This window comes from Pinus tabuliformis, chromosome 8 (genome assembly GCF_031772625.1).
Source record: "Pinus tabuliformis cultivar Carrire ecotype Pingquan chromosome 8, CPIR1, whole genome shotgun sequence".
NCBI classification, from domain to species: Eukaryota; Viridiplantae; Streptophyta; class Pinopsida; order Pinales; family Pinaceae; genus Pinus; species Pinus tabuliformis.
In genome coordinates this window covers 951966694-952110872 of record NC_142294.1, presented here as the reverse complement: position 1 = coordinate 952110872, position 144179 = coordinate 951966694, and positions in this window count along the sequence as shown.

Here is a 144179-nt window from a genome sequence, read left to right as displayed (position 1 = left end):
AGGATCTCTCAATCAGCTTAACAGAGAAAGGTGAATGAGCTCTATCTAGGGGCAGTCAAGAATCCCTAGATAACTGTCAAACACAGGTGAATTATGGTAAATATGAGCCACAGGGAATTCATATTCATTACCAATTCATTTCAGATGAAAACATAAAGAAACAGCAGAATTGAGCATAGAGTGCAGTTAAACAAATTCTAAGCTAATCTTCCTTTCTGTTATTTAGATGGTGATACATGTATATATGAGCACATAACAATGAAAACAGAGGTAAGGGGAACTTATTGATTCATGTTGCAGCACAATAATTCCATCATTCAGTCTCCAGAAACCATTAACACATCAAACTGTCCATTCTCCAAGCTTTCAACAGTCTTTGATTAAAGAAAATATGTCAGGTATACAGTGCGAGTCTCATGAAAATTATCAACCAACCAACCCTTGAAACAATACAGAGGGTGTTATAAATAGAAAAAACTCTCCAAAATTGTCTATTACAACTTGACCTAAACAGGTCTGAAGGAAATGACTACTTTAACCTAATCTTATCAGAAATAAACACAAGAAAATATCTTTGGGCTGCGCTGAGCGCAGCCGTATCAAAACTGAGTTAATTTGTTGTCCTTGGTGGCTTGGTGCAGTGTTTCTGCAATAACTGTGCACGGGTCTCTGCTCCATTGCTGTTCGGCAGCATTAAAAAGCCTTAACTGTGATTTGAGAGCTTGGATGGGCTTACACCACTTTATTTGACTTTGCTGGGGGGTTCATCAATGTTCAGCTACTTCGAGCCCCTAAAAAATCTTCACTAATACTCTTTGCCGCTTCTTCGATGTGCTGTGGTACTGAAACTATCAAATCAATATTTAATGGCCATTGTTCAGCCCTCTGTTTCCTTTAGAAATGTTTTTTGCTCCTTTCTGAATGCTTCGCAAAGAAAAATGGGTCATTCTGCGCCTTTCGGGCTTGCTGGGGGCTGCGCGATGAGGGGCTTTCCATTTTGGCCCATTTCCCGTAGCCATGCGCGATTAGCGCTAATCGCGCATGAAAAACTGCCTCAGAAATTGAATTCGGGCTTCCTAAGCACGATTTTCGCCTTTTGCGCCCTTTTGAGTGATGACGTCAGCATGGTGGGACCCAGTACGGCGGATCACGTGGTAGGGTGACATCAGCAGGGTGATGTCAGCATGTACGGCGGGTGACGTGGCATTGACACGGTGGCAGTGATGTGGCAAGGTGAGCTGGCAATACAGTGGCAGGAGGTCGACGCAAGCAGATGATGCAGCGATGACGTGGTGCTGGGCGGAAGGGCGGTTTCCGGTTTCGAGCGCACCGCCTTTAAGCAGAGGGCGGTTTCGGAGGAGGGGGCTCCGCCACAGCCGGGAAGGCGACGCGTGGCGGGAGTATGGCGCCAAAACCTCCGATCTCCTGGACGCTAACCATCGGCAGCTTCGGAAATGGGAAGGCCCGCCCACCGTAGATCTGGGGCGCGGGGCATCAGACGGTTGGCGGAACAGGTAAGATGGCGGAGGAATAAGGGATCAGGCACGCGAATATTCGAAAAATAATATAATGTCACGGGGGTTAAAAACTATGGTTAATGTGGGTTTTATGGGTTTATACAAGCGGGGGAAAAGGAAACTTAATGTTTAATAAAACTTTTAAACATTATCTTTATGCAAATGACTACGAAGGGGTAGAATTACAGGGTTTTGAGGACAGAGAAGTGGGTATAGGTTATTAGTCTAACCAGAGGTTTAGACCAATCCCAATTTCATGACACGGATGGGTTCATAACAGCCCCAGGTGGACTACTATGTCCCAGAACTAATAAATACATAGCTATAGTGCTATAAGGTGGGATATGTACATAGGGGAGTTATTTAACATAGATTTAGTAGGGGAAGGGGAAATAGATAGGGAGCTATATAATACAGTCAGTAGTTAATATGACAAATGATCAGAAAGCGCTAAGTATGGGACCTTAGGCTATTTTGGGGGAAAAGTGACTCATAGAGTGAAACAACAGGACTCCTAAGCAAAGAGGACCTTTACTTAGGCAAATATAATGGAAAATGAAGAAATTAAGGGGAACCAAGCAGAGCTTGACCTCTTCAGGGAAGTTAGTAAGTGATTTGGGGAATAAGAAGAAGGGGAAGTTAGTAATATCCAGTTTGAGTTCCTCCAAAAGAAAACTGCCTCATAACTGTGATCTGAAAAGATATATCACTTTGAAACACAAAATTGATCACAAATCAACATTGTGCAACCTCAACACTACCTACCCAGCCTACTTTCCTAACATTTTTTCTTCTTATTGGTTTGGGTGCACTTAGACTTGCAGACCTAGCTTTACAATTTTTCTTTTGACTGCCCTCCTATCTAAATCTACACTTATTTCTGCCAAGGGCCTAGATTAAGCAGTTGGGCTCCTTTGACTCTCTACCTATCTACAAATCTGCCAAGATTAAGCTGTTTGGACAGATAATGATTCTCTATATTCTAAAACAAGAAATCGAAACCTAGGGAGGCCAATATTAAGCTGTTTGGCCTTCCCTTAACTGAAAAACTCTACAAAAGTGGAATGACTCATCAAAGTTGGAATACAGTAGTGGCATTTAGACTAGCACACTTTCATGGTATCTTCTTTGGCCTCTTCTAGAAATATGGAACCTTGCAGCATGAAAGATGACATATTTGGTAGGTAAAAATGTCAATCATGAAATATGAACACATGTTGCAACAGGAGGCTAACAAACATATGACTTGGTTATATGGTTGTACTTAGGTTACTATGGAAGAGGTTATCCTATTATTTAAGGATTTATTGTGTAATTCATCCCTACGATCTCTTTTAGAGTTATATTCCTAATTCATGTCTTATGTAGATTTTATGTTCTATATCATATTATGTTATTTTAGGGATTTGGTACATGTTATGTATCTAGATCAGAAATAACACAAAAACACAAGAAAAGATAGATCAATGATTATATAATAAGCCACTTCGAGGAGGAAACTTCCCTTTAAATAACATAAATGAAAAAATCTTGGATGATTCAAATGACAAGACCTCCTTGGTATATAAAGGTGTCTAAAGGGTCAAAGTATAATTGGGGCATATGTAACCATAATAATGTAAGGGCTCAATAATAACAATAGTGGGTTTATATGGGGCACAAAAATAAGAGCATGGTGGTTCTATGTGGTACAACAATAAGAATATGGGGGACACATTATTATTATAGAGACCTAACATGCCCCTCTCCTTCAAAAAAGTGTTGTCCTCAATGCTTGATTAGTTATGGATTCTTTTGTATAAAATACTCATCCTCCCATGTGGAACCTTCAATAGGTAAGTTCTTCCACTTGATGAGATACTCTGAAATTGGTCAATTTTGTAGCTACCATATTCTTGTTCCTGTGATTTCTTCATGTTCCAATATGATTTTTCCTTCTTTGTCAAGTTTTTGCATTATAGTTTGAACTAGGATCTTGTCACCTATAACCTTATTTAACCATGAAACATGGAAAAGTAGGTGTAATCGTGAAGATGCAAGAAACTCCAATTTGTATGCCATAGTACCAATCATTTACAATACCTTATAAGGGTCATGTAAGGGCCATAATACTTAGGTGATAATTTATTATCTTTATTGGCTTGATTGAAGGATATTTGTTAGTATGGTTGTAGTTGTAAAAATACCTAATCTCCCACATCAAAACTTCTTTCATTGTGATGTTGATCTGCCTATTTTTGTTGGGTGTGGAGCTTGATTTTCTTCTTTATTCAGAGGTATCACTGCATTGGACTCCAGTTCATAATGTGGTGGCAATGTTGCCCGTAATATTTATGCTGCAGGGGGGATCCGAGGGGGTGGCTACCGTAGTCAACCTGAGCCGTTCATTAGGCAAAGATATGATGGTACAAGTTATGTTTAATTTAGGTTTTTTTGCACTAGAAGGCAACCCCTTGCTATATATGAGGGAATTGTATTGCGTCTATGTAGGTCTGTATTTTGAGTGAGAAAGAGAGAGCAGGTTGTGTGAGAGTGAAGAGGGAATTACACCGGATCTGTTGTAGGTTGTATCTCTTCAGTTTACTGGATAATATAAAAGAAAGGACTGGTTGTTTCTCCGTGGATGTAGCCCAAATCAGGTGAACCACATATATCTGTGTATCTCTTGTTTTATGTGTTTTCTATGTTTGTATTTCTACAATATATTTTATGTGTTCCATTGCTCTGTAATATATAATTTTCTAACAATTGTTTCATTCGATCATATGCAATAGTTAGGTTATCCTTTACGAGTTGTAGAACTTGTTATTGCTGCTTGATGTGATCTTCCCCTGCTTTAACCTTAGAATTGTCTCTTAAAGACGATGTGATAGACAATGGATGATTTCCATAAAGTGCCATAAATGGGGTCATTTTTGTTGCAATATGGAAGGAAGTGTTATACCACCATTCTGGCAAAGGTAACCATTTGACCCATTGTTTTTATTTATCAGATATAAAGCAGCAAATATATCCTTCCAAACATTTGTTCATTATCTTTGTTTTCCCACAAGATTTAGGATGATAATATGAGCTATGAGCTAATTGAGTACCAAGACAAGAAAATAATTTTGTCCCAAAAATTCCAGTAAAAATGGGATCTCTTTCACATACAATAATATTTGGCTTTCCATGTAGCTTTTTAATTGTTTCCATCACTGAAATAGTGATTGTACTAGCTTTGAAAGGGTGAGATACTGCACAAAAGTGTGCATACTTGGTAAGTCTATCAACTACTACCATGATGACACACTTTCCTTTGGACTTGGGTAAACCTATGATAAAATCCATTGAGACTTTCTCCCAACGCTGACTTGGAATGGATAATGGTTGTAAAAGACCTGAGGTATTAATTATCTCAACTTTATTTTTTTGGCAAACCAAACATTCTGCCACAAACTTCTAAATATCAGATTTAAGGTCATCCCAAAAAAGCTCCTTCTTGATCTTGTGGTAAGTTTTTAAAAATTATGAGTGCCCGCCTACAAGAGGTGTGTAATTTAAAAAGAACCTTTTGTTTGAGTTGGAAGTTTTTACATGTATATAAGTGATATTTGTACCATAATAAATCATTTTTCTAGATAAATGTATCAGATGCACTAGGATCTTCCTGCAACTTTCATGGTCTCTTCTTTGGCCTCTTCTGGAAATATGGAACCTTGCAGCATGAAAGATGACATATTTGGCAAGTAAAAATGTCAATCATGAAATATGAACACCTGTTGCAACAGGAGGCTAACAGTGGCTCCACTTGGGGATGGCTTCTCCTTGTGAAAAGCCAAGAATAGCAGGTCAGACTGCCTTGATCTTCTATTGTTGCTGTAGACTGAAAACACTTCTTTGTGCTGACTGTTAGATAATTGAAACTTCAGAATAAGAACAACACTTTCCCTTAACTGAATTTCTGTGAACTATGAAGCACTGCCTGCTTTCTTCTGCATGCTTGATACTATATATAATGTTGCTTGAGCATTTGCCTTTGAAAACAGTCTCAAAACATGGATCAAAACTGATGTGTTTGCTTTGCTTTTGCTTTGACCAAGGGTGCTGATATGAAACTTAAAACACTCCTCTGTTTTGATATTTTTGACTGAAGACTGCAAACAACTTCCTTTTACCATGAATTGCTGTGATATGACAGTGCTACTCTTCCTGTTTTGTTGGGATTAGTGCAGAGACAGAGCTTTTAAAACTGGAATACTTGCATTGGCTGTGTCTTCACAACATTTACTGTTGTTCCTCTAACACTCGGACTGTCTGTATAAAACTAAAAACAAAGTGTTGATATATACAAATATTACTGTACAAAAGATATATACAGAACTGCGTTGCATCCCTTAAAAGGGATCATGGTAATGTTTCAGCATACGGCCATTAACATGGCCTTCTTCGGTAGAGCTGCCCTCTACAGATTTGAGAAAATATGTGTTATTTCCCTGAACAGCAGAAATAACGAATGGCCCTTTCCATAAAAAATCAAACTTTTCATGCTTGCCCTTGTCTTCTCTTCGTGAATCCCACCTTAGAAATTTGTCACCAATGTAGAATCCTCAGCCTTAACTCTCTTATCGAACATCTTTTTTAGCTTCTCTTGCAAAATTTGAGCTCTATCATAGACCTGTTCTCTGGTTTGCTGAAGATGAATGGTTTGATTAATTCTTCTTTGAATGTCATTTGGTTCAGCCTGAATCTCCTGTAGCAGTCTGATAGTAGGGATGCCCAAGGATGAAGGAAATCTAGCCTCCATGCCATATAGTAGCTCATAAGGGCTCATCCCAATGGATCTCTTTGTTGAAAGTCTATCTGCCCATAGGGCATTTACTAGCTTTTTGTGCCAGTTCTTTTTGTTTTCTTCTAGCACTTTCTTTATGATGTTGATGAGGCTTTTGTTGGATGACTCGGCCAAGCCATTACCTTGATGGTAATAGGCTGTAGAGTGGCCCAAGGTAATATGAAATTGGTGGCAAAAATTGATCATTTTTTTGGATTTGAAGGCAGCGGCATTGTCAGTGATGATCTTCACAGGGCAGCCAAATCTAGAAAGGATATTGCATTCAAGGAATTGGATAATGATGGTGTCATTGGCTTGCCTACATGGGATGGCTTCAACCCAGTTGGTGAAATAGTCGGTGGCTGTTAGGATCCAGTTGTGCTAGCCTGAGGAAGAGGGATGGATTTCTCCAATGAAGTTAAGACCCCATTGTTGAAAAAGTTTTTCAGTTGAGATGGGCTTCAGGGGCAAGGGCAACAACTTTCTTTTTCCCTCAAAGATTTGGCATTTGTGACATGACATGGCAAAATTCTTTACATCTGCAAAAAGAGAGGGCCAGTAGAAACCAGCCCTTAAAATTTTATCAGTAGTGGACTTCCAATATAGATGTCCTCCACAGTCACCTGCATGGAATTCTTTCATGACATTGTTAGTTTCATTCATGGTTAAATAGTTAAGCAATATGCTTTCATGATTTCTCCAAAATAATGCACCATCTACAACACAAAACCTTAAAGCCTTCATTTTCAAAAATCTTTTCTTGGTTCTGGACAATCCTGGGGGAGCAAACAGGTTTAACAGTACAAAACATATATCAGCATACCATGGAGATTGCAAAAAGGTTTCACTGATCTGTGGAGTCGCCGGCTCATGTTCATTGTCCAGTTGATTAATGTCTAAGGCCTCAAAGTTTGTTTCGGACATCAGTTTGGCTAAAACGTGTCCCTTTATCAACTTGGTTGGTTTTATTTCTATGTCATACTCAAGGATGTTTTCAATCCACTTGCCTATTTTGCCTTCCAATCCCTCTTGGGTCAATATGTCTTTTACAACAGCGTTTGGGACATAGGCAATCACATGTGAATATAAAATATAAATTCTGAAATCCTTGATGGCCTTGACAAGCGCATAGGCCTGCTTCTCCATGATTGGGTACTTCAAAGGGGCGTCTCTTAAGGCTCGGCTGAAAAAAGCGATTGGCTTTTCAGCTCCCCATTCGTCCTTTTGCAAAAAGACAGCGGCTATGGTGTGATCAGATGCAAAAGAGAAAATGATAAAATCTTTGTCAAATTGTGGGCTGGTGAGGACAGGGGTTTGGGTTAAGGCAGATTTTATACTTTCGAATGCTTGCTTGGTTTCAAGAGACCATTTTACCTTAGCGTCCTTTTTTAACATGTTGCTTAATAGTCGTATCAGTTCAGCTAGATTTGGAATAAACATTCTTAAGAAGTTGATTTTCCCAAGGAATGCTTGCAGCTCTTTAATGTTTCTTGGATATGGGATTTGGAGGATGGCTTGGATTCTTTCAGGATCAATTATAATCCCATCTTTCGAGATGATGTGGCCAAGTAATTTGCCTTCTTCAAGGCCAAACAAAGACTTCTTGGGATTCAAGGAAATGCCATATTTCCTACATGTCATGAATATTTGCCTCAAATGTTTGAGGTGCTCTTGATCGGATTTGGAAAATGGGGTCAAGTCATCAAGGTATACAACTAGGAAATCATGTATTTCCTTGGAAAATGCAATATCCATTGCTCGTTGAAAAGTGGCACCAGCGTTTTTAAGTCTGAATGGCATATTCACGTACTTAAATGTTCCCCACGGTGTGGTAAAGGCAGTCTTGTCTTGATCGTCCGGGTGAACAAGTATTTGATTGAAACCTGAAAAGCCATCTAGCAAAGAGATTCTAGATGACCCCACTACTCTTTGTAGGATGTGGTCCATTTTGGGCAAAGGATAGTGGTCTTTTAGGGAGACTTGGTTTAAATTTCTCAGATCTACATAAAGTCTAATATCACCTGTCTTCTTTCTTGTGGGAACGAGATTGGATACCCATTCAGAAAATCTGATGGGTGCTATTATGCCTGCTTCAAACATTCTTTTCACTTCCTTTTCAATCAAAGGGAGAAGCACAGGGTTGATTCTCCTCAGTTTCTGTTTGAATGGCTTTTGGTTTGGTTTTAAGGGAATGGTGTGTTGGATTACTGAGGTGTCATAGGACTTCAAGTCCTCATAACTCCAAGCAAATAAATCTTGGAATTCTTTGAACAAATCAATGTATTTGGGCTTTTGATCAGATGGCAGATTTTTGGACAATTTGATCATTTTGGGATTCTCTGCTGTCCCAATGTTGTATTCTTCTATAGCAGTGTTTATGGGCTGCAATTTTGCCTTTTTAGGAACATCATTAGCATCAAACATGTCTGCTAATGGAGTTAGGCTAGCAAGCAAAAAATTATCCTTTAAGTCAATTATCTCGGCCTCTGTTTTGGCTATTTCCTCCAAGTGCATTTGTTTTAGTTGTTCTATGTCTATTTTTTCAAAAACTGTTGGGTTTAGGATTTGTTTGGCTATTGCAGCTGTTACAACCTGCTGATTTTCATTTGTTTGTTGTTGGGAATCGTTCACAGCATCCGTGTCAATGTTAATATTTGAAAACTCATGCTCAAGAGTAAGGAAATTATTAATCTGGGCATCATTTTCAAACACTTGCCAATCTTTAACGTTATTTGGGACAGCAGGCCTATGTTTTATTGCAGCTGTAAAATAATGATTTGGCCCAAAGGGAAGCTTGCATGTACTAGCAAAAGTAGCTAGGCTGTGTGCATGAATGTTAAGATCTCTTGAGATTTTGGCAAGCTTGGATTCAGTGAATGCATTGAGTATATTAGTGGCAGCAGTCCTATAGGCCCTCATTCTATTGTCATTGCTAACAAAGTTACCTTTCATCTGTTGTATGATTAAATCAGAGTCACCTAAAATGGACACTTTTGCAGCTCCTAGAGCTGTGAGCAGTTTAAGGCCTAAAAGCAAAGCCTCATACTCTGCCATGTTGTTGGTGCATTTAAAGTTCAGTCTGTAGGCATGGCCTTCCGCATGGCTGTTATGTGTATTGTGAATCCATATACCTACCCCTGCTCCTAACTTGTTGACAGAGCCATCAAACTCTAAATACCATGTGATTTCTTGCTTGTGGTTAGTACTAAGAGTTTCAGCTAATTTAGGATTGGGCAGATTTGACATTTCTATTTGGGGAGGTTCTTCTTGTATGGTGGTTGCGTTAACTCTTGTGACAGTCTCATGGGTATGTGCAACCGATTCTTCATTGATGTGTGCTTGTTTTTCTAGAGCCAAAGGCTCATCATTAGTTGGAGGACCTGTATCATCATTAAACAAAATAAAGGAATCCATATCAGAATAGATTGAGTAAATGGGAAAATTTTCAGGCTTGCTCTCACTACTTACCACATATTTCATCAGCATTTCTTTGTACAGTCTCTTTGGTTGCCCAAAGACTAAAATAGTGGCATAGGAAAGGTCTAATTGAAGGGATCCTTGGAGCTTTGCTCCCCATGATCTTGATAGGAGCATGTCGTACTTTGGTGGGATGTCAGCCACCACCACATCCATGAGGATGGTCTTGTTGGGATATTGGACTAAGGAGACACACAAGTCTTTGATGAGGCCTAAACACTTGACTTGACTTGAGTCAAAGGAAAATAGATCTTTGTAAGGTCTTGTAATATCAAGGTTCAGTTTTTCCATAACTGCTTTGGGCATAAGATTGTGCGATGCCCCTGAGTCAAACATAGCATTGTGCAAAACTTTGTCATGTATATGCAAACTGATATAAAAGGGTGGAATAGCGCCATATGTTGATTTTCCATTAACTTCCGGACCAAACAGTAGTTCAGGGGTATCATCTAAAACATTTACATCATCTTTGTTTTCTGGGATTTGAAGTGATCTTTGAATTTGTTGCCTATAAACATCATGTTTGGCAAGTTCTGAGAGGGGGATGGATATCTTAAGTTTTCCAATCTCTGCCTCTAAACTAAATGGCATTTCCAATGGAGTCTTGGTGTTGATGATGGCATTTTTTTCTTTTTCATCTGAATTATCTGCGATTTGCTCTTGTCTATCAGCGTTATGAGGATTGATTGCTTGCGGTTTTTCAATTTTAGGAGAGCTTTTTGGAATGCTGTTCGCATTTTGCTCAGAGAAAGAAGGTGGCAGAGGCTGATCAATGGAAGGCTACAGTTTTGTTATGTCCTCTACAGTCACTTGGTGTGGGTTTGGGACAAGTACATCAGCTGGTTCTGTTATGACAACCTTTCCTTTAATCTTGTTGGGTTGTTTGCCATCCTTTGATTTGCTAGAAATGTTGATGGTCCTAGTTCTCAACTTATATTGTTTGTGGACCTCATACACAGCAGTATCATAACCTTGTTTAAAATCAAAAGACTCACCAGACTTAGTCTGAAATTGATTAAAGTCATGCTCATCTTGGTCTTCTTGGGATAGAAAGGTTTGATGCTCACCCTTTAGATCCATCAGATTCATGTGGGTGTCTTCTATTTGCTCACTGGACGTAGATGCTTCGACATAATTCTCATGAATAGGGCGCGTTACATCATGGTCTGGACTAGACCTACCAGCATTTATGTTCTGCGTTTTCCAAAAATTTGGGTTCCTTATAGTATTGGACTGTTGTCCTTCCCATGATGATTTCCTCTCAACACTTTCTACTCTCTCTCCCAGCCTTTGCATGCCACTGATAATAGAATCAAGCTTCTGCTCTAAGGCTGAGGGTTCTTCCTTAAAGGTGGTTCTTCTTTCCATTCTAGCTCTGTTTCTCTTGGCAATTAAATTTGCCTCTACGCTGACAGCAACATTTTGCATGTTTGCAAGGGTCTGGGGAGCTCTTTCTTTTAACTGGTATGACATATGCGGGTCGAATCCATCAGGGAATTTATACAAGGAAAGGTCAGGTGGAGGCCTTAAATTCTGTGGTATTGCATTATAGACATTATTGAACCTTGCACAGTACTCCAAAACAGTCTCTTGAGGGCCTCTTTTAATTGTATCATATTCAGCTAGTATGTGCAAGGGGTATTTCTTTTTCTCCCATCTGTTAGTAAAGGATTGGTAAAGCTCATCAGGAGTAGTTATGGAATTTGTAGCAAGTGATCTGAACCAAGTTCTTACATTACCTGTCAAACTTTGAACAAAAATTATCATTCTCACGCTATCATCATCTATTTCGTAGTTCTCAAAATAATCTTGCATCTTCTTGGTATGCTGAAGGGCTGTGCAAGAACCAGTACTGTCAAAAAATGTGATTTTAGTTTGGTAATCTTGAGGCAAAGCCGCAGGATTAGCAGGTAGTTGTAGGGGTGCATATCTAGCCATATTCACAGGGATAAGTGGAACAACAGGGATAAATGGAATGACTGGGACAACGGGGATAATAGGAGTAACTGGAACAACAGTAACAGCAGTAGTGGTAGTGGCAGTATGTGCAGTGAAATGAGGTGTGGAAGGAGTGCTTTGAGATATAGATGATGAGCAAGGGGAAGTAGGGGTTGAACCAAATAGAACCTTGATTGGGGTTGGAACACATCTTGGGTGATCTGTTTCAGGAGTATTATCAACACAGTCTTCTCTTTGTTCTCGCTTCCTAAGGATCTTTGGGATTAAGTTGGGATTTTCAAAAGTAGCTGGGGGATGAGGGTTTGGATTTGACCTTGTATATCGTGGATTCCTTTTGGGAGCCATCTTCCGAATTTGTTTTTTGGTATTTTTTGTGAACGTTTTTAGAATTAGCAAGGAACTGATAAAATTTTGGAACAGCTGTGTATAGCTTAAAACTAGCATGAAGATTGACTGAAGCAACTTTTATTTACTTCTGTTAATGCAAAGCAAAAAACAGTTTCAAAGGCTACCTGGCTGACAGTCAGGCTTCATCTGTAGTTTTAAGGAATATACAGCAATTGGAAAATTGATTTCCCCAGTGGATTTTTCCAACCTGTTTTCTGAAATTAACTGAGGATGTTCCCCAGTTGAGTCGCCATTATGTTATCACTCAAGTTGTCCACTTGGTTAGCATCAAAAGGATACGGCCGAGGTAACCACAGACCAATCTTTAGACTGCAGGTTCTAGCCCACCTGCAATCAGAGAGGGCTCTCTCTTTCTGATTTAGCTTTGCTGGAAATGATTTTAGGCTAGTTATTGAATTCAGGGGTTTTCTTTTGATTGTGGTGGGAAGGTTGGTGTTTTCAAGTAAAGAGGCAGGTATAGTATGAAAGTTTCAAACCATTGGGCATGGAGTCGAGGAGGAGGATTGCTGGTGCATTTTCTTGGTCACAAGAGAGAAAATATGGAGCAGGGTAGCTGCACATAAGACAATGTTTCAGGTTTAAAGGATGGAATGAATGCTAAGGGACGAGAGGAAATTAAGAATCTCTCAATTAGCTTAACAGAGAAAGGTGAATGAGCTCTATCTAGGGGCAGTCAAGAATCCCTAGATAACTGTCAAACAAAGGTGAATTAGGGTAAATATGAGCCACAGGGAATTCATATTCATTACCAATTCATTTCAGATGAAAACATAAAGAAACAACAGAAATTGAGCATAGAGTGCAGTTAAACAAGTTCTAAGCTAATCTTCCTTTCTGCTATTTAGATGGTTATACATGTATATATGAGCACATAACAATGAAAATAGAGGTAAGGGGCACTTATTGATTCATGTTGCAGCACAAGAATTCCATCATTCAGTTTCTAGAAACCATTAACACATCAAATAGTCCATTCTCCAAGCTTTCAGCAGTCTTTGATTAAAGAAAATATGTCAGGTATACAGTGCGGGTCACATGAAAATTATCAACCAACCAACCCTTGAAACAATACAGAGGGTGGTATAAATAGAAAAAACTCTCCAAAATTGTCTATTACAGCTTGACCTAAACAGGTCTGAAGGAAATGACTACTTTAACCTAATCTTATCAGAAATAAATGCAAGAAAATATCTTTGGGCTGCGTTGAGGGCAGCCGTATCAAAACTAAGTTAATGTGTTGTCCTTGGTGGCTTGGTGCAGTGTTTCTGCAATAACTGTGCATGGATCTCTGCTCCATTGCAGTTCAGCGGCATTAGAAAGCCTTAACTATGATTTGAGAGCTTGGATGGGCTTACACCGCTTTATTTGACTTTGCTAGGGGGGCTCATCAATGTTCAACTGCTTCGAGCCCCTAAAAAATCTTCACTGATACTCTTTGTCGCTTCTTCGATGTGTTGTGGTACTGAAACTATCAAATCAATATTTAATAGCCACTGTTCGGCCCTCTGTTTCCTTTAGAACTGTTTTTTGCTCCTTTCGGAATGCTTCACGAAGAAAAACGGGTCATTCTGCGCCTTTCGGGCTTGCTGGGGGCTGCGTGATGAGGGGCTTTCCATTTTGGCCCATTTCCCGTAGCCATGCACGATTAGCGCTAAGCGCTAATCGTGCATGAAAAACTACCTCAGAATTTGAATCCAGGCTTCCTAAGCACGATTTTCGCCTTTCGTGCACTTTTGAGTGATGACGTCAGCATGACATCAGCATGGTGGGACCCAGTACGGTGGATGACATGGCAGGGTGACGTCAGCAGGGTGATGTCAGCATGTACGGCCGGTGACGTGGCATTGACACGGTGGCAGTGACGTGGCAGGGTGAGTTGCCAATACGGTGGCAGGAAGCCGACGCAGGCAGATGATGCAGCGATGACGTGGTGCTGGGCAGAAGGGCGGTTTCTGGTTTCGGGCGCACCGCCTTTAAGCAGGGGGCGGTTTCAGAGGAGGAGGCTTCGCCACAGCCGGGAATGCGACGCGTGGCGGGAGTACGGCGGCAAAATCGCCGATCTCCTGGACGCTAACCATCGGCGGCTTTGGAAATGGGAAGGCCTGCCCACCATAGATCTGGGGCGTAGGGCATCGGACGGTTGGCGGAACAGGTAAGACGGCGGAGGAATAAGGGATCGGGCGCGTGAATATTCGAAAAATAATATAATGCTGCGGGGGTTAAAAACTATGGTTAATGTGGGTTTTATGGGTTTATACAAGCAGGGGAAAAGGAAACTTAATGTTTAATAAAACTTTTAAACATTATCTTTATGCAAATGACTGCGGAGGGGTAGAATTACAGGGTTTTGAGGACAGAGAGGTGGGTATAGGTTATTGGTCTAACCAGAGGTTTAGACCAATCCCAATTTCATGACACGGATGGGTTCATAATAGTCCCAGGTGGACTACTATGTCCCAGAACTGATAAATACATAGCTATAGTGCTATAAGGTGGGATATGTACATAGGGGAGTTATTTAACATAGATTTAGTAGGGGAAGGGGAAATAGATAGGGAGCTATATAATACAGTCAGTAGTTAATATGACAAATGATCAGAAAGCGCTAAGTATGGGACCTTAGGCTATTTTGGGGGAAAAGTGACTCATAGAGTGAAACAACAGGACTCCTAAGCAAAGAGGACCTTTACTTAGGCAAATATAATGGAAAATGATGAAACTAATAGGAACCAAGCAGACCTTGACCTCTTCAGGGAAGTTAGTAAGTGATTTGGGGAATAAGAAGAAGGGGAAGTTAGTAATATCTAGTTTGAGTTCCTCCAAAAGAAAACTGCCTCATAACTGTGATCTGAAAAGATATATCACTTTGAAACACAAAATTGATCACAAATCAACATTCTGCAACCTCAACACTACCTACCCAGCCTACTTTCCTAATATTTTTTCTTCTTATTGGTTTGGGTGCACTTAGACTTGCAGACCCAGCTTTACAATTTTTCTTTTGACTGCCCTCTTATCTAAATCTACACTTATTTCTGCCAAGGGCCCAGATTAAGCAGTTGGGCTCCTTTGATTCTCTACCTATCTACAAATCTGCCAAGATTAAGCTGTTTGGATAGATAATGATTCTCTATATTCTAAAACAAGAAATTGAAACCTAGGGAGGCCAAGATTAAGTTGTTTGGCCTTCCCTTAACTGAAAAAACTCTACAAAAGTGGAATGACTCATCAAAATTGGAATATAGCAGTGGCATTTAGACTAGCACACTTTCATGGTCTCTTCTTTGGCCTCTTATGGAAATATGGAACCTTGCAGCATGAAAGATAACATATTTGGTAGGTAAAAATGTCAATCATGAAATATGAACACCTGTTGCAACAGGAGGCTAACAAACATATGACTTGGTTATATGGTTGTACTTAGGTTACTATGGAAGAGGTTATCCTATTATTTAAGGATTTATTGTGTAATTCATCCCTACTATCTCTTTTAGAGTTATATTCCTAATTCATGTCTTATGTAAATTTTATGTTCTATATCATATTATGTTATTTTAGGGATTTGGTACATGTTATGTATCTAGATCAGAAATAACACAAAAACACAAGAAAAGATAGATCAATGATTATATAATAAGCCACTTCGAGGAGGAAACTTCCCTTTAAATAACATAAATGAAAAAATCTTGGATGTTTCAAATGACAAGACCTCCTTGGTATATATAGGGGTCTAAAGGGTCAAAGTATAATTGGGGCCTATGTAACCATAATAATGTAAGGGCTCAATAATAACAATAGTGGGTTTATATGGGGCACAAAAATAAGAGCATGGGGGTTCTATGTGGTACAACAATAAGAATATGGGGGATACATTATTATTATAGAGACCTAACATGCCCCTCTCCTTCAAAAAAGTGTTGCCCTCAATGCTTGATTAGTTATGGATTCTTTTGTATAAAATACTCATCCTCCCATGCGGAACCTTCAATAGGTAAGTTCTTCCACTTAATGAGATACTCTGAAATTGGTCAATTTTGTAGCTACCATATTCTTGTTCCTGTGATTTCTTCATGTTCCAATATGATTTTTCCTTCTTTGTCAAGTTTTTGCATTGTAGTTTGAACTAGGATCTTGTCACCTATAACCTTATTTAACCATGAATATGGAAAAGTAGGTGTAATCGTGAAGATGCAAGAAACTCCAATTTGTATGCCATAGTACCAATCATTTACAATACCTTATAAGGGTCGTGTAAGGGCCATAATACTTAGGTGATAATTTATTATCTTTATTGGCTTGATTGAAGGATATTTGTTAGTATGGTTGTAGTTGTAAAAATACCTAATCTCCCACATCAAAACTTCTTTCGTTGTGATGATGATCTGCCTATTGTTGTTGGGTGTGGAGCTTGATTTTCTTCTTTATTCGAGGTATCACTGCGTTGGACTCCAGTTCATAAAGTGGCGGCAACTCTGCCCGTAATATTTATGCTGCAGGGGGGGTCCGAGGGGGTGGCTACCGTAGTCAACCTGAGTCGTTCATTAGGCAAAGATATGATGGTACAAGTTATGTTTAATTTAGGGTTTTTTGCACTAGAAGGCAACCCCTTGCTATATATGAGGGAATTGTATTGCGTCTATGTAGGTCTGTATTTTGAGTGAGAAAGAGAGAGCAGGTTGTGTGAGAGTGAAGAGGGAATTACACCGGATCTGCTGTAGGTTGTATCTCTTCAGTTTGCTGGATAATATAAAAGAAAGGACTGGTTGTTTCTCCGTGGATGTAGCCCAAATCAGGTGAACCACATATATCTGTGTATCTCTTGTTTTATGTGTTTTCTGTGTTTGTATTTCTACAATATATTTTATGTGTTCCATTGCTCTATAATATATAATTTTCTAACAATTGTTTCATTCGATTATATGCAATAGTTAGGTTATCCTTTACGAGTTGTAGAACTTGTTATTGCTGCTTGATGTGATCTTCCCCTGCTTTAACCTTAGAATTGTCTCTTAAAGACGATGTGATAGACAATGGATGATTTCCATAAAGTGCCATAAATGGGGTCATTTTTGTTGCAATATGGAAGGAAGTGTTATACCACCATTCTGGCAAAGGTAACCATTTGACCCATTGTTTTTATTTATCAGATATAAAGCAGCAAATATATCCTTCCAAACATTTGTTCATTATCTTAGTTTTCCCACAAGATTTAGGATGATAATATGAGCTATGAGCTAATTGAGTACCAAGACAAGAAAATAATTTTGTCCCAAAAATTCCAGTAAAAATGGGATCTCTTTCACATACAATAATATTTGGGTTTCCATGTAGCTTTTTAATTGTTTCCATAAATGCAATAGTGATTGTACTAGCTTTTAAAGGGTGAGATACTGCACAAAAGTGTGCATACTTGGTAAGTCTATCAACTACTACCATGATGACACTCTTTCCTTTGGACTTGGGTAAACCTATGATAAAATCCATTGAGACTTCCTCCCAACGCTGACTTGGAATGGATAATGGTTGTAAAGGACTTGAGGTATTAATTATCTCAACTTTATTTTTTTGGCAAACCAAACATTCTGCCACAAACTTCTAAATATCAGATTTAAGGTCATCCCAAAAGAGCTCCTTCATGATCTTGTGGTAAGTTTTTAAAAATTATGAGTGCCCGCCTACAAGAGGTGTGTAATTTAAAAATAACCTTTTGTTTGAGTTGGAAGTTTTTACATGTATATAAGTGATATTTGTACCATAATAAATCATTTTTCCAGATAAATGTATCAGATGCACTAGAATCTTGCTGCAACTTTTGAATGAGTGTCCAAACCTCTTCATCTCATTCTTCCATTCATCCCTTGCTTCAATTATCCAATAAGGTTAGAAAATATAAATGGCACAAAGCAATGATTCCACATTCTCATCCCTTATTGAGAGTACATCTGCAACAACATTTTGCCTCCCTTTTCTATATATGATTTCAAAGTCACAACCCAACATCTTTGTGACCCATTTTTCTTCTCTTCTAAGTATAATATTTGTTCCAAGAAGTATTTAAGACTATCATGATATGTTTTTACCTTGAAGTGTCTTCCCATTATATAAGGATGCAATTTATTCAAAGCATGTAGTATTCAACATTTCCTTCTCATAAATAGGTTTGTGTAAATACTTTCCCTTGATTGGATGACTTTCAAAAGCAAAGGGTCTTCATGTTTTCATTAAAAAAAAACCAACACCATTTTTGCAGGCATCACATTCTACAATAGAGATTTTTGTGAAGTCTGGTGTAGCTAAGATTGAATCTCAACACATTTCCTCTTTAAAATGTTCAAAGGCCTTAGTTGCTTTTCGAGTCTAAAAAAATGCATCTTTCTTTAGTAACATTATTAGTGGTGCTATTATTTTCCCATAATTCTTAACAAGCATGTGATAATACCCTATCAAATCGATAAATCCTAGAATATGCCTTATGGTTGTGGGGATTTTCCATTCCTTGATGGCTTTAATTTCTTTAGGGTCTACCTTAACACCCGCACGAGATACAATATGACCCAAATATTCCACTTCTTGTACACCAAAGAAACATTTTGAGGGTTTTTCATACATGTTAGGATATTTTGACACATAGGAAATAATTAAGTACAACTTGGTCTAGTGTATAGTTAGGTAAAGTGTGTTTCTTTAGTATGTACTTTTTGTAACTTACAATCCGACAGTCATGATATGTTCTAGACATGAAGTTATATGATGGTTCATTCTCTCCTTGGTATTATCGACACTTGATATGTGGCTTAACACCTGACTGGTCCATGATCTCTATTTAAATAGCATGGAGATTCATTTATTATGTGACCGTTCATGAGAGAAGTTTTTGTTAATTTTCTTTCTTTTACATTAATAAATTGCTTGAAGTGGTCGCATTGGCTTAGGCCGTGGACTGTTTCCCTCTTTAAGGGTTTTAACCATGTCAGGAATGCTGGTGTAATAATCTGTGATCTATTTGTGAGAAGTGCCCTTTGGTGTTCTATCTAAGGAACTTACCCTATAAATTCCTACATGGTATCAGAGTTATTCGAGTGCCGCATCTGTTGGTGATCCAAATCCGAATCTGGTATAATTGCATATAACTGTCATTTCCTAGATCTATTATTTATGACCGCTTTCAGGCCGAGATGACTACCCTATTTTGTTAGGATCATCTGTTCTAGTGAGGAATCCCTTTCGTTTCATGAGAAAAGGTTTCTGGTAGCCCTAGCTACGTCATTTTTAAGGTCTAGAGGTATACAGTCTTTATTTGCAATTATAATTATTTATGTCTCTCTTTATTTTAGTTTACAGTACTCTATAAAAAAAAATTATGACTCGATCTATACCTTTCATTTCTGTGTATGCTCTTTTCCCTGCCACTCTATGTGATCTAGGCAAACCAGTAACATAAAGAAAGGATTTTCCTCATGTGTATGCTCTTTTCCGTTGCGCCTTAGTCCGATCTCAGAAAATCATAAAAATCGAGGAAAATATTTAGTTTCCTGGCAAATCTAACTTTAAGTCGTAAGACTTGGATTACTTTTGTTCATTCATTTTGGGTTGTGTGGTTGTTTTTTTGTTTTGTAGGGAAGAAGGCGTTTTTTAGGTAAGCACGCACTCCAAAGCTCAAGTGAGGGAAAAAAAAAAAAAACCCTTCCTTCTTTCCAAAATTACTACCCTTTTAAACTAACTCACTTGGTCCAAAGTTACTTTATGAGAATAGAGGTCTTGGGTTCAAGTCTTTCTTTTTGTTGAGTTACTTTTTGAAAAAACACATGTAACTTATGTTTTAAAGTTACTTTATGTAAAAGTGTTCTCACCCATTATAAAAGGTGAGTCACTTATAATTCTAAAGTCACTTTATTTATTTTTAAATTACAATTTAATGGATAGTTCATAAATTACCATTGTAAAAGTGACTTACACTTATTTATAAAAGTGGGTCACATAAGGTAATATTTTTTTTAAAGTGAGCTAATTAGATTAAGTTTGGAAAGGAGGGGGGGGGGGGGGTGTTTAAATATAACATTATCATTCACTTCCCAACATTCACGTGATTCATTGGCATCATCAACAACTTTTCTTCAAAAATCCATAACTTCTTCAACTAGAAGCTGTTTTTAGAGTTGTTTTTTTTAATCGGCCTAAACTTTTGAGATATTTACAATGGAACACTTAGTTTCAACATCTACAACTTCAACTTATTTTAAAATGGAAATTCCATGCCTAGTTATTCTTGACAACACCAACTACTTCCAATGAGTATCCTACATGGTGGATTTACTTAGAAGTAAAGGTTTTTATAGAAAATAAACAAGAAAAATGGGAAAATAAGAAATATCAAGCACGTGGGTTGATAGGGATGTTTATTTCTCTAGATATTAGATTCCATATCGCAGAAATTGATACCCGATGAAGCAATGAAACAACTCAATAAAGTTTTTGGAATTAAAAATGAAATTAGAGCCCATCAACTCGAAAATGAGTTGCTTACATTGGACCCCAATCATTTTTCTTCCATTGAATATTTTTTTTCCAAGTTCAAAATCCCTAGACTTCTCTTGGAAGGTGTTAAGGTTAAGAAGGAAGATGGTAGCCTTATCTATTCCATTGTTACTAAGTTAGGACTAGCCTACTCTGTGTTTGTTTCCACCTTCCATTCTGCTAGAGAAGTCTTTATTTCTCAAGGAAAAGACTACAAGTCCCTGTCTTTTGATGCCTTTTATGATTCTTTAATAAGAGAACAAGAAAAACTGTTACATCTTGGTCTTCTTAATATTGGAAACTCTTCTAAGAAATTCTTAGTAGCCCAGAAGTAACCAAGTTCAAAGAATCCTAAGAAGAAGCATTCTAAAAAGAATGGTCATAAACCAAACAAGAGTCCTAAGACATTTCAGTCTCAAAATGAAAAAACAATTCAACAAAATGATAAGGCAACAAAAAACAAAGGGAAGAATACTAATAGACATTACAACTTTTGTAATCATGATGGCCATTTTGAATCCAAATTTTTTAAAAATATGGAAGCCTTGGAATCAATAATAAAGAAGCATAAAATCCATTTGGAGCACTCTTCAACTTCAAATTCATCTTGAGGAATAACACTTTCCACATGTGGTTGTCAAGCATCTCGGTCTGGTTATGCACTAAATGTATCTTCTTCTTCGCATTCTCATGAGTGTCTCATTGATTCTGGAGCTTCTTATCACATACCAAAAAACAAAGTCATGTTTTCTTCTTTAAATGATTGTAACACCAAAAATATATATGTTGGTGATTATAGATCTCTTAGTGTTGTAGGGATTGGAACTCTTCATCTAGACAATGGTCAATTTAATGATGTATTATGTTTTCCTACCTTATCCTACAACCTTCTATTGGTATATCAAATAACTCATTCAGGTGAAGGAAAATCTGTTGAATTTTCACCTCATGATGTTGTAATTAAGGACCTAAGAGATCCTAGATAAATTTTAGTTACTAGCATTGTTGATGATTCTACAAGGTTGTATAAGTTTAAAAATTTTGGGTCATCAATTCTTCCCTTGGTATTTTTTTCTCATAATGATGAATTGAGCAAGCTTTGGCATGAACAATTTGGTCACTTAAACTATCGCTCCCTTCAAAATCAATGTAAAGAAAATATGGTGACAGATCTTCCTATGACATCTTGCAGAGATTGTGTTTGTTCCACATGTGTACTCTGAAAACAACATTGGGATAGTTTTCAAAAGCGTGCCTCTTGGCATGCCTCAACCCCTTTATAGCTTGTGCATAGTGATTTATGTGGCCCACTTCTAGTTGTTTCATTCTTTGGCTACACATATTTCTTAACTTTCATTGATGATTTCTCTAGACACACTTGGGTATACTTCTTAAAACTCAAGAGTGAAGTCTTTAGCATGTTCTTGGTCTTTAAGGCCTTCGTTGATAAACTATATGTACATCAAATTCTTAAGCTAAGATCTGATCATGGCGGAGAATATGTTAACAACAAATTCATCAACTTTTGCACTGAGCATGGAATTCAATTGCAACATACTATTCCATATACTCCATAGAAAAATGGTGTAGCAAAAGGGAAGAATCACACCTTAAAGGAAATGGCTAATTGTATGCTTCAACCTATAGGACTTAGTCTTAATTTTTGGGCAGAAGAAATTAATTGTGCAAAATACATAGTAAATTGCACTCCTACTAAGGTTTTAAAGAATGTCACTCTAGAAGAAGCATGAAGCTCATTTAAACCAGACGTAAGTCACTTTCATATTTTTGGAAGTGAAGCATGGGCCAATATTCCAGATGCGAAACATCATGCCTTAGAACCTAAGAGTGAAAAATATATTTTTTTTGGATATTTTGAAGATTTCAAAGGATATAGACTTCTTCAACCTAAATCCAAAAATGTTATCATTAGGAGATGTAAAGTTTGCTGAAAATATATTGGCCTACGAGCCTAGCTCGATGGATGTGCCACCTCTCTCTATCCCTTCTACTTCGAAAATATTTCTTCTTCAGATGATGATAGCAAGGATGACTATCTTCCCCCACCTTCTCGGGATCCTCTTTCAACTCATCAGCTTCCAAAATGGGTCTGTTCTACTCGGGATGCAGCATGTGCTCTTCCAAGTGATCCTATAGATCAACGTCGTACACGTTCTCAGTTGGATAAAGCCTCCTTTATACGGGGTCAAGATTTAGCAAATTATGATCCTAACACCTTTACAGAAGCTTCAGGCCATCCAGATTAGGATGCAGCTATGAATGAAGAATATCATTCATTATTAGCAAATGATACATGGGACCTTGTTCCTCTTCCAAAGGGACAAAAACTTGTTAGATGCAAATGGGTTTACAAAACCAATTTTGGACCAGATGGAAAAGTTGATAAACACAAAGCTCATTTTGTTGCTAAGGGTTTTTCACAAGTTGAAGGCATTGACTATATTGAAAACTTCTCCCCTGTTGCCAGAATTAACTCTATCTACCTTGTTCTTTCCCTTGCTGCCTCTTTCAAATGGGAAGTCCATCAGATGGATGTTAAATTTGTCTTCTTACATGGCGACTTGCATGAATAAATCTATATGTAACAGCCTACTTGATTTATACAAAAATACTCTAGCCTTGTATGTTAGCTTAAGAAATCCCTTTATGGTCGCAAGCAAGCCCCTCGGGCTTGGTATGCCAAAATGGATAGCTTTCTTTTAGATATTAGTTTTTCTAGGTTTCATTCTGATAATATTGTCTACACCATGAAAGTGGGTAAGTATCTTATCATTCTTGTTCTTTATGTTGATGATCTTATCCTTATTAGTAATTATCCCAACCTTATTAACCATGTGAAGTCTAGCCTTAAAACGATGTTTGAAATGACAAATTTAGGACACTTGCATTATTTTCTTAGTCTTCAAGTCTTGCAATCCAAATAAGGTATTTCCCTTTCCTAGTACGGCTACGCCTGTGATCCTCTATGCCACTTTCACATGGAATACTGTAAGCCATCCACTTCTCCCTTTTAGTCTGGAGCCAAACTTTCAGTCACTTGTACTTCCCCTGAAGTTAATGCTACCTTATACTATCAACTTGTTGGAAAACTTTTGTATCTAATCCATACTCGTCCTGACCTTTCCTTTGTTGTTGGCGTTTTTGCACGATTTATGCGAAACCCACATGAAATTAATTGGAAAGTAGCTAAAAGAATACTTCATTATGTTTGATGTACAATTAAGTTTGGGATTCATTACAGTGCTGAAGCATCTTCTCTATTGGTTAGTTTCACTAATTCTGATTGGGTTGGTGACCCTGATGATCGGAAGTCTACTGCAAGTTATGCATTCACTCTTGGTTCTAGACCTATTACATGGGCTTGCAAAAAACAAAGTGCCATTTCTCTTTCTTTAACATAAGCAGAGTATCATGGCATCGTTGAAGCTAATAAGGAAGCCCTGTGGCTTCATCAGACCCTGTCATAGTTTGGTTTTCGGCAAAAGCATCCAACTACACTTTGATGTGATAATCAAAGTTCCATTCAACTATGCAAAGATCCAATCCAACATCATCACAGTAAACACACTGAAAAATAGATGCAATTCATTAGAAAGCTCATTCATGACCATGTTCTTGAAGTGCAATATTGTTCAACCAATGATCAAGTTGAAAGCATCTTTACAAAGGCTCTCAAAGAGGCAAAATTTACTAAACTTCGATTTATGGTTGGAGTTCAGGAAGTTGTCTCTAAGGGGGGATAGAATCTAATGCATCCTTCATTCTCCTATTGTGTCATCTGTGTACATCCTTCAATCCTATCCCATGTTTTTCTTAAGGGGGGATGCTAGAATATTCCAACACATAGGAAATAATTAAGTACAACTTGATCTAGTGTATAGTTAAGTAAAGTGTGTTTCTTTAGTATGTACTTTTTGTAACTTACAAACCAATGGGCATGATATGTTATATACATGAAATGATCTGATGGTTCATTCTCTCCTCGGTATTACTGACACTTGATCAGTGGCTTAACACCTGATTGGTCCCTGATCTCTATTTAAAGAGCATGGAGGGTCATTTGTTATGTGACCGTTCATGAGAGAAGATTATGTAAATTTTCTTTCTTTTACATTAATAAATTTCCTGAAGCGGCCACATTTGCTCAGTTCGTGGATTATTTCCCTCTTTGAGGGTTTTAACCTCGTCAAGAATACTGATGTACTGATTTGTGATCTATTTGTGAGTGGTGTCCTTTGTTGTTCTATCTAAGGAACTTACCCTGTAAATTCCTATAATAAAATTATTTCTCCTCCAATAGTTTGAGCACCCTATCAACATGTTGAAGATGATCCTTCCAAGACTTGTTGTAGTTTAGTATATCATCAAAAAAAACTAACACAAATTTTCCAAGGAAGGGTTTGAAAATGGAATTCATCAAACCTTGAATGTGGAAGGTTCATTAGTAAGACCAAAAGGCATGACCTAAAATTCATAATGACCTTCATGAGTTTTGTATGTTGTTTTCTAAATTTATTTTGTTTTCATTCTAATTTGATGATATCTTGAGCAAAGATATAGCTTGGTCAAGTAAAATTCTCCTGTAGTTTATCCAACAATTCATCAATGAGAAATTTATCTTTAATAGTGAGCTTATTGAGCTCTCAATAATCCTGACACATACACCATGACCCATCCTTCTTGTGCACCAATACTACTAGAGAAGAGAAGGTACTTTGGCTAGGTTGAGTTATACTAGCCTCTAGCATTTTGAAAACATACGTTTCATTTCACTATTTTTGGCATAGGGATATTTGTAAGGTATAATGTTTGGAGGAAAACTTATGGGAATCAAGTTAATAGCATGATCATGATCGTGAATAGGTGGGAGACCTTTGGGAGTCTCAAATACCTTGGAATTATTGTCAAGGACCCTTTAGAGATATGGAGAAATGAATGACTTAGATTTTTGAACATCTAGTGATCATAATTGTACAATTACCCATTGTTGTTCCTTCTTAAAAATCTTTTTCATGCCATTAAATCTAATTATCTTCTTAGGTTTCCTTGTGATACCCCTTAATTCAATTCCCTTTCCTTCATAAAACATTTTCAAGAAAATTTCTTGAAAATTAAACTATTGTCCTAAAAGATTGTAACCATTTGACTCCTAATACAACACCAGCACAACTTATTGGAATGACAAGCATTGGACTATTATTAAATACATATTTCCCCATTGTTAGATTAATATGATGACACTTCCTTGAGCAATTTATAGTTCCTCCATTTGAAACCATCACTTGACACTCTGGTGTTGGATATAGAAAGAAATTCATCTCCTTGGCTATCTTAAAATGAATAAATTTATGGGTAATACCTGAAGAAATTATCACTATTACCTTTTTCTTCTTGATATATCCTTATATCTTGGGAATTTGAGGAGTGGTAATTCTTGCCAATGCATTACAAGGTATGGTGGAATTCATTTCTTATTTTTCAACCCATGGGATTGGTTCCTTGTGTATAGCATCTTCTTTTGATGTTTCTTTTTCATTTTCATCCTTGTCACAATCTATGTAAAAGAGTTTCTTGTCAACACACTTATGACCTTTAGTGTATTTTCTATCACAATTGTAACAAATCTCTTTTTCTCTTTTTTCATCTAGTTATTTTCGTTTCAACCTTATAGACTGTGGGAGGCTAGGAGTAGCAATACTTCCATATTTATAGTTGTGAGTGGTATACTTCCTTGTTTCCATAAATTTTCTTTCAACTTTTATTGCCACTCTAAATGCATTCCCAATTGACTTAAGTTCCCAAAGGCATGTTTAAAAATGTAACTAGGTTTAGTCTTCATAAAATGTATTTGTCAAAATAATAATTATTATTGGTACAATGACTTATTAAAGCATGATTTTCTTGCTTGGGCCATCATTCTATTAGTCAAGTCCCCATTTTGGGCTCCCAGGATTAATAAAGAGTCTTTAGAGTCATTATATATTTTATGAGACCCTTCTTGGGATTTCGAACGATGTAAAAGGAATTATTTTCTAGTCAAATATGAATTATGTAACCTCCACACCAAGCTAGCCCCAAGAAGATCGAGTTGGCCTCAAGGAATCCAATTCAACCTCATTTGAAGGCTATATATACAATGAAGTTTGAATTCATTTGGAGCATCTCATTCTCTCACACATAGTTTGATATCTGAAGCTGGAAATTGGGAAAAGTGTGAAGGTGAAGAAGGAGGCTAAAAAGAGTGTTTGTTTGTTCAAGAAGGAAGGGAAGGACAAAATATAAGTTTTGGTATATCTTTCTATCTATCTCGTGTGTGATAACTTAGGAGATCATAGTCTCCTTGTCAAAGTTGAAGTTTTTGTTGCTACCTATTGATGTCGAAAGCTGCCAAGTTGAAGTTGTTAGGGTCGAATTGTTGTTGCTACTAGGTCAAAGGTTGGATTGAAGAAGGAAATTTTGGCTTGGTGTGGAGGAGGTTTGTGTCTAGGTTAAATAGTCTCAGGGAAAACTATTGAAGGAAGATATTTTGACTGGGTTTTCCCCTAGATAGGTATTTTTCCCTAGTAGAGTGCCTACATCTTATGTCTTCTGTTTTTGTGATCTTCATGCACACATAATTTGGTAATTGCTTGATTAAAGATAATATAACAAATAAACAAAATAATTCAACATAATTCACAAGTAATTATCAAGAAAGAGAAATCTAATCCTAACTCTACTAGCATTGATTTCTCAACATGGTATTGAAGCTAAGGTCAAAGAATATTCAATATCAGCTTGAAGGAAATGATTACTCCCTCTATGATAAGAATGGGATTCAATTCTATAGGAAGATGGATCAAGAATATTGTCTACTACTTATTCAACAAGGTCAAAAGTCAAGGTTTCGTAGATGCACTTACATGATCACTTAATGATGATAATGCATGGATCATTGACAATGGAGCATCAAGGAATATGACAAGGGGAAGTAAACAACTAAAAACTCTATCAAAGGAACCATCTTCCCATGCAGTGGAATTGGGAGACAACAAAAGCTATGTTGTTAGAGGCATGGGATCAACATATTTGAAGCTGGAGAATGGAGAAAAACTACATCTCACAAACATACTATATGTTCCAAGTTTGAAAAATATTTTTCTTTCAATTTCTTGCTTAGAAGATAAAGGGGATAGAGTTTCTTTTTTTGATGGAAATTTCTTATTTTTGGGAAAAGATTCAAGTATTGATAAAGCTAGGGTTATTGGAGTTCGTGAAGGAAGATTATATAGAGTCACACCACATCCTCAAGATCTAGTTCATATGGAAATCAGAGCTATTGCATAGAAGATATGGTCATATTCACTACAAGGTCATTCCCACTCTTAAACATCTAGTTCATGGCATCCCCAATATCAAAGAAGATTGTGGAGTTTGAAAGGGATGCTCTTTGGGAAAAGATATAAGAAAACCATTTTCAAAGAGTGAAACAAGGTCTAAAGAAATATTAGACCTCATACATTCTTATGTGTGTTGACCCATGTATGACAAATCACCTGGAGGCCATCCTTAATATGTAACATTTATTAATTATTACTCTAGAAAGACATGTCTCTACCTTCTCAAGAAAAATGATGAAGTATTTGAGAAATTCAAATAGTTTAGATGTCAAGTGGAAACCCTAACCGAAATAAAAAGACTTTGAGATCCGACAATGGCGGGGAATACAGTCCTAAAGAATTGATTGCATATTGTAAAGAAGAAGGAATTAAGAGGCAGCTTATTGTTCCCTACCGTCCCGAACAAAATGGAGTGGCTAAAAGAAAGAATAGCACAATTGAAGGAGGTGTGCGAACAATGCTCCTTGATCAAGACTTACCAAAAATTTATATGGGGATAAGTAGCAATTATAGCCGTATATATTCAAAGTAGAAGTCCTCATAGAATTCTTGAAAATATGACACCCGAAGAATCATTCATAGGGAAGAAGCCAATTGTGGGCCATCTCGAAATATTTGGGAGTCTTGCATACATACGCATTCCAAAAGAAAAATGAAAGAACCTAGATTATACAAGCATCAAAGTGATCTTAGTTGGCTATAGTCTCTCCTCAAAGGCATATAGAATCTACATCAAGGAAGGGAGATACATTGAAGTAAGAAAGGACATTATATTTGATGAAAATGAAGCTTATAAAATATTGAAGTATATTCCTATTAATTCCGATGATGAAGAGATACCTATATTTGAAGAAGAACAAGTAAAAACCGACAAGCCTTCTACAATTCAAGAAGAATAAGAAAGACCAAGTGAGACTATTCAACCTATGGTCATACAAAATGAAAGGAAGAGGCCAAATTGGTTAAAAGCTACTCTTTAATATGTTGAAGGGCATGGAGTTGTGAAAGGAACCTTTAGAGAAATCATAAGGCCAAAGAGATATTTTGGATATGTTGCATATATGACAAGACTAATTGAAGAAAAACAATCTACATTTGAAGAATTTTCTAATCAAGAAGTATGGAAGAAATATATGTAGGAAGAATATTAATCCATGATGAAGAATGGGGTTTGGGAAATTGTTCCTAGACCTAGTGAAAAATTAGTTGTCACCTCAAAATGGATCTACAAGATCAAACACGTTGCTCATGGAAATATAGATAAATACAAGGCCATATTTGTTGCAAAGGGTTTCTCTCAAAAGGAAGGCATAGGTTATGAATAAACCTTTACACCCACTGCAAAATATACTATGATCCAGGTGGATATTGGTGGCCACCCGCCAAGTCCACCTGGACCCCCACCATTGTCTTTCTCAGCATTTTCAGTTTCCTTAATTGTAGCACAACTTACTATTTTTAGCAGTTTTTTGGGTCCTGAACTTCCGAAGCCGTTTTGAGGCCCTAAACGATGTTTTTTGGGGAATCCGAGGGAAACATGGGTCCATGGAATGGACCGATGTTACCCGTTCCAACAATGATAGTGCTCGGATAGATCTTTCTAATGAGCTATTGTACGCGTCAAACGGAGATCATATGCCAAAGTTACGACCCCGGGAAGTTGATGTACCAATTTACCCCAAACGGGGTCCACAATTTGGTGTTTCATCTCCTAGGGTTAGGTTCTGGAATGTTAAGGGTTTTTCCATTGTTTCTCAACAATAAATAGGCCTTCGAGCCTCATTGTAACACAGTTTAGAGGCATGTAGCCATCACATCTCTTCTCAGAGATAAGCTACCATCGCCCTAGCTGGTTTATTTCCATTTCTGGTTGTAAGCTTATTTCAGTATTTTCCATTAATGAAATGAAGTATTATTTTCGTTGCATCTTTGTGTATATGGTTATCTCTGTAATTTGTTGCGTTCCTGTTTAAATCCGGATCAGTGGTATCAGAGCGGTCTGCTTTTTCTCTGTTTTTCTTTGCATGTCCCCAACAAGGTCGGGATATAAGGAGTTAGGGCTTGAACCGGTTGAACCTTTGCAAGACCAGCCTCGCAAATCCTAACGGCCTCCCATGGCGGACGAGAAGAAAGATGAGGGGGCAGGAGATCCCATCAAAATCTTGCTCGAAGAAGCCCTCAAGCGACAACGGAATGCGATGATGGACAACTTTGCCTAGATCCTTCAGCGGCTACCCAGAAGCGGCGCATCGGCTTCCAGCAACTCCTCTGGAAACGCCACACCCTTTAAGGTACAAGTTAATTTTGAAATCCCCATATTCGAGGGTCAGATAGACGCCGATGCCGTAGATAAATGGTTAAATCTGCTAGAGGGTTATTTTTCTGTTCATGAATTTTCGAGTCGGGAAAAGATTGTTTTTGCTCTTCTCAAAGCAGCCCCCCACGTCAAGGACTGGTGGGAAACCTACTGCGAGCAGAAGGATGAAATTACTGGCTCACTATTTTCAGCCACACCCACCTGGGATTCGTTCCGGGATGCCATCAAGGAGCAGTACTACCCTGTCGAAAGCTACGAGGATGAATACATAAAGTGGACCACGCTGCGGCAGGGAAGGGACCAATACGTGCTGGAGTTCACCAATCTTTTCCATACCCTTTGCACAAAGTTGAGTATCAAGGATTCGGAGCAACATTTGATACTCAAATACCGTGGCTGCCTGCACAAGTACATCCAGGAAGAAATACAATTCCTAAACATCCCCTCGCTCGGTGCAGCATACCGATATGCCGTCAAGGTCGAGCAGAAGTTTAAACAAAAGAAGCGAGACTTTGGATCTGCGAATCCAAAGCAGGGGAAAGGTGCCCCTAAACCATAGAACAAAGGACAGAGCCAAGGCGGGACAGCCCAAGACAACCAGCCGAAGCTGCAAGCAAAGAACAACGCTGCGAAGCCGAGAAAGGACACTGGAAAATGGTGCGAGTTCCATAAGAGCTCCAATCACAACACAAGGGAGTGTCAGGCCAAGCAGTCACTGGTGGCTGAGCTAAAGGTTTCAGAATCAGATGCATGTTCCGACTCTGAGTTAGAACTCGATAAGGGGTATGAAAAAGGGAAGCAAATCATTGATGCGGATCCCAGCGCCACTGTTGCTACCGCAAAGATCCAGAAAAATGAACCCGAAGATCCAGAGGAGGAGGAGCGTCTCTTCCACTCCTAGATGTGGGTAAAGGGCTCCCCGATACAGTTCATTGTTGATAGCAGGAGTCAAAAGAACCTCATTTCGGCAGAGGTCGTGAAGCGGTTGGGCCTACCGACCACAGCACATCCACAACCATACACCATTGGGTGGCTTCATCAAGGGCGAGATCTTCGCGTGAGTCAGCAGTGTCGCCTTCCATACAACATCAAGCCCTTCACGGATGAGGTATTGTGTGACATTGCTCCCCTTGAAGTTTGTGATGTATTACTAGGACAACCATACTTGTGGAAGTGACATGCTGTGTATGAATCAAGGCACCATGCTGTTATTATTACATTGGGAAATACGTTGTTCAGGATACCAGAGGTAGCACCACCTGCCGCCATCTCTTTGATTACTGCAAAACAATGCAGTAAGATCATTTCCAAAACCAGGAAATTTGTTTTCCTGATGATACGCCCTCAAGGGAAGAAGAAGACAGTGGCCGCGGCCTCCAAACGGGGTCCCTCTGCACGACAGCTACAAATGGACAAGATTGTGAAGGAGTACGAAGACATCTTCACCTCCCCGGCAGGGGTTCCTCTGCACTATCAAGTCAAGCACTCCATCGATCTGACCCCAGGTGCGCCGCTACCGAATGGACCAATTTATCGGTGCTCTGTTCTGGAGAACAATGAAATCAAGAGGCAGATTCAGGAGCTCCTGCAGAAAGGTCACATCCGTCCGAGTTCATCGCCCTATGGGAGCCCGATCGTGTTGGTACAGAAGAAGGATGGGACGTGGAGACTCTGTATTGACTATCGGGCGCTGAACAAGATCACTGTCCGTAATAGGTACTTGATCCTGCAGATTGATGACCTCCTAGACCAACTAAAGGGGGCGAAATATTTCAGCAAGATCGATCTGAAGTTCGGATATCACCAGGTACCAATCGAACCCTTAGATGTGTGGAAGACTGCCTTCAAATCCAAGGAGGGCCTCTTCAAATGGTTGGTCATGCCTTTCGGATTGACGAATGCTCCTGCAACCTTTATGAGGCTAATGGATGACATCTTGCGGCCATTCACCAACTCCTTTGTAGTAGTATACTTGGATGACATTCTGATCTTCAGCCAGAGTTGGGCAGAGCACCTCCACCACATCCGGTAGGTTCTCCAAACACTGCGGCAACACAAGCTATGTGCCAATTTGGAGAAATGAACTTTTGGCATGACCCAGGTTCAATATCTGGGATACATCATTGATGAACAGGGGGTGCATGTCGATCCAGCCAAGGTCCAAGTCATTCGGGATTGGCCCTCTCCAACCACTCTAACAGAGCTCTGCAGCTTTCTACGTCTTGCCAACTTCTACCGCAGGTTTGTGCTGGGGTTTTCTCATATTTCTTGGCCCTTGAGTCAAGTCACCAAGGTAGGGGCGAAAGCAAAATTCTTTTGCTCTGAATCTCAACAAAAGGCATTCAGGGAGTTGAAGGATCGCCTCTGCACGGCACCAGTGCTTGCGTTACCAGATTTACAACAACCATTTGAGGTCGAGACAGATGCCTCTGACTATGCTATTGGGGTAGTCCTTACTCAACATGGACATCCAGTGGCATATCACAGTGAAACGCTTTCAGACACAGTATGAAAGTACCCCACTTATGATAAAGAGATGTATTCCATTGTACAGGCCTGCCGAAAATGGAAGCATTACATTTTCGGGAAGGAAATGGTCATCCACACAGACCACTGACCCCTGCAGTTCATACAGACCCAAGGGAAATTGCAGAATGATCGCCATCAGAAGTGGTCTACGTACCTGCAACAGTTTCACTTGAATATCAAGTATAAAAAGGGCAGCACCAATAATGTTGCAGATTGCCTCAGTCGACCACCGATCATGGCGCTGACCACCGTGCTCAACTCTTGTGGGCACAAGACTTCTGATTGGCCACTTCTCTACAAAAGCGACCCAGAATTCGGCCACACATACCAGACACTCTTGGAGGGTCGGCATGTTGTAGATTTTCACCTCCAGGATGCCCTATTATGCCACCTCGGTCACCTTTGTCTTCCTTCAAGCGAGCGTGCCAAGATGATTTCGGAAGCACACTACAGTCGGGCTGCTGGGCATTTCGGGGTCGAGAAAACAGTGGCAGTACTGCAAAATTATTTCTATTGGCCGAATCTGCGACAGGATGTTGGGAAGTACATCTGATCATGTACTGCCTGTGCCATTGCCAAACCGACCATTAAGAAGCACGACCTCTATACCCTGTTTCCTACCCCTAGTCGACCTTGGGAATCCATCTCCATGGATTACATGTCAGGCCTTCCTTCCACTAAGCATGGAAATGACTGTGTTTTTGTGGTCGTCGACAGGTTCTCGAAGATGGCCATTATGGTGGCCTGCAAGAAGAATATCACAGCAGAAGCCACTGCTAAACTCTTCTTTGAACGAGTGTCGGTGCACTTTGGGATCCCACAGTCTATCATCTCAGATCGGGACAGTCGGTTTCTCAGCACATTTTGGTCCAGTCTCTGGTCAATGCTGGACACCAAACTCACGAAGTCCACCGCCTTCCATCCTCAAACTGATGGCCAGACAGAGGTTGTCAATAGGATGATTGTGCACATTCTGCGCATGTATAACTCAAAGCATCCACGCACATGGGACGAGAGCCTCCGCTATTTTTAGCATAGCTACAACCGAGCTCTTCACAGCTCCACTGGCCATAGCCCTTTTCAGGTGGGTTTGGGATTCCAGCCACTATGCCCCATTGATGTGGCCATGCCACTTGCAGCTACTCACATGAATTCATCTCATGTCCAGTCCGAAACAGATAAGGCCACCAGCTTCATTGAGCGCATCCAACATATTCGCCAGTAGGTCCATGACATTCTTGAGAAATCAAATGCCAAGTACAAGCAGCGACATGATCAACATCGGGTGCCACACAAGTTTCAGGTGGGCGACGAAGTCTGGTTGCATTTGCAAAAGGAACGCCTTACTGGAGCCTATCGGAAATTGAGACCACTCTGATATGGTCCTTACACCATTACTAAGGCTATGGGAGACAATGCATTTGAGCTCAGCATTCCCCCATTCCTTGGCCTGCACCCAATGTTCAATGTGGACCACCTTCGGCCATACTTTCCACCATTGCTAGACACATCCGACATTGCAGAACAGCTCAAACCCACAGAATTAAATCCAGATTGCATGGAACAAGCTGCAACTGATTGAATCATGGACACACAGATCAAGAACACTCGCCAACAGAATATCCAACTGTATCGAGTTGTCAAAGCAGGCCAACTCCTTCAGCAGGGCAAGTGGCTCACCAGGGAACAAGTTCAGCAGAAGTTTCCTCATCTCATGGAGGAGCTCAACGCAATGGGGACCATTGCTTCCTAAGGGGGGAGGAATGATCCAGGTGGATATTGGTGGCCACCTGCCAAGTCCACCTGGACCCCCACCATTGTCTTTCTCAGCATTTTCAGTTTCCTTAATTGTAGCACAACTTACTATTTTTAGCAGTTTTTTGGGTCCTGAACTTCCTGAGCCGTTTTGAGGCCCTAAACGACGTTTTTTGGGGAATCCGGGGGCAACATGGGTCCATGATGTTGCCCGTTCCGACAATGATAGTGCTCGGATAGATCTTTCTAATGAGCTATTGTACGCGTCAAACAGAGATCATATGCCAAAGTTACGACCCCGGGGCCCACAGTTTGGCGTTTCATCTCCTAGGGTTAGGTTCTGGAATGTTAAGGGTTTTTCCATTGTTTCTCAACAATAAATAGGCCTTCGAGCCTCATTGTAACACAGTTCAGAGGCATGTAGCCATCACATCTCTTCTCAGAGATAAGCTACCATTGCCCTAGTTGGTTTATTTCCATTTCTGGTTGTAAGCTTATTTCAGTATTTTCCATTAATGAAATGAAGTATTATTTCCGTTGCATCTTTGTGTATATGGTTTTCTCTGTAATTTGTTGCGTTCCTGTTTAAATCCGGATCATACTACCACTAGATATTTGGTTTGATTGGCTGCTACAATGGGATGGAGTATCCATCAAATGGACATGAAGACAACATTTCTAAATGGGACCATCAATGAGGAAGTATACATTGAGAAACCCGAAGGATTTGAGGTAAATGGAAAATATAATCATGCCTGTAGAGTCAAGAAGGCCCTATATGGTTTGAAGCAGGCTCCTAGGGAATGGTATGCAAGAATGGATGCAAACCTTCTAAGAGTTGGGTTCATAAATATTTCAGCTGGTCCATATCTATACATCAAGGTTGTGAGTAATGAGCCAATTATTATTCTATTGTATGTGGATGATATATTCATTATAGGTGTGGAGATAAGAATAAAATAATGCTAGAAGATGCTAGTAGCTAAATTTGAGATGAAGTATCAAAGATTGATGCACTATTACGTAGTTCTGGAAGTATGGCAAAATCATGGGGAGATATATTTTGGGCAAGGAAAGTATATCATTAAGTTGTTGCAGAAAATTGGGATGATGGATTCCAAGCCCATGACTAATTCTATAATCACTAATCTCAATAAGTTGAGGAGCCGTGACACAAGTCTCGTGGATCCTACATCCTATCATGAGTTGGTGGGTTCTCTAATGTATCTGGTAAATACTAGGCCAAATATATGGTTTTCTGGGAACATCCTCAGTCAATTTTAGTTGGAGCCTCATCATGATCACTAGATAGCTTCCAAGAATATTTTGAGATATCTTAGTGGCACGATACATCACTGCATCAAGTACAATAGCAAGGAAGTCAAGCTTATTGGCTTCACATATTCTGATTGGGGTGGCAGTGAGACTGGTGAAAGAAGCACTACTGGTGGATGATTAAGTTTGGGATCTATCATGATCTCATGGATGAGTAGAAAGGAATATCTCATTGCCTTGATTAGTGCTAAAGTAGAGTACGTGGTTGCATGTGAAGTAGGAAAGGAGGTTGTATGGCTGAGGAAGCTTTTGAAAGATTTGTTCGAGAAGCCTCTGGATCCTACTATGATTAATTGTGATAATCAAAGTTGTATCAAGATGTCTGTAGATCCTGTGTTTCATGCTAGGAATAAGCATATCAACAATAAGTTCCACTATATTAGGAACTTGTTGCACGATGGGATCGTGAAGTTATAGTATGTCCTAATAGACGATTAGGTAGCTGACATACTAACAAAATCTCTTCCTAATAAGAATTTTAGTTGATATTACTGATATTATTAATGATGATAAAATTTTGGAAGAGATTTGTTGAGGTCTTGTGTGTGAGGTAGATTTCCGGGGAGGATATCTAGTTGACACTATGGGTTGATGTCTAGTTCTCAAAGTAGGGAGGGTGGCATTGGTCATGGAGCTCTGACCTCGGATACGCACCTAGATCCCTAGGTTGATGGTTAGCAAGTAAGCCTAATGGTACCTAGAAAGGATGAAATATTTAGTCCATCTTATTCCCACTCTGATATATTACCCTAGTAAGGAATCTAGTTCGTGGCATTGTGGTGCCTAAACTATTGAGCAAGCTTGGATAAATTTCCCTAGTCAGGAATCTAGTCCATGGCATTGCAATGCCTAAACTCTTCATATTTCATATAGCTTGAGATATTCCTTATGAATGCCTCCCTAGTTAAGAGGGAGTGTTGAAAAATATAACTAGGTTCGGTCTTCATAAAATGTATTTGTCAAAATAACTTTTATTATTGCTACAATAAATTACTAAAGCGTGGGTTTCATGCTTCGGTCATCATTTTTGTAACACCCTCCTCCCAAATCTGCCCAAGTAACCGGCCAATCAGGGTAAACATGTGAAGAGAGGCTACTATGATGGGATTCAACCTCCTATGTGACATTAAGGAAGTGGAATTGACAGAAACACAACATACATATCTTCAACATCGGCTACAGGACTCCGAGGAACCATCCCAGCCACTCAAGTAACAAGCCCCTAGGTCCCACTAAGTTTTTATACCAATTAACCCCCAGATGCCCCCATGATATGAGCATGCCTGCGTCTAGAAGGCTCTGGATTCTTCCACATCATGGTATGCCAGTGTCCAAGGACTATTTTTCTCAACATTGTGCCAACGTCCCCGATATTTGAGCCACTTTTTCATTCCCAGAGCCCAAGTCACTGCCCAGAATTGAATGAAACCTTCAAAATAGAAATATAATATGGGAATGATGATACAAATGTAATTACTTGAACAAGGGCTTGACTAGACCCCCACTAGCCATGACAGACATTTCATCAAACATATCACAAATATGTAATCTACAGGTGTAAACAACAGATCTGAGCATAGGGGTCTCATACTTATCTGAGAATTTCTAATAAGCATTTTTCCCTTATATCATTAGTTGCATTATCATCTATTAGGTCATAGATACATTTTTCATTCATTTCCAAATAAAAACATGATAAAATCCATACATCATCACTATCATAATACATGCTTATAACCAGCATAATAACATAAGAAATCTCAAGGATACATGAACCATAAAATCCACATATAAACCAATACATTTATACATAAGATATCAAGGAGAGAACCTCTTATTAATGAATGCAAAATCCAACCCAGGATGGGACTACCACATTCCACCTGACCATAGAATGGCTGATTCAAATCTCTCTTCATCAATTCACCCCCGTGCCATATTCCAAGCATGAATGTGGGACTCAAACCAAAAGAACCAAGAAGGGCATCTCAAGGCTAAACCACCTCACCCTTATCAATATAAACCAGGCTTTATCGTAATCTATCCCGTATCAATAGGTCAACATAATAAACATGTAAGAACTGATTTTAACATGACATCCACCAGATCACTAGGCCAAACAAGCATGGATGCCACTGGATTTCTCCTCCTACACTGTGAGAAATTTTCCTATCTCCTAGTCTCTCAGGCTTTATTGCAATCCACATCGGATCACAAGGCCCTAAACCGAGACCCACTCTCCAGGATTTACCATGTATCCCATCCCAAGATTACTAGGCTTGATGGACAACACCCACCTCTAGGCTTTATCATATATCCCTCCATTCACCGGTTGAGGATTCCTAGGCCCACCAGGGCAACACAATATATGGCTTTACGGCAACCCACATTCTGGCTCAAGGGTTACTAGATCATGTGTTCTATGATTTAGAGATCCATCTTACTCAGCTTGGCATCCATCTAGATATCTAGCTCAGCCAAAACATGACAACCCCATCACACCATCGTTATCCAGAAATGGAAAGGCTAGGATGAAAACGTTGTCACACCTAACAAAACCCATGCCATAACAAGAAAATAACCACATGAAATAACATGCATGAAAATATATAAAGGAAAAAAAACATGCAAATTGATACCCACAAAGAATAATGTTGTAGTTGCTTGATTCTTGCTGAGCCCCAGTATTGCAACAAGAATGTGTTGAGAATAATACTGAGAGGAGGGGGTGAATCAGTATTATCTAGCAATTTTAATAAATCTTCCTTATTTGATCTTAGAATTATTTTTTCATGTCAGTACCATAAAATAATGAGCATGAACAAAGAAAACAGATAGTCACACCAAAGAACACAAGATGTAAGGTGGAAACCCAATGTGGGTGAAAACCACCTGCTACAATATGTCTCTATCTTCTTTCAAATTAGAAACTTCTTTTACAATGATTTTGTACTGGTGCAGTCCTTTACCAGTACGCAGGCTACAACCTGCAGAGAGCTACAACTCTCTCTCGTTTTCCAGTCTACTCCTGGAAGGGAGCTACAACCCCCTACTTCTTTTCATAAAGCATCAGATAATCAACAAGTACATAACAGTTACAGATCACTACAGATATCAGATCAGCAATAACAGAATTAACCCAGAACACCTTATCAACAGAGAAATATAATCAACAGAACAGAGACATAGTTTTCCCTTCTGTGGCCTGTGACCAGACGCAGTTAACCTTCTGCTCCCCTGCGTCCACACGCAGATATCCTTCTGCTGCGCTGCGTGCCCACGCACTGTTCCTTCAACTGCACTGCGTCCTTTTGCTATAGAGACGCACCCAAGAACACTATCGCGCCACGTCCTGTTACCCCAAAGACGCACCCAGAGACACTATCGCGCCGCGCCTTTTTACCTCAGGGACGCACCTGAACCTGGTCTGTCCTGCATCCCCACGCAAATCTCCCGTTACTGAGCTGCGTCCCGGACGCACCTGAGCCACGTCTGCCCTGCGTCCCCACGCAGGTCTCTCTCTGCTGCGCTGCATCCCGGCGCACTTGGCCTTCACTGAACCTGCGTACCTTCAGATATGAATGATTTCAAGACCTTAAGTGTAACCCAAACAGTCAGATCTACAGATCTGATCTTGCGCCAAAGAGATCTTAGTCCTTCAGTAGATTCGCCTTGTTTAGATTTAGACTAGACCTCACCCAATAAGATATTCAACCCAAGACTTGCCCCAACCAAATGATCTCCTTTGCTTTATTTAGGCAAGCTCCTCCTCAAATCAAGGAACAATACCACGAGCCAACACCTTAAAAACACAATACCGTCGGCTAGATACCAGGAGTAAATCACAAGAAACCCCCACGTGTGCTTTTCTCTGCCTTAAAAAGTGTGCACTGGGTGGACGCACCTTCTGAACGGCTGGACTGCGTCCCTGGACGCGGTCTATGCATGGATTACCTGCGGGTACGCACTATCTGAAAGGTGTACCTGCGTCCTTCTTAAATTTTTCAATAAATTAAGAGCTGATCATCAATCTTTGCTGCTGACATGAAGAACAGCGATCTACCACCTGAATGGGTTGCCATCAAGGACAACACCTAAACCATGAACCATAATGCCAACAATCTCCCCCTTTGGACTTGATGGCAACCTCATAATCTTCAGCTTCATTCTCCCCCTTTGACATCAAGGGCAAAGGGTATGCTCCCCCTAAGATCATGCTCCTCCTGAATATGAACCAGATCTGCAGCGACGAACCATAATCTACCATGAAAGAGATAAAGACATATTGCAACAATTTCCAAGATCTTCTTCTGACCATCCTCCATAATGCCAACAATGCATTATGTGCTCCCCCTGAGCCTGTATCACCAATAAGAAGAGGTTCAACAATAAGATGATGCATCAACAACCCCCAGCTTTTGCCGGAGGTACTCAAAAGTGTCCCTGGGCAATGGTTTGGTGAAAATATCAGCAACTTGTTCCTTAGAAGGAACATACTCCAATTTGACCTTCTGTTCAAGTACTTGTTCCCGGAGAAAATGATACTTGATTGGTATGTGCTTGGTTTTTGAATGCATAACAGGATTCTTTGAGATGCTGATTGCACTTGTGTTGTCACATAAGATAGGGATTGGTGGAGTACAAGTGATTTGAAAATCCTGCAATGTCTGCATCATCCAAAGGAGTTGGGTGCAACAGGATGCAGCAGCAACATATTCCGCTTCAGCTGTAGACAAGGCAATTAAACTTTGTTTCTTGATGAACCAAGATACCAGTCTGGAACCCATAAAGAACGCACCACCACTTGTGCTTTTCCTGTCATCCACGCTTCCGGCCCAATCTGCATCTGTATAAGCATGAAGTGTAAGATCTGTATCTCTAGGATACCATAAGCCATAATTTTGAGTCCCTTGAAGATATTTGAAAATTCTCTTCACTGCCTGAAGATGAGTCTCTTTCGGATTTGCTTGAAATCTTCCAACTATTCCAACTGCATGCATGATATCTGGTTGGGTACCTGTCAAATAAAGTAAACTTCCAATCATAGATCTATAGGTTGGTTGATGTACTGCTGCAGATTCATCATTTGCACTGAGGCTACATCCTGTGACCATGGGTGTACATACTGGTTTTGCATCTTCCATGCCATATTTCTTCAAAATCTGTTTGAGATACTTGGTTTGAGATAAAAAGATTCCTCCTTCCTTTTGTTGGATTTGCAAACCAAGGAAATATGTCAGTTCTCCTAGCAAGGACATTTCAAATTCTTTCTGCATGACCGAGGCAAAGCTTTGACTCATAGCTTCTTCATTGCTGCCAAAAATAATGTCATCTACATACACAACAAGTATTAGCAATTTGTCATTTTCAACTTTTATATACAGATTGCTATCTGCGGAACCTTTTGAAAAACCTTATTGATGAAGATATTTGTCCAACCGGTAGTACCAAGCCCTTGGAGCTTGTTTGAGACCATAGAGAGCCTTTTTCAATCTGCATACAAGATTTGGATCATTTCCAAGAATGAACCCATCTGGCTGTTCAATGTACACTTCTTATTCCAAGTCTCCATTCAGAAAGGCTGATTTCACGTCCATTTGAAATACTTTGAAGTTTTGAAAACTTGAGAGAGCAAGGAACATTCGGATGGCCTCAAGTCTTGCAACAGGATCAAAAGTTTCTTCAAAGTCTATTCCTTCTTGCTGCGCATACCCTTTACAAACAAGTCTGGCTTTGTTTCTAATTACTTCTCCATTTTCATTCAATTTATTTTTGAAGACCCATTTTGTTCCGATAACATTCTTATCCTTTGGTCTAGGAACCAGCTCCCAAGTGTTGTTCTTTTCGATTTTCTCAAGTTCTTCATCCATTGCTTTCACCCAACATTCATCTTTGCATGCTTCTTTCACATTTTGTGGTTCAGTAGAGGAGAGTAATGCCAAATAGCTTGAGGCTTCTGCAACTGTTCTTCTTGTTTGTACACCTGCTTCTTTCTGCCCCACAATCTGAGATTCTGGATGATTCTTCTGAACATATCTGGATGGAGTTTTCTCTTCTATTCTTGTCTATTCCTCTGGTTCTTCTTGAGGTTCTCCTTGGGGTTCTTCTTCTTCATTATTCTGTCTTTGAGGGTAGCCTTCATCTTCTTCTATATCTTCATGATGTACTTGCCTAGGAATGTATCCCTTCTCATCAACCACTACATCAATGCTGTCAACAATTCTGCCAAGTCTTTTATTGTAGCATTTGTATGCTTTGCTATGTGGAGAATAGCCAAGAAGAATGCCTTCATCTGCTCTAGGTTCAAGTTTGCCAAGATGCTCATCAGTATTCTTGATATAGCATTTGCTCCCAAAGATTTTGAAGTGCTTTACCGAAGGAGTCCTGCCACTCCAAAGCTCATGAGGAGTTTGAGTGCTGTTCACCCGGACATTTGTTTTGTTGAGAATAACAACCGCAGCATGTGCAGCTTCACCCCAGAAAGTTGCGGGAGTTCCTAATTCATCAAGCATAGCACGAGCCATTTGTTGGATTGTTCTGTTCATTCTTTCAACAACTCCATTTTGCTGAGGAGTTCTAGCTGTAGAGAATTCTCTCCTTATCCCATGTTCATCACAGAAATCGAAAAATTCATTTGAAGTAAATTCCCCACCTCTGTCGGATCTGAGGCACTTAATTTTGTGACCTGATTCATTTTCAACCAAGGCTTTGAAGGATTTGAATTTTTCAAAAGCTTCATCTTTGTGCTTCATAAGTCCTAACCAGACAAACCTGGAGAAATCGTCAATAAATAATATCAAGTATTCCTCTCCTCTAGGTGTTCTTTTCCTGAATGGGCCACATGTATCTGTATGTACTAGCTCAAGAGGCATGCTAGCTGATCCTTATTTCTCTGGAAAGTTAGTCCTGGTTTGTTTTCCAAACTGACATGATCTGCATATGGTGTTGTCAGGAATTTTAATATCTGGAAGATCGCGAACTGCCTGATATTTGCATGCTTTCCTTATTTGTGAGAAGCTTAGATGTCCCAACCTTCGATGCCATAACCAGTGCTCTTCATCCTTGCTCAGATAGCATTGTTGTTGTCCTTCTTCAAATATGTACAGATTATTTGGAGTTCTTTTGCCCTTGAGTACTGTTTTACCTATATCAAGATCATGAACAAGACATCCATTCGATCTGAAAATAACCTCGGTTCTTTGATCACACATCTGGCTGACACTTAGAAGATTATGCTTCAATCCATCAACATACAAAACATTTCCATCTTTGACCTTTTCTTTTAACTGAGCAATGCCTTTTCCTTTTATAGTTGCAGGAGTATCATTTCCAAACGAGACTTTCTTTCCTTTTTCTAGAGCAGAATAAGATTCAAGTTTTTCTTTATCACCTGTCATATGCTTCGAACATCCACTGTCAATGTACCATAGATTTTCCTGTCCCTCTGCATAAAATGCTATTCCACATCTTTCTGTTTGAGGTTCCTTTATTCTCCATGTTTTGGTGCTTGAGGCTTGCTCCTTTTTCTGCTGAAACCTGCTCCTGCATTCAGATTCTTCATGACCAAAGTTATTGCAAATAGAACATTCGACTTCATTTTCAAGAACCGAAAAGTTGTTATAGGTCCTTTTTGTAATCCCTGTCATACTTATTTGTTTTTGAGCTTCCCTAGTCATGATTGTTTTATATGCAACACATTGAGCTGCTTTGTGACCAAAGTTATGACAAGAAAAGCATTGTCCATTGAAGAAACTTCTGCGGTTATTGAATCTGCCAGCCAACTGATTGTAATTTCTATTTTCATCTATTCTTGGACCAAATTGAGAAGATTTTACCTGTGGCTGGTTCACCCTTAAGATGGATTGCCCTTGATAGCTCCTGTTTGTAATTTGTCCCTGCTTTACCTGATGATCTTCATTGTTCTTTTGCTCATTTCTTCTTGCTGCATCAAGATAACTCTTTGAGGTGGATGCTTGAGAGGTTTCTCCATTGTAGCCCAGACCTGTCTTGTTTAGAGGAGACCGCTGCACATTGATAATCTTATCCAAAGTTTCAGATCCTTTGACAAACTTAAGATTAATAGCTTTTGTTTTCTCAATCTCTTTTCTAAGACCAACAATTTCTCCTTCTAGTTTTTCAAGATGTTTTTCCTTTTCATCAATTTGAAATTGTAGAGTATCAATGATCACATTCTTTTCTTCTATACATCTCTTGAGTCTAGTGATTTCATCATAAAGGTTATCCACATCTATAGCATCCATATAATCATCATCTTCAAATGCCATTAATAACTTATATTCATTACCTCGTTCATCTTCATCACTGTTTGATAGACCATCACTATCTTCATGGGTGTAGTAGCTTTTCTTATATGCACTTTGTTTCTTGTTCCATCTAGCAGGTTCCTTTCCTTTATCCTTATAAGGACATTTTGCAGCATAATGACCTACTCTTCCACAAGCAAAGCATTTGAAAGGTAGCTTACCTCTGAACCTTCCAGAACCCCTTTGAAGATTTCTGACAAAATTTGATTCTTCTTCCTCTTCTTCTGGAACATGGCTTGCTTCATAGTAATCTTCTTTGCCTGATGCCTTGAAAGCAGCTTCCCTTCTGTCTGATGGACCTCCCTTTCTCATTTCATAAGCAGTTAGAATTCCATGTAGCTGAGACATAGTGAGAACACGGAGATTTTCCTTTTCTTCTATTGCAGATACTTTAGATTCAAACTTGGGGGATAATGATCTTAGAATCTTTTCAACTACTATAGCCTCTTTTATTTCTTCACCCAAATTTTTCATACAATTAACAATCTCATCTACCCGAAGAAAATAATTAGCCACACTTTCATCATTATACATTTTGAGAGTCTCATACTGAATCCTGAGAGTTTGAAGTTTAGCTCGCTTTACCTGTTCATCTCCTTCATAGCTCGTGACCATTTTGTCCCATATCTCTTTTGCTGATTTGAAGTGCATTACCTTCATGAATTCTGTTTGGGATATACTTCCTAATAGAGTACTGACTGCTTTTGCATTTGTTTCATACTTCTTTTTCTCAGCTGGATCTGTAGGAGTAGCTGAAGGAAAAGCATAGCCTGTTTCTACAATGTCCCAAACTTCTGTACCAAGAGATTGAAGATATGCAGTAACTCTTACCTTCCAATAATTGAAGTTTGTCCCATCAAAAATCGGTGGCCTAATTGATGCTTCTCTCTCATAGTTGCTCATGATGAACGATCTACCTTCAAGCGATCAAGCTTCTCTGAAGGACCTGCTCTGATACCAATTGTTGAGAATAATACTGAGAGGGGGGGTGAATCAGTATTATCTAGCAATTTTAATAAATCTTCCTTATTTGATCTTAGAATTAGTTTTGCATGTCAGTACCATAAAATAATGAGCATGAACAAAGAAAACAGATAGTCACACCAAAGAACACAAGATGTAAGGTGGAAACCCAATGTGGGTGAAAACCACCTGCTGCAATATGTCTCTATCTTCTTTCAAATTAGAAACTTCTTTTACAATGATTTTGTACTGGTGCAGTCCTTTACCAGTACGCAGGCTGCAACCTGCAGAGAGCTACAACTCTCTCTCGTTTTCCAGTCTACTCCTGGAAGGGAGCTACAACCCCCTACTTCTTTTCATAAAGCATCAGATAATCAACAAGTACATAACAGTTACAGATCACTACAGATATCAGATCAGCAATAACAGAATTAACCCAGAACACCTTATCAAAAGAGAAATATAATCAACAGAACAGAGACGCAGTTTTCCCTTCTGTGGCCTGCGACCAGACGCAGTTAACCTTCTGCTCCCCTGTGTCCACACGCAGATATCCTTCTGCTGCGTTGCGTGCCCACACACTGTTCCTTCAACTGCACTGCGTCCTTTTGCTACAGAGACGCACCCAAGAACACTATCACGCCGCGTCTTGTTACCCCAAAGACGCACCCAGAGACACTATCGCGCCGCGCCTTTTTACCTCAGGGACGCACCTGAACCTGGTCTGTCCTGCGTCCCCACGCAGATCTCCCGTTACTGAGCTGCATCCCGGACGCACCTGAGCCACGTCTGCCCTGCGTCCCCACGCAGGTCTCTCTCTGCTGCACTGCGTCCCGGCGCACTTGGCCTTCACTGAACCTGTGTACCTTCAGATATGAATGATTTCAAGACCTTAAGTGTAACCCAAACAGTCAGATCTACAGATCTGATCTTGCGCCAAAGAGATCTTAGTCCTTCAGTAGATTCACCTTCTTTAGATTTAGACTAGACCTCACCCAATAAGATATTCAATCCAAGACTTGCCCCAACCAAATGATCTCCTTTGCTTTATATAGGCAAGCTCCTCCTCAAATCAAGGAACAATACCACAAGCCAACACCTTAAAAACACAATACCGTCGGCTAGATACCAGGAGTAAATCACAAGAAACCCCCACGTGTGCTTTTCTCTGCCTTAAAAAGTGTGCACTGGGTGGACGCACCTTCTGAACGGCTGGACTGCGTCCCTGGACACGGTCTATGCATGGATTACCTGTGGGTACGCACTATCTGAAAGGTGTACCTGCGTCCTTCTTAAATTTTTCAATAAATTAAGAGCTGATCATCAATCTTTGCTGCTGACATGAAGAACAACGATCTACCACCTGAATGGGTTGCCATCAAGGACAACACCTGAACCATGAACCATAATGCCAACAGAATGTTGCAACTCCCAAAGCTACCAACTTGAATTATCAACCTAGGGTTTGTACAAACTTAAGAGGTGTCGACATTATATGTGAAACATAAAATTGGTCCTTATTTGGTTGATATGATGTAATGGATTGAATGTTATCAAATCAAAGCCTAAAATAATTACAGAATTGGAAATGTTACTTTCAAACAAAATTAATCCTAGGTAAGAACAACAATTTGTAATTGAAATCCTAAGAGCATGAGATCAAATAAATAGGCCTAATCTACTTTGTAAAAATGCATGTCCTAATTGGTGTTTATTCTTCCTAAATACTTGATTTATATCCTATGGGTCATGATTCAAGCCTAAGAGACAAAATCCCAGCTTTTGGAGCAAATCTGGTCAAGTTTACATGTGCTACAAGAGGTTACTACAGGTAAAACAAAATTGCTACAGGCAAAACACAGTTGCTATAGGAGGAGATAATTCATCGAATGACCAAGTAAATCACGTGAAAATGTGATGAGACAATCTTTTTTATTAACTAGGATGTCTCAGGTCTCCATTCCAAGTGGAATCACTTCAAAATACCTCTGTTAACATGTGCTAAAAATTATCACAAAATTATTACTCTAAAAAATAGAAATTCAAGAACTAGTGAGCTAGTTAACCTATCAAATTCCTAACCTAATCAAGTGAAAATGAATTGGGTTAGATTTTGTTATTAACTTGAATATTTTTATAACCTAATACAAGTGGAATCAACTCAATTTAATTTCATTAACATGTTCTAAAAAATAGAAAAAAATTACTACCTTTTGCTACAAGGGACTTCCAAAAATTCTAGATTTGTAAACTAATAAACCAATCCAAGTAGTTCAATGATGAATATTAATTTTAAAATATATTTTGAGGATGCATCAAGATTTTGACTCTGTAAATAACCTTCAAAATAACTCCCTTCAATCATTTAACCCAATCCTACAACAAAAGAAGCATGAATATTAAATGCAGAAATAGGAAAAACAAGAATAAGAGATGCATGTGAATAAGAAGTGAAAAGAAGAAAAAAAATTATACAAAAGGGCTCTAAGGCTCCTTGGATGGCCAAGCCCAAGGATAGTCAGAATCCTATGAATGATACCAAGCTTTAGAAGCTAAAAATGGAACCAAACTTCATTATTTGAATCAATCCAAGCACATCCCTGCTAGAAATGAAAGCAGAGCTACAAAAATACAAGTTTTCTCCAAAAGAAGACTAAGAAATACATGCCCCCAGAGGAAAATTCAAATTGGTACTCATACAAAATTATGAGGAAGCATTCTCCTTGAAAGTAGGAAGCTTTCCCCTCCAACAGCCCTCAAATAGTGGATTTGATTCCCAACACTATGAAATTGCATTAAATGACAGGGAACACATTCCTAGTTTTTCTCAATCACTGGAGCTCCAGAATTTGTGCAATAATTTCATAATATTTTTTTGATTTATTATCCAATATTAATCCTCCTGTAGTAGGGAGAAAGTCCCTAGATTATCTCATCCTCCAAATCTTCATACTTTACTCAATATTCTCACAATATTCTTCAAAAATAAATAATATTAGGCACAAATATGCAATTATCTCTAAAGATTCCTAATGAACATATTAAAGCTAAAAATATGTCATCTAATGCAAAAAGAGAGGTTTAATGTGTTGAAGGATGGTCATATGGGCCTTAATTTATGTCTAGTTTGGAGGCCCATCATACCTCCTTACTGAAAGTGTTGCTCATCCTATGAGCAACTTAGTGACCTAATTATGCCTCATTCATGCCCTTGGTGGCCTCCTTGATTTGTCTTGTAGTTTTCCAACACTTTCTTGTAGAAACTCCCTGGCTTCATGTAGCAACTTTCTTCCTTCCTGTAGCAGGGCATATTCTTCTTCTAGTTGTTTGGTCATGGCTCCCTTGGTGTTTGGCTTCTTTTGAGAGGATCGGGGATCCTTTCTTTTGGATTGGAGGGATTTTATCTCTTCAATTTGCTTCTTACTCTCCTTTTATCCCTTGTTTTGATTTTTTTCAGGCACTTTTTCTTCTATTTCAACCTTTTATTTTTCTTTTCCACCCTCTTATTCTTCTGCAGAGCCATCCCTGACTGTCTCTTCAAGTCCAGAAAAGATACTTTATCTATGTCAACAAAATTTGTCCATGTGTTTTCAAGGTTTGTGTAAGGGAACCCCCTTCCTTGCAGAATCTTTCAAAATTATAGTTTTTTTTTGCTAAAATGGTCAAGATACAGACCCTTTTTCCCCTTGGGACAATCTTGTAGTAGGCAGACTATCTTCTGTAGTAGCTCTATTTCTCCTATAGTAGCTTTGTTTTCTCCTGTAACAGGGAAGTTTGTGCCTTGCCTTGCTTATTTGTGGCAGCTCTAGTGGTTGGCCTTATCATAGGTGTCAAAATTTTCCTCCCCTTTGGCTGAAACCTCCCCCAATTTTTCCTAATGTTCCTTCTTGGGACTACTCAGGTGTATTTTTAATTTTTACCTTAGAGAAGTCTTAGTGGTAGATAGAGTTTAACTTCCTTTTTATCAATGAGGGAGAAGGATGCTAGAATTTATATCAAACAAAATCTTTTTTCTCTACTCCTATGTTGCCTTTACATACAGTAATTTCCAACAAGACCTATTTCTCAATTGTCTATTACAAGCTACCAACTTTAGGTAGAACTTCTCATGCAATTGTATGGAAATAAAGGAGGGAGGAAGCCATTTACTCTTTTTCAAAATATATATGCATGTGCATGAGGGTTTGAAGACAATTTCAGGTCACTGTGGCCCTCTTTCACCCTTCAATTCCTCTTGTAGATTCTTCTTGACCCTCTTGTAGCAATTCATACCTTCATGTAGCTTCCTCCTATAGCACCTACAAACAGAGTTTGAAACAACTTGGTGGCACCCTAGGCAGTTTAATAAAACTAGCTCATCCTTCCTCCAACTATTTTTTAGAAATGAGGGATGGCACAAATTAAGTCAAGCCAAGTTTATAATACTCCATTTGTGGTAAGGGCTCGAAGTGATTTAGTGACATGGCACATATACAAGTTTCCTTTTTTGAACCGTTGTCCCCACTCCTTGTAATCAATACCCTTATTGATTTGGCTTTTCCACATTGCATGAGTGAGGGAGTTAGCTGCACTAAACTGGTTGAGGGTGGCAAAGAGTACTTACCCATCCTTATCTTATAAAACCTCGTCTCTCATGCATTGAAAACAAATTTCTAACTATAATATGCTCAAGAGAAGTGGTGATGAATATTTCATACCTATACCCACCTGATGGTTGTTGGAGAGGCATGCATGCTGCTATTAAGTTGATGATCGATCCATGGTCCTCTAGAGGTGCTAATTTCCTTGCTTTGATTGCTTCTACACAAATCTTCATAGACTGGTGATTATTTAACTAATAAAATTGTTGTGTGTGCATGTTTCTTCCCATTATCATTTCTTCTACTGGCAGAGTGGATGGACTACTTCCTAAGAAGGGTGTGCCCCTTCTCAACTTCAGAAATGGCCTCATGATGCTCAAGGTGGCTGGATATTTTACTCTATTGGTGGAAAAAAATGATTTTGGTATTTTGATGTGAATGTATTAGGCTGCTACGGGAGGAATTTCCCTCCTATAGAGGTCACTTAATTCTTTGTTGAGACCTTATATTGCATATGGAATTGAGGGCAAGTCAGAAGAGGTAAAAGGAAAGGACTAAAATCATGAGGAGGTGGTATAGGTGGTGGAAAAGTTGAAAGCAAATTTTATTCTGTGTTTTTTATGTATGGAAGAGTGGAATTTGAAGACAAATTTGGCTAGATGGAGTGCATGGGTGATGAAGTTCATGTTGGGGGACCTCTACCAGCGTTCCCTAAATAAGACATGACCTTTTGACCCCTTCCTCCAATCAGATCTACCTCCTATAGAATTTCAGGCGGCTCCTGTAGAATATTAGGACAATCTCATGTAGTAGAATTGTTTTATCAATATCTCTCAAATGGTAGACTAGATTAACCTAAAAACAATTAGCATGTTATCATCATTCTTATGCACTCCCCATTGTTGTAGTGTTTTCCTCTCAAAGATGTACGAAAAGAACCCACTTAATATTGTGGATGAAAAACAATCTCAACAATATAAATGGCTGCTAAACATTTTAATCTGCAAAAATTGATAGAAACAGAACCTGCCAAAGTCTGGATCTATGCCACAATCATAGTTAAACATAAAAAAAAAAGAGTAATAACTCCAATCATCCAATGGAAACAAATAGATGTTACCACCTGTGAAGGGAACAAATAGATGTTACCAGTCCCCCTCTATGGGATGGGTTCTTGGCTATCCTCAAACGTCTTCATCTTGTGTAGAGTCTCTCTCCTCTATAATGTGTAAACCCAACAAAAATACGGTGTATGACAATGAAAATAATCAAGTTAAAACAGTGAGTGCAATAATGACAATAATAAAAAGTGAATAATGAATGGAAAACCCTTGTATTTATAACAAAATATTGAGTTATCCTCGAATAATGAGCTATAATAAAATATTATTGATCCCATTCTTGGAATAACCACTTGGAATATTTTATTATATTTGGTGAGGAGGGAAAAAGTATTTAAACTTTCATTTAGAAATAATAAATAAATAAATGATTTATTTATCATCTCAAGGAATTAGTTAAGGAATAATAAACAAATAAGGATTTATTTAATTATTCCTAAGGGATTTACTCAAATTTGACAAAGAATAATAATTAATTAGTGATTAATTAATTATTCTTTTATAAAAATAAGATAATTAATGATCTATCTTTTTATTTTTCATGATTGGGTCAAATATGACAAGGAATAATAATTGAACAATGGTTTAGTTAATTATTCCGAGAAGAAAATAAAATAAATAGTTATTTATTTAATTATTCTTCATGGGTTTAACTATAAGTTACTTAACAAAGGTGGTCTATTATGTAATTTCTCATAGTGAAAACAATTTTACTATGGCAAAATTGGCTTTACATCGTGTACTTCGATCCACCTAGTAACTTAGGCTAGATGATCGATTTTTTGGTAATAACAGATTGCCCCCCAATGTACGAGTGTTAGGAGAAAAACGTATGACCAAAGTATGTTGTAAAGACACAATCACTAAACAATACAGGGGAGTCAAAGAGAGAGAGAGAGAAAGACCAATGAAGCTAAATTGAAAGAGGATAGGGACAAAGGGGGCAAGACTAATGCAAGTCTCCTTTTATGTTGTGGTACTGGACCTCAATGAGGTGGGAGAGGCCTACCCATACCCGTCGAGATAACTTAGTACTAAAATAATGGTTCACCTAGAAATATAAAACTAAGCAATGAAGTACATGATGAATGGTACATGGCATGTTCGCATAACAGAGCCAGAAAATAATGAAATGTATCCCATATACATAATGCACTTGGAAAAACATGAGCTAGGACTGAATAAAATAATATCTGAGTAAATGAGATACAAAACCCCTTCCCTCAAAAATGGGTGGAAGGGAGAGTAGAAAAACTAGAGAAGCCTTGTTGAACAAGGAAGGGCTCTGCGAATCTGAATGGATTATTTGGAGGAGACGTGCATGTTATGAACACTTTGATCGGTAGGAACCGAACCCATCAACTCTGCGGAACTACATCTGAGGTTGTATGTTATGAAACCAGCTCACAAAAAGATAGAAAAGAGAGATCCACGTCTTATAATTCAGCCTCTTCGAGGGGGCAACCTCCTTTACATTACATAAATGAACAATTCTTGGATGATACAAATGACAAAACCTCCTTTCTATATATAGGAGTCTAAGGAGTCACAATATAATCCAGCCGACCTAACAATAATAATATAAAGCCACAAAAATAACAATAGAGGGATTCTATGGGGCACATAAATAACAATATGGGGGTAATAGGGGCACAACAATATAAATAAGGGGTATAACTACAATAGTAATGGGGTAATCACTAGTATTATAGGGACCCAGGGACCCAACATGCCCCTCTCCTTCAAAAAAGTGTTGTCCTCAACGCATGAGTAGTTCTGGATACTTCTGCATAAAATTCTCATCCTCCCATGTGGAATCTTCAGCGGATAAGTTCTTCCACTTGATACGATACTCTGAAATTGATTGATTTCGTAGCTGTCGAGTTCTTGTTTCTGTGACTGCTTCCGGTTCCAATATAATTTTTCCTTCCTCGTCAAGTTCTGGCAATATTGTTTGAACTGGGAGCTTGTCACCTATAACCTTCTTTAAACATGAAACATGGAAAACTGGGTGCAATCGAGAAGCTGCAGGAAGCTCCAATTTGTATGCCATAGTACCAATCTTTTGCAACACCTTGTACGGACCATAATACTTTGGTGATAATTTATTATCCTTCTTAGCTTGCTTTAGGGACATTTGCTTATATGGTTGCAGCTGTAGGAATACCCAATCACCTACATCAAAACTTCTTTCACTGCGATGTTGATCTGCCTGTTGTTTCATTCTATTTTGTGCCAACACGAGGTTATCCTTAAAGAGTTGGAGGACTTGTTGTTGATGTTCGATGTGATGTTCCACTGCCTGAACCTTAGAATTTCCTCTTAAATATGATGTGATGGATGGTGGTTGATACCCATAAAGTGCCATAAATGGGGTCATTTTTGTTGTTGTATGGAAGGAAGTGTTATACCACCATTCAGTCAAAGGCAACCATTTGACCCATTGTGTCTGTTTATCAGATACAAAGCAACGAAGATATCCTTCCAAACATTTGTTTACTATCTCAGTTTGCCCATCAGATTGAGGATGATAAGATGAGCTGTGAGCTAACTGAGTACCAAGACAAGAAAATAGTTCTGTCCAAAAATTTCCCGTGAAAATGGGATCTCTATCACTTACAATAATCTTTGGGTTTCCATGTAGCTTTTGAACTGTTTCCATAAATGCAGTAGAAACTGTACTGGCTTTAAATGGATGTGATAATGCACAAAAGTGTGCATACTTGGTAAGTCTGTCAACTACCACCATGATGACACTCTTTCCCTCAGACTTGGGTAAACCTGTGATAAAATCCATTGAAACCTCCTCCCAACGTTGGCTTGGAATGGATAAAGGTTGTAATAGACTTGGTGTCTTAATTGTTTCAACTTTATTTTGTTGGCAAACCAAACATTCCGCCACAAACTTTTGAATATCTGATTTAAGGCCATCCCAAAAAAATTCCTTCTTAACCCTGTGGTAAGTTTTTAAAAATCCTGAGTGCCCTCCTAAGGGAGAAGTGTGCAATTCCATAAGAATCTTTTGTTTTAACTGGGAATTCTTACAGAGGTATAAGCGATCTTTGTACCATAACAAATCATTTTTCCAGCTAAATGTATCAGAAGTACTGGAATCTTGTTGTAGCTTTCGAATAAGTGCCCACACTTCTTTGTCATTCTTCCATTCCTCCCTTGCTTCGTTTATCCAATCTGGTTGGATAATAGAAATGGCACACAACAATGCTTCGACATCCTCATCCTTTCTTGAGAGTGCATCTGCCACCACATTTTGCTTACCTTTTTTGTAGATGATTTCAAAGTCATAACCCAACATCTTTGTGACCCACTTTTGTTGCTCTTCAGAGGATAATCTTTGTTCTAAAGGCTATCATGATCCGTTTTTACCTTGAAGTGTCTTCCCATTAGGTAGGGTCGTCATTTCTTAAGTACATGGAGTATTGCCAACATTTTCTTCTCATAAATAGCTTTGCTTAAAAACTTTCCCTTGATTGGACGACTTTCAAATGCAATGGGTCTTTCATCTTGCATTAGAACAGCACCAATTCCATTTCCTGAAGCATCACATTCCACAATAAAGGTTTTTGTGAAGTCCGATGTAGCTAAGACCGGTGCTTGGCACATTGCCTCTTTAAGATGTTCAAAGGCCTTTGTTGCTTCCAGAGTCCATGAAAATGAATCTTTCTTCAATAATGTTGTTAGAGGTGCTGCTATTCTCCCATAATTCTTAACGAACTTGCGATAATACCCTGTCAACCCAAGAAATCCTCGCAGATGCTTTATGGATGTGGGGATTTTCCATTCCTTAATGGCTTTAATTTTGCTAGGGTCTACCTTAACTCCTTCATGAGATACAATATGACCCAAATATTCCACCTCCTGGACTCCAAAGAAACATTTGGATTTTTTTGCATATAATTGTTTCTCCTCCAATAGTTGTAGCACCCTGTCAACATGTTCAACATGATCCTTCCAAGACTTGCTGTAGATTAGTATATCATCAAAAAATACTAACACAAATTTTCTAAGGAATGGTTTGAAAATTGAATTCATCAAACCTTGAAATGTTGAAGGTGCATTGGTAAGGCCAAAAGGCATGACCAAAAATTCATAATGACCCTCATGAGTTCTAAATGCCATTTTCGGAATGTCTTCAACCTTCATTCTGATTTGATGATATCCTGAACGAAGATCCAACTTGGTGAAGTAAATTGATCCATGCAATTCATCCAGTAATTCATCAATGACAGGAATGGGGAACTTATCTTTAATAGTGAGCTTGTTGAGCTCCCTATAATCTGGACACATGCGCCATGATCCATCATTCTTGTGCACCAATACGACTGGAGCTGAGAAAGAACTTTGACACGGTTGAATTATACTAGCCTCTAGCATTTCTGCAACTATACGTTCAATTTCACTTTTTTGGACATAGGGATATCTGTGGCCTGATGTTTGGAGCAACACTTCCTAGAATCGGATGAATAGCATGATCATGATCACGCATAGGTGGGAGACCTTTGGGAGTCTCAAATACCTTGGAATGATTGTCCAGGACTTTTTGGAGATCTGGAGAAATAGATGATTCCAATGTGGAAACATCTAGTGAACATAATTGTGCAATTACACCTCTTTGCTCCTTTTTTAGAAGCTTTGTCATGCCATTAGAGCTTATTATTTTTCCTGGTTTCCCTGCAATACCCCTTAATTCAACTTCCTTTCCTTCCACAGAAAATTTCATGAAAAGTTCTTGAAAATTAAAAGCTATTGTACCCAAGGATTGTAGCCATTGGACTCCTAGTACAACATCAGCACCTCCCATTGGAATGGAAAGCATTGGGCTAGTCAATACATATTCTCCCATGGATAGCTTGATATTATGGCACTTTCCAGAGCAATTTATTGTTCCTCAATTTGCAATCATCACTTGACACTCTGGTGCTAGATATAGGAAGCAATTCAATTCTTTTGCTACCCTACAATGAATAAAATTGTGGGTGCTTCCTGAATCAATCAACACTATTACCTTTTTCTTCTTGATTTGTCCTTCTATCTTGATGGTTTGAGGAGTGGTAATTCCCGCCAATGCATTACAAGATATGGTCGGATTTATTTGTTCTTCATCTAGGCTTTGTTCTTGGAGTATATCCTCTTCTTTTGACCTTTCTTGCTCCTTTTCTTCTTCCTCTTCACAATCTATGTAGTATAATTTCTTCTTAGCACACTTATGACCTTTTGTGTATTTTCTATCACAATTGTAACAAAGCCCTTTTGCTCTTTTTTCTTCCAATTGTTGTGGTGTCAACCTTGTAGGTTGTGGAAGATTATGGGAAACAATACTTCCGTCTTTATAGTTGTGAATGGTATGCTTCCTAGTTGCCATAATTTTGCTTTCCATTTTTCTTGCTAACCTGATTGCCTTCTCTAATGAATCAGGTTCCCAAAGGCAAACATCATGTTGGATATTATCCTTTAAAGACCCTATGAACACATCAATCCTATGCTCCTCTGGAATATCTTTTATTCTTATGTTCAATTTTTGGAACTCCTCAATGTGCTCCATTACTGAACCCTTTTGTTTGAGACTTATCAATTGGCTAAAAAAAGTGTTGCTTTTTGTATCTTCATAATGTGCTATCAATTCTTCTGTAAAAATTGCCCAAGTGATAATTTTTTTACGAGATCAAAGCCATTGATACCATAAAAACTGATTTGGTGCCAAATATATAGTTGCCATATGTACCTTTGTGTGTTTTGCACATTATTGAGATCGAAGAACTGCTCCATCTGTAATATCCATGTGGCGGGATCCTTGCCATCAAACTTCCTCATATCGATTTTTGGAATATGGTGGGTCTTCGATCCAACATTAGCGTCTATGGAATCATGATTAACATTACTTTTGTTCACATCATGAGTTTCCTTTACAACCTTTTCACAATTAGTAAGTATTTCTTGTAGAAAATTTGTCAAATCTGTCTTCAAATCTGCCATGTCTATCTTCAAATCTGTCTTCAAATCTGCCATGTCTCTCTTCAAATCTATCTTCGAATCATCCATCTTAGCTTCCATGCCCTTTATCTTAGATTCCACGCCACTTATCTTAGCTTCTGTTAGCTTTTGTGAGCGTGACATTTGTTGCACTTGTTCTTGTAATTTTGATATATCATGTAGCATTTCTTCTTCTTCTTCATGAGTCATGCTAGAGCTTTCAGGTTCCTTACTAGGTGTTTGCATTTTCTTTCCTCGGGGCATCAGTTACCAATAATAATGTTTTACTATGCCCTTTGAATTCCGTTAAACCAAGCTTACACAAAAATTTAAAAAAAAACTACACACCTTTTTTCACTTTATAGAAGCCTGATATTGAATCTGACGTATCTCTGTAATTTCGGATCATCCAGTTATGAAATTTCTACCTGTATTAGCCTTCTGTGTCCTCTTTCCAATGCCACAAGTCTGAGCCAAATTGGATTCTCCAAGGAAGAGTTATGTGAAATCTCCCACAGTGACTTGCTTTTAGACTAGTTCCATAGAGCGAACTTGTACGACGTGCCACGAGTCACTGTTTCAACCTTTGAATTTGAAACACACACACAAGAAACTACAGTCCGTCCTCTTTCTGTACCATTTTACGAAATTTCAATCCGATCCTCAGAGAGAGAGTTATGACGATTTTCCCCAGGTCACCTGTTTTGAATGTAATTCAGGAGTCTGCAAAAAGGTAAACTTCCTCAGATCATATCTCCGAAAATATTGTGCAAAAAGCTCTGAAATGCGGACCCAAGGTTTAGCGCCGATTCTTCTCAAATGGGTTTTTTTTGTGACTTCTGAAACGTCACAGAAAAAAATTTATAGCGAAAATTCCACGATGACCTGTTTGGAGCAGCGAAACCCTAGAATCCAAAGCTCTGATACCAAATGTTATGAAACCAGCTCACAAAAAGATAGAAAAGAGAGATCCACGTCTTAGAATTCAGCCTCTTTGAGGGGGAAACCTCCTTTAAATTACATAAATGAACAATTCTTGGATGATACAAATGACAAAACCTCTTTTCTATATATAGGAGTCTAAGGAGTCACAATATAATCCAACCGACCTAACAATAATAATATAAAGCCACAAAAATAACAATAGAGGGATTCTATAGGGCACAGAAATAACAATATGGGGGTAATAGGGGCACAACGATATAAATAAGGGGTATAACTACAATAGTAATGGGGTAATCACTAGTATTATAGGGACCCAACACTGTAGCATAGTAGGTATGCATCTGAGCATGTGGGGGGCTACCTGAAGGGCCACCCCCTCATGAGGTCTGAAATATCTCACACACACCCAGGAATCACTGGTACAATCTGCTGCATCACTGGACCATCAATTGTATGGATCATGAACATGAAACAACCAAGTCAAAGGGAAATAATGATACCCTCTTCTCAATCCAAGCCGATGAAAAAGAATGGAAGATGGAACCGAGATACACCGCCCTCTAGGTCGTTCTTCTGGAATAAATGAGATGATGTCGACAGAATAGGACCCACGATAGATGAGGCAATGAGGATCCCCAATATAAAGCATGAGGGAAAATAATAATGTGACTGATGGACTGACACCAGGGATAATGGGGAAAAATTGGGACTGAGGGGCAAATAGAGGACTACCCTTGTCAGAGCATAAACTACATGGTTGACCTGGCAGCAACTGACTCAACTCCGGAGGGGATGGGGATAGTATGAATGGAGGCCAAAATGGGCAACACAAGATGAATGGTATGCAAATATGGATGGAATACTATGATAGGATATAATGGGACATCAAATAGACTCCAAGAATGCAAGGGTGACTCATTGCAGATGCTCTGAACAAGGGTGGCTCAATGATGCTGCCACACAGACTAGGCACAGTGGGGACCTTAAAATCATGAGTAAATGATGGTTACTCATGAGAAAAGTTGACATATGGTACAACAAGTATTAAGAGGAGGTGGACCTCAAAGTACAAGTGTCGCTTTATGATGAAATTTGTTTTTGAGAGGCAACGAAGTGACCTTTCTTGGAAAAAGGGCTTCCTGGTGAAGTGTCAAATCATCAAAAACTGGGGAAGACCCATTATAGAACTCGATGAGAGCTTTCCTATGGTACTGAAACTTGGTCAAACTGAGCTACGATCTAGTCAAAGTGGGCAATAGAAAAATTGGGGATTTTTCTATGAAAGGACGTTTTCCCTCCAATTTGGATTCATTTGCTAAGGGAGAAGTGGTGAATTTGGAGAGGAGGAAAAGGTCCTAAATCTTGTGGAGATCATAGCAAACAAAATGACCGTCAAAATCAAGATCTACGACTGCCAGGTAGGTGGCCTTACTCATCTCTTCAATTTCAGTGGTTTATTTCCTGATTTTTGGCATTTGGCAGCTCCCTGAGAGACCCCTTCTCTTGCTCATGGTCGCATCGCATTTTTTAGGCCCAGAAGTGCGATCTGGATCATAGGAAACAACTAGAAACCTATGAGCTCACACTTTCTAGGATGAAAACTACGATTTGTGGATGGAGCGAGGGTTGGACTACTGGCCTAGTGGTGGTTGTGGGCTGATGAGTTTAGGCCATTGTTTTCTCCTTTGAACTGACAAGACATGTGATGTTTTGCAGGCATGGCAAAGCTGAAAATAAACTGGTGTGAATGAAACTTGGATACTCTTTGATCTGAGATCCTGGGGGATCAGGTGGTTCGAGGGGCATTGGCTCATTATGGGGCTCTCAAGTTGGTAGAGAACCCATTGACTAGGGTAGGTGAGCCCTTACTATCGAGAATTCTGAGTTATTGGGATCTAGACTAGGAGGTCTTTATCGTGCAGGGGCACAAGATCAAGCTCACATTACAGGATATTTACTTCTTGATTGGATTGCCTCCCCTTAGAGTGGTGGGGGATATTCATCTAGTGTTACCTCGTGGGAGGAACATTAGTGAGTTGGTGGATCGCCATTATCGATGGGGTGTTTGTGTCAAGGGCACGACTATGTTGCTTGTTGATCTAGAGAGACTAGAGACACAGGTTGTTTCTATAGTTGTGCTATGGGTCTTAGGTAGCCAAGAATTCCACCACATCACTAGTGGTAGATGATGTTGGTTGAGAGTGTTTTGGTTGAGACCTACTATGGGTGGGCCAAAATGATGATGTTGTCAGTGAAACAACAATTGATTCTTTGCAGGAGGTAGGTGAACCATCACTGCACTTTTGGTACAATACTGTGTGCATTCTTCTTTGAGAAGATACCCACTATATGTCCTCATGTACAAATCCGAGATGGGGGTCCACAGGAGCCTAGGATGTGTCGTTGGGGGTAGCTACTAGGGAGAGGAGGAGGAGGGGGAGTCAGATGGGTGTTCCGACCCGAGTTTTTCAGACCTTGGTATCAGATGCCCTTTTATATTGATGATTACCCTTATAGCACGATGAACTATCAGGGGGATCCTGAATTGTCTCTTCTGCCTGGGCGAGCATGGGGACTAGATGGTAAGTGTTAAGTTGTTATTCTCATGGTGTATTTCATATGTTTATCACGTGTATATGGTACTGAGTGTGAAACATGTATGTAGACATAGCACTAGTAAAGTCGACAGGTTACGCAAGTCGAGCTGCAATGCCTGGGGCTGCAGATCAGGGGACATCATCGTCACATCAACATTGAAACGATACTGCACTGCTTGCTGACTTTCATTGTAGGTTTGATGTACTCTTCACCGTATATTCATAGTTTGGATGGCATGACTTAGAGGATCGATATACAGATGAGTGCACTGGTCTTCCCTCAGAGTGGCAAGGCATCGTGCGAAGCATGGCAATGGCTACTCAGGTAGTACGTGTTCTATGTGCAGGTGGAGCAGAGCGTTTGGCATGAGATCCACTAGATAGTGACTAGATATAGAGACATATGGGTCCCTTTGATTTTTATTTTTGTAACATGCTATGGGCATGTCAAATGTATTTAGAGCTATGACTCCAAACACTTTTATGATACATAACATGATTATGCATTTTGTATGACGATGATGGTTCACCATTTGTTTTGTTTATGGTTTTCTTCTGTGTTATACATGTGATAAATTCCAATCTAGAATGTTTTTTGCGATGGTATCTACATAGTGATTTTGGGCTATAGGCACATGACTAAATCTAATGGTTTCAAATTCATGTACTAACAACTTAACTCATAGATATTTTCTAAATAGGACTTGGTTATGCAAATGATACACACCATTCAATTGCACAAAGAATAGCAAGGAATGTAAACAAACATGAAGATGAAGGATGTGATGAGCGAGGGCATCGACTAACAAACATATCACTGCATCATATTCAGCCTGATTATTGGTGTCAAATCCAATGCACACGCCATTTGAAAGGACTAACATATGCAAGGGGGTGAAAATGTCCCAGGCTGCCGAAGCTAGATTCTGCGAGAAGCAACTCACACTGTCGGCATGACTGATATACAATGTAGTTGATGGATCCATCTGAAAGGTGCAAAAGACAATGAATGAGATGATGTAATCTACCTAACTTCATGGTAGAAATAAAGACATGCAAATAAATGGGACGTGCTATGTGAAAAATTTGTTGAGGTAGAGCGCATTAGGAGAATTCAGAAGGGAATGGCCTTCAAAATCCTCCGAAGAAGTTCCCCCTTGCTTAAGTGCAGGGGTAATCAGGGGTATAAATAGCTTCCAAGGTGTCTTAATCAGGTGGGGAGATGGGCGAATGGGAGGAAGACTAACTACATGATGTGGCGGCATTACCTGGTGCATCAACCTGAGAAATAAGGTTCACATATGCATCATTTGGAATGGTAGACGTCGAGCTGGTAGATGGGGGATCTACGGATGTTGAGACCTAGGATTCTGTTGAATAAGGTTCGATAGAAGCACACACAGAAACCTAAAAAATGTTTTCCTGTGAGAAACTCAAGGATGACAACAGGTAAAGGATGTGGCTTATGGTGTCCGTCATCTCGACATTGGGTGGAGGGATCACGATGGTGGGACCAAAGTCTCCCTATTCTTGTTGACTAGTGGTACCAGAATCCATGGGTAGAGGAGAAGATGATCCACTATGAGTGGCCTTGTATTTACGAATCATCCCAAGGCAATCACAAAATTCATCAAGACGAGGGAAACAATGGGATTAATGACCATGATGATCACATAGGGAACAAAGGTGAGTTTTGCACAAAATTTTGAGTTTCTTGGGTGGGACCTGTAAGTTAACATGGATTTTCGAGATATTTGACTCAGGGAATGCTTCATGAACCAAAGTTTTAAGTTGAGGAAGTTCAGGACAATTATTGGTGGCATGACCAAGAACTTTACACAAAGCACACGGGGGTGTCGCCTTTGGGGCCGTAGGGGCTGGAGAAGGTTGCGGAGCCTTGTCCTTAGGTTCTTTCCTCTTAGATTTGCCCCTCTATCTGGATGCTTTCACAATAGGAGATATTTCCTGTTCAGGTTCTGATGGAACTGAAACAGTGATAGAGGTCATGGGGACCATTTGAACCGGGGTCAAATCATGATCATGTCTTAGTTGAACAGGAGGAATGCTTGCAGGGGGATCGATGTACCATACTAGGATCCCAAGAGTCATGTTAGGAAGGACCAACAAAGCCATGACAGGGACAAAAAATACTCCCGGAGGGAGGAATAAGAAAGGTATCTGGCCTACAGGATATTGTCCCAGTGGAATAGTTCCTGGATGGTTGAGACCTGGAGGAACAATTCCTAGTGGAAACATAGGAGAGGCACCCACAAATGGAGGAGGTCCTGGGGGGTGGATCCAAAGGGCTCAGCTGGAAGAGCAACAATAGGGTGCTAACGATATGGTTGTTGGTCAGGTGTACCAGACTGCTTAAGGGCAGCTCGTGACGCTTGTAACATGGAAACACTCATAGAGTTAGGCTCTGAGATGGGAGGGGGGGGACCAAGGAAAGCACCCAATAATGAGTAATATTTATAGACTCCCAGTGAAACACTGGTGGGAGGAGTTGAAGACTATTTTTTTGACATTGACGAGATAATGGACATGGGGGAGGTCGTGCATGTCGACTCATAGTAAGTCAACTAATCGATGGTAATGATCTTCCCTTCACGGCGGAAGCAAATCTTGCAAAACACTCCAGATGTGATGGCTGACATGTCATATGTGTAACTACGACCTAAGACAATATCGTAATCCAAAGGGCCATCAATGACTTCAATGTTGACATGAACATTCTTGCCCACAAGGGTCACTAGATAGTTGCGGTACATGCCAAGGGGCTAGGAGGAGTGTCCATCCTGTTAGAGTCCTATGGTGATAGGATTCATAATTTTGAATTGGTTAAGGTTAAGCGTTGTAATATTGTACATACCTTTGCTTTCTGCAGATTTTTTCCATATTAAAAATTAAAAAATGTAAAGAGGGTATGTCCTAAAAGAAATATCAAAGGACAAAAAGAATAAGAAAAAATGAAAAAATGAAAATATATGAACCCCAAAAACAAAAATAGATTATGAAAGTGTGCAAGTCTAAATGCCACTACTATTTTACTGCTTTATTGTCTAAAATAATGGTTTTGTGCAACTTGTCACACATGCCACCACCCATGGTAGTCAAACTACTTAATCTTGACTATTTCATGCTTTGAATTTTATTTTTATAGTTAGAGAATAAAATTTGACCAAACAGTGTGATCTTGGCAGATCATTAGATAGGCAGAGAAAATAAAAAGGAGCTCATCAATTTAATCTGAGCCCTTGGAAGATATAAGGTTAGAATTAGATAGTTAACTTTTCAAAAGAAAAATGAATGATAAGGGTCTGCTAGCCTAAATGCACCCAAATAAAATGAAAAAAAAATGTTAGGGTAAGTAATGGTTAAGTAGAATAAAGGTTGTTGAAGTATAAAGCTGATTGGATAAAAACACATTTATCATGCTTAATTATATGTTTCAATGTGCATGAGCAGTTAACAAAGAAAAAAAAATGGTTTACAACTTGATTTAATTAACTCCCTCTCATTCATTTCATCCCTTTATTTACTAATTTCCCCATTTACAAGTAAGTTCTAGTACTAAAAATCCTTCAAGTCATAAAGGCTCAGAGCATTTCTATGAATTTTGGTGGGATGGACCCTCGGCTTAATGACTTATCAGGGAAAATTTTAAGAACCCCCCCTAAATTTATAAATATAATAAATGGGCGAATCTCCATGGTATATAGTAAAAATGGAAGGCGATTTTATCAATAATATAATATGTATATAGAATTTTTTGGCGAATCTCTCACCAAGCATGGCGAATATTTTACTCAATTATAAAATCTTGTAAGATCTTGGCGAGTCTTTCACTAAATAATAAAACTTTGTAAAGTCCTTGTGAATCTTAGCATAGGCTACATGTTGGTTTAATTCCCCCATTTAAATAGGCTACATTCCAGGTGAATACCATGGGTCAATACCATGAGCCATTTTGGTGAATACCATGGGTCAATACCATGTGCCATTTTTATTTTTATTAGAATATTTTACTCAATTATAAAATCTTGTAAGATCTTGGCGAGTCTTTCACTAAATAATAAAACTTTGTAAAGTCCTAGTGAATCTTAGCATAGGCTACATGCTGGTTCAGTTCCCCCATTTAAATAGGCTACATTCCAGGTGAATACCATGGGTCAATACCATGTTCCATTTTGGTGAATACCATGGGTCAATACCATGTGCCATTTTTATTTTTATTAATTCTAATATTAGGGTTAATAATGGTTTTTTGCATGGTATTAATAACAATCTAGTCCATAGTATTTGTCCCATAGTATTTTGGCCATAGGTTTCAACTAAATATAATCCATTTTTTGAGTGTTCGAAAATATAAGGTGACTTATGGAGTAAATATAAACAAATTTTTTATTTGTTTACCATACCTCTCGTTTATTTATATTTTTTATTAATTTACCATACCTCTTTTACAAATATGGTATTTGGCCCATAGGATTCACTTAAATAAAACCTCTTTCTTGAGCCTTCAAGAATAGAACGAGGGTTATGGACTAAATATAAAAAGAGGTTTTATTTATTTACAATACGTCTAATTTATTTATATTTTTATTTATTTACCATACTTTTTGAGTAAGTATAAAAATACGTTTTATTTATTTACCATACCTCCACTTTACTTATATTTTTATTTGTTTACACCCTTACATGTATATAAGGTGACTTATGAAGTAAATATAAAAAATGTTTTATTTATTTACCATACCTCTCATTTATTTATATTTTTATTAATTTACCATACCTCTTTTATAAATATGGTATTTGGCCCATAGGATTCACTTAAATAAAACCCATTCTTGAAAATGGGTAAATGGAAGGTTGTAAGCCCTAATTTGAAGGGCTAAATTTACCTTTTTTACCCTCTCCCTTAAAATAAGATGGGCTATTTGAGGTGATTTGTAAAAATGTACTATGATACAAAATATTCGCCCACTAAAAATTTAAAACCCCTTAATTTCGCCAAAGGGCGAACATTCGCCCCTAAAATTATCCTTGTGACTTATGGATATCAAGTGTTAGAATTCCCTTCAGATTATTCATTTCCTTTATTTCGCTATTAAAACTCCTTTTCCTAAGGTTAAACTCCATTTTCCTATGAAAATTAAACAACCCCACGTTAAATTCCATTTCATTCAAAATACCCACAAAAAGATTTTACCCTAAGTTTGAAGTGTATGTGAATAAAATGCACAAATATTACATTTATGTTTAGGGTTATGTTCACTCCCCTCATTTCATTTCATAGTAATTCTTAACATAATAATATAGTTCCCAATATACCTTTTCCTGTATATAATTAAATCCCCTATATAATACCCCAACCCTTATTTTAGCTATAAACTATACTTTTACCCCATATTCCCGACAAAACCCACTTAATTCACCACTTCTGGGTAAAGCTAAAGTAATTCCATCATTAAGCCCCTTCCAATCATTTAATCCCAGGATTAAATCGTAATTAATCCCAAACCGCCAAGAATTAAAGCCCTGGGCCCACCGAAACCTCTATCCATTTCATCTGTGCACATCCGTCGCTTGACTGCCATCCGATCATCAGCGCCCACATCCAACGGTCCATAGCCATATCGGGTTCACCCGATGTCCGTCCTTTACCCGCCCAATAAAGTGGTTTTGCCCGACCTCCCATCTGATACGTGTCAATCTCTAAGATAGATTAGGTGACCCCTCCAAAATACTACCTCCTTCATAAAAGAAGTGTGATGGCTTGGGAAACCACCTCCCCACCCAACCCGAAAAACCACCCACTATTTATTTGTAATTTACCCACAAAAAAGTGATTGTTGCTCAATAAAAAGCCAGAGAAGCCCTATTTCGCCTTTTTCACTATTTTTCTTTATGAACCTCTGCAAAACATTGTGAAACCTACAAACACTGAAATCACCAATTCACCTCAAATTTCACTCCTGAAGAAGTTGTAGATACCCCAATCAACCTCTCAGTCTGTAGCAGATCCATTCAAACTTCTGCAGTTACCAAGAACACCGAATTTGAAGCTAATTCACCTAAATTCCAAGTATTTGAAAACAAATTGCCAGACACCCTTTCAAATTTAAAAACGTTTAGTCTTTCAAGTGTTTTAATTAAGTAAAATTAATTGAAATTACTTTAAATTTAAAGCACATACCCAAACCCTTCTGAAAGATTTCGAGTTTCCTTCAAAACCTTTGAATAAACCAGTATTGCCTAATTCAAATCCATAAGAACTTAATTATGGCTGCCCCCATCACCATGGATGTCAAACCTGTCACGACCCCCCATTTGGAACTTGACCACCTTCCCCTGGCGGACAGGGATTTTCAAATCAATGACACAAGTGCCTATGAAGTCCTACTCAAAATTCATTGTTTGAGTAAGGATAGATATCTAAACCATACTGATGACATTGGCCTTTGGGACTCCCATTTTCCCAAATACGAGTTTCCACACGTACATATCTTTCTTGAGATTGTCCATATGTGCCATGCATATTACATTCCCAGCCTGTAGTATACCTAGGGGGGATAATATGGGGTACAGAATGAGGAACCCAAAGGAATAATGTAATAATGGGATGGGCCATAGTAATAAATAAGGTGGTTAACCCGTATCATGTAAGGGACCACAAGTAGTTAGCAATAATGTAATAAACCCATGGTATTAGATATATGGTATTGAGGGAACAATGGTAATGACCCATGGTATTGTATGTATGAGGCCTATATAGAGGCTAGAGACTCTCCATTGAGAGATGTCAAAGGATTATTGTATGAGCAGGCATATGGCTTGTGGAGTGTTCTCCTTCCTTAAGGAGTGAATTTATGGTGTTGCCCTACCTTAAGCATTTGATCAATAAGGAAGAATTTATGTATATTCAGACCTTGTTATTTCTTGGGTTTATTTTCATTATCATATATTTTCTAATCAGATCTATAACAAGTGGTATCGAAGCTATAACAAGTGGTATCAGAGCACTTTCTTAGCCAAAATGAAGAATTTTTTTTAATTTTTTGCAGGAATTTTTTGGGTGGCGAGTTGGTAGATCAACTATGTACATTCTGGTGAAAATTTTGTAGAATATAATTGCATATCTAGATTTTTTGTGAAAAAATACCCAATTTGAAAAAAAAAAATCGGCTGAATAGGAGTCCGGATGAGGGAGATATTGCTGATTTAAAAATCAGCCATGTTGCAAACATTTTTTCGGGGTGCCGAGTTTGCAAATCAGATCTGTACGTTTTGGTGAAAATTCTATAGAAACTAATTGCAGATCTGAGTTTTTGGTGAAAAATACCCAAGTTAAAAAAAAAAAATCAGTCGAATCGGAGTCTGGATGAGGGAGATATCGCTGATTTAAAATCAGTTTTTTTTTTTTTTTTTTTTTTTTCAGAATTTTTTTGTGACTGTGGGATAATTGCAGTGTGAATCGGAAATTCCAGTCCCTAGATCGAGATTTATAACACATGGGAAGATGTAGAATGCTTGTTCCATTTCCAAAAATAGGTCATAATAGGGATTCTGAGCAATATTGACTAAATTGTGACAATTTCAATTTTTTTCCAAGTAAGTGAATTTTTTTCCCAAACCCTCTTCATGGCGATTCTATATTTTACATGAAAAGATAATGGTCCTACTATTGAAGAATACATAAAATAAAATAAAAAGTCATTATGGGAAAAAAAATTGAATATTTTGGGTAGTGGCTAATTTTTTAGATGAGGCGGCGACATGGTGGGAATTACTTAACAAAAGGAAGTGTTCCAACCTGCCCGATGAAGAATTTGAAAAATTCCTTTTAGACAGATGGTCTCATGCTAAAAGACAAGATAATGAGAAACATGTGGGGTTATTTTCTACTGGTATTTTCTTATTACAGGTTCATGGATATATTCAGAAGGAGAAGATCATTGTTTCTATAAATCCTAGTTGCAAGCAAAATCTTATAAATGTCAATTTGGCAAAAAAATTGCAAGTTCCACCAAAACAAATGGAGCACACACAGGTTAATGATGAGTAGGTGCAAGTTTATAAAGATTTGAAGCTTTCAATGGATAAGTATGTGTTGCATTGTGATTTTTATATTTCAGATATGGATAACATGGACGTTGTTTTGGGATATCCGTGGATGGAATCTATGGGTACTATCAATATTAATGTGTAGAAAAAATTCATGAAGCTCTGGTATAAAAGGAAGAAAATTACATTACAGGATATTTCCATCAATAAATAGGTAGAGTCCAAGGAGGTTGAAGCAAAAGATGTTCCAGGGACTGACACATCAGATGATGAGCCCTTGATGGTTGACAACCAAACACAAACATCAAACCAGGCACAAGAAAAATAGGTGGATTCCAAAGATGCTGAAGCAGAAACTGTTACAAGAACGGATAAATCAGATGAGGACTCAGTGGTTGAAGTAATATTGGAAGATAAGAAACAACAGCAGGCACCACAGCATGTACCAACTACTAATCAGGCTCCATTAGGTGATAAATTAAAAAAAAAGACATCATTGATTAAAACTTTAGCATATCACCACCCACATCACCCCGCAAGAAAACAACCAACAAGATGACAACGAATTAGCCGCAAGGACAACAACCCCTGCATGATAGATAGAGAGGGGTGATGATCCACCTATTACACATCAACACAAAAGAGCCACCAGGGTCAACTTCCATCTCAAGTGACCTAGGAACCAACTAGATCAAGGGTTCACCTTTCTCTGGGATGGCTAGATGCACGTGCATGGTACCAATGGACTACTCTTTTGAGTAGATCTTATTATTTATGTTCTTCTTATGTTTCGGGGATGAAACATGTTTAAGGAGGTGGAATGTCGTATACTTAGGGGGGATAATATGGGGTACAGAGGTAGGTACCCAAGGGAATAATGTAATAATAGGATGGGCCATAGTAATAAATAAGGTGGTTAAACTGTATCATGTAAGGGATCACAAGTAGTTAGCAATAATGTCATAAGCCCATGGTATTAGATAGATGGTATTGAGGGAACCATGGTAATGACCCATGGTATTGTATGTATGAGGCCTATATAGAGGCTAGAGACTCCCCATTGAGAGATGTCAAAGGATCATTGTATGAACAGGCATATGGCTTGTGGAGTGTTCTCCCTCCTTAAGGAGTGAATGTATGGTGTTGCCCTACCTTAAGGGTTTGATAAATAAAGAAGAATTTATCTATATTCAGATGTTGTTATTTCTTGGGTTTATTTCCATTATCATATATTTTCTGATCAGATCTATATCACAGCCAGAGAGCTATATGTCCCTTGACCAAAAAGTCTTGTTTACCATTACAGTTGAGTCAATCAATGAGATGTTGCAAGTCCAACCAGGTCCAAACCTAACACCACTCTCCATTAGGGATTTGTTATACCTGTAAACCAAATTGAGTCTATCAAAACTGGCCCAAATATTCCAAACTTTCATTGTAGAAGAGCAACACATTCCGAAGGATGCTCCTCCATATGTTTCTGCCATTTTCTCTGAAAGGAGCAAGCAAATTGTAACTATGATATCATGTATACTGGCCTATACCACAGATGAATTTGTTGATGAGCTCGTCCTAGCTTTCATTTCCATTTTCAACCCAGGAAAGCCTCCTGCTACTTTGCATAATTATGACAAAATCATAGCTAAAAGGATGCATGAATAGTTTACTAGAATGCACAATGAAAGAGTATTCAAGTACTCATCTGTACTTTACCACATGTTTTTCTATTAGCAATCAGATAGATTTCCCTTCCCCACCAGAATTTGTATACTAGAGGCCAGCCCAGATCTGTCATATTTTGGACACCATTATTCCACAGGTATTCATCACCATACACCTACACAGACTTCATTGACTCTTTTGTCCATCTAGTCATGACCATGCTGACAAGAAGTCCTCCACCCAGAATAAGCCAAGAGATCAAAAGAGTGCTCCAATTTTCCAAGCAAAGTAAGGTGGGAGATTGGTACCTTTACCAAAATCACACTGAAATTAGAATTTATGGTTGCAAGCTTGCCCCATACAAACTCCCCAAATACCTCCCCATGAGGTTATTTTCTATAGAGTATTATAGGTAGATAATGAACTATGATGAAGTCAACTTTGTCTCAGGCAAGAAAAGAACTTAGTTTAAGGTCAAAAATCAGTTAGGCCCTTTCGTTTGCAATTCCAGAGAAGCAGGGCAAGAAGCAGATCAAATTCTGCAACAAATGAAGTTTCATAACAGCTTCATGTGGAGGTATGACCCTCAAGGGTTTATGACCAAACTAAGACAAATTGGGACCTTATATTCATCACCCCATACCAGAAATAGAGAGATACACCAATCAATTTGAGTGGTTAGAACAAAGGTAGATGTTGGAAATACCTTGTTTGATTTAGAGAGACAACTTGATGAAAGCTCATTCCTGTATGTACCAAAGCAAGAAGGAACCATGAGTACTCCTACTATTTTGCAGACTCTTCAGAATGAGGAAAAGGATCCCAAAAGGAACAGAGAGGGAGGCTCCATTTTAGGTATGGATACATCCAATGTACAATATGAAGCCAACCAAAGCAAAAGGCCAAGACTCAATCCTGTTTCGACATAGGAAGACACAGAAGGCTCAGTAGAAATAACTGATACTGAGTTAAACATGAGCGAGGGCACAACTCCATCTGGGGAAACACATGAGCCATCTACTTCACAAACTCAAATGTTGGAAAGGTAGCTTAGTTTAGAAGTCTCCTCATTTAATAGACATGCTGAGAGAGATAAGGACATTAAGGACAGGTTCAAGGAAATCAAAATAAGAAATGAGAAACCGAAGGCACAATCGTACGCACAGTATCTCAAACTTACACTCACCAATCAAACTAGGTTGATGTCAACTTTTGACATCAAGGAAGGAAAGATGCAAATGTCTTTCCTAAAGGCAAACATACAACAACCAAGAACATCAATAAATTTCAAGAAGATTGATTTTGAGGTATTGGCAAGGGATATTCATCCCATTAACCAAATTAAATTTCACTAACATGCTAGAGAAATGATTTACTCCACATTTATAGGAAAATCCATAGCTTCCCATCAGTTTCAGAATTCATTGAACAACATTTCAGCCTAGTATCAGTTGGACAAGGCCTCCTCATAGGCCAAAGACACCAAAATCAAGTCTCTGGAAGACTTGGTAATTGAATTGGGACATGATCCCAAATAAATCAAAGCTACTGAACAACTGATCAAAAGGAAGAATGATGACATTACAGCACTCAAGAAACAGTTGAAGATACCTCAGCTGCAGCACTCCTAGACACAGGAAGTCTTGGAAAACTAAACTAAGCATGAAGAGTTGATGGAATTAGTCCTTAAACTAAATGATCAGTTAAGGGAGACAAAAAAGGAATTGGATAGCCTAATCCAATTAAAGCAAACTAACATTGGCACTAGCTCGGTGAATGTCATCTCAACAGTTACCATGGCTATTCCTTCCACATTGGCAGCCTCATTGGCTCCCACAGCTCCAATGGCCACAACATGACCAGTTTCCATAAAATCTACATCAACAGCAGGTACATCAGGTGATGAAGCAACAAAGTTAGTTAAAGCTATGGAAGAAATGTCCATACAGACAATAGAGATGAATATTCTCAAAGAAAAGGTGACAAGCTTGGAAACTGATTACAAGCTTGCCAAAATCATACACAAAGAAGAAGTGCAAAAAGTTGCCAGGATGAGTGAGAGATTGAAAGCCATGGAAAAGGAGCTAACACTCAAAGAACCCATTGGGAAGACTAAGGAAAAAATATGGGCCAATATCATTGACTCTATCAATGATATTTGGCCATATATTCAGGTGATGTTTGAGAAAGTAGAGTTGATAAAGTTGGACACAGAGGCCATCCAGAAAGTAAAGGAAGAATTAGGTCAGATGCCAAAAGAGGCTACCAGGATTATCCAATTCCTTAATAGCAAGAATAAGTATGAGCTTCAAGAATTGGAAATAAAGGACAGAACAAAGACAATTTTGGAGGTTAGAATGGTCCTCTCCAAGAGGAACCTAATGCAAAACTTAGAGGATAAGTGTCAAAATATGCAGCTAGCAGTAGATAGATTTATGGCTAAGTTCCAAATTTTGAGAGAAAAGGGATTACCTAGTCCCTTAGTAATTAATGGCAAGCTCGTAACACAGGAGGATTACAACAAGAAAATCAGAGAGGTAGCAAAGGATCAGGTCAATACATCATCAATGAAGGCATTGCCAACAGGCAAAGTACTATACCTGACATTTGAAAATTTGTTTTACCACAAACATGGGGTAAAACATGTGTTTATCAATAAACCTACCTTTGCCAAATACACCGGGGTAGATGAAATATATAGGAGGATGCTAAAAATCCAATTACCTAATGTTGAAGCATGGGAGAAATTAACTGATTTACTGTAGAAATATGCAATAAAAAGTTTAATGTACAGTGAAAGTAAAATAGCATGGTAAAAGGATGAAGACAGATCAGCAGATTCAAAGTGTATTAGTGTCAAAGTGTATCAGATGAAAGGCTAAAGTAAATGAAACTTCCAGCGTGAAAGATCAAATAACAAAGCAGCATAAAGGGCTAAAAATAAAACCATAAAAGCTAGTAGTACCAAAATCAAAGGGACAACATGAAGCAGTTCAATAGTTGTCTCTATCTTCTTGCAAGAAGATATTTTTCCCTCCTAGATTAAATCTCAAATCAGTTTGAGATATTTTGTAATAAACATTTGTATAAATACTTCACAATTTGAAATAAAGTTGAGGAGAAGCGATGGCTTGCGCGAGGGTTTTCCCATGTTCCGGTATCGAAACTACAGGTTCTACGGCTGTTGGAGGCGGCGCTGCTGGGCTAGCCACAGCCTCTCCACTCCACTGGACCGGCCAGAAGAAAGCGTATCATGGTGACTTCAAAGTTGCAGGCACGGGTATGGCTACGAGGCCCAGAGCCTGGAAACCATTTGAAGATCCTGGCGTTGCAGAAGACCCTCGCCCAAAATACGATCTGCGTGATGGGCCAAAGATAACGAAGAACGATACGGAAGGAAAGCTCGTCAAGAGGTATGAGCCGCATGCAAAGAATGTTTCAAGTTTCAGAATCCACCATGGAGGCGGAAAAATGTCAGGTTTTGAATCCTCCAATACTGCCCACCTCCTCACGATTTCGGCATGCAAGGTTGGGGGACTGCGGGCTGCAGATCCGACCCACCTCAAAACCGTAAGGTCCAATCTTGGCAGATCTGGGTCGGAACTACCAGATCTGAGATCCAAATATTGTAGATGGGGATTGCCTGGTGTAGATCCGCACCTTTTTACAACACGCGGACCAAATCAGTGTGGTCTCGGCTCAGATCTACTTGATCTAGCCTCCGTTCGAGCACATATTGATCCCAAACAGCAAATCGACGACACCATCCATAGATTGAGTAGAGTTCACGCAGATCTTGACATGAAAAAGGAAAAGCAAATAAAATCAGGGCCAGATCTGGGTTTCGGCCCACAGCCAGAGCAGGTAATAAAAAATTGTTTTCAGATTTTGATTAAACCCCCACAAGGGAAAACTAGGTTAGTATGGGTTCATGCAGGAAGTACCTCCATTCAACTGAAACAACAAATATGGGTAGAAATGGGATATCCTGTCCAGATCCAACATCTTGTTAGTGGAAGGTGGTCTCTACAAGACTGCAGATCGATGGAAAGCTATGAGATTGGGCCAGGGTCAATCATTTCTTTAAACCTCAGATTGAGAGGAGGGGCTACGTCTAAGGGACAGAAAAGCGGAGAAAAGGGGAAAAAAACTGCACCTCAGCACCAACCCAAGGGAGGGTTATCCTATAAAAACATTTTACAGGGCAGCAGAGATTCAGGGTCCTCTCCAGATCAAGGCGGCCATATACCCAGGCCATATATAGTAGATCAGGCAGAGCAAACCCCAGCTTTAAACTTAGATACTTCTGGGCTGGATGATTTCGTAAAGTCCTATGAAACGCAAGCCCTCATTTGCTGTTTCAACAGTTTTTGGCCCAAACCCCTGGATCTATTTCATTGGATCTTCACCAGTTGGACCATGGAATACGATATCCATCTCTGCTCAAAGGGGTTTTTTACAGTTAGATTTTCATCCAAGGAAGTCAGAGACACAGTTATTAGTGCAGGACCCTGGTTTTGGGGAACATCGGCGCTGTTTACGACCCCATGGTTCCCAGATTTCGATCCAAACAAAATGACTGTAACCAAAATGCCAATCTGGGTTAGATTATATAATCTACCTCTGCATTTTTGGAATGAACGAGTTCTGGAAGGCATTGGGAACAACATCGGGAAATATATCAAAACAGATCTGGACAGGATTGATGAAAGGATCTACACTTACGCACGTATCTATGTGGAAGTAGATTTGAGCAAAGGGCTGCCAGACAGTATAAGGCTGATCTACAAACAAAAAAACTGGCTGCAAGTGTTAGACTATGAAAACACTGCTTTCAGATGTAGACTCTGTAGGCAGACAGGCCATTTACAAAGCACGTGCCCAGAAGCAAAGAGTAAAAAGAAGCAGAAAGGGAAGCAGAGGAAAGGATGGCAATTCTCACCACCAGTTTCAGATGACGAAGAATCAGAAGCAGAGGAGGAAGAGATCCCTACAGAGAAGACCGAGGTAGCTCAAGAAATGGAGAAACAGAGAGGAAACACAACAGACAACAAGGCAGAGATGACAAGCGTGGACCACAGCATAGGAGGCATCAAGCGACATCACCACTCAGATACTTTAGATTCAGACAAAGAAATTGGTCCACAGAATGTAGAAACACAGTTGATCATTGCACCGACCGAACCCACCCAAGGAGAGTGGCGTAAGGTCGAAAAGAAAAAGGGGCGGAAAACTTGAACTATTTTTCAGTTTTTTCTGCCTCTTTTCATTCTTTTTTCCCTCTTTCTTTTCTCTTATTTCTTTTTGCACGTTAGTTTTCTAACGATGCGTAGAGCCCTTGGGGCAGTTCTCAGTATGCTTTAGTGCATATGGAGTTGTAACTTTTCATTATCTTTTTAATAAAAAGTTACTGTTTTTTCTTCGGAAAAAAAAAAAAATACTTCACAATTTGAAGTATGTAGGGTGGATTCTATTAGACATTTCTATAGACTTTTTGATCAAGAAGACCCAGAAGGTTATTGTATTAGTTGATGAGCCAGCAAGCTGGATTGCTTAATAAAGATCAGACCTTTTCAAGGATCCATGTGCCGAGCGAATTTCAGACAAGTATTTTCATGTGTTATTGTCATTTTCCTCAAATTTATTCATAATCTTATATGTGTTTCAATCTAAATGTTATAACTACAATAAAATTTTAGAACTTATTTAAATCGGACTCTGTTTTAACAGTTAAGCATTTGAATTTTTTCTTCTGATATTTAAATTAAAAAATTCTTAATTTCTCTTTGGTTTAGATGGAAGAAATCATAATCGAGGTTAAAGGATTCTTAACTGCCCTTTGATTTCGATTACCCCTTACTTCCTCATTCATTATTTGGGTCTAAGAACCCTTAACTACTCTCTCACCCCGAGTGAAACCCTTTCACCCCTCTGTCTCAAACATCTGAAATACACTCTGCTATCTTGCCCTTGGAACATCCCCTTTAGTGAGTTAATCCAATTTTTCTTCCTTATTGGTTGACTCTATAGCTCAATCATCTAAAAGACTTCAATTTATCCATTTGCCTAAGCAGATCCCACCACCAAATCTCAAAAAAAATCAAAAACCCCTTGAACAATCATAGCTAGCCTAAAACATCTTAACTAAAACAAAGTAAAATTTTAAAGAGAGAGCCTCTCTGAGCATCGGGAAGGCTAGGTCTTGATCTCCAAAAGTGGATAGTGGTTACCTTTGGTTTTTCCTTCTTATTACTTCAAAGGAATTATGAGAGTGATAACATTTCTGGTGACCATACCGGGGATTTCGATCCTCAGTCTCATAAAATTTAAGGAAACCTTCAATCAAATATTGAGCCACTTAAGGTCATTACCTGAAGTAAGTTTTCAGAAAATTTCATAAAAACAATTTAAAAACTTAAAATTCTAGCTCCTAAAAAGATTCACTACACTAGGGCCAACCCAGATCCAAACCCTGAAACTATAGTGGATGACCCAGACAGAATTCTAAGGAAGCCAAAAAACGAAGAAACTCAGACAGGTACTAGCCAACTAGACAGATCCAATTCACTCTCTGAGGAGTTTTCAACTTTAGAAGAAGTCCTTTTTGATTTGTCATTTGACCTCTCACTATTTAAAACCAAATCTGAGAATGATATCCATGAAACAGTTTTAGACCCTGAGTTTACTCAACTCATTGAATCAAAAAGGGTTATTCATCCAGATTTAGATAAATTTGTCTTAGATGATTTTGACAAGTTAGAAGCCTTGACCTCTACATTGATTAGTAATATATATAGTGCTTATCTTCAACAATCTGTAGAGCTAGCTACCCTTACTACTGTTGCCTCTCAAATTTCTTCACAGTCTTCACTCACTGTGAATCCACCTTCCTTTACCACAACTTCATCAATTGTATCTACCACAATTCCATCACCTAAATAACTTATTAATTAGTCATCTTTATCATCATCTAGTTCACCTCCATCAATTTCAAGCCCTTCTTCAACCACCATAACTTTAACCCCAAGTCAAACTAGAATCACAACAATGGAAAACATATATGCTCCTCTTGTTTTACCTGCCCAACTTCATGCCATGCTTGCAGATTATCAGAGTAAGATTTTCCTGTTTGATGCTACTAGTCATTACATTGCCCAACAACATGTAAAAAACATGTCTAACTTTTTTGAATTGCATGAAATAGATGAGGCAGATGTCCAAATAAGACTATTTGCCCAGACTTTAACTAGTAAGGTCAAGAAATGGTTCAAAGCCTTTCTTGCCAACCATATTGCAAACTTAGCAAATTTTCAAAGGTTATTCATTGATAGGTGGGAAAGAAAGAAAAACCCATTGCAAATACTTTCTGAATATGACAATATTAGGAGAGCTCCCAACGAGTCAGTTCAGGACTATTGCACTAGGTTTAATAATATCTATAATGCAATTCCAGCCAATATTAAGCCTCCACCTGACCTAGCATTAATTAAGTTCCCTAATGGTTTTGATGTTGATATGTCATACCAGCTAAGGGAGAGAAATCCTGAAACACTTGAAAAAATGCAGAGTAATGTTGTCAGTGTAGAAGCCAACTTGTTAGCCAAGAAGGCACGAATGAGGAATGAAAAGAAAGTTGTATTTAAAGAAGAAGCTTCAACTTTAGATGGAAAAGTAGATGTTTTAGTTAAAAGTTTAGAAAGAATTATGGATAGGTTAGATATCATGGATAGGAGAAATCAATGGGAGAATCAACAACAACAACCCCCAATAAGAAACCCAAATTTTAGGAAGAACCCTAATACTGCAAAAAATGCTACACCAGACCAACAGATTAGGCCCCCCTTCCAAGAAAACTATGTTGAGGAATCGCAAAACCAAGAAGTATAGAATGATACATAGATTAACTTACTAGAAACCACAGAGGAAGACACTGTTTTTCTTACTCAAGAAGAACAAGAGTTATATATGCTTCAACAGTTACAATTAGAAATTGTTGAATCTTTTGATTTTAAGCAGGGACATGAATCAGCTATATATGAGGTACATAAACAATATAGCTTGAGAAGTAAGAAGAATGACAAGACTCCCATTAAAAGATCCATCCAAACTCAGACTAAGATAATAAAAGAAGCTCCGGTTAAAAAAGTATTGCAAATTCTCCCTAGGGGAATGCCTGAAACTTCAACCCCTAGGATTGTAGATATAACCTCCACTGAAACCCAAACAAAGCTAATAATTGAAAACAATCAAGATAAAAGAAATCAAGGTAAAATAGTAGAAACACAGACTGAAATGCCTACCACTGAGAAATAGGATAAAGACACTCAAATTGCACACATTAAGGAAGATTTGAATCAAACAAACAAACCTTAGCTCCCTTTCAATATTAAAAATGAAATAGCTAAATTAAAGATATTAGTTCCTTTGAATGAACTGGTAAAGAATGAATCTTATAGGTCATAGATAACTGATACTTTGAACATAGGAGAGGGAGAGGATTGTGTTAATTTGAATGATGACCAGCTTGAATTGTTGTTTGGCCCTGAGGCCAGTGGAATTCATTAGCAAGGGGGAGTTCCTCATTTTTAAATAAGCCTAAACATTCATGATAAAAATTTTCATAAGCTATGTTAGACTCAGGGGCATCCCATAATCTCATGCTGAAAGAGATAATGGAAAGATTGAACTTAGACATTACCAGGCCTTATAAGGATTTATTTTATTTTGACTCCATCCAGGATAAATGCCTTCGTTTAATCAAAGACTTATGTGTGACTCTTGTCCAGTGCCCTGTAAAGAGCATTCTGATGGACATTATAGTTACATATATCCCACCAAAATATGGAATTCTACTATCTCACTCATTGGGAGCAAAACTACAGGGATCTTTGCAGTTGGATATGTCTTATGCCACCATATTTGTTTTCGGCCAACCAAGAAAATTATATAGGGATACCTTGATGAAGTACATGGTCAGTAGTGAGGAAAAGCCACAAAACTTTCCCATATACTCCATACATTTATATATGGACTCTTTCATCTTATACAATGCAAAAACTAATAAAAAGGAAATCACGGCGAAAGACCTTAAGTACAAAACAACTGATAGTGAGAACATATTCCATGAGTTACTTTGGCATTTAGACTTTGATGGGTTTGTAAATAGGTTGGGGGTTGATGTAGGAGTGTGGATCCATAATATGGAAAATAACCATGTTGAGGGACATGCTTTCAGATTGAACTTCAAATGTACCAATAACATGGCTGAATATGAAGCCCTGATTCTAGGGTTACAATTGGTTACGAAATTGGGAGCCAAAAGAGTTTCTGTCATGGGATACTCAAAGCTAATTATGAAACAGATCAGTGATGAATATTCTGTCAACAACCCTAGGCTTGGTAGATATAGAGATACTATTTTAGACTTGGTCAAGGACCTCTTGGAATCAAACTTTGCTGCCATTCCTAGAAAACAAAACATGCAAGCCCATAGTCTGGCAACATTTGCTAGTACTTGTAAATTTCCATTTCAACCAAAGCACCAGTACATTGCAGAGGTTAGACACAGGCCTGTTATACCAGATAACCTTAAGTATTGGCAGATTTTTTCCCAGGACTCTCAGATCTATGATTTCATGAACAATGAAGGTGAATTTCGGAACTGTAAGATAGATACTGACTATACAATAGACAGTAATGTATAAAGAAACTTAGATGTAAATATTTTTGATGTACATAGACCAAATAAATTTACTAAGCTAGAAATATATAGCTTTAAAAATGGAGAGATAGATGAAATAATGGATAATGATCCTGAGATTCTTAATTTGAAAGATAATTTTTTGCCTAAAGGATTAGTACCTTTAGAGGATTTATTTGATTCTAATGATGTAGCTAGGAAACCCAAGATGGAACCTCTAAGAGATGACATAGAAGAAGTTAATATAGGAACTGAAGATAATCCAAAGCTCATTAAGATATCTAAAACCTTACCCCCAGAGGAAAAGGTCAAATATATAAATCTATTTAAAGAGTTCCAGGATGTATTTGCATGGAGTTATGAAGACTTAAAATCTTATGACACCAGCATAATCCAACACAAAATACCTCTTAAAGAAGATCATAAACCTTTCAAACAGAAACTTAGAAGGATAAACCCGGTTCTTATGCCATCCATAGAAAAAGAGGTTAAAAGAATGTTTGTTTCCCAAATAATAACACCCATTAGATACTCAGACTGGATTTCAAACTTAGTTACAACTAGGAAAAAGACAGGTGAAATTAGACTTTTTGTAGATTTTAGAAGCTTAAACAATGTCTCTTTAAAAGACAACTACCCCTTACCAAAAATGGACCATATATTGCAAAGGGTAGTGGGCTCATCTAGGATTTCACTGTTATATGGATTCTCTGGCTATAACTAGATATTAGTCCAACCTAAGGACCAACCCAAAAATGCATTTACTACACCTTGGGGTGCCTTCATGTATTTGAAGATGCCCTTCAGATTAATGAATTCAGGTGCCACATTCCAAAGAGCTATGGATATAGCTTTTGCCAAGGAAATCCATGATCTCTTAGTAGTATACTAGGATGACATCACAGTCTTCTCTAAATCTGACAATGAACACTTAGACCACCTCAAAAGAGTATTTATCAAATGCAGGATATTTGGGATTTCTTTAAATCCTAAAAAGACACTTTTTGGTCTAGAAGAGGGAAAGTTGTTAGGACACATCATATCTAAAGGTGGGATTAGGATAGAACCTGCTAGAATAAAAGCCATTTTGACCATTTCCCATCCTCGAAACATAAAATAGCTACAATTATTTCTAGATAAGATTAATTTTTTTAGGAGATTCATCTGAAATATAGCAGAGTTAATTAGGGAATTAAATAACATACTAAGAAAGGACTCATCAATCAAATGGACATTGGAGGCCAAATAATCCTTTGAAGCTATTAAGGAAGCATTAACCAAGACTCCAATCCTAATTAGTCCTGACTTTAACAAAGATTTTATTATTTTTTATTTTGCTTCAAAACACACCATTGTAGCAGTCTTGCTGCAAAAGAACAATCAAGGAAATGAACAGCCAATAGCATTCTTTAGTAAATCCTTAAGAGATGCCACACTCAAATGCAATATCATGGAAAAATAGGCATTAGCTTTGGTTAAAGCGATCAAAGATTTCAGAGTATACATCCTGTACTCTCACACTATTGCTTATGTTCCAAACTTTGTAGTTAAGGACATTTTGACTCAAAATGGGTTTGAAGGAAAAGGAGGCAAATGGATTGTCACAATATTGGAATATGACATAGAGATAAAACCAATCAAGCTCATCAAAGGCTAAGGTTTAGCCAAACTCATGGTTTAATCGAACTGTCGGGCCCTTGATATCAAATTCATTAATGCTTTGGATGATCAGGAGGATATGGCGACTCCACAGAGCTACAATCATTTCTAGGTAAGATTAATTTTCTTTGGAGATTCATCTCAAATCTAGTAGAATTAATTAGGGAATTAAATAACATGCTAAGAAAGTACTCATCAATAAAATGGACATTGGAGGCCAAATAATCCTTTAAAGCTATTAAGGAAGCATTAACCAAGACTCCAATCCTGCTTAGTCCTGACTTTAACAAAGATTTTAATATTTTTTCTTTTGCTTCAGAACACACCATTGCAGCAGTCTTGCTGCAAAAGAACAATCAAGGATATGAACAGTAGCATTCTTTAGTAAATCCTTAAGAGATTCCACACTCAAATGCAATATCATGGAAAAACAGGCATTAGCTTTGGATAAATCTATCAAATATTTCATAGTATACATCCTGTACTCTCACATTATTTCTTATGTTCCAAACTCTATAATTAAGGACATTTTGACTCAAAATGGGCCTGATGGAAAAAGAGGCAAATGGATTTCCACAATATTGGAATATGACATAGAGATAAAACCCACCAAGCTCATCAAAGGCCAAGGTTTATCCAAACTCATGGTTGAATCGAACTGTCAGGCCCTTGATATCAACTTCATTAGTGCTTTAGATGATCAAGAGGAGATGGTGACTCCACAGATCAGTGAAACTTTTACTAAATCACCATGGTATGCAGATATTACATTTGTATTAGTAAATTTACAAGCTCCTCCTAGATTGACAAGAACCAAAGCTATAATCTTAAAAATGAATTCATTGAGATAATGTATTATAGATAATGCATTGTTTTGGAAGGACAATAGTGGTAATCTATTAACATGTTTATTAAAAGATGAAGCTGACAAGATTTTACAAGAGTTTCATGCAGGGGGCTGTGGAGGACACTTGTACTGGAAGAGTACTGTTGACAAGATTCTAAGGGCTAGTTTCTACTGGCCTACCTTGTTTAAAGATGTCAAAAAACATGTGACCTCCTGTCATAAATGCCATATTTTTTAGGGAAAGAGGAAACTGTTACCCTTGCCTCTTAAACCAATTTCCACTGAGATGCCATTTCAACAAGAGGGGTTAGACTTCATTGGGGAAATACACCCCCCATCCTCAGCTCGACATAAGTGGATTCTAATAGCCACAGACTATTTTTCCAAATGGATGGAGGCCATACCTTCTAGGAAAGCCATAGACACTGTCATAATCACCTTCCCAGAGAGTAATATCCTTTCAAGATTTGGATGTCCCCAGAAGCTCATTACTGATAATGCAGCAACCTTTAAATCCAAGAGAATGATAGATTTCTTTAACAAAAACATATCACCCTTGGCCATTCCACAACCTATTATCCTCAAGGTAATGGAATAGCAGAGTCAATCAAACAAAAGCCTGGTCAATATTATCAACAAGTTACTGGAGGATAATAAAAAGACATGGAACAAGTTAGTCAATGCCTTATGGGTAGATAGGCTGACTACTAATAAGTCCATTGGGACATCACCCTATCAGTTGGTTTATGGGATGGATGCAATTTTCCCATCATCCTTGGGAGTGCTAGTCATGAAAATCCTTAAGTAATTACGGGTGGAACCAAAGGACATTCAGAGAAGAATAAACCAAACTATATAGTTGTAGTAGACCAGGGAAGAAGTATATGAAAAATCATATATAATCCAAGAAAATATTAAGAAAATATTTGATAAAAAGACTAAAGAAAATGATTTTCACATAGGAGACAAAGTCCTTAAGTGGGATTCAAGGAGAGAAGATAAAGACAAGCATGGAAAATTTGGTTTTCTATGGCAGGGACCTTATGTCATTTTTGGCTACAGAGGCAACAATGCCTTTTTCTTGAGAAACATAGATGGATCAGATCTACTAGGACCTGTTAATGGTAGGATGCTGAAGCACTAATTTTCCACTGACTTACAGTAGTTCACTTTACTTTGCATCATTGTACATAACATTGCAGAGTGTAGATTGGATTGGCTGGTAATCCTTTGAAGTTGAAGCTCAGAGAGAAGGCCCTAAGCTTTGAAGGATTTACTGCCATAACTATCAATAATGCAGATTCACATAAGAACACTTTGCAAGGTAACTTCAGCCACAATTCAAAGGCTACTTATCTTTAGAGTTCTTGACATTTCACTAGCAAATGGCATCCCCATGTGGAGCCATTGTTAGAGTCCTATGGTGATAGGATTCATAATTTTGAATTGGCTAAGGTTAAGCCTTGTAATATTGTACATACCTTTGCTTTCTGCAAATGTTTTCCTTATTAAAAATTAAAAAATGTAAATAGGGTATGTCCTAAAATAAATATCAAAGGACAAAAAGAATAAGAAAATATCAAAAAATGAAAATATATGAACCGCAAAAACAAAAATAGATCATGAAAGTCTACAAGTCTAAATGCCACTACTATTTTACTGCTTTACTATCTAAAATAATGGTTGTGTGTAGCTTGCCATACATGCCACAACCCATGTTAGTCAAACTGCTTAATCTTGACTATTTCATGCTTTGAATTTCATGTTTATAGTTAGAGAATAAAATTTGACCAAACAGTTTAATCTTGGCAAATCATTAGATAGGTAGAGAAAATAAAAGGAGCTCATCAGTTTAATCTAAGCCTTTGGAAGATATAAGGTTAGAAGTAGATAGTTCACTTTTCAAAAGAAAAATGAATGATAAGGGTCTGTTAGCCTAAATTCACCCAAATAAAATGAAGAAAAAATGTTAGGGTGAGTAATGGGTAAGAAGAAGAAAGGTTGCTGGAGTATAAAGTTGATTGGATGAAAACACATTTATCATGCTTAATTATATGTTTCAATGTGAATGAGCAGTTAACAAAGCAAAAACAATGGTTTACAACTTGATTTAATTAACTCCCCCTCATTCATTTCATCCCTTTATTTACTAATTTCCCCATCCACAAGTAAGTTCTAGTACTAAAAATCCTTCAAGTCATAAAGGCTCAGAGCATTTCTCTAACTTTTGGTGGGACCGGACCCTCGGCTTAATGACTTATGGACATCAAGTGTTAGAATTCCCATCATAAAATTCATTTCCCTTATTTCCCTAATAAAACCCCCTTTCCTAAGGTTACACTCCATTTGCCTATGAAAAGTAAAAAACCCCATGTTAAATTCCATTTCATTCAAAATACTCACAAAAATATTTTATCCTAAGTATGAAGTGTATGTGAATAAAATTCGCAAATATTACATTTATGCTTAGGGGTATGTTCACTCCCCTCATTTCATTTCATATTAATTTTTAACATAATACTATAGTTCTCAATATACCTTTTCCCGTATATAATTAAATCCCCTATATAATACCCCAACCCTTAGTTTTGCTATAAAGCATACTTTTACCCCATATTCCCAACAAAACCCACTTAATTCACCACTTCTGGGTAAAGCTCAATTAATCCCATCATTAAGCCCCGCCCGATCATTTAATCATAGGATTAACTTGTAATTAATCCCAAACCACCAAGGATTAAAGCCCTGGGCCCCTCGAAGCCTCTACCCATTTCATCCATGCACATCCATTGCCCGACTGTCGTCCGATCTTCAACGCCCACATCCAATGGTCCATAGCCATATCGGATTCACCCGATGTCCATCCTTTACCCAACTGATAAAGTGGTTTTTCCCAGCCTCCCATTTGCTACGTGTCAATCGCTAAGATAGATCGGGTGACCCCTCCAAAATACCGCCTCCTCCATAAAAGTGGTGCAATGGCTTAGGAAACCACCTCCCCTTCCAACCCAAAAAATCGCCCACTGTTCATTTGTAATTTACCCTCCAAAAGGTGATCGTTTCTCAATAAAAATCCCGAGAAGCCCTATTTCGTCTTTTCCACTCATTTTCTTTTTGAACCTCTACAAAACATTGCGACACCTACAAACACTAAAATCACCAATTCACCTCAAATTTCACTCTTGAATAAGTTGTAGAGACCCCAATCAACCTCTTAATCCATACCAGAGCCATTCAAACTTTTGCAGTTGCCGAGAACACAGAATTTGAAGTTAATTCACCTAAATTCCAGGTATTTTTTACTAGACACCGTTTCAAATTTGAAAATGTTCAGCCTTTAAAGTGTTTTAATTAAGTAAAATTAATTGAAATTACTTTAAATTTAAAGCACATACCCAAACCCTTCTGAAATCTTCCGAGTTTCCTTCAAAACCTCTGAACAAACCATTATCGCTTAATTCAAATCTACATGAACTGAATTATGGTTGCCCCCATCGCCATGGATGTTAGACCTGTCATGACCCCCCATTTGGACCTTGACCACCTTCCCCTGGCGGATAGGGATTTTCAAATCAAAGACACAAGTGCCTATGAAGTCCTGCTCAAAATTCATTGTTTGAGTAAGCACATATATCTAAACCATACTGATGACATTAGCCTTTGGGACTCCAATTTTCCCAAATACTAGTTTCCACAAGTACATATCTTTCTTGAGATTGCCCATATGTGTCATGCCTGTTACATTCCCAACTAGAGAGCTATAATGTCCCCTGGCCAAAAAGTCTTGTATACCATTACAACTGAGTCAATCAATGAGATGTTGCAAGTCCAACTAGGTCCAAACCTGACCCCACTCTCCATTGGGGATTTGCTAGACTTGAACATGAAATTGGATCCATCAAAACTGGCCCAAATATTCCAAACTTTCATTGTAGAAGAGTAACACATTCCTAAGGATGCCCCTCCATATGTTTTTGCCCTTTTCTCTGAAAGGGGCAAGCAAATTGTAACTATGATATCATGTATACTGGGCTATACCATAGATGAATTTGTTGATGAGCTCATCCTAGCCTTCATGTCCATTTTCACCCAAGGAAAGCCTCCTGCTACTTTGTACAATTATGCCCAATTCATAGCTGAAAGGATGCATGAACTGTTTACGAGAATGCACAATGAAAGAGTATTCAAGTACTCATATGTACTTTACCACATGCTTTTGTATTATCATTCAGATAGATTTCCTTTCACCATCCAGAAGCTAGATACTAGAGGCTAGCTCATGCCTGTCATATTTTGGACACCATTATTCCACAAGTATTCATCACCATACACCTACACAGACTTCATTGACTCTTTTTTCCATCCAGTCATGATTATGCTGATAGGAAGTCCTCCACCCAGAATAAGCCAAGAGATCAAAAGAGTTCTCCCATTGTCCAAGCAAAGTAAGGTGGGAGATTGGTACCTTTACCAAAATCACACTGAAATAAGAATTTATGGTTGCAAGCTTGCCCCATACAAACTCCCCAAATACCTCCCCATAAGGTTATTTTCTCTAGAGTATTATAGGCAAATAATGAACTCTGATAAAGTCAACTTTGTCTCAACCAAGAGAAGGACTCAGTTCAATGTCAAAAATTAGTTAGGCCCTTTCATCTGCAATTCTAGAGAAGTAGGGCAGGAAGCAGATCAAATTCTACAACAAATGAAGTTTCAGAACAATTTCATGTGGAGGTATGACCCAACTAAGACAAAAGGTCAAATTGGGACCTTACATTCATCACCCCATACCAGAAATAGAGAGATACACCAATCAATCTGAGTGGTTAGAAAACACTCTCATAAATAGGGATAACACAAAGGTAGATGTTGAAAATACCTTGTTTGATTTAGAAAGATAGCTTGATGAAAGATCATTCCTGTAGGTACCAGTGCAAGAAGGAACCATGAGTACCCCTACTATTTTGCAAACTCCTTAGAATGAGGAAAAGAATCCCAAAAGGAATAGAGATGGAGCCTCCAGTTCAGGTATGGACACATCCAATGTACAATATGAAGCCAGCCGGAGCAAAAGGCCAAGACCCATTCCTCTTTCAAAACAGGAAGACACAGAAGGCTCAATAGAAATAACTGATACTGAGTTAAACATGAGTAAGGACACAACTCCATCTGGGGAAACGCAGGAGCCATTTACTTCACAAACTCAAATCTTGGAAAGGCAACTCAGTGTAGAATTCTCCTCATTTAATAGACCTGCTGATAGAGATAATGACATTAAGGACAAGTTCAAGGGAATCAAAATGATAAATGAGAAACTGATGGCCCAATCCTATGCACAGTATCTCAAACTTACACCCACCGATAAAACTAGGTTGATGTTAGCTTTTGACATCAAGGAAGGACAGATGAAAATGTCCTTCATAAATCCAACTGTACAACAACCAAGAACATTAGTAAATTTCAAGAAGATTGATTTTGAGGTATTGCCAAGGTATATTCATCCCATTGACCAAATTGAATTTCACAAACGGGCTAGAGAAATGATTTACTCCACACTTACAGGAAAAGCCATAACTTCCCATTAGTTGCAGAATTCATTGAACAACATTTCAGCCCAGTATCAGTTGGAGAAGGCCTCCTCATAGGCCAAAGACACCAGAATCAAGTCTCTAGAAGACTTGGTAATTGAATTGGGACATGATCCCAAAGACATCAAAGCTACTTAACAACTGATCAAAAAGAAGAATGATGACATTATAGCACTCAAGAAACAGCTGAAGATACCTTAGCTGTAGCACCCCCGGACACAAGAAGTCTAGGAAAACCAAACCAGGCATGAAGTGTTGATGGACCTATTCCTTAAACTAAATGATCAGTTGAGGGAGATAAAAAAGGAACTAGATAACCTAATCCAATTAAAGCAAACTGATATTGGCACCAGCTCGGTGAATGTCATCCCAGAAGTTACCACAGCTCTTCCTTCCACATTAGCAGCTTCATTGGCGCCCACAACTCCAATGGCCACAACACAACCAGTTTCCACAGAATCTACATTAGCAACTGGCACATCAGTTGATGAAGAAGTAAAGTTAGTTAAAGCTATGGAAGAAATTTCCATATAGCCAACATAGATGAATAAGCTCAAAGAAAAGGTGACAAGCTTGGAAACTGATTACAATCTTGCCAAAATCATGCACAAAGAAGAAGTGCAAAAAGCTGCCAGGATGAGTGAGAGATTGAAAGCCATGGAAAAGGACCTAACACTCAAAGAACCCATTGGGCAGGCTAAGGAACAACTATGGGCCAATATGATTGACTCTGTCTGATATTTGGCCATCTATCCATGTGCTTTTTGTGCAAGTAGAGTTGATAAAGCTGGATACAGAGGTCATCCAAAAAGTAAAGGAAGAATTAGGACAGATGCCAAAAGAGGCTACCAGAATTATCCAATTACTTAATAGCAAGAATAAGTATGAGATTCAGGAATTGGAAATAGAGGACAAAAAAGAGACAATTTTGGAGGTTAGAAAGGTCCTCTCCAAGAGGAACCTAATGCAAAAGTTAGAGGATAAGTGTCCAAATATGCAGTTAGCAGTAGACAGATTTATGACTAAGTTCCAAACTTTCAGAGAAAATGGATTACCCAGTCCCTTAGTGATTAATGACAAGCTCATGACGCAGGAGGATTACAATAAGAAAATCATAGAGGTAGCAAAGGATCAGGTCAATACATCATCAATGAAGGCATTGCCAACAGGAAAAGTACTATACCATACATTTGAATTTTTCTTTTACCTCCAGCATGAGGTAAAACACTTGTTTATGAATAAGCCTACTTTTGCCAAATACGCCAAGGCAGATGAAATATATATGAGGATGCTAAAAATCCAATTACTTGATGCTGAAGCATGGGAGAAATTAACTTATTTACTATAGAAATATGCAGTAAAAAGGTTAATTCACAGTGAAAGTAAAACATCATTATAAAAGGATGAAGACAGATCAACAGAGTCGAAGTGTATCAGTGTCAAAGTGTATCAGATGAAAGGCTAAAGTAAATGAAACTTCCAGCGTGAAAGATCAAACGACAAAGCAGCATAAAGGGCTAAAAATCAAACCATAAAAGACAGCAGTACCAAAATAAAAGGGACAGCATGAAGCAGTTCAATAGCTATCTCTATCTTCTTGCAAGAAGATACTTTTCTTTCCTAGATTAAATCTCAAATTAGTTTGAGATATTTTGTAATAAACTTTTGTATAAATACTTCACAATTCAAAGCATGTAGGGTGGATTCTATTAGACATTCTATAGACTTTTTTATCAAGAAGACCCAGAAGGTTAGTGTATCAGTTCATGATCCAGTAAGCTGGATTGATTAATAAAGATCAGACTTGTCCAAGGATTCATGTGCTGAGCGAATTTCAGACAAGTATTTTCATGTGTTATTGTCATTTTTCTCAAAGTTATTCATAATCTTATATGTGTTTCAATCTAAATGCTATAACGGGAATAATATTTTAGAACTTGTTTAAATCATACTCTGTTTTAATAGTTAAGCATTTGAACGTTTTCTTCTGATATCTAAATTAAAGAATTCTTAATTGCTCTTTGGTTTAGATGGAAAAAATCATTATCGAGGTTAAAGGATTCTTAACTACCCATCGATTTCGATTATCGCTTCCTTACTCATTCATTATCCAGGTCTGAGAATCCTTAACTGCTCTCTCACCCCGAGTGAAACCCTTTCACCCATATGTCTCAAACATCTGAAATACACTCTGCTATCTTGCCCTTGGAACATCCCCTTTAGTGAGTTAATCCAGTTTTTCTTCCTTATTAGCTGACTCCATAGCCCAATGGTCTAAAATACATCAATTTATCCATCTGCCTAAGAAGATCCCACCACCCAATCTCAAACAAAATTGAAAACTCGTTGAACAATCATAGTTAGCCTAAAACATCTTAACTAAAACAAAGTTAAATTTTAAAGAGAGAGCCCTCTCTGAGCATCAGGAATGCTAGGTCCTGATCTCCAAAAGGAGATAGTGGTTACCTTTGGTTTTTCCTTCTTATTACTTCAAAGGAATTATCAGAGTGATAACACATCCCAAGCATGGAAAGTGATGGTGGAGGGGGACAACTCAGGTGACTTAAGTTGTTTCCAAATAGCACTGGACATCACACAGGTGGATGCGCCTTTGTTAATAATGCATCGAGAGATCATGGCATTACAGACTCTAACTGGCATCTAGAAAGCAACAGCTAAAGGAAATGGGGGATGCTCTGATGTCTCAACTGGGAAGACAGTTAAACGATCGTTAGAAGGATCCACTACACCCAAGGAAGCTAGTAGAGCTTTCTTTTGATATGGGCATGACTGGAGGACTTCTAGTGACAACATGGCAGTAGGTGATTGCACCAAGTCATCTAATATACTGCATGTATGGGTAGCTCTGTTAGAAGCCGCACTACAGTGTAATGATCCCTTTGGGATCTTAGGAATGGCCACAAATTTAGGTTGAGGGATCTTTAAAGGACCATTTGGTGTCATAAGAGGCTCAGCAGATACTTTGGTTTTCGACTCAATGGCAGAGGAAGTCGAGGGTTTGTCATATTGATGCGACCAAGTTTGCAGGTTGATATTGGGGGGGTGTTAACCTCATCAGAGTTCATCATAAGGATTTGATAGTCACCAGGACCAAAAGTTTGGGGGTGATGGGTTTCTTGACCTAGCTGACGTTGAGAAATAATAAATGCTTGTTGAGGGAAAGGATTTTTGAGCACTGCCAGTTGAGATGGTGCAAGATTCTAAGGCAGTTGTTGACCTCTAGAAGCTTCTGAGCTTCCCACATTTGGCGCATATGGGGTAAGAGAGGACACTCATGTGTATAATGGCCATGTACACCACAACATGCACAAGGCTTGTTCATATGAATAGCCTTGGTCTGCTTGGGTTGGCTGCCCTATTGCTAGATGTTAGTGTTAGGTTGGTTCCCATGGGGTTCACTAGGTTGATTACCTTGATTACCCTAGTCACCCTTGTTACTCTTCCCCTTATTCTTTTTCTTCAAATTTTAGGGATTGGTCACACTTTGCTGCGCAAACACTTGACCCTGAGGGGGTGGTGGTTGTTGGGGCTTAGGATGCATGGGAGGCTACGACACTAAAGCTTGAGGGGATGGAGCGCTAGGTTGTGTATAAGGAGGAGCAACAATTTGGTAGATGGGTTGGGGTCCTAGAAACATGTTGCTAGTAGGAGGGGCATTAGTGTTGGAGGAACTGGCTCCCCCCTACGGGTAGCCATAAATTTGCTAAGTATATGGTGAAGAGTGTGAAAGAGATCCAATGATACCATCAATAACATGAGATGCCCCCAGTGCATTGGCACTTCCAGGATGAGGGAGCTCTAGAATGACGATATAGACATAACCAAATTGTGCATAAATCAGATCATATCTCAGAGTTGTTTGGAGAGCTTCTTCCTCAGTATGAGGAAAATGGGAAGCGACATCTTTTCCAATGGGAGATAAAAGGCTCCTAAGAAACCAATCTATATAGAGATGGTGTTCGAAAGGCAGGGCACGACATGTGCTCCTCCTTCAATGCCACTCTTGAACATGGTCGGAAAGGCAAGTGGCAGAGAACTGATGAAATGTGGTCAATAGCTCCATACCGGTGTTGTACCAGAGAGGTAACTAGAAATATGAGAGGAACGATTTAGCAAGTGTCACAAAAATAGAATGAGATGCAGAGGACTGGTCTACATACCATTTTGCAACGTCTCCAGTGAGCATACGTTGGAATAGTCGAAGATGAATGAAGTCATCAGGTATGGAGTTGGACGAACACCACATGTGGAAGGGTCAAACATGGTTGGTAGGATCCTTTCCAACATTACCCTGAAACTTCGGGATGTATGAGGGTATCTTAGTCGGCATAGAGGGCCAACTAGCATCATGGTGTATGGGGTCATTTATCAACTTGTTAAAATCTGATAGAATTAACCCAGCCATAAAGGAGATCATGTGGGCTACTGGAACAGTTCCTGAGTGTTATAGACATTTTTGTGCCTTACAGCATGAAGCATGAAATGTCGATAATCTGAGGGATCCAAAGTCCCTAAACATATTGTTCCTACCCCTAGAGGAACAAGGTCAGCAAACCACAACACTTCAGATCAGTTCTCCACTGAAAAACACTCAAAAACAGGACAATTTTGGATCAAAGAAACTGCTCCACTGAGCATCTGCGCTGAATGTCAACTGCTCCATGGTGTACCTGCGCTGAATGTCAACTTCATCAAAGGCTACCTGCGCTGAGCAAGTTTGGACATGTGGAGGAATCTTTCCTCAATGTGTCAGTGCCCAGGAAGCTTCCAAAATGACACTTGGATCAAAAGATTCGCCTAAGTGAAGAGTAAGAGGTTCTAAAACTCCGAGTGGAAGGTAGAATCTCCAAGTGGACTCAAGAACTGAAGAACAACTGGGGTTGAAGAGGACAACAGTCACACATCAAGCTGACTTATCTTCACTCCAAAACTCTATATAAGGATCTCATCCCATGGGATCTGGGAGGCCGGAATTTTGTGCAAAGAATTGCTGTTGGTTTACAGTTGAGAGTATTGGGTGATTGCTTGAGGGAGGTGAAGAGGAGATTTCTTTCCGTCGGGAAGGTGATGCTGGATTGGGCCTCTTATGGTTGTATCACCGCCTGAACCTTACTTTCTTCCATTAATAAAGAATTTGAGGTTCTTCTATTCGCATGTGTTTCAATGATGTATTGTCTTACTTGCGTATTTGATTTATGCTAATCCTTGAATCAATTATGAATGCATGCTTCTTGTAGTTTCCCTTTCTCATCTTGTTTGCAGGATCTTGTGTAGCTGGGCCCGTGAGAAGACAAGGAGCTGGGAGCAAGCAGCAAAGAGAGAATATTGGATCGACCATTTGCACAAGACATCGGTAAGTGGATCTCTTCCTTTCCTCTTTTGCATGTCATAAAGAAGTAATCTTAGATAGCTTTGCTTTGACTGTCGCTAAGGAACTATCACCCTTAGAGTGGGATAGGGTCATTCTGTGTTGGGTACTTTTCCCCACAACAGACTGGCGACTCCGCTGGGGATCGTGTCTTGTTGGTAGCTTGTGTTTCTTGCTATTCATTTCCTAAACAAAGGGAGTACCGAATCGAACTGCATTCGAATCCTTCGAAGGCAAAGTAGAGGGCAGCTACTCTAGCTCAGTTCTAGGCGTGTTTATGATTTGAAGAGATGATCCACAAGGACTCTTATTAGCTCTTTGTGATAGTGTTCATCTTCCTTTAATCATCCTCTAGTGTATACCTGGTTGATAGCCACTGATTTGGCCTAAAACAGTCGATTTTTGAGCAATCTGTGACCCGGAACCAAAGAGAGACGAGAGTTTTCTCTTCAGTGCAGCTGCAGTGAAGGCTACCTGCGCTGCAACGCAGGTCCCGAAGGGGCTACCTGCGCTGAATGTCAAACTGACAGTGTCTTACCTGCGCTGAACCAGTTTTGCATTGTGCAACTGGGGTTCCCTGCCTTCTGTTGCCCAGTTTTCAATATTGTTTTGCAGCCTGTTGTCAACCTGTATACCCATCTGAAACTATCTTTCTTTGCCATCATTCCACCTCAGTTGTGTGAAGAAACCGTGATTGTTCTTATTGTATTTCTTACTTTCATTCACAGTTTCCCGTAGCGAAAGTGAACTAGTCTTGCTGTGGCCTCTTGGATCTAGACCTGTGATAAAGTGTCGTTGTGATTCTAAGAGCTAGTTTATTGCTGTTCATAGCTGCTTGAGCATTTGCTTTCGTTATATGGTTCGGATTTCAGTATTTCTTGTGTTGAAACGAGTGAATCTTAAGGTGTTCTTTTGATTATTGGACAAAAGCTTGTTTGCTTTCGCTTGAAATTGAATTCGAAATCATACAACAGCTTTCTTTTTGTAATACATCAACATTAAGGAAGAAGAAAAGAAATATTTGCATTGTGCATGTGCATTTTGACAGTTTGCATGTCGATTTAGGAAAGTGCATCAGTGTGCGCTCTATGATCTATTTGAAAAGATGATGTCTTTCTTTTCCCTCAGTAGTTAAGATTTTCATAAGTTGAAAGAATTGAAAAAGCTTGCTTATCATTCTTAGACTGCATTTAGGAGTTGTATCATACATCACGTGGTGATCCATAAAGGCAAACTGCTAAGCAAGATCAACCTAAAACGAACTGAATTTACATAACAATGCTTTGAAACATAACTAAACACAGTAGAGGTCTAGGTAGAGACGCGTTCTGGCGTCATTAAACATAGTGACTGTCGATCTCTACGAAGGTGGGTGATTCCTCCTGAGGGACGATAGCACTAATACGGACTTGTGCTCCCGCGTACCGTCGCGTATATTGGGAGACCCCTATAGGAACAAAGCCTTTATCCATAGGAAGCCGTGTCGGTCGCCCTACTGATCGCGATGCAGTGAACATAGCATTCACGAAGATCGACCACTCGTACCGTAAAACGTATTCTGTGGTTTCGCAAAAGGTTTGGCACACCCTCTGCCTAGAACTCCAGAGTAGTTTCTTTTGGCCTTTTTCAAACTCTATAACTGAAAAAGTCCATCTGAGCATTTGTCACTTCGGGCTCGTTAATACATCGAAGGAGACTAGAGTCATCTTTAGCTTTTTCTCGACTCTTAAAAGGTGAAAAAGCAAGTTGTGTCTAAAGCGTCATCATATAAAATTCATTTTAAACGGAACATAATTACCCCTTATTCCTACTTTGATCTTGAGGTTGAGAACATGGAACACACCAACCAAGGGATTCCACATGATGGGAACCCTAGCCCTTTCTCCTCTTGGGGAGAAGTTGGTGCGCCCTACATGGCCACGTTGTCGCTTCCAGGGCTGACAATTGGCCTGCCAGTTTGGCTATTCTCAACCACTGTAGTTCAGAACACCACGGTTCCTGAACAGTCGAATCAACAGTTAAACCAGTCTAGAGCTGCCCTCCAACCTTCCACTTCTTTTAAGTCTTCCTCCGATCCTTCCCCTTCGAAAGGTAGAGCCGTCGAGAGCAGAGCTCCCACGGAGAAGAAGGAGACTGATCTTCCCTCTTCGAAAGGTAGAGCCGCCAAAAGCAGAGCTCCCACGGAGAAGAAGGAGACCGATCTTCCCTCTTCGAAAGGTAGAGCCGCCGAAAGCAGAGCTCCCGTGGAGAAGAAGAAGGAGAAGAAGAAGAAGGAAAAGAAGCAGAAGGAGCCAAAGGTGGCTGGGGGCAAGCAAAAGACATCTAACCAAAATCCACACACAGCACAGACCGGGCCTAGGTCGCCATGTGTCATATGTGAAGGAGACCACTTCCACCGTGATTGTCCCAGTATTCCCCGAATACTAAGGGACTGGTCCCCTCGTTTGCATAGCTCGGAAGCATCAACCTCTGACAGCCAGGTTGAATGCTTACCATCGACCAGCAAAAGTGAAGGTTCTAGACAACGAAGGGGAATGAGATTCCCTTGCAAACTGTGTGAAGGCAATCACACCCTCCGCCGTTTTCCCTTTTTAGACGAAGCAAAGAGAGTTTTGGAAGATCAACCGGTTGTACCGTTGCTACTTCCTCCTGGATACCAAAAACTCGCGCCAAGTCCTTCGTTGGTTGAAAATACAGCTGCCCCGCTCGTGAGGCCAGCTGAAATGTCAGTCACTGAAAAGGAACCTACTGAATCCAGACCGGACGAAAGTCCAAAGGTCGAAACGGCAGTTGACCCGGTTCTCCCTTCAGAAGTTTCGTCTTCAAATGACACCGTCACTGAAGATTCATCTTCGGCTGACACCCTCACCGAAGAGAGTAAGGATGACACCATCCAGATTCTTTTCATCAACACCGATTCTGATGAACATCAGGGCAATGCGCCCACTCCTTTATCGCAGGAAGGAGCATCGTCAGGATCATATCCGGCCGTATATTCGGTCCCACCACCAAGCAACCTGGTTGTGTCCTTTGATTGGAACCAACTAGGCAGACCCCGGTTACCAGCCAGTATACCATTCAGAATTATAGTCCAAATATACAAAATGGTGATGGCTGGAACTATCATTGATGAAGGGGCATCTATGAGTATCCTATCCTCTACTGCTTGGAAAGCACTGGGTTGCCCGGCGCTTTTGGCTGAGATAAGGAATCTCTCGGGTTTCGATAGGGGAACCAGTCGACCATTAGGGATTCTACCTAATGTGCCTATTATCTTGAAAGGGAAGGCTGTCAAGATGAACTTGATGGTCGTCCAAGGACCCTTGGTTTATAACCTACTCCTTGGACGAGACTACATATATTGCATGGAAGCAATAGTGTCCTCACTCTTTCGAATAATGTGTTTTCCACACGAAGGAAGAATGGTCAAGCTCATAGACCAACTTTCATTTCCGGGATCACGCATCGCAAATAGTCACGTACCTATCCTGAATGGTCTATTCAATCAAGAAAGGTCTCCACCTCCGGTTCTTCTTCCTGATGAGCACGAGTGATTCGGGAAAGTAAGGCTGGAACCCAGGGGGCATGCATCCTGGTCTGCTTCGGGCAGAGAAAACCTTGGGAATAAAGTAGAATTTCCGCGGGAGAATATGACTAGTCCGTACCCCGTCCTCCTTCATCTTTGTGAATCTTCCTCTGATTCTTCCTCTTCGAAAGGTAGAAGCCGCTAAAAGCAGAGCTCCCGTGAAGAAAAAGAAGAAAGAAAGAGCCGGCAAGAAAGTCCGGCTCTCATGAAGAAGTAAGGGGCAGTTAGGAAGTGGGGTTGTTCTGGAAAAAGATTCTTTTGTTAAAGTTAAGTGTTTGGCGGAGCATCGTCATTCACCGTTGTCTAGGTCGATAGGCATCGCCGAAGAAAGATTTCTGTTTGGAAGGACTAACAGAACAATCTTTGGGTAACCTGAAAGAGGTAGGCCTCACCCGTTAAAAACAGGGTTTTTGACGGATAAGTAGGGGCGGCCTTGAAATTAGACTTTATACCTGGGGGCATGCAAACCTCTTGGAATGCAAGCACGGGCGGCTTTTTAGTTTTTAGGTCCGTAGGTCTAACCCCTCTAACTCGTAGGATTGGTCGATACCCAGCTTGCATAAAGGGAGGATATGGAGCAAAGCGTAGTGAGATGAAGCTCCTTAAAAAATAGCGAGCTCTAGGAGACCTTCCTACTTTATGACTGGAAAAAACGAGCAGTTTTGGCAACGTTCATGCTCGTTAAAAAATAAACGCAAAACCGAGCAGTTTTAACGCGGAATTCATGCTCGTTAAAAAATAAACATAAGCATGTGAGCAAGCTTCCTCCAGAGTTCGAGCTCATCCAGAAAAAATGAACCGGTAAATAACCATTTGAGACCGTAAATTCATCAGCCATAAAAAGCCTTGGTCGTGTTTGCACCGTCACCTCCACTTTTTCATTTGGCCGATCATTCACATCCACTTGATTGTTTACCTATTTTGAGGAACAGCTGCGAAGAGTGATTTCACCTAGCCATCCTTGTGACACTGCCGTGATTGGAAAATTCCAACCTGTACCTGGAATCTGCTGCTATCCCTGTTTATCACTCGTTCCTCAAAATACGAGTCTTCTTTGAGCTCTTTTCACTGACTCGTAAAATATGAAAAGTTTGCCGAGTTTTGGCCTTCCAGCTCGTTAAAAGGACCGGAAGAGCTATCCCTCCTCTAGATTTTAATCTTTTTGGACCTGAGGGATTATTGCACAAAAAGATCGAGCGCTTGTCTAGTTCAGCTCGATAAAGCTATCGAACATTCATCCCTTCTGTATTGTTTTATACTTTTTCGGACTTAAGGGATTAGATGACGAAAAAGGACCTTTGGAGTTAACTTTATGTACCCTTTTTATACTTTCTAAAAATGAAAAGGACCGAGTTGTCTTTGTCGCTAGGCTCGTTAAAAATATTGAATAGCGACAAACTTGTCTTTAGACGAGAACGAGTTTCCCTATCGCTAGGCTCGTTAAAATATAGCGATGGGCTTGCCCGAAGGGCAGGTTATAGAACAAGCATATGTTATCCTCCTCAAGCTTGACAAAAATAAAGAGGTACTGGTCAGAAATGACTGGGGAAAAATTGGGAGAACCTCAAAGCTTAATGGTAGCAAGTCGCTCTTGAACATGACACTTTTGCCTCCGTAAAAACATCGGGTTGGGTTGTTTTCGTTCACCAGTCCCTTCACCATGGTCTCGCCATACCATCCACATTTGGGGTAATGCTACCGATCCATCACATCAGTGTCGTTATATGTTCAAGAGATGTCATTCAGAGAGTGTCAACCGGGTCCCATCCACTACCATACATCATCTTTCATCCTTTCATGGCCGCCACCCGGAATCATATTTCACAGATCGTTTTCACCATCATCACAATTACTAGCTCCGTTCCGTGTCACTGATGTGGGATTCATTAAGGCCCTCCTTTGACAGATCGCTTCTTGTCGACATCAGCTCATTATCCAAGAAGTTGATCTAGGAACACCCCCTCAGTACTTTGAAGCTTGCATGCCTCAATGGCAAGTTTCTCACTTCCGGCGACAGGTATACATTAATGACCTTCGACCGGGAGACTTTGCATGGTGTTCGACGCCAAATCCTATATTCATGCCACATGAATTGTGCTGCAGTACCTTGAGGGTCATCATCATTATCGGTGATTCCTCTCGCGCTTGTTAACAGTTTACATCATTGACTGGTAATCAAGCGATGTCTTTCCATGTTCGACTCCAAGAAATTCTCACATGGATTGACCTGTACTTAGAGTGAAGATCGGACAAGTTTGAAGACCCCAGATCTAGTTTCATCCATCCGGGCTGCGACATATATTCAGGAGATAAAGACATAGACATGTGCAACAGATGATCATCCTACTAAAAGGATGATAATTTAAGCAGAGAATTATCAGTCTACTATCAGACGATCGTCTGTTTATGTATAGGAAATGTATTTATAAAGCTGAGCATGGGAAATGCCGGCATCAACTAGATCATGAAAGCAGTATGAAAAATAATGTATTGTCTTGTATTTTGTTACAGGTCACCTCCCGACGATTGAATGAACTTCGGATCCTCCTAATAAAGCATTTCACCCGATAAACGACCTCATACTTTAGGGGGCAACTGTTATAGACATTTTTGTGCCTTACAGCATGAAGCATGAAATGTCGATAATCTGAGGGATCCAAAGTCCCTAAACATATTGTTCCTACCCCTAGAGGAACAAGGTCAGCAAACCACAGCACTTCAGATCAGTTCTCCACTAAAAAACACTCAAAAACAGGACAATTTTGGATCAAAGCAACTGCTCCACTGAGCATCTGCGCTGAATGTCAACTGCTCCATGGTGTACCTGCGCTGAATGTCAACTTCATCAAAGGCTACCTGCGCTGAGCGAGTTTGGACATGTGGAGGAATCTTTCCTCAATGTGTCAGTGCCCAGGAAGCTTCCAAAATGACACTTGGATCAAAAGATTCGCCTAAGTGAAGAGTAAGAGGTTCTAAAACTCCGAGTGGAAGGTAGAATCTCCAAGTGGACTCAAGAACTGAAGAACAACTGGGGTTGAAGAGGACAACAGTCACACATCAAGCTGACTTATCTTCACTCCAAAACTCTATATAAGGATCTCATCCCATGGGATCTGGGAGGCCGGAATTTTGTGCAAAGAATTGTTGTTGGTTTACAGTTGAGAGTATTGGGTGATTGCTTGAGGGAGGTGAAGAGGAGATTTCTTTCCGTCGGGAAGGTGATGCTGGATTGGGCCTCTTATGGTTGTATCACCGCCTGAACCTTACTTTCTTCCATTAATAAAGCATTTGAGGTTCTTCTATTCGCATGTGTTTCAATGATGTATTGTCTTACTTGCGTATTTGATTTATGCTAATCCTTGAATCAATTATGAATGCATGCTTCTTGTAGTTTCCCTTTCTCGTCTTGTTTGCAGGATCTTGTGTAGCTGGGCCCGTGAGAAGACAAGGAGCTGGGAGCAAGCAACAAAGAGAGAAGATTGGATCGACCATTTGCGCAAGACATCGGTAAGTGGATCTCTTCCTTTCCTCTTTTGCATGTCATAAAGAAGTAATCTTAGATAGCTTTGCTTTGACTGTTGCTAAGGAACTATCACCCTTAGAGTGGGATAGGGTCATTCCGTGTTGGATACTTTTCCCCACAACACTGAGACTGTTCCACTTGATACAACCACTGGTATATAACCAGAGCCAACACCATTTTGGGTTCCTACATCAGTTTTGGGTCTAAACATGGTAGTGATATGTGGTGAATGAGGCTCGAAATCAAATGAGGAATCATGTGAACTAGGAGAAGAGTCAGTGTGGGGACTCAGAGGGCTATGAACTCGAACCCGATGGGGAGGGGTAATATTCCCAAGCATAAATTGGGGGTGAAGGCCTAATAGTCTCTGCGACAAATCCCTTGGTGGCGCAATCGTGGTAGGACACACGCGACATGAAAATGGTGAAGGGAGATCAACAATATGCCTTTGTCTTAATGAGGGGAGATAAATTTATTATGTTAAGTCTTGGCCTGGTGGTGTAAACCAAGCGCCCTTCGCTTAAGGTGTGCTTGTGTGTGCAAGTGTATTAATTGATTAAGCCTAGATCGTGCTTGTAAAAAAGGAAAAAGCTTGCTGAAATTGAACTAAAATTAATAACAAAAAATAAACAACAAAACAATTAACTAAACCCCACCCAAACTGGGTTTGCAAACACTGTGCTGGTTGGTGGCTAAATCGACAGAAAATACACTAAAACTATCAATAGATCTAAATTTCGGTGTGATTGGGATCAAGTGACACTAAACTGCTGGAAAGTGGTGCAGCAACAACAAAAAACTAGAGAGGAAGATCATTGCAAAACGATAGGGAGATGCGTGAAACACCTAGGGAAATCAATGGGACCCAAAGACCGATGACCAGAAAAGTTTAAATGTGAAACTATGGATGGTAACAGCCTATCTTAATAGATCTGAAATAGAAGGGTACATATTTGGAAAATGTGGCTGAAAGCACTGCAATAAGTTAGACTACTCACGCAACTAAACTCCTCCTAGAAAGGTGGAAGCGTACTAGAAGCCCTAGGGGAGGCTAAATTTGACTTTGATGAGTAAATCAGAGTGGATCAAGGCCTAGGTAGGATGAGACAAAGGTCAGACAACTTAGCAGATAGCTCTCTGCAAAACCCAGAAACAGATCTAAGAAAAACCCTAAAACCCAGAAATCGCAGGTATTGACCTGTTTTCCTGTAGGGATCACACTTTTTGGGATGATAGGTGTGCTTCGACCTCCAGATCGTACTTTTTGGGCCAAAAGTGCAATTTCTGATCCATGGATCCCGGTCAGAAAATCTCAGAAAAATGTGTCGCCTTTGTTGTGGCTGGTTCTTGTGACCTGCGAAAATGACTAGAAAGCTTGTGGAAGTCAAAAATTTAACAGATCTAGGGTTAGAAAACTAGAAAACATTAAGATAATTGAAAAAATAAGAAACCCTAAGCTGAAAATCGAAGGTCACCTAGGTTTCTGGATCTGAAGTATAAAACCCAGTGGAGTCGCCAATTTTGTTGTAGTGTTTTCTTCTCAAAGATGTATGAAAAGAACCCACTTAAGATTGTGGATGACAAGCAATCTCAACAACATAAATGGCTACTAAACATTACAAATCTATAGCAACTAATAGAAACAAAGCATGCCAAAGTCCAGATCTATGCCACAATCATAGTTAAATAGCAAAAAGAACGAGTAATAACTCCAATCATCCAATGGAAACCATATATGTAAAGAATAATTTTATTATAACACCTGTGAAGGGAAAAGATAAATGTTACCAGTCCCCCTCTATGTGATGGGTTCTTGGCTATCCTCGAATGTCTTCAGGTTGTGTATATTCTCTCTCCTCTATAATGTGTAAACCCAACAAAAATATGGTGTGCGACAATGAAAATAATCAGAGTTACAACAGTGAGTGCAACAATGGAAATAATCAAAAGTGAATAATGAATGGAAAACCCTTCTATTTATAACAAAATATTGAGTTATCCTCGAAAAATGAGCAATAATAAAATATTATTGATCCCATTCTTGGAATAACCACTTGGAATATTTTATTATATTTGGTGAGGAGGGAAAAAGTATTTAAACGTTTCTTTAGAAATAGAAAAAAAATAAATGATTTATTTATCATCTCAAGGAATTAGTTAAGGAATAATAAACAAATAAGGATTTATTTAATTATTCCTAAGGGATTTCGTCAAATTTGACAAAGAATAATAATTAATTAGTGATTACTTAATTATTCTTGAAGAAAAATATGATAATTAATTATTTATCGGTTTATCTTTCATGATTGGGTCAAATATGACAAGGAATAATAATTGAACAATGGTTTAATTAATTATTCTTCATGTGGTTAACTATAAATTACTTAACAAAGATGGTTTTAGTAAGTAATTTCTCATAGTGAAAGCAATTTTACGATGGTAAAATTGGCTTTACATGGTGTACTTCGATCCATCTAGTAAATTAGGCTAGATGATCAATTTTTAGGTGATAACACCCATCAAAAATATTGGTCAATGGATGCACAAATCTCGGGAAATATTAAAAATGGTTGTAGGTGATGGAGGTTGATTTCTTGAAAAGTGTGCACTGGAATTTGCTAAAATTTCTTGAGCATGTTACCATCATCCATATGAATCGCCGCATGAAACATATTGTTCAATGGATGCACAGTTTTCGAGATATGGTAAAAACAATTTTCTGCTTTGTGTATTTTGGCCTCCTTTAGCAAAACAGAACCCTCCTGTAGTATTTTACGACAACAAGGAAAATGAATGCGAAAGGCTTGGAAATGATGGGTGGATCTTTGAAATGGATGAGGGTGATGGATCGACATGGCCTTGGTCCTATTGGAGCATCTAATCAAAGGGGGAGAAAGTCCAAGTTTGACTTCATTTAACTAGGGTTTTGATCAATTTTTTTCTTTTGGTGCTAAATTGTTCTTGTTGCTTACAAAGGTTGGAGAGAACATGTGTTCATTAGAGAGAGATACATGGAACAAACAATTTTTTTTCCCTTTTCATTTTTCATTTTTTTGTTTTTTTCTAGGCCTACTAGCTGCCCCAATGAGGTTTTCAACTAGTAGGTCTGCCTAGGCACCTCAAAGGAGGTTTTCACCAAAGATATTTTATTTTTCACTTTTTTTCTCTTTTTCCAAACCATTGACCGCCTCATGGAGGCTTTCGATCAATGAATCAATCTCAAGTGCCTCAAAGGATGTTCTCACCTAGGATTTTATTTTCTTCTTTCATTTTATTTTTCCTCTTTTTCCTTTTTTTCTTTTATTCCTCTATCCTACTCTGCTTGAAAAAAAAAAAAAAAATCTCTTTCAAATATAGGAATACTTCCAATGAATCCATGTGTACATCAATATGATAGCTAAAATCATGTGTAGGCTTGAAATATATGCTTTGACATGTACTTGAATATGATAGATCAACTATTTTGACTAAGAGGAGATCATGAATTGTTGAAGAAGAGTGTGTTTCTGTAACTTAATGATTTTCTGGAACCATATTTCAATATAGTTGTGATGCGCCTGGTCCACTTGCACATTTGGATATCTTTTTGTGTTCTCTTCTACCATGACATTCATATCTTCCTCTTTTTGTTGATTTTTCTCTTGAGCACATGGAGGATTTTATGGTAAACATGAGGGAACTTTCTCAATCTCTGATTTTGATGTCTGCTCTTCATCAAGTGCATCCCATGATTCTTTTGTATTCTCATTTGAAACTTTATTTTTTGAATGTTGTTCTTCAATGACATCAATAGAATCTCTTTTTTGCAATGATCTTCCTAAGCTAATATGAATACCATTGAGATCAAGAGGAGGTGTTAGGAAGTGTTGTACCTCAACATTGTAAGTGGGTTGAGCTACTTCCTTGTGTGGGTTTGGAAATGGTGGTACAGGTAGTTGAGTGGGAGTGGATCTTTGATATGGATGTGGTTGGGGTTGTGGTTGTGGTGGAGTTGGATGGTAGGGATAACATGGAGTTAGGTATGGAGGATATTGTAGAAAATATTGAGGATATTTTGGATCACTCCCATAAGTTTCTTGCCAACCTTGTGCCAAGATTGGTTTTGGGGTTGAGATGGAAAAGGCTACCAAGGAAAGATTGCATTCCAATTACTTTGATATGGATGTGCATAACCTTGAAATTATGAACTAAGTTCTTGCATCATACTAGGTTGACTAGGTTGTCATGGTCCTCTTGGAGCTACATAACATAGTTACTTTGGTGATTAACTTAATCCATTGCTCAATTGGTAAACTTCCTTCAACCTTGGTAATGATGGGAAATATCTAACAGCTTGTGATTCTACATGGACAACACAAATATCAACATCTTATTTTTCTTCATCTTGAATTCTTAACATTTCTACTTTCTCGAAGATGATAGTTTCACCTCATCAACATGTTCAAAAAATGAGGGGGCTATGCAATGGCGCACTAAGGAACTATGGTTCCTGTCAAAATCATCCACGGCACACAGTCTGCACTTGCAGCTTTTCAAGCTCAGACAAAAACACTGTCAGATCTAGCACTGTAATACTGAGTGCAAAGCACAATGAACAGTCCAATGGGGGAGGCATCAACGCCTCCCCCCAAAAATAACAATAAGGAAAACCCAAATGAGAGCATAACAGAGAATGCAGAGAAGCCTGAAACATGGTCGACGTAGCAGAAGGAGAAGAATGTACAAGAAGATCTGGAACAAGAGACAGAGAACAAACAAGAAACATTTGGCAAACATCATAAAGCCTCATCGCCTACATGCAAACCCATTGCCACATAAAGGCCCAAGATCGAGCTGCCTAGTCACAGAATCAATGCAAAAATACAATATATGAAAGTTCATGCCCTGATTGGCAAATTCATAGGTTTATGGCCGACTGAAAAATCCCTTCAAGGCTGGATAATCTCGAAATGGAAGCCCAAAGGTCATGTAACTCTACATTTGGGCCCTAAGGGCTTCTTCACAGCCACTTTCAACTGCCTTGAAGATAGAAACTAGGTTCTGGATGGAGGACCCTACTTCTTCAATGCAGCAGGCCTGTATCTTCGAGATTGGGTCAAAAGATTTAACCCTGATAAAGAAGACTTCAGCTGGGCGCTAGTATGGATCCGCATGTACTCGCTTCCACTGGAATACTGGGATGAGGATTCATTAAAACCTATCGGCAATGGCTCATGCGAATACATAAAGGCTACAGAGGAAACCAAGCTTTGACGATATACTTCTTATGCATGGATCTGCGTCTACATGAAGCTGGGCCATGCGCTACCAGACATGGTAAGTCTTCTACACGATGACTTTGAATGGATTTAGCCCCTTGATTATGAACATGTACCCTTCCACTGCAAGCGATGCCATGCCCATGGCCACCTCTTTCATGATTGTCCCTTAAACATCCTGCCCAAAAACCCAGAAACTAGAAATAAGTCTGATCCCGAAGGATTCACTAAGGTAGCCGGCCAGAAAAGGCATACCAAAAAACCTCCCTCTGCACCTAAAAGCACGACGCTAGCTTCTGATTTGCCATCCTCAAGCAACAACTTTGATATTCTGACAAATCTAGAACATCCTGAATCAGATACACACATTCCAGCAAAGCCAAGCTCAGATCCATCCACTCTTATACCCAACACTCCTATCCACTCTAAAACCAGTCATCCTTCGAATGCCATCTCCTCTGAAAAGCCTGCCTTAGATCTGCAACTCAACACCAACCCTGGTCAGAACAAAGCACTATGGTCTGATAAGATTATGGACATTGATGATACTCAAGCAGAACCTTCTCAGTCACTCACCCACCAGGAAGGAGATAGTCAGCAAAGCCTAATGGAAGAAGAACCAGAAAGCTTCGATCTCGGGGAAATAGACATTTTCAGTCTAGAACAAGCCTGCAAAAGGAAAGAGTTCGACACAATACCGGAAAGACAACTAGAAAATCTAGAAGTAGTGCTCACATGAATGCATCGGCATAATACTCAGGGCATACAACAAGGACGCCAATGGGATGGGAAACGTATCATTAAGGAGGGGAAGAAAAGAGGCAGAAAGACAGATCTACAACGTACCATTTTAATTGGGGAAATGCTAGTAGAATCGGGCAGATGCTCCAAGTTTACCAAATATTATAGATCCCTACCTACTAGTCAATCATGAAGCTAATCTCATGGAATGTAAGAGGAATTAATGGTACCGGGAAGTACAGAATGTTGAAGAACATGATTCATAAAGAACAACCATACATTGTATTCATGCAAGAAACAAAATGTAGCACCAGCACTTTAGAATCCATATTATCCAAAGCCTGGGCAGGATGTCAAACAGTAACAGTAGATGCTACAGGTGCCTTGGGAGGGTTAGCCATAGCATGTAATACTTAGCATATTACCTTAACAGATTTCTATGCCTCGCACCACTTCATACATGCAATGTTCCACCTAATCGGTACCAATATACATGGGAATTTAACCAATGTTTACTTCCCTCGGGAAATTACACAAAAACCTAAGCAATTAGAAACATTGGAAATTCTTATTGCTCCAAGAACCCATCCACTTTGGTTAACAGGTGGAGACTTCAATATGATCACACGGTTGGAGGAAAAATTGTGGGGCAGAAGAAAACTGGAAAAAGAAAGAAATGACTTCAAAGTCTATATTCAACAAAATAGACTAACCGATTTACCTTTTGACAACACAATTTTTACCTAGAACAACAAGAGAACAGGCACACAACAAATAGCATCCAGGTTGGAAAAATTTCTAATTTCCGACAACTTCATCCATCTTGGTGGAGATATATGCACCTCAATTCTTCCCCTAGCTGGATCGGATCATTGGCCCATCTCTCTGCAATGGAAAATCCCTGGAAACTCAAACAGAATGCCTTTCAAGTTTGAAGCTTTCTAGCTCACTCACCCTAAGTTCAATAATGTGGTCAAAATAGTGTGGGAAAGTTTCATTCCCAACGGGGGCTCTCTCATGTGCCAATTCCAACAAAGATTGAAGCATATAAAAAAACAAATAAAAACCTGGAACTATACCATCTTTGGCAACATCCTTCAAGAGAAAAAATCTCTTGAGCAGAGCATGACAGAGCTACAGAAAAAGATTATCCTAGAAGGCAAAACAGCGGAGCATGCCAAACAAGAGCAACAACTTCTAACATAACTAGATGAAAGAAGCAGACAAGAGGAATTGCTATGGAAACAGAAATCAAGAATCAGATGGTTAAAAGAAGGGGAACGAAATACCAAGTTTTTTCATCGTACAACCATACAGAGAAGAATGAACAATACAATCTCTCACATTCAAAACTCTCAGGGAAATACAATCGAGAAATAGGAAGACATAAAGAGAGAGCTTACAAATCACTTCAAAACTGTTCATCAAGAGTAGCCCACAGACAGACAGCATGCAACCAATGAGATACTCAAGCATATTCCCAAATTCATAATGGAGGATCACAATCAATTATTTCTAAGACTAGTCATCATCAAGGAGGTTGAAGAGGCATCAAACCAAATGAAGGTTTGGAAAGCGTCAGGACCTAACAGCTTCACGTCCAACTTTTACCACCACTTTTGGGATCTAATCAAAATAGATGTATGGAAAGTGGTAGAAGAATCTAGAGCCATGCATTGGTTACTCCCTTCACTCAATGCAACTTTTATCACCTTTATTCCTAAAGTTGCGCAACCCAGCACTCTGGAGAAGTTCAGACCCATTGCCATCTCCAATGTCATCTATAAGATTATTTTGAAAGTCATAGCCAATCACCTCAAAGCACTCCTTCCTCTTCTCATCTCCCCAGAGCAATCTGCGTATGTTGAAGGTCGCCAAATTTTGGATGGAATTATTCTCACTCATGAAACCATCCACTCTCTCAAGAAAAACAAACACGCAAGTATGTTATTGAAAATTGACCTTTCCAAAGCCTTTGACAAACTCAGCTCGACTTATATAAACAAAATTCTATTAGCCTTTGGTTTCAGCCCAACCCGGGTTAGATGGATAATGACCCTTGTTTCCTCCCCTCTCTGCTCTGTTCTTTTCAATGGAATCCCCTCTAAATCGTACTACCCGTCAAGAGGTATTCGTCAAGGGGACCCTCTGTCCCCCTTTCTCTTCATTGTCATGGATGAAGGTCTAGGCTGTCTCATAAATCATTCTGTTCTTTCCCATAACCTTAAAGGTCTCTTTGTTCATGGTTCTCCTGCTATCACACATCAACAATTTGTTGATGACAATATGCTCTTTGGTCATCCATCAGTTAATGAAGCCAGAACCTTTAAAGCACTTTTAGAAACTTTTTCAGAAGCTTCTGGCACCACCATCAATATGACCAAATCTCAAATTTTTTTCTTCAATACTCCTATTCCCACTCAAAGAATCATTGCTCGAATCATTGGCTTCCCTCAAGCCAAGCTTCCTTCTCAGTATTTAGGAGCCCCTCTCATAGATTCCGCTTTAAAGCATGCTTCCTGGCAACTACTCTTAGAGAAAATGGAATTTCGGCTCCAGTCTTGGACTTATAGAACTCTCAACATGGCAAGTAGATTAGTCTTGATCAAAGCCATCCTACAATCTATGCCCCTCTATTTGCTCTCAGTACCCGCAGCACCGAAATGGGTGTTGAAGAGAATTAGGAATCTGCAACACAATTTCTTATGGGGCTCTATAGGACAAAATAGAAAATGGGCTTTAGTCAAATGGGAAAAAGTGTGTACGCCTAAAAAGCAGGGAGGTTTAGGCCTACGTGACCCACAACACAACAACATTTTAATGGGAGCGAGGATTTGGTGGCAATGGGTCTCCGGCCCACAGAAGCCATGGCCGCAACTGTGGACAGCAAAGTATGCCAATAACCGACCGCAACAAGATCTCATAAGGATAACCACTATGCCTGCAAGATCCCTCATCTGGAATGCGACTAAGCAGCACAAAGAGATCATACATAAACATAGCTTCTGGGAGATAAGGGACGGGAGGACAACCCGTTTTTGGACAGATTCCTGGCAACAGAGGCCAAAAATTGCAGCACTCTTACCAGGCACAAATCATAATGGAAATGGCATTAACCAGGAGAACAAGGTAGCACATTACTGGACTCTAAGTACTACACAGGGATTCAGGCAATGGAAACCAGGGGAGCAAATTGCACAGCAAGAATCGGAAGCTTACAGCATGGAACTACACAAAGAACTTAACAGTAGGAAAATCAAAGTCAATATCGGTAGCAATGTTCTAAGATGGGGCTATACACCGAAAGGAACATACACCACCAAAGAAGCTTACCAGATAATGTCTCAATCTCAGGAACCAATTGATCCTACTTGGAATCGTATATGGACTACTGGGATCTAGCCCAAAGTCTCCACCTTCGTCTGGTTGTTGTATCATCAAAGAATTCTCACATGGGACAACTTAATCAAACGAGGATTTCATGGCCCTTCTTTCTGTCCCAACTGTCAAAACAATGAAGAAACCATTCAACACCTCATGGACTCATGCAAAATGGCCAACCAGCTCTGGGAAAAGCTCACTTTCAGATGCCAGAGACCCTGCAGACTTCTTGGGGATATTAGAAGCACTATTAGCAACTGGACCCCAGAGCCCTATAATAGAAAAATTCTCAATAAGTTGTGGACCATTTTGCTAGGTCTCCTTCTCTAGACAATCTAGAAGGAAAGAAATAAGAGAATCTTCAAAAATCAAAAAGCCTCCTTAGAAATCATATGGAATAACCTATGTCAGAACATCAAGGAAACTCTTGCTTTGCATCAATGGACAACTGAGGACTTTCTGACACAGTCTAAAGAACTAAGAATCTGGGCTAACTGGAATATACAGCTCCCACAAACACAACTAAACTCTAACAAACCCCATAATGCAACTAGGCAGCTTTCTCATTGGATACATCCCCCAAAGAGAGTGCTTAAGCTAAATTTTGATGGTGCCTCCAAGGGAAACCTAGGCAGAGCAGGATTCGGAGGCATATTGAGGAATCATGAGGGCCAACCCCTATTTCTGTACTATAGATCCATAGGGTGGGACACGAACAACTCTCCAGAATTGGAAGGATTGTGGCAAGGTACGCAGCTAGCGGAACAACACAATTTTTATCCCATCCTTATAGAAGGGGACACTCAAATCCTTCTCAACATAGCCACTCTAATCCAACAAGGAAGGATGGCTTCGTAAGTTGCCCAAAGCTGGAGATTAATGGCTAGGCTTGAAACTATAGAGAAATGGATAAAAGATAGGAAAGCAATAACTTTTGTTCATGTCAAAAGGGACAGTAACAAAATAGCGGATCTCCTAGCAAACATTGGAGCCGATCAGGACCATATCCTACATCACATCCTTCTCAACATCATTGTTGATCACAATCAACTATAAACTTGCACTAACCTGGTGCACAAAGAAGCTCCACCCCCGGATGTGGGTGGCATTTAAAGCCTTTAAGGCTATGATATAGGATGACGGCGGGTGAGCTGGCCACTTGGCCTCCTGCAATCATCCCGAGACTAGACTGAATACCTCTCATGGCACCTTGTAGGTGGCATTTAATGCCTACTTTGGCCAAGGCAACATCTCCAACTGCATAACCATGGCTATGAGGATTCAATCGATCATTCTTCCCCTATTTCATTGTGCTTGCCCTTCGCAGGCAGAAGTGCCGACTGACAGAACCAGCACAGGACGTAGATGCTGGTTTGTTTGCTGTCTGGATCTAGGTAATGGCTTCTACCATTCCCATTCTAATCTCTGCTCTTCCGCTCAGTACTCTGGTTTCCACCATCCCCCTCAACATTCTATAAATACTGCTCAACATTCCTTTGTCATCTCTCCTTTCACCCCCCCTGACTCTGCAACTAAGCCTACCTCTGCCATGGTCCGCCACTGCAAGCGCAGCCGTCGCGGTGGCATGCGCAGTGGCAACTCCCACTCCTCTGAATTAAATAGCCACAATTCGGCTTCCCCTGCCTCCTCTGCTGAAAATCCATGCCTGTTTAGTGCTGCTGGACATTATCCGAACACCAGAAGTGGCAGAGGCAGAGCCTGCCTCAATTGCTCCATACACGACAAAGCAATGATGCGCACTGCTACCTTCCCTCTGCCTCCACACCATGTCCCCCACATGACGCAGTTCTGGTTCCGGAGCTCCATGAATTGCCCGATCATAGTTGCCACCATATCCATCTACATTTCTAAAGAGCATGAGCCGCATGTACCCATGACTACTTCCCTGGAGGAGAGGAACAAAGCCGGTCCAAGCCAACATAGAGATAACACTAACGAGCTGAATGGCAATGGAGGACGGAATAGAAGACATGGAAAAGCCATTGCTGGCAACTCACATGATGCTTCAGAAATTCCTAATGACACGTGGACTGTAGACAGCCATCCAGAGAACACGTCATGCCAGCAAGATGTAGGTGGTCTCAGGGAGGGAGATAGTCAGGCAGAGGGACGTGGCGAGGTGGCGAGGTGGACGACCCAGACAACTGGGTGTGTCCTGTCATGGAGATTTCCATGGATGACTTCGCTTCAGAGGACTTTGCGCCGTATGTCACCCCTGACAGGTGGCAATTCACTTAGCTCTGGTTTTTTTCTGTCTTGATGTTGTGTCCTCAGGGAAATTTGATGGCTGGGCGGTTTTTCTGGGTGGTTTTGTGGTTTTTCTGGATGGTTTTGTGGTATTTCGAGGTGTTTTTGCTCGTTTTTAGGATGGTCTTGCTGTTAGCTAATAGATTGGTTTACTCAGGAACATGTGGGTCTATTTTTGGATGCTTAATAGACTGGTTTTCCCTTTGTTGGGGCAGTCTCAGACTTTTCTCATGGTTGTATGCTAATTAAGGCTGGAACCCTCTGCGGCTGAGATACTATTTAACTTTTTGTACTATATCAATATATTAAGTTTACTTAGAAAAAAAAAACATTTCTACTTGGTCGAATAGACTCCTAAGAATTTTTGTTTTAAAGTCATCAAACAAATATCCACATTTAGCTTCACTTACCATTCTTGATGTTGATTTCTTTATTCTTGCCCTTCCTCTTGATATGTGTTTGCATGTTTCACAAATTTCTTCAAATGATAATTAGTACACATCACCTCTACTAATGAGATCAAGGAGATCAATCTACTCATCCCTAATTGTTCTAAGTAATAGGGTTTTTAGTGTGTCAAATCCTAAATGATGTAATTTTTCCATCTTAACATTATACATGAACCTCTCTATTAGATCCTCACCACTCTCACGCTCCTTTTTATTCATTCTAAATATTTTTTCTTTAAGATCACAATCTATATATTTTTGTAGAAATATATTTTTCATATCATTCCATGATCTTATTGAATTAATCCCTAAACTCATGAAATATTTAAGAGATTTATCCTTCAATGTTGTCAGAAACAATCTCAACTTGTGAGTGTTTACTAAGTAACCATAATATCTACAAAGGATTTAAAATTGAAAGAGAAAGGTTTATGAATCTGCTGACCTCATACCATGGAATTTGGGAAGGAAATATGGATGGATGTTCTTCATATGAACACTGACATCAGTATCTTGAATGGGAAATCCAAGAGGAAATTCTTCATTGCCATCATCTCTGTGCATTTCTTCTACCTTCTCTTCCAAATCTTCTTCTTATACCTTCAAAAGTGTATGGTAATGTGGCTCATACTGCACCATGTGATTAAGTGGGGGGATAGGTGTTGGAGAAGTAATTTTTTTATGTTTTTATTAAACAAATTATATAAGAATGTTATTGCAATGCTATTTTCTGAAATGAAATATGGCTAATGATTTTTTATTTTTATTTTTTCATAAATTAAAATAAATGAATCAACTATGTAAGAAAACAATGCATACTTTGACACCTCCCCAACAATGACACCAAAAGGTGATGAGCCCCAGTATTGCAACGAGAATGTTGCAACTCTTAAGGCTGCCAGCTTAAATTATTAACCCGGGGTTTGTACAAACTTAAGAGGTGTCAGAACTATATGTGAAACATAAAATGTGTCCTTCTTTTGTTGATATGATGTAATGGATTGAATGCCATGAAATCAAAGCCTAAAATAGTTGCATAAATGGAAATGTTACATTGAAAATAAATTAATCCTAGGCAAGAACAACAATTTGTAATTGAAATCCTAAGAGCATGAATTCAAATAAATAGGCCTAATCTACTTTGTAAAAAGGCATATCCTAATTGTTGTTTATTCTTCCTCAATCATGGATTTAGATCTTAGCATTCATGAATCAAGCCTAAGAGACAAAAACTAATCTTTTGGAGCAAATTTGGTCAAGTTTACACATGCTACAGGAAAAACATAATTACCACAGGAGGAGATAATTCACCGAATTACAAATTAAATCAAATGAAAATGGGATAGGACAATTTTTTTTATTAATTAGGATGTCTTAGGTCTCCTTTCCAAGTGGAACCACCCCCAAATACCCTCTTTAACACATGCTAAAAAATATCGGAAAATTACTACTCTAAAAACTAGAAATTCAATAACTAGTGAGCTAGTTAACCTATCAAATTCCTAACCTAATCAAGTGAAAATAAATTGGGATAAAAGAAAAATCAACTTGAATATTTTTATGGCCTAATACAAGTCGAATCAACTCAATTGAAGCTCATTAACATGTTCTAAAAAATAGCAGAAATTTACTATTTTTTGCTACAAGGGACTTCCACAAATTCTAGATTTGTGAACTAGTAAACCAATCCAAGTAGCTTAATGATCAATATGAATTTGAAGAGATATTATAAGGATGCATCATTATTGTGACTATGTAAATAACATGAAAAAAAATCACTTCAATGATTTAACCCAATCCTACTGCAAAAAAGGCATCAATACTAAATACAGAAATAAGAAAAACAAGAATAAGAGATGCATGTGAATAAGAAGCGAAAATAAGAAAAAAAATTATAGAAAAGAGCTTTGAGGCTCCTGGGATGGCAAAGCCAAAGAACACTCAGATTCGTATAAAGTATACCAAGCTTTAGAAGCTACAAATGGCACCAAACTTCATTATTTGAATCAATCCAAGTACATCTCTGCTACAAATGAAAGTGGAGTTGCAAAAATAAAGGTTTTCTCCACAAGAAGACTAATAAATACATGCCCCCAAAGGAAAATTAGAATTGGTACTTATACAAAATTATGAGGAAGAATTCTCCTGGAAAGGAGGAATCTTTTCCCTCCAAAATCCATCAAATAGTGGATCTAGTTCCCAACACTAGTAAGTTAAATTAAAGGATAGGGAACACATTCCTAGATTTTCTCAATCACTAGAGCTCTAGAATTTGTGCAATAATTTCATAATCTATTTTTGATTTATTATCCAATATTGATCCTCCTGTAGTAGGTAGAAAGTCCCTAGCTTATCCCCACCTCCAAATCTTCATAATTTGCCCAATATTCTCATAATATTCTTCAAAAATAATAATATTAGGAACAAATATGCAATTATCTCTAAATGCTCTTAATGAACATATTAAAGCTAAAAATATGTCATCTAATGAAAAAAAGAAGTTCAATGTTTTGAAGGATGGTCAGATAGGCCTTAATTTATGTCTAATTTGGAGGCCCATCAATCCTACTCTTCCTTGCTTGCTCATTCCTTCCTCTTGCCTTCTTTTCCTTTCTTGATCAATGACAAAGTTATCCAAGAAAAATATAAGTATCGAAGAGTTGGCAAGAGAGAGAGAATAATCAGAGGTCTCCAAAACTGAACTGACAAAAGGTTACAAATTGATACTCAGAAGCCTTTTTATCAATTAAGCCTCTATTTTATTCATTTTCCATTATTTTCCTTCATTTTCCTCCACACATGCTTCTCCTAATTTCCATTATTTTCATTAATAAGTGTTAATTAATGCCACTTTGCCTTTCCAAATCCTTAGCCATTTCCTTTTCCAATTTCCTTAGCCATAATAAACTCAATTAACACCCACGCTAGGATGTTTTTCCCAATACTCAGCTTGGAATAAGTGTCCCACCAATCGTGGTTATTATTTTTCCTTTATTAAATTTTATTACATGAAGTTTTCACCAAGGTTGTTACAATTTTATTAGTCAAATTCCACATTCTAGACTCCTAGGATTATGTTGACGGTGTTGGACCTGCCAACATGTCAGGGGATCTCCTTAGTAAGAAGTCCCAACTAGACCTCAGACTGTTTGGTGTGGGAATCCCAGCAGTGGGTCGTATAGTATCGCCTTGACTGCAATTGCACACAGAGACAAGTAAGATATCCTTGTTGGTAGCAAGGTTGTGACATGCTCAACAAGCCAAGGAAGGTGTATGAATGGTTCTATGACACTGAAGGAGAAATGAGTGTGCCCCTTGGAAACCTGTGTAAACATGCAACTTGAAAGGGAACACATGAGCAAAGATGCATCACAAGCTGGAAGGAAGGTGAACCAACAATCCAAAGTGATTGTTAAACCAACAACACATTGCAGTAAGATCCATACATACATATACACAAAGATTCTATACACAAATGCGTAAGTAGACAGATAGATATATCATTTAGATTAAACAAGATATCTGAAATACAATACAATATATGCATGAAACGTGTTGGCTCTGTTATATTAAGAAGTGAAAGTTCCAACCATATAGTACAACAATGATCGACCACTAGTTTCGACAATGGAATGTTACAGTCACTTCCACTTGCTCCTCCAAAGAGATGTACTATCTCTGCACTATGGAGAAGTCAAGGCTCATTACAATACTCTCCAAGATTTCTCTAAGATAGTCCTATAGGAAGCTTAGCTAACCAAAAGAATATAAAATGAGTTACGAGGGACTATGTATAGAAAAGGGTTGGGTAACCCTTGACATTCCCCTTTGTGATTGTTCATCTACCCTCATGACTCTTCAAATACTCTATGATTATTACATTCATCTATTGACACTTGAACTTCCACTTGATAAGACATTACATACAATCTGCACATGTACCCATGTGAGACAAAATAGGCTTGAGCAAGTCATGCAAGACATCACTATGGCTCAGAAAACTATGGGAAGACCAAATCTTACACATCCTCATGATGGTCAACAGTAGCAAATTGATGCCAAGCTCGGTAGCCCACAATGGTGTCTATGTATGTGGTGACATCTTTCTGGAAACGAATTCTTGCCTCGATTGCATCCAGGTACATTTCTCTAGCCCCTCTATCCAATTCATCTAATAACATGCACATCATTGCCTTGAGTGCAGCCGGACTAGTGACATACTAATGCATGGTGTCTACACTGATCGCCAAGTCCACATTGGTGGCTACGTGCATTAGCTCGTCAAAGTAGGAGTCAAGTTCCAGTTGGACTTGTGCCTTTTTCTTTTCCTCGGTGAGTGTCCTGATAGATGGGATCACATGTGCGCACATAATAACATCCATTCTTCTGAATACCCATGCATGGGAAGCCTACAAACTACTGATGAATTACGGGAGTTCTTCATAGTTCTAAATTTGACTCCGAATATGTGCCTTCAGCTCAAATGCTCTGGGCTTCAACATCTTAGGAAAGTGTAATGAGGCTCCCTTGTATCTCATTTTCCATGTTTGCATGTGGTCAACAACAGTAAGAAATTTTGATAAGATATGTGCTCTCCTAGCACATTGGTGTTGCCAACCGTTGAGATGGACAATTTCCTTATGCATGGTACCAAATCTAGAGTACAACACCTGCATGACTATCTCAAGGGATGATATTTCATCCAATATTGTCTTCTTCAACTCTACTTGGGTGGATGTTGTAACCAGTTCTCCTCCCTGCTTGGCCATCTATAACTCCTTAGCCATTCGCTCATTTTCTACTATCAGGAAGTGAACACTCGAGCTAGTGGCTTTGACATATGCTCTGGTAACATCGACCAATGTTGTTGGGTGCTTATGCCCGTCAGACATGATCACTCATTCCTCAAACTATGCAGGAGATGTCTGGTCATCCAGAGTAGACACTGTGTGATTTCACAACTCTATGTTGTGACTCATCGAATGATACATGGTGCATCTCTTCTTCCGGATTGTTTCCAAGGATCTCAGTATCTCCTTGGTCACTTGGGGCTTGCTTTGCTCCTAGATCCGATGAAGCTGATGCGTCAACCTCTTGGTGGCAAGGCATGAGGTCGATGTCCTTCTCTAACACTAGTTGCTCCATCTCTGTATCCATCTGATCAAATCCTCGTTCAATCTCTTGAGCGAAGTCCTGCTCCTACGACTACTCATCCTGTCTACTTTGTGCGAGATGCTTGGATGAGTTCACTACCTGTATGGGAACAATTTCATCTGTCTGTACATGTTGTGCCCCATTCTGTACCTGTCCTTACTGCACTTCCTTCTCCTGTCTACACAACTATTTTTCCTTCCAGAGTCGCTCCTTCAACTCATGCAACTCCTTCATTGTTTCCTCCATCCTCTATTTTTCTCTTTGCCTTTACGCGTTCCTCCTATCGCGTTGTTGCCTCTTCGCCTCTATTGCCAAAGTTTCTTTCTACACAAGTGGGTCTGCTATGAACTTGTAGCTTTGCTCTGCCTCTGCACTGTCAACAATATTTCTCTTACCTTTGTTGTGCGTCGATATGTTTACTTCTGTTGTTGGTGCTCTCCTGGATGTTGCTTTACGTTGCTTTGCTAACCATTCCACAATGATGCCAACCAGTTCACTGGGCCTAGAGAAGATGTGACAATATCTCCATGGGCCTTCCTCAGCCCAATGACATGCCCTGTGGATCCACAGAAACTATACTCTCGCACAGTGATCCTTCACAAAACAATGCGGGTCATACAGATTGTAGCTTTGGGTGTCGAAAGGATATTTCTTGCATTCTTCTATTTCGGAATCTGCATGATTGAGATTCCGTATCTTGTACAACCTGTTCCGCAGTGGAAGGGTAGGCCAAGATGCCTTCTTCTTCCAATGCAGCCTAGCTGACAGTTCTGTCAAGATGTGGTATGATACTTCTTGCACGACGAGCTTATCCATGGAAAACTTCGACAGAACATGTGAAGGGTTCTCTGCATTGTACATCCATATAAAGGTGCCAGACGGTGAGGCATACCAATCGACTATGTCAATCAGTGCCTCCATTGTTGCCTTTGACATGCAAGGTGGATCCTGCTCAAATATCACCTTGTACACTGGCATGAAAAAATGATCTGAGAGCTGTGTGATGACCCCTCAAAAGTTGCATTCAGAAAACAATTTACAATAAGTATTGACAAAAGTTTCCATTGGTGTCCATGCCTAATTCAAGCTCGGGAACTCTTGATCAGCATAGATTTCATCCAAGATGTATGCGGATATGTAGATTTCTTTTCTTACCTTTGGGTAGCTACTGAGCTCCTCTTACCTATTCCTTTAGCCTGTGAACCAACATGTCTGACCAATTGCATGCTTTGCCTTCACTAGCCAGTTGGTCCAACGTGATCCCCCAACTCTGCGAGAAGGTCTTCGTGCTCTCTTAGCCATACAAGCGACATCCAAAGATTACCAAGTACCGATATGCCTTCCGTAGTATCTTCGTCTTGTAAATCTGGTTAGGTGTCATCCTGAATTTAGCTCGATCCTTCACCCAGTTCTTCATGATATCCCCGGAGTTGGTATTGTTGCTAGGTACACTGAAGGGTGTCTCCATGGTGATCACTAGCTTTAGCAAGTGGTACATCTGCTGATAATCCTGTGCCCTGAAGGTAGCAATATTAGTCTCATTGACACTACTCAATGTCATCGTCTCAGGATTAGTGTGTGAGATGATCCAATGTATCATGTTCATGCATGGGAACTCGGGATACCTGCATGAAATCTGGTACAAGCCAGACTTGTGAATGTTCACATAGATTTGGCGGTCTTCAAGATTTTTCGCAAATGTGCCTGAGAATGCACCACTGATCTCTTGCCATTTCAGCTTGATTTCTTTTTCTATGATCATCTTGGCATTTTCATATATCGTCAAACTCATAAACACTCGCTCAACTGCTGCTCCAGTTGCACTTTCATCGATGTCCTTTGATCCTGCTCTCTTGGAGGCCATTGATCCTAAACTGCTGAGAGACAAATGAAGACCTACTATATCTGGAGACATGGCGACATGCATGGCAATAAATCTATCAACATATCTGGGGAATTGTCGGAAAGGATTGCACAATTTTCACTGGGAGGCTAGGAGACTGACTGACGGAATTGTGTAGAAGGTAGTTCGGACTGTCAAGAGGCTAGTTGACTGTTGGAATTGTGCAATGCGCAATCCAAACTAGCCTGTTGGGTGCTGAGATTATGAAATGCGCAATTTGAGCTGGCAAGTGATGCAAGCCTAGGGACTGCATTGTGCAATTTTGTAGGCAGCAATCACTTCCTCTCAGAATTGCACAAGGCAAGACTGGAGGACACTGACTGGTCATATCTGCACATTTTTATGGGAGGAAGGCAAAGCCTTCCCTCTTAGAATTGCGAAATTTTGTCTGGGTGAGGTAGAGCCCCGGCCAAGGCTGCCGAGACCCGCCGACAGGCAACTGAAATCATATGAATATGTGAATGCATGGTGATGCTTAGTGTAAGCAGGAGTGAATGATGATGCATGCAAACAATGAATCTAAGATTTAGAAAAGGGAACAACATGCATGTGTGTGAAACGAGTCACTGAATCAACGACCGTTCATGAAAACCAGTGTCATGCATATGACAATAGTGAGATGCTAACAAAAATTGAAATGGTTCTTGGATAGGCTAACATGCATGCAAATGACAGCAAGTGTTCACAGAAATCAAGCAGACAACACTCACACAAGCCAAAACACAAAAAGCAATAGAAATTCTACAAAAGACAAGTACAACCGACTTACCCAGAAATAGTTGAGATGGATGTGTCGAAGACTCCTGGATGTGTCGTGGCATGGCAAAGCTCCAAGACCGATGTGAAGGATGAGCTCTGAAGTGTCAAATAAATAAGTTTGAGGCTCATGATGCACATGCCACAAATCTAGGAAAAAATGACACTTGGAGGAAATTTTCTAAAACGATCTTTGCATGTAACCTCCAGCTGCTAAAAATAACTCCCTAAAATCTAGGGATGATTTTTACATGTTTATTTTTTCTGTTTTGGGAAAAAGCAACCCATGCATGCAATTCAAGTTTTCTTAGTTCCGGAGGGAACCGGTCAACCTAAAGGCACATGCAACATCCTACTTGATTGATAGGGATTTTTGCGCAATTTCTGGGAGAAAGTTGAGCTAACTATCTATAGGGATTGCCCAATTTTTAGGAGGAGAAACTGACTCCTACCCAGAATTGCACAATTTATGGGCTGAGCTACACTGTTAAGCTAGATTGTGTAGTTTTCTCTGGGAAGACTGTTTGACAGGATTGTGCAGTTTCTGGGCCCAGTAGGCTGCTAGTCAGATTTGTACAATTTCTAGAGAAAAGGCTGGTTCCCCTCCAAAATTTCACAATTTCTTGAGGAAGTTGCTCATCCAACAGCTGGCCCAAGTCCAGAGTGGCATCTTGTGAGGGGAGTGAAGCAAGCTATCATGCACAGGCTTGAAAGCTGTTGAAAAACCAATGAAGCTCATGTACTTGGCAATGTAAGACATGCTGCTGAGGATGGTTGGTAGGGAGGCTCCAAAACGAAGCTAAGGAAAAATTTTGGAGGGTGTTTGTAGCCGCTACAACAGATTAATAAAGAGTCACTAGATTCATTGTATATTTTATGAGACCCTTCTTAGGCTTTCGAACAATGTAAAAATAAATATTTTTGAGTCAAATATGAATTATGTAACCTACACACCAAGTCGGCCTTAAGAAGATCAAGTTGGCCTCAAGGAAGGAAATTTGACCTCATTAGAAGGCTATATATACAAGGAAATTCAAATTAATTTGGAGCATCTCACTCCCTCACACATAGTTGAATATCTGAAGTTGGAAGCTAGGAAAAGTACGAAGGTGAAGAAAGAGGGTAAAAGGAGTGCGATGTTGGTCAACAAGGAAGGGAAGGACAAAATCAAAGTTTAGGTATCTCTCTCTCTCTCTCTCTCTCTCTCTCTCTCTCTCTCTCTCTCTCTCTCTCTCTCTCTCTCGTGTGGAATAACTGAGGAGATTGAAGTCTCCTTTTCAAACTCGAAGCTATTGTTGTTTCCTGTTGATGACAAAAGCTGCCAAGTCAAAGTTGCTAGGGTCAAACTGTTTCTGCTACTAGGTCAAAGGTTGGATCGAAGAAGGAAAGGCTAGCTTTGTGTGGAGGACATCTTTGTGTAGTTTGAAAAGTCTCAAGGAAAACTATTGAAGGATGATATTTTGATTGGGTTTTCCCCTAACAGAGTGCATACATATTATGTCTTGTGCTTTTGTGATATTCATGCACACATAATTTGCTAATTTCTTGATGAAATATAATATAACAAATAAGTAGAAGAAGCCAACATAACTAACAAGTAATTACCAACAAAGAGAAATCTAACCCTGAATTTACTAGTGTTGATTTCTCAACAAGCTGAACCTCATGTTGGATGTTATCCTTTAATGTCCCTATGAAGAAATCAATCATATGCTCCTCTATAATATCAGTAACATTGATATTCAATATTTGGAAGTCCTCAATGTGCTCCCCAACTAAACCCTTTTGTTTGAGCTGTATCAATTTGCTAAATAAGGTATTGTTCTTTGTATCCTCATAATGTGTTATCAATCCTCAGTAAAATTTTCCAAGAGACAATTGATTTATGAGGACAAATCCATCTAAACCACATAAATTGATTGGGTTCCAAATATAAATATGCAATTCATACCTTTTGTGTGTGTTTCACATCATGTAGATTAAGGAACTACTCCATCTGTAGTATCCATGTTACCAAATCCTTACCATCAAACTACCTCATATAAATATTTCGAATGTGGTTGGTATTAAACCCAAAGTTGGAGTCTATAAAATCATGGTTCACATTCCTTTTGTTTTCATCATGAGTCTCATGGAATAGCTTTTCACCATTAGAAGCCTTTCTTATAGCAATTTTATCAAACATTCATTCAATCCTTCCATGTGTACTTTTAAACCTTATAGATTCCCTTTTAAACCATCCATGTTCCCTTTTAAACCATAATTAAAACTATCAATGTCCCCTTTTAAACCATCCATGTTCCCTTCTAAACCATAATTTAAACTATCAATGTCCCCTTTTAAACCATCCATATCCACTTTTAGATCATCCTTGGTGGCTCTTTGTGAGAGTGATATTTGTTGCACTTGGTCCCATAATTTTGATATATCATGTTGCATTTCTTCCTCTTCATGCGTCATAATGGAGTTTTCAAAGAGCTTAATGGGTGTAGAATTTTTTTGTTTGGGGGGGATTTTGGAAGCAATTAATGATATATATTCTTCACTATTCCCTTTGAATCACTTCAAACTAACTTTTCAAACAAAAGTTATGCAAATTTAAAAATGCATACATTTTAGAGCTTGATCTTGAGCTTATTGATAAGGCTGACCTTGAGAGTTTTGTATATCTATAATTTTGGCCTTCCAAGATATGAAATTTCATCATGTAGTATCTCTTTGTGTCTTCTTTCCAACCCCACTAGCTATACTGATATTGGATTCATCAAGATAAAATTATCTTAATACTCCCACCATGACTTGATTATGGACTGGTTTAGTATATCAAACTTTTATGGGATACCACATGTCATTGTTTTAACCCTCAGCCCTAAAAATACTACCCAAGAAAATAAAGTCCATAAAATTTCAGTCACCTTTTACGAAATTCAATTCTGATGCCCGAAGAGAAGGTTATGACAATTTTCCTCGAAACACCTACTTGAGACTAAATTTTGGAGCATGCAGAAACCCTAACTTCCTCAGACCATATCTATCAAAATGTAGTGACAAATACCTAAAATTGCATCTATATGTTCATCATATTTTGTATCTACATGGTAGCAATTTCATCTTTTGAAGCCTTGCAAAAAAAAAAAATATAGTGAAAATTCCAAGATGGCCTATTTGAAGTAGTGAAACCCTAGGATTGAGAGATTTGATACCAAATGTTCTGTATCCAGATCAAAAATAGAACAAAAACAAAACAAAATATAGATCAAAAACTATATAATAAGCCACTTTGAAGGGGAAACCTACCTTTACAAAGATGAGGCTCATCAATAGGTACATTATAAGGGTCATAATTTTTGTTATATTATGCTTAGTGAGGGGGGTAAAGCATGGTTTTCTATTTCATATGGCCTAATATGGTTTAACTACAAGAAATGGATAATTTTTTAGATAATTTACATGTAGGGGCCCAAAGTAGACAACAGGGAAAGATTATAGGAGGTTGTCCACCTCCTTAACTCCTTCAATCAACCCAAGATCACCACACTCTCTCCCATAAGCTTGAGGTCATTGGTAGCCAAGCAAGATGAGGCCATTGGTAGCCAAGCAAATGCAGTTAATGAACATCAAGATCGACCAATCTTTAGTTATGGGAGACAAACATTCCTATTTTCTAGGGAGTTGCTAGTAGCTACCCTCTTGTATAAAAAAACATTTAAAAGATCTCATTAGGATTCAAGTTTTGTTTTCAGCTAGGTAGAAATTGAGCCCAAGTACTTGGAACTATTATTTTTTATTGCTATATGATGTATTAGACATTGATGCAATGATAATGAGAAGCTTCTTATTGATTCATCATTGAGTTAGTTCCATAGGGCTGATGCTCTTGGGTTTGGGACCAACCCTAGTGTCTTAGGTACCTCTTGTGTATTTGTATCTTCTTTTGGTTCATAGTGCTTATTAGTTTATTTCATTCCATTATAAAATAACCCATCAAAATATTGTGATTGCAACCTCTATCTCATCTCTCCCATGGGAGCATGAATAGAAAGATCTACAATCACAATCCAAAAATACTATGTTTATGATTTCTTGTAAGAGGATTTATGTTATTCATCTTGTTTTGCATGTGCTTACTATAGCTTAGGAGTTTATTTATTGACTAGATCAAAGTTTTTGACACAGATTAGTTGGGATTTGAATTCAATTCATCTTTTCCACTATTAGTTGTTTCATTTTTTCAATGATAAAAGGGTATATGTATGTGATGTTGCAGGGTTGTTTGGATCTATAGGAAAGTGGCCTTTCACCACCTCCATCTTGGACTTCCTCACCCTCTTTTATGAATCCCAAATTTTGTCTTCAAAGTTCTGTTCTTGAGATCATTCTCTTATGTCACCATGAGCAACTCTCCTAGTGAAAAATAGGTCTTCCAAAGGCTCTGAGATTGGCTAGGGGTGTTGTCCACCTTTCACCCATTTACCTCAACCTCTATCCACCTTTCCATCCCTTGAACCCTTCATTCCTACCTCCTAAACCTTCTCGGCAGACATCATGTAGAATTATAAGCTTTCCTGTAGCAATATAGGGCACCTGTAGTAGCCTCATGTAGAATACCTATGGCAACTTGTTTCTCCTCATGTTTTGACCTTTGCTGCAATATGGACTTAGTTTAGAATTAGGTTGACCCCTAGCTATGACTCCATGAGTAAGGGCAACACCTATGCCACTCCAAACCCTTCTTTTCCTTCACTGCAAAATATAGTAACATTAGTTTCTTTATCCTAGATTTGGCACAAATAGAAAATTGGTTTATATGCAAGTGTGAGCTAGATAGATGATGCATAGAATATTGAGTTATGATTTGGTAGGTTAGCTTCCTGTCTGCAAGTAGATTTGGGTGCTTGATGGTTGATTGCAATATAATGTAGTTCCCTTTTTGCAAGTAGTGTAGCACTTATCTTTTCATGAATTGATTCAATAACATTTACAAGTTGAAGTTCAAAAAGAATTTTCTTTTTTATCATTAGAGGTAGCTTCTAAATTTCATCTTCATTAGTTATTTTTCCTTCTAATTCAGTAGGAATAATGGTCTTGGAGCAATATTGATCAAATGTCCTAGTTGAGGATGGCGTGAGTAGAATCCCATCTACTATGTATATAGCACTGTCACCTCGAAGTTTGCATGGACCCCAGGTTGATAAATATAGTTGAGGATCCCTTGGGAGCTGCAACACTCTTAGTGCAATAACAGGGCTCACCACTTTTTGGAGTTGTTGTTGGGCAGGTTTCTAGGTAGATTTTATTTCTGCTTAAGCATTATTTTATGTTTTGCATTTAGTTTTGAAAAATTAATATAAAAGAAGATTTTTTTTTTCTTTTATTCCTCATAGGAATAGAGATAATCAAGGAAAATTCTTACCAATCACCCCATCCCTATGTGTGCATAAAGAAAATGTGTAAATGTCAAGAGGATATGTTTTAATAAGCTGGAGGTGGCGAGTTAACCTGGTCACCCTCGGCTAGTAAACTAAAAGTGATAGTAAGCACTCATGCAATGTGCATATGTCGCATCAGCCAAGTTGGGATCACAGATAATGGATGGTGATTATGAGGAAAGAGGAAATAATAACTCTGAGTGGGGATAATGGTCCAAAAGAGGAAACTCCATGTGACTACCAGGCAACCACAATGCTCCAAGCCTAAGCCAAAAATGGCATATTATGTATTGGGTCTTGAGTTCTTTTGCATAATCTCTCATTTCAAAAATAGTTAAGGAGGAGGCGAGATTAAGGTTCCATCAAGGAGTTTCGAACCCCATTTTGCAATTTCTATAGGAAGGAGATATAGGCAAGCCTGCAATTGCTATAGGAGGGTCGTGAAACTGCTACAAGAAGATTGAGAAGGTGTAGGAAAGCTATAAAGGTTCGAATTGGTCTCCAAATTATCATCTTCATCCTGGACCACTTGATAAAAAGTAAGTGCCACCATATCCTTCATCCATCCATAATATTGTATGTAAATTTCAATTCAAATTCAATAGGCAGTAGTAGTCTAATTGTGAAAGTAAAATGTCTTTTCGGGTAGTAGAGTAAGGGGAATGTACGCAATTGTCATCAACAAAGAATTTTAACTCACTTTTCCACTAAATTATACACTGAAGTTATTAAATAAGTATCTCTCCCTCGATTAGCTAAAAACATAGAGAATAGATGGGGGGAGGATTTAACAAAAGGGATCCCTCAGATACCAAAAGATCCACCTACACACTCCTATGGTAGGAATTTTTAGAAGTCACCAGTGGCTAGGATTATTCAATTTGTTAAAAGGGTATGATGATGACATTTCCTTTGAATTTTCCATGGCACTGAACTCACAAACAGAGGACAATGCCACCACTATGGTGAGGGGGTTAGATATCTCACTCAGACCTAAAATAATTAGTAGAGTGAAAACCCTACCTCTTGGGATCAAATGGATCAGAGAAGACAAAGCCACCAGTGTCTCTGCTAAAAATAATTTCTTCACTGCCAATGAAAATCTTGTTGAGGACAAGAATGGATTTAGGAGGGAAAGCATACCTTATCCCTAGGATGAGGTGGCCTACCATATTCTAAAATACATCTCTTGTGAGGGAATAATGAGTGTGGTATATGCCCACCACTTTGGACTACTTCATGAAATCAAGTTCCAAACAGAATTACCTCTTGCTCAAAGATTTGGTGTGCCATACTTCCTCCTATAGTCCATCAAGGGCATGAGTCAAAACATGAGAGCGGGAAAACACCAACACCTAGGCCACCATGGCCTCATTAAACTAATAGTGGTGGATGCCTTGAGAAAATTGAGAATCCCTGTCCTTTGGTCCAAATTCATAGACATGGATAGAGAAACCTTCATTGAAACACATACCCTCACACCAAGTGAGACCCCAGTCTCTAACGTTGGAGGAAAAGAGGGAAAAATAGAGGAAGAAGAAGGGGCAAGGACAAAAGGGGAAGAGAAAGAAAGAGAAACACAAGTGGAAAGGACAATGGAAGAACCAGAGGTAGAGGTAGGAGGAGAACAAGATGAAAAATAAGAGGGGGAGAAACAGGAAAAATCAATTCCAAAGAAGACTACTGAGCCTAAAGAAATAGAGATACCCCCAAAGCAAGAATTTTTGTCTCCAAGATGCACTGAGCAAGAGGTAGATGCAACTTTAGCTACCTTGAGCACCCTAGTCAAACCTAAAAGGAAGATAAAAATGCAAGCCCCATATATTTTAATACCAAGAAAAGAACGAGGATCAAACAAGGGGGGACACAAACTCCCACAAAGGACCCTATCACAATTAAAGAGTCCCAAGCAAGAAAGAGGAGGTGGGACCCACTAAAAGAAAAATATAAGAGGTCACCTCTCTAAAACTCATAATAAAGACTCCTATAGCATATGTAAGGAGGCCCACCACCAGATCAACCTTCTTCAAACAACCCATGACACTAACCACCCTCCAACAAGAATAAAAGGGGAAGTTGCAGGAGGAGCAGAGTATGATACAGGAAAAACAGATAGTGCCATAGGATGCTACAAGAGGAGTAGAATGAGAAACAGGAGGGGAAAAATGTGATACAACAACTACAATAGGTAGCATCCTCACCAAAAACATTTGAGAAGGACTTCCCAGAGCTCCAAGAGCCTAGTCCACAACCTTGCCTAAGATCCTATTATAAATTCGTTGAAGGAGGGAGAATTATTGCCCTTAAATTTGTAGTCCCGCTTTTTTATGAGCTAGAAGAAGAAAGAGGAAGAACCCATAGATTGACACAAATTTCTAATTCTAAGAAGGTGGAAGATGTGAGCCTCATTGAAGAAAAGGTCCTTGAAATGGGAAAAGAATTAAGTGAGTTAAGAATAAGGGAATTCACAATGAAGGAGAAGTTATAGGCAAAAAATATGTGGTTGAAGGAGAACCTACAGGAAAAGGAAACCCAACTTGCCACAATGGCAAGCCTCTCCATGGGGGCATTATAGTGCAAACAACCATCCAAGTCTTATGCACTCTTTTTGAAAGAGCAGTGGCTGCAATTACAAATAAAAACCTTAGCACAACATGGGGCTATGTCGTTTTAGGATTACAAATAGGTCATTGAATTCTGCAAATAAAATAGCATGGAGGACAAAGAAAAAATTATTGAATTTTACATTCAAAACCTCAATTTGACTTATATGAATATTTGGGATCCCAATGCAAGATTGGGGGATACACACTGGATGGCCTTAGCATTCTAGATGACTCCTGATGGGACAAGAGATGAGGAAGTAAAGGGAGTCATGGCAAAGGAAGAAAAGGAACCATTATATATCAGGGTAGAGCTAATGAGCCCAATGGATGTCATTATAAATCATGGCATCATCTCCAACGATGTTGAATAGCACCCAAATACGTTGCCACCCAGGAACAAGCCATCTCACATTTTGAAGAAACACTCAGGATGTTGGGAATAGAAAGCCAACAAGCCTGTGAGAGGAGATGGAATGCCCTACTCCACATCCTTTAGATTAGAGAATATTACTCTCCTAAAAGGATGAGGAATGATTGGAGAGGACACCCCTGTATAAGAGAATCATGCAAAAATTAAAAGTTAAGCAGATAAGACTCAAGCTCAGCCCACTCCTACTGCTAGGCCTACAAGAAGGAAGAAATGAAGCAGAGGAGCAGAAGGAGTGGATAGAGATAGAAAAGAATGTAGGTTTCTATCCCCAAGAAGGCACATAATTTGAGGCACCTTGGGATGTCAGGAAGGCCACCAAGGCCATGAAGGATATGGACATAGATAGTTGAGTTGCTCAGAGGATGATAAACAATTTTAGTAGAGACGCAATGATGAGGCTCATCAATAAGGGTCATAATGCCATCCTCCAGAATTAGAACTATCTCTTTCTCACATTTATTTACAAATTTTGTTATATTATGCTTAGTGAGAGGGGTAAAAGATGTTTTTCTATGTCATGTGGCCTAATATGGTTTAATTGCCGGAAATGGAACATTTTTTAGATAATTTACATGTAGGGGCTCAGAGTAGACAACAGGGAGATATTATAGTAGGTTTTCTAGCTCCTTAACTCCTTTAATTAGCCCAACATCACTACACTCTCTCTCATCAACTCGAGGTCATTGGAATCCAAGACAGACGATATCATTGGCAGCCAAGCAAGTGAAGTTAATGAAGAAAAAGATCCACCAATCTCAAGTTATGGGAGACAAACATTCCTATTTTATAGGGAGTTGCTAGTAGCTACCCTCTTATATAAATAAGCATGTAAAAGAGCTCATTAGTATTCGAGTTTTGTTTTCAACTAGGTATCTATTGAGCTCAAGTACTTGGAACTACTATTTTTTACTATTATATGATGTATTAGACATTGATGCAATGATAATGAGAAGTTTCTTATTGATTCATCACTGAGTTAGTTCCAAAGGGCTGACGTTCTTAAGTTTGGGCCCAACCCCAGTGGATTAGGTCCCTCTTGTGTATTTGTATCTTCTTTTGGTTCATAGTTCTTATTAGTTTCTTGCATTCCATTATAAAATAACCCATCAAAATCCTTTGATTACGACCTCTATCTCATCTCTCCCATGGAAGCATGAATAGAAGGATCTACAATCAAAGTCCAAAAATACTATGTTTATGATTTATTGAAAGAGGATTTATGTTATTCATCTTCTTTTTCATGTGCTTACTATATCTTAGGAGTTGATTAATTAACTAGATAAGAATTTTTGGCATAGATTAGATGGCATTTGAATTCAATTCATATTTTCCACTATTATTTGTTTCATTTTGTCAATGATAAAAGAGTATATGCAGGTGGTGTTGTAGGGTTGTTTGGATGTGCATGAAAGTGTCCTTTCACCACCTCCATCTTGGACTTCCTCACCCTCTTTTATGAATCCCAAATTTTATCTTCAAAGTTCTATTCTTGAGATCATTCTCTTAGATCACCATGAGCAACTCTCCTAGTGAAAAATAAGCCTTCCAAAGGATTTAAGCTTGGCTAGGGGTGTTGGCCACCTTTCACCCATTTAACTCAACCTCTAACCACCTTGTTATCCCTTGAACCCATCATTCCTACCTCCTAAACCTTCTCAACAAGCTTCATGTAACATTACAGGCCTTCTTGTAGCAATACAAGTCACCTACAACAACCTCTTCTAGAATACGTGTAGCATCCTGATTCCCCACTTGTTTCTACCTTTTCTATAATTTGGACTTAGTTTAGAAGTAGGTTGACCCCCAGTTGTGACTCTATGATCAAGGGAAACACCTAGGCCACTCCAAACTCTGATTTTCCTTCACTGCAAAATAGAGTAGCATTAGTTTCTTTATCCCATATTTGGCACAAATAGAATGTTGATTTATATTAAAGTGTGAGCTAGATATATGATGCATGGAATCTTGATTTATGAATTGGTAAGTTATCTTCTTGTCTACAAGTAGATTTGGTAGCTAGATGGTTGATTGCAAGATAATGTGGTTTCCTTTCTACAAGTAGTGTAGATCCTATCTTTTCATGCATTGATTCAATAACATTTACAAGTTGAAGTTCAAAAAGAATTTTCATTTTAATCATTAGAGGTAACTTCTAAATTGCATCTTCATTAGTTAGTTTTTCATCTAATTCAGTAGGAATAATGGTCTTGGAGCACTATGATCAAATGTCCTAGTTGAACAATTCTCGGATGATTCAAATGGAAAGACGTCCTTGGTAGGTATAGGAGTATAAAGAGTCAAAATATATTAGGGACTGCATAATAATAATAATGTAAGGACTCAACAATAACAATAGTGGGTTTCTAAGGGGAACACCAATAAGAACATTTGGGTTCTATGGGGCACAAAAATAACAATATGGGGGCTACAATAGTATCATAAGGACCTAACAATACATGTCATGGAGTACCGCAATGACCAAGGAAGTCATATAGGTAGATCAAAGATATATATATATATATATATATATATATATATATATATATATATATATATATATATATATATATATATAAAACCAAAGAACATTAGGCAACAAACCATGGATCACTTGTGTTTACAATTTCTATAATCCTAATTTAAATTGCTTAAACTATAATTTTTTCTTTTATTATTCTTTTTTTCCAATCTCTTGTCAGTTTGAGGGAATAAATATCCATGATTCGCCTTTTATATTAAGAGATTTACCATTGCAAACTTGCTAAATGATATTCTTTCCAATTAGCTAATAATATATATCCATTACTCTCTTGAATAAAGAATATACTTGTGTTGTTTTGGTTGGAAATCTACTCTAATCCATTATCGAATTTGGCTTGATATATTTTCCTTTTAGAACCTCCTACCACAAAGTAGATTCTACTATAAACCTCCATACTAATCAAACTTTTAATTAATTGGGAAAAGATCCTAGTATCTTTTAACCCCTATGTGTTGTTGATTAGCACAAAGTATACCATTTTATCAGAGGGATTGCATTAATTTCATTTTTTATTAAATATAAGAATCGTATAACACACTTAGTGATCTTATTATGAATGCATTTTGTAGATAAAGGAAAGAGAACCAAAATATTGAAATAACCTCAACCACAAATTTGATAAAAATAAGTTGACCTGTCATAGAAATCCATATGTGGCTTTGTCTAGAAATTCTTATCCTTACTTTTCCACCAACTACTCATAATATTTCGTAGCATAATAATTTGTTTTTAAGTAAAATTACAAATATATAGGAAGATGTTCAAATGAATGGGTCAAATAGAGTAAGATACAAGAGATGACCTCTCTTTTGACTCTTCAAATTAGGTGGAAAGCAAGAGTAAATGATTTTCATTGAATAACATTCCAATAGCTAAGAATAAGAATTTTAGGATTCCATCTTATTTACCTAATATAAAGATGAATAATAAAATTTCATCGACAAATAAAAATGTGAGAAGTATAGAGCTCACCCATAATTTTGATTCCTTGTAGTTCTCAATGAATTTTCCTTAGGAATATATTTTCTCAAACTATATGCTACCAATAAGAACAATGTTGGATATATGGGACAACCTTAATTATGTCCTAAATAAGGTTTTAATGTACTAAAGTTGACCCACTAGTTAGCATATAAAAGTATACATAAGAGTAGTGATTTTTAATATAGGAAATAAAATGAGGATGAAGCCCTATATACATGAGAATCAATTTGATGTATGGAAAATTGACTCAGTTAGAATCTTTGTTAGGATCCCACCATAACCCTGATAAGTAGATATATATGTTTTTATGTATTGAGGCCATCTCTACTAAATAAGGTTGATATAGTAGACATAGTGTGAAAGAAATAATTGTAAGAAGGATTACTAGAATGTTCCACCTACTAGAAAGTTTCTAAGAGTCCACATCACACCGATCACGACGTTCCACATGTCTCCCTAACCACATCAACAAAAAGTTAAGTTTCAGTCATATATCTCATGGGTTGATCTGGTTTAATTGATCAATAAATCATTCAACAATTGTGATTGTTATGAGTCCAAATGGCCTCCCTCCCTAGGGAAGATACTTTAAAACTTTCACTAATCAAATGGTGCCATGTGTCTCCATTGACACATCTCCAAAGTGCTAGTCAATTACCCTAGGACTATTCTTCATTGTTTATCATGCCTAAGCAACAACCTAGATTATCCCTTCAACTTTATCATTACAATAATAATATTTGATGTATGGCCAATTGACTCAGTCAAAAAAATTATTACGTTCCTATCCTAACCCTATTAAGTAGATAGATAGGTTTCTATGTATTTAGGTAATCTCCATTAAATAAGGTTGATCTAGTAGATATAGTGAAAGAAATAATTGTAAGAAGGATTACTAGAATGTTCCACCTACTGGAAAGTTTCTAGGAGTCAACATCACACCAATCAAGAGGTTCCACATGTCTCCCTAACCACATCCTCAAAAAGTTAAGTTTTAAACATTTATGTCATGGGTTGATCTTGTTTAATTTATCAAGAAATCATTCAACAATTGAGATTTCTACGAGTCCAAGTGGCCTCCCTCCCTAGGGACGCTACTATAAAATGTTCACTAGTCAAATTGTGTCATGTGTCTCCACTGATACATCTCCAAAGGGCTAGTCAATGACCGTATGTCTATTCTCCATTTTTTATCATGACTATGGAACAACTTATATTATCCCTTCAACTTCATCATTACAACAATAAGATTTTTACCACTTATGTCATTGGGTCAATCCTCCACCACCAATCTTGACCAGCAAATGGTAACTATTAATTATAATTATGAAATTTTTATGGTCTACAGTAACGACAACCTATCGGCTGTCTCTTTCTAGAATACCTTGTCCAATAACTACCCCTTGGGCACTTCCACCATATATCTTATCCCGCCATTGATATTGGAATCAATAGATGGTTAAGATGATTACAGGTCATAAGGATCCCCTTGCTCTACTATAAAAGTATATAAATTACATAAATAGGAAGGAGCAACATGTCCTTTTCTCATGGCTTCAATATGATACAATATATCAAACAATTTTACTTGATATTTAACTCCAATTATTAATATGACAACTATCTATATGCCCTAGATATTTACAAACTATAGAGGTTCTCATCCTTGGGGTGCACCTTTATAACCTGAACCAATAGAACATTGCTACTTGTTCTGGACACAAAAAGGTCGATAACATCCAAAAGAAAATAATTTTGCCATGGTCACCATACAAGCAACTTTTCCAATGACTCCCATTTCAACCTAGATTTGTACCAAGGAGTTCTAATAACTCCATTCCATGGCACCTATTCGAGGATATACTCAATGATGGATGGTTACCAACATATACAAAAACACTTCCTAGAATTTACAAATCTCTTTTCAAGATCTTAATTGATTCAAATTTCATGGAAACTCCAAAAATATTATATTGCATGCATGATACAAGAAATAATGAATGAAACTGGATAATATGTGCATAAAATACCCATTTGAAGGTGCATAAGGCCCAAATGCACAATTAATTATTAGTACACACAACTCATGCAATAACATATGAAATTCATGGGTGTTTCTGTCAGGCCAGGCAGTAACTCTCCAATAGGCATTAAAATTGATTCGTATATTATTCCATAGGTAGGTCATTGTTATATACAATAGGGAGTGACTGTTCAATTCATCTCCCGATGACTGTTCACGTTCCTAATTTAATTATTTACATAAAATTCACCCAATCATGAAGATTAGGTGTCAACATTCCCCCCCTTAATATGAAGGGATGTTGGTGAGTCCAAGCATCATTATGAATCATTCAAGCTTTTCCCTTCCAAGTGCTTTGGTGAAGATGTCTGCAATTTGCTCATTTGTGGAAAAATGACGGAGATGGATTGCTTTGGCCTCAACATGATGTCGAATCATATGATATTTAGTATTGATGTGCTTCGTTCGATCATGGAACTTTGGGTTCTTGGAAAACTTTATTGCAGAGGTATTGTCAATCATGAGTGGGGTTGATTGTACTTGTTTTACCTGCAAATATTCAAGAATTTTCCTGAGCCACACAATTTCTTTTGTTGCTTCAGCTGCTGCCACGTATTCTGCTTTTGTTGTGGAATCTGCTGGAACTGATTGTTTGCGTGATCTCCAAGAGACAGCTCTTGATCCAAGACTCATAGCATATCCTGAAGTAGATAACCCAATTTCTTTGTCTCCATCGAAGTCTGAATCAGAGTATCCAATCAAGCTGAAGTCGTCCACCTGTGTATACTTGATTGCAAGGTCTTGAGTTCCCTTCAAGTACCTTAGAACTCTTTTTGCAGCAGACCAATTGTCCCTCAAAAGGCTTTTGCATAAACCTGGAGAGGATTCCAACAGCAAATGAAATGTCTGGTCTGGTAGTAGTGAGGTAGATGAGACTTCCTACAAGCTATCTATACTTTGTTGCATCCTTAAATTCTTTTCCTTCAATAGATGTGAGCTTTAAGTTTTGTTCCATTGGAGTAGTGAGAGGATTGCACTTTGTAATGCCAAACCTATTCAACAAATCTCCAATGTATTTCTTTTGAGAAAGAAATATGGACTTTGGATGTTGGGTTACTTCAATGCCAAGATAGTAATGAGCATAGCCCAAATCAGTCATTTCAAAACTTTTCCCCAATTCCTTCTTTATGGATGCAATGTAGCTTTCATTGTTCCCTGTCATTAAAATATCATCTACATATACCACAAGATATACAACTGTTTTGCCAACTTTCTTGACAAATAAAGTTGCATTATCAAGATCAAAATGATTGAAATTGAGTTTCAGAAGATGCTCATTTAGTTTTTCATACCAGGCTCGCGGTGCTTGTTTGAGGCCATACAAGGACTTCACAAGTTTGCATACTTTATGTTCATGTCCTTTCACAGTAAATCCTTCAGGCTGGGACATAAAAACATTCTCTTTTAGATCTCCATTCAAGAAGGCATTTTTTACATCCATTTGATGGACTTTCCAACCATTCTGAGTTGCTAGTGCAAAGAGTGTCCGGATGATGGCCCATTTTGCTATGGGGGCAAAAGTTTCCTCATAATCGACCCCTTCCTTCTGTGCAAAACCTTTTGCCACAAGCCTAGCTTTGTGCTTGTCAAGTGAGCCATTAGCTTTATACTTGTTCTTGTAGACCCACTTGCAGCCAATTGGTTTGGTTCCAAATGGAGGATCAACCAGCTTCCAAGTGTCGTTCTTTATGAGGGCATCATACTCCTTTTGCATTGCTTATTTCCATTCATCATGAGAAGCAACTTCTTTAAAGGAAGTTGGTTCAAAATCTGTAAACAAGTTCAATTCACAATCATAAGAAACATCCATATCAACAGGTGAATTAGAGTCATCTACATCACCTCCATTTTGGCAGTTTGAATTTCTGGTTCCTGTTTTTCCAATTTCATCGGGATGAACACTTTCAAGTGTCTTCGTCAGCCACTTTGGGGGACCTTTCTGAGATGGTCCAGGCTACTCTGTTGATTGAGTTGGGACTGAATCAAGATTGAGTCTCCCAATTCTATCAATTATATCACTTAAAGCATCATCCGTTGTTGGAGTTTCATTCGGGGGAGAGTGTTCTTTAGAAGAAGATTCCACATGTTGATCTAGAATAGGAATCCCCCCTTCAAGATGTGGAATTTGATTATCAAATTCTTGAAATTATTTTGTTTTTGCGAATCTATCCAAGCGATCAAGTTGCCACTCAACAACATTGTCAGATTTGGATGATTCAAGAAAAATTACATCTCTAGATACAACAAACTTTTTATTTACTACATCATAGAGGCGGTATGCTTTCGAGGTGTTTGAATACCCCAGGAAGATACACTTATGACTTCTAGCACCAAGTTTGTTTCTATGAACCTTTGGTATCAAAGCATAACAGGTGGAACCAAAGACCTTGAGATGTTTTATCGAAGGAACATGTCCATACCACAATTCATAAGGAGTCTTTTTTCTTATAGCATTAGATGGACATCTATTCTTTATATATGCAGCACATAGAACAGCATCAGCCCAAAACATTATCTTTACATTTTTGAAGAAAAGCATGGATCGTACCATATTCAAGATTGTCCTATTCATTCTTTCAGCTACACCATTCTGTTGGGGATTATAAGGCACAGTTCTTTGATGTTTGATCCCATGTTGGCGAAGATAGTTTTAAAATTCATTTGATGTGTATTCTTTTCCATTATCAGTGCGAATAGACCCAATATGAGATTGTGCATCATTTTCAATCCATTTATGAAAATTCTTGAATGTTTGAAAAGCATCAGATTTGTTCTTCAATAAATAAACCCAACACATTTTGGTGTAGTCATCAATAAATGTCATGATATATTTATTTCCATTTGCAGAAGGAACAGGCATTGGAGCACATAAATCTAAATGGATGAGTTCAAGCTTCCTATGTGCTCTTAAATCTGAATCATGAAAAGACTGTTTGCTATGCTTTCCTAGAATGCAAGCATCACATTGCTTATGTTTCCTAGGAATTTTAGGCAAACTAGCAACACCATTTTTCTTCAATAAGCAGAGACTGTCATAGTTTAAATGTCCAAATCTAGCATGCCATAATAAACTTGATGGAAGTGTACCTTCTTCATGATGATAAGTATATTATAAATGTTGTGCATGAGCAGAGGTTCCTTGCAGTTTGAGAAGCCTTTGTTCTTCTATTCCCCTCATAACAAGTGAGTGGTCAGATGCTTTTCTTACCTCAAGCTTGCCATCAAACATATGAATGGAGTGACCTTGCTGGCATATGTGAACCAAGGACAACAAGTTTCTCTTGAGCTGTGGGAGATATAGAACATGATCCAGAAGAAAGTCTAGAAGACTAGGCAGTTTAAGCTTGATTGTGCCAAGCCTTGATGGCTTGATTTTTGATTGATCTGAAAAAGTATACTGCTCCATCAACATTGTCAGTGAAATCTTCAAAAAATCTTTCCTATGAGTCATGTGACATGTTGCTCCTGAATCAAGCAACCAATCATTTTTCCAAGAAGCAAGTGAAGCATTAAATAAATCTTCATTTACTCCAATGTTACATTGTGCCTCAACATAGTGAGCGGATTCAGGTTCTTTACCTTTGTCTGTATCATCAGTTTTACCTTTCTGTTGGTTTCTTCTCTGCTCAATTTTGTCCCATGGTAGCTTGCATGTAGAGGCATCATGTGATCCATTTCTTTTGTAGAGAATGTAGTGCAAATCTTCCTTTTCTTCTTGAGGGTGTCTGCCCCCCCTGCCTCTGAAATATCTTCCTCTTGCATGCATACAGTAACAAAAAATACTTCTGTTGATAAAAAATACTTCTGCCAATATACAGCGAAATTGTACTCAAAAATTTCTATGGGAAACGATTTTGGTTGTTTGATTCATATCACAGTCAATAATCAATCATTCACCGCGAGCTCTACAAAGTTGGAGCAGCAACGACATCAACCGCGATCTCTACAAAGTTGGAGCAGCAACAACATCACAATTTCAAGCTCTGATGGCAGATATCTCATGTAATCTGAGAATGTTTTAAATAAAACATTAAACATCTATATTCTAGAGTTGTTGCTTACAATTTGCAGCAACATAATAGTAGAACTAATGAAATCCACAAAGCTCACTGAAAAGACTAAAAAATCACCATAAATCCCTTTGATTCTCTAGACCTTGAAGCCACGACTGTTTCTCTTACCACGAGCCATCTAAAATTTCCTAACATATGGTTTAGTGTGGCTGTGCAGAACACCTGGTGCTCTTCCAAAGTCCCTGACAAAGAGAATTAGAGTCCACGCAGCAAGACTTCCTTCCAGCGTTAAAACATATGGCAGCTTTAAAACATATGGCCACGCAACAAGACATCCTTCCAGCGTTAAAACATATGGCAACGTTAAAAATATGGGACAACGTTTAAAACATGTGGGACAGTGTTCAAATAGACAACGTTTAAAACATATGGGACAACGTTCAAATAGATGAGCTTAAGATACCAATACCATAACACAGTTGATACCATTACCATATGACAATGTTCATAAAATATGACAACGTTATATCACAGGATAGCGTGGTTTGGAGAGGTGGTGTTGTGGGGTTAATGATGGTATCACAGCTGTTTGAGAACCGATGGTATGGGAGATACATAGTCAATTCAAGTGGTGGATCAAGCGGTGGAGGGTGGTATAACTGGGAGATACATAGTCAACCTTTCCTCTGTTATGCAAAGAAACGTCCTCACACACATGAAACAATACTCTTAACCTTTGATTGGATTGAAGTTACTTCGAGCAGGGGTACAATGTCTTGGCTAGCAAGCTTCTTCAGATAGTGGTAAGCTTCAAATCTTCAGTTTGAATCGCTTGGAGAACTGGAGTTTGACTGCAGCTGGCGAGCGCCCTTCATATTTCTTTCAATGAAAAAAATTTGAAAAATGAATACCTCTCTGCAAGAAGGCCGAAAATTGAATAACTCTGTAAGAAGTATCTGCCGGATTTGATGCTCTGCTTCCACGGTGGCCTATGGTTTTCAAAAACAATAAACGGTAAGGCAGACCAGTATCACAACGAAAAACCGGAGAAGTGAGGACAGAGGCATTGAGGACAGATCTCAGGTTAGAACGACAGAGGACAGCGCTCAGTGGACAGAACGACAGAGGTGTTTGAGGACAGAGCTCAGGTCAGAATGACAGAGGACAGCGCTTAGTGGACAGAACATAGAGGCGTACAACCCACAATAGCAAAAATGAAGGGAGTTACAACTATTTTGAGAACTGGCTCTGATACCATGTCAGGCCAGGCAGTAACTCTCCAATAGGCAGTAAAAATGATTCGTATATTATTCCATAGGTAGGTCATTGTTATATACAATAGGGAGTGACTGTTCAGTTCATCTCTCGATGACTGTTCACATTCCTAATTTAATTATTTACATAAAATTCACCCAATCATGAAGATTAGGTGTCAACAGTTTCATAACATGTATATAAATTATGGAAATAATTTTGATACCGATGAGATATACAAGAATACTTATCTAAAAGGAATGTGTTCATGAAACTAGTTGTGTATGAACTATGTTCCACCCAACCAATGTATCCAATGAGTATACAACCCTTGTTTTGGGTTAAAAGGCCACTAGGAAAAAGGAACAAGTCACATGATTCTATCTATCCATGCAAACCCATTTGCTCCCATTCTCAGCCAAAAGTTCATGACTGAAGACTTTAGGCAACTATTTGAATCTTTGGACTAGTCTTGGCACTCATTATTTTTGCCCCACACATAACACTAGCAAAAATATACCTCTATATATACTTAATAACCCCTCATACATATATTGAGGCCTTCTTTTTTGTATCGTATAGTCCTTCAAGAATCCCCCCTTTAAACGCTCTTAGTGTGTGTAAAATAATGTTATCTATTATTTTCCATCTATTTTCCCTATAAGAGTTTTACTTAACTTTTCAAGCATCTATAGAGAAAGAAATATACATGGATCTAGGTTTGTAATTTTATAGCATTTAATACTCTCTTATAGCCTTCTAAACTCAAATAAACCTTACACTTTCTCTTCATTGCATTTTCTTTTGTTCATCTTTGAAAGCCCGTGTATTATTAGCTTGCAAACCAAGATTATGGCTATTCCTTACAAAACCTTTCAAACAATAAGTCTTTGTCCCACCATACGATAGCATGAACATGTCTCTTAGCATGATATATTAATGATAGGAATGTTCTTTTCGTATGAATTATAAAATGGAAAATTTTAGGAGGCCGAGGAATTAGGTTTGACATTTCTTTTAACAAATAAAAATAGGGAACTCATACACTTATACCCAACCACATGCATTCATAACTACATAAAACTTCCCTGAACAACCTCTAACATACATTTGAAAATGATTGGTCAAATGGTTCAATAAGATAGATGAACTCATTAAGGCACATGATCAATATCTACAGTTTTCATTTCGAAATAGAGCATTCATTTTTCCATAGACCTCCTTTCCTCTTTTCCTCTAGTGTAATTATAACCCCTCTCATTCATGTCCTCTTAATAACTAGCTTGGACCATTAATACTATTATTCAATCAATATTTTTACAAAGTTTCAACCTAACATGGCAATCCTAGCACATGGTCATTATATGAATATGTATACCTTATGTAACTAGCATTCACTAGTTCGGCATTAGCCTTAAGCTACACATTAAGAATTCATATGAGTGTAATTACAATGGACTCTACATTTTTTTTTTTATCTAGAGGAATCAACCACTGAGATGCATTGGGTTGATTTCATACTCGTATTACCTGGGGACGATGGCGCTACTACTATAAATTATAGGTGACTATGTATGCCCCTTCCGTAGGCATAGGTGAATCGGGGGGATTTGAACCTCGAACATCCTTACACATAACACTTAATTTTCATGGCCATCACCAATTAAGATGCCCCTCGGGGGTTTACAATGTATTCTACACCTTAAAACATTAATTCAATACAACTTATTCCACATGGTTTGACTCTTATCACATCCAAAAATTTACATTTTATATATATTCCAATCCAATAATACATTCCAAGGATGAAAATTAAGGCTTTATCATTAATACATTTTATCAAATTTGAAGTCCAACTTAGATATGTATTATTTTCCAACTCAATATATTAGTCATAGGATGATCAATAAATTCTATGTGCAATATCAATATAATTAAACCTCCTTATCATTTAGATTCTAAATTAAAATAAATATATATTAATGATAAATTTAAAAATTCAAAATAAATTACCCTCAATAAAATTATTCAAAATATAATTTAAAGTTTTACAATTAATAAATTCACATTAATTAAATTTTATAAATAAAATACACAATAATACCATTATTATTAATAAAATATTATATTATAATTCAATATGAATCCCAGGAATATTTAATTATTCAGTTCGTTACAATTTTTAGATTTCACTGTGGTGAAGAGAGAGGTTGGATGGTGATTTTCTCTCCTTTTTTATGTGTAATGTTGGTTTGAAAAAAAATAAGAGTGAAGTGGCATGTATTGCTTCCTTTTGCAGTATAATTGTTATTATTATTATTTTGATTTTTTTAGTGGGAGTATTCTTTATGTGTTAGTTCAGAAATTGGTGAATGGTGAACGTTGAACCAAAACAAGAACTATATGGTGGTGATGCCACTGCTCTTGTTTTTTTACATGCGTTTTATTTTGGAATTTGTGCATGGAGATTGAACAACGATGATGTTAATAGTAGTTGAGTGAAGAACATTTCAACGATTTGAAGTTAGAGAACGTGGATGTAGAAAAAATCCATTTCCAAAAGAAAGCATATTTTGAAAACGGAAAAAATCCATATCTCTTTCTCATAATCACTTTGATATATTTGAATTAATTTAACTTTCAACTTTAAATGTTAAAAGGGAAGGAAAATCAAAGTTAAAAAAATAAATAAATAAAAAATAAAAAATCTTATAATAAGAAAATATATTAAAATAATTATTATAATAAAATAAAATAAGAAAAATTAAGTATCTAAACTTGATTTTATTTTAGTAAAAAAATTATTTTTATAGTAAACGAAGTTAAATATTAGTTAAATATTCAACAACATTTAATATGTATATATTTTCTTTTAATAAAAATAATTGATATATATATATATATATATATATATAAACAACTTATTTTTGGAGAGCAATGGAACAAACTAGAGCTAGGGTTATTCTGCACAAAATCAAGTTTTTAGGAGTGACCGCCAAGCTCATTTCGCAGGATGGCTCGAACGGCGGACATGGTTCATCTGGGCATTGCAGGGATTTGTATCTAGAGGCAATATCGACCTCATCCTGCCAACCTTGGCCTCTTTTGATCCTTGGGCCCTTGGGGGTCTATTCACACAAGACGGCATGGATGTTGTGGGCTCTTTGGCATCCGTTGAAGAGGACGGTTTTGGCATCCCTGCAACTGGAGTTGGCCACTCCTTTCATGTCACATCAAACTCAGGAAGCTTGCAAAACATGCGTTGCGATTGGCGGCAGCCCCTATCTTGTGCTTGAGTCAGTGAGTGAACAAGGCACACTCCTGAATGACAAGTTGTGGGCACTCCGCAGGAATATTGGCATGGTGGAGGGAACATTTCGACCACATCTATTTCAATGACTTTTTTCAAAGTGGGCGATGGAAAAATCATTATCCTGGCTTCTTCGGCTTCATAAAAAATAGAGGTGGTTGTCAGACTGTATTCCAGCCCCATATCGTAGTTGTATCTCCTCATCACAAGTTCCCCTAGGTCTCAGTCGGTCTGAGAGCTCTTATTTTCCTCCAAAGTGATGGATCTATCTATTTCTTTCAACATCAATCATTCCATTTGACCCTTTGTGGCTTACAGGCTTTCCTTCGTTGTGCGACATTTGGGAAAGCAGGAGGATGCCTCCCAGTATCTGGTAACCCCCAACCATTTTCAAATTTTTATTTAAACTCCAGTTGGGATTTCATTATTAATATGGGTTAATCAAGCAGACTGTGTGAATCTCCTGAAGCAGTCCATCATGCAGAGGGTTGGATATATTGCACATATGCAAAATCAGATATATAGAGGTAGAGCATTACAGGATATCTAGTCTCTGCGAGATTACCACATTCAATCTGCTTCCACCATAACCCTCAACCTAAGCTTAAGGCGGGGGGGCGTGGCTCGGTCAATCAAAAAACCTTTCAATGTTGGTAATGGCTTCGGGACCTCTACTTCGAAAAACCCAAAAGTTAATCTGAAACAAAGGAATGGAGGACCTTCCTTTAAGAATATCATGCATGGGAAAAGAATAATGATAGAACAAAAGAAACAACAGGGTACAACCTCTAGCCCATACATTATGGAGCTACTAAACTCAATACCAGAACTTAATATAGATGGTATAGAGGTGGATGAGCACTGTGCCTCTTTCAAATCACAAGCTATTATTTGTCATTTTAACTGTTTCTGGCCAAAACCTCTGCCACTATTTCATTGGATTTTGACGAATTGGTCACTAGACTCTAAAATACACCTATTCTCAAAGGGTTTTTTCATCATAAAATTCCCTTCGTCAGAGACGAGAGACAGTATTATACAGGATGGACCATGGTTCT